At 44.2% G+C, this 141,471-nt stretch overlaps 7 protein-coding genes and 2 long non-coding RNA genes across 19 annotated transcripts in view; 3 read left to right on the top strand and 6 right to left on the bottom strand.

Moving 5' to 3' along the window:
* Positions 1-781: 781 nt before the first annotated feature.
* EIF2AK1 (eukaryotic translation initiation factor 2 alpha kinase 1) lies at positions 782-15,648 on the bottom strand. Of its 2 annotated transcripts, none has more exons than XM_065850372.2 (15): positions 15,320-15,648; positions 14,706-14,864; positions 12,805-12,941; positions 12,041-12,072; positions 11,481-11,580; positions 10,612-10,692; positions 10,119-10,219; positions 8,534-8,584; positions 7,501-7,870; positions 6,451-6,562; positions 3,705-3,811; positions 2,218-2,338; positions 2,021-2,100; positions 1,417-1,650; positions 782-970 (listed from the first exon to the last, which is right to left on the bottom strand). In XM_065850372.2, the coding sequence occupies exons 1-15, from the start codon at positions 15,414-15,416 to the stop codon at positions 848-850; spliced, it is 1,905 nt and encodes a 634-aa protein (XP_065706444.1). In that variant the 5' UTR covers positions 15,417-15,648; the 3' UTR covers positions 782-847. The 2 variants fall into 2 exon arrangements, with proteins under 2 accessions (XP_065706444.1, XP_065706443.1); XM_065850371.2 differs by having other exon boundaries at positions 8,534-8,585; positions 10,063-10,219; positions 15,320-15,647.
* A 238-nt stretch (positions 15,649-15,886) lies between these two features.
* On the top strand, positions 15,887-34,187 carry USP42 (ubiquitin specific peptidase 42). Of its 6 annotated transcripts, none has more exons than XM_065850369.2 (18): positions 15,888-16,043; positions 19,567-19,804; positions 20,568-20,768; positions 21,955-22,065; positions 22,223-22,325; positions 22,492-22,559; positions 22,723-22,793; positions 23,333-23,415; positions 24,629-24,740; positions 25,135-25,275; positions 25,464-25,564; positions 26,026-26,164; positions 26,814-27,548; positions 27,917-28,005; positions 28,645-30,117; positions 30,573-30,844; positions 31,326-31,408; positions 32,701-34,187. In XM_065850369.2, exons 2-18 carry the CDS (start codon positions 19,576-19,578, stop codon positions 32,818-32,820), a joined length of 4,131 nt encoding a protein of 1,376 aa, XP_065706441.2. In that variant the 5' UTR covers positions 15,888-16,043; positions 19,567-19,575; the 3' UTR covers positions 32,821-34,187. The 6 variants fall into 6 exon arrangements, with proteins under 6 accessions (XP_065706442.2, XP_065706441.2, XP_071671197.1 ...); XM_071815096.1 differs by lacking the exon at positions 15,888-16,043 and adding an exon at positions 16,663-16,801; XM_071815098.1 differs by lacking the exon at positions 15,888-16,043 and adding an exon at positions 16,828-16,887.
* A 2,000-nt stretch (positions 34,188-36,187) lies between these two features.
* CYTH3 (cytohesin 3) lies at positions 36,188-85,551 on the bottom strand. Its single transcript, XM_065850361.2, has 13 exons — positions 85,330-85,551; positions 61,911-61,993; positions 61,284-61,348; positions 60,790-60,856; positions 56,704-56,822; positions 52,941-53,021; positions 50,839-50,951; positions 49,403-49,551; positions 48,493-48,604; positions 40,114-40,190; positions 39,961-40,032; positions 39,679-39,833; positions 36,188-39,061 (listed from the first exon to the last, which is right to left on the bottom strand). The coding sequence occupies exons 1-13, from the start codon at positions 85,361-85,363 to the stop codon at positions 38,989-38,991; spliced, it is 1,200 nt and encodes a 399-aa protein (XP_065706433.1). The 5' UTR covers positions 85,364-85,551; the 3' UTR covers positions 36,188-38,988.
* Positions 85,552-85,588: 37 nt separating this feature from the next.
* LOC136108569 (uncharacterized) lies at positions 85,589-92,725 on the top strand. Its single transcript, XR_010652404.2, has 3 exons — positions 85,589-86,112; positions 86,358-86,455; positions 87,196-92,725. It is a non-coding gene; the product is annotated as an uncharacterized lncRNA (long non-coding RNA).
* A 25-nt stretch (positions 92,726-92,750) lies between these two features.
* LOC139829143 (uncharacterized) lies at positions 92,751-95,158 on the bottom strand. The gene is made up of 3 exons (XR_011741449.1): positions 94,987-95,158; positions 94,285-94,460; positions 92,751-93,326 (listed from the first exon to the last, which is right to left on the bottom strand). It is a non-coding gene; the product is annotated as an uncharacterized lncRNA (long non-coding RNA).
* Positions 95,159-98,227: 3,069 nt separating this feature from the next.
* Positions 98,228-103,389, bottom strand: SMIM10L3 (small integral membrane protein 10 like 3). Its single transcript, XM_065850459.2, has 2 exons — positions 103,145-103,389; positions 98,228-101,664 (listed from the first exon to the last, which is right to left on the bottom strand). The coding sequence occupies exons 1-2, from the start codon at positions 103,328-103,330 to the stop codon at positions 101,644-101,646; spliced, it is 207 nt and encodes a 68-aa protein (XP_065706531.1). The 5' UTR covers positions 103,331-103,389; the 3' UTR covers positions 98,228-101,643.
* A 6,483-nt stretch (positions 103,390-109,872) lies between these two features.
* On the top strand, positions 109,873-124,028 carry RAC1 (Rac family small GTPase 1). Of its 2 annotated transcripts, XM_065850342.2 has the most exons (7): positions 109,873-110,095; positions 116,159-116,230; positions 117,503-117,620; positions 119,742-119,798; positions 121,389-121,451; positions 122,126-122,285; positions 122,437-124,028. In XM_065850342.2, the coding sequence occupies exons 1-7, from the start codon at positions 110,061-110,063 to the stop codon at positions 122,565-122,567; spliced, it is 636 nt and encodes a 211-aa protein (XP_065706414.1). In that variant the 5' UTR covers positions 109,873-110,060; the 3' UTR covers positions 122,568-124,028. The 2 variants fall into 2 exon arrangements, with proteins under 2 accessions (XP_065706414.1, XP_065706413.1); XM_065850341.2 differs by lacking the exon at positions 119,742-119,798 and having other exon boundaries at positions 109,880-110,095.
* Positions 124,029-124,471: 443 nt separating this feature from the next.
* Positions 124,472-136,135, bottom strand: DAGLB (diacylglycerol lipase beta). 4 transcript variants are annotated; one of them, XM_065850868.2, is made up of 15 exons: positions 135,911-136,131; positions 135,160-135,311; positions 134,698-134,872; positions 133,770-134,031; positions 132,549-132,674; positions 131,463-131,590; positions 130,356-130,482; positions 129,916-129,999; positions 129,390-129,467; positions 128,903-128,983; positions 128,678-128,805; positions 128,123-128,191; positions 127,952-128,024; positions 127,180-127,433; positions 124,472-125,826 (listed from the first exon to the last, which is right to left on the bottom strand). In XM_065850868.2, the coding sequence occupies exons 1-15, from the start codon at positions 136,003-136,005 to the stop codon at positions 125,628-125,630; spliced, it is 2,031 nt and encodes a 676-aa protein (XP_065706940.1). In that variant the 5' UTR covers positions 136,006-136,131; the 3' UTR covers positions 124,472-125,627. The 4 variants fall into 4 exon arrangements, with proteins under 4 accessions (XP_065706940.1, XP_065706942.1, XP_071671212.1 ...); XM_065850870.2 differs by lacking the exon at positions 135,911-136,131 and adding an exon at positions 135,803-135,904; XM_071815111.1 differs by lacking the exon at positions 129,390-129,467 and having other exon boundaries at positions 135,911-136,135.
* Positions 136,136-137,245: 1,110 nt separating this feature from the next.
* KDELR2 (KDEL endoplasmic reticulum protein retention receptor 2) overlaps positions 137,246-141,471 on the bottom strand; it is a 12,746-nt gene continuing 8,520 nt past the window's right edge. The window contains exons 3-5 of the mRNA XM_065851119.2: positions 140,338-140,496; positions 139,259-139,511; positions 137,246-138,452 (exon numbers count right to left, since the gene is read on the bottom strand). Of these exons, the coding sequence (XP_065707191.1) occupies positions 138,418-138,452; positions 139,259-139,511; positions 140,338-140,496 (447 nt within the window). The 3' untranslated portion in view covers positions 137,246-138,417. The remainder of the gene's footprint in view (positions 138,453-139,258; positions 139,512-140,337; positions 140,497-141,471) is intronic.

The raw sequence follows: 141,471 nt of genomic DNA on the forward strand, positions 1-141,471 counted from the left end.
TTCAGTTCCTAAACCCCAGATGAAGTTTAGTGTTCAAACGATGTGCCCTATTGAAGGAGAGGGGAACATCGCTCGATTTCTGTTCTCCCTGTTTGGCCACAAGTACAGTGCGGTTACTTCCACTCTGATTGACAGCTGGGTGGATACAGCCATCTTCCAGCTGAAAGAAGGGAGCAGTAAGGAGAAAGGAGCGGTCCTGCGCTCTATGAACGCTGCCCTGGGCAAGGCGTCGTGGCTGGGGGGCAGCGAACTCACCGTCGCAGACGTCGTCGCGTGGTGCGCGCTCCAGCAGACGGGCGGTGCGGGCGCCGCCCCGGCCAACGTGCAGAAATGGATGAAGTCGTGTGAGAACCTGGCACCTTTCAGCTCTGTTATGAAGCTACTGAAGTGAGCCCCTGTGCTTCATAATGGTGTAATTTTTATCTTGTTCCAGCTCCTGCCTGCCGTAGTGATCAGAGCCCTTTCTGAGATGTATCCAAGACCAGTTCTAAAATGAATAAAAACATTGCAGCTACCTTTTGTGCGTGATCTTTTCCCTAACTGATGCACAACATGCATATTGGCTTAGTAATTCTAAGGTATCTAAGGAAGTCCTATGTAAATACAAGGTGCACTTTTAATTTTTGCTTATATTTTTCCCATACCCCAAATGCTTCTTCACGCAAGTTAAAATGTACCAAGGCTCAGTGCAACGTGAGTCCTTTCTCTTGACTGGAAGGCTTCTGAACTAAGCCAAAAAGACGAATACCTTTAGACAGGAAAATAAAAATGCATTGAAATATTGTTCTGTAAAAAAAGAAACGTTTTATATAACTTAGCATACAATAGAGGTTAGTTCTTCCGGTACTTAAACAGGAGAACCGAGTCTTGCATGTTCGTCATGTTCTTCAGAAAGCAGTCTTATTCTCTCTCTCAGTTTCTCTATTTCTTCCTCTTGTTGTCTCACCTTCTGTTGTAGGTTAGAAATAACCTGAAAATGAGAGTCAGTTTACTTCGTTTATAGCCAGGCAAGGTTAAAGCCTTACTAACCTCTGCTGAATTGTGTTTGCAATCCACTACAGCCACATTCTGCAGCAGCACAGCTCTTCTGTGTATTTCACACTGTAACTTAATCCACAAACAAAAAGGTGGGGCAAGGGAAGGAAAATGGATAAAAAGATTCTGAAGAGCTGATGGAAAGCTTCAAAAGCTTCTCTGACCTATAAAAATGCCTCAAGCTGTATGTAAATCAACTGTCCAGTCTCAAAAAAATTACCTATACTTCACGACTATTTATCTCATTTCACCAGAAACATCACTACAGTGTAATCAGAAAAAAAAGAGTGTCTCAAAAACAAAACAAAACCCCCACAACACAGGCATTTTTGTTTTGTATTTCTGGGTCTTGTAAAGGTTGAGGTTAGTGACATAACTTACGTGTTCCGTGGTATGAAACAGTTCACTTTCACGAAGCTGAGCAGCAGTTGGTCTTTCTGTAGCGCTCTGACTGGTGAGGAGTTTAACATACTTGGCTTGAACTGGCCATTTTTTGTAGAAAGTATGAGGAATTTGGCCATTCCTTAAATGTGTAAGAACTTTTGTCCTCTCCATTTCTGTTCCAAATGGTTGGAAGAGCTCTAGCAGGATAACACCCATGCTGTACATGTCTGACTAGTAATGGGACGAAGAAGAAGTTCTGAGATAACTGCTAGTTTTTATTACCTACTAGATTTCTTCTTCTCATAAAACACAACATGAAAAAGTTTCATGACAAGTTTCATAACGATATGAAAAGTATCAAGACCCTACTAAAGGAACACTAATTCAAATCTATATAGACTCCTCAGAATTGTATTAGAAACACATTTTTTGCATTAGTAGCAGATTAGAAGGCAAAACTGAAATCCATGTTTCAACAAAACTATTAAGAGTAGGAGGAATATTTTATGTATTTACCAAATATTATGTATTTACCTACTGAAAGACTTGTTTTATTCTTATTATCTATCTTTGTGTGTTAACAGAAAAAACCACTCCTTACCTTGAAATCATAGTGAGATCCCTGCAGTTGTTCTGGTGAAGCATAGAGGCAAGTCCCCACGCCTGAAGTGTGCGCCAGTCCTTCAAAGAGGCAATTTAGACTTGCTCAGTTAGTGTCACATTGCTACCATTTCACTTAACAATTAAATATTTAATGGTAGAAACATCATAGAACACCACTAAGCTTTCTTCTCTTACCATTTATTCTTTCTGTCTTAAACCACTGGTCTGCATCATCCCAAAGAAGATCTTTGCAAGCTAATCCAAAGTCTCCTATTTTCACATGATGGTCTGATCCATGTAGGAAGATATTTCTGGGCTACAAAACGAGAGTACAAAATCTGCCTATATAGCAAATTGTGACATTGCAGCTGTTTCAAAGGCTACGAATTCCAGCGTTTCGCAGCTCTAAGAATTACTGTTTAACACTTCCATTAGTGAGAGAGAAAATACAGTCATAGCTGATACCAGATTATGTGTTAGCAACACCATTTGGGCAGAAAGACCACATATGAAGGGTCTAGAAAAAAAGGAAGAAAAGCATTAACAGAAACCCCAAAGATTTAGTGGAAAGAGCACTTTTTTCAGCAGAAAATGGGAAATTTGCATAAGGGTAATGTTAACAGGAAGAGGCAAAAGCAGACAGCAAACTGGGCAGACACAATGTGAAACAAAAGGTACTCCTCTATATGACCAGCACAGCTGTAACACCCTACTTGGTATGGGGAGTTGCTATGAAAAACCCCAAAGGGATGGGAGACTTGAGACCAGTAACCGGAGAAACTGAAGTAGTTTTATCCATCTATTTTGGCTTTAGGATGACTAAGACGAGAAATGCTAGCATTATGTATCTAGAAAAGACATAGTTTCCAGATACAAGAAAACATAACATGAAATTACTGGTTTTACTGAGTCTGTATCACAAAGTTTCTTGCGCTTAGGTATGTTTGGGTGAGAAGTAAAAGCATTCTTGCTTAGTACAGTTTTTTTTCCTTACTCAACAGACATCAGCACTAGCAAGGAAAGCAAAGGCAACTTAGGCCTTTTTTTTTTGCATTCTTAAGCTTTTGGTGGTTTTATAGTACTTTTAAAATGTTGCAGTGAATGATGCAGTTACTTCAAAGCTATTCTAGAACCAGACATTCTGCAACACCTCAAAGAATGACACTGTTCAAGTGTGAGATTCCAAATACTCTATTTCTGATTATGGACTATCACTCCAAAAATTACAACTCCCTTGTCTATGAGCAACATAATCAAAGAGCCAGTCCTCCTGCCACCGTGTTGTCCCGTGGGCAGAGGAAATCAAATTAACATCATGAAGAGCTATAAGTAATAATAGAAGATGACAGTGGCCCTGCTAAAGCTTTACTGGCTGATGATCCGGTCTGTGACACAGTGAGTGCCTGGAAGGACCCGTTCACCTCACTGACCCCCACGTAACCATCTGACCAATATTATAATTTGTGATTAAAGATACCTTTAGATTAGGAAATGTTACATTTTTTTGAAAATGAACAAAAGAGGGAAAGTATCCACATACACTGGTATAGAGGAGACAACGTATTTTTCATTGTGTAAGAGCCCAGGTCATCTCAAATTTAACTATGATGTTGCTTTAATTCTCTCATAATGTAAGTTATCTTTGTTTTCTTCAACCTCCAGTAACAATTCATTGAACTTACTTTAATGTCTCGATGCATCACTCCCATGCTGTGGATATAGCACACTCCTTCCAGTAGCTCTTCAAAAATTTTCATTGTCCAGCGGGCATCCACAAGATGATATGGACCTTAAAACAATTTAAAATCTATATTATTTCAGCTAATTTTACTGAGTTTTTAAGTTTATGGTGGTATGTCTTGTTGAATTCTCTTTGTTTGTGATGTGGATGAATTTTTTAATAGAATGAGAATAGTTTAAAAATGGAACTTCTCATGCTTCTCTTCACAGAATCCCAGAACGTCAAGGATTGGAAGGGCCCTGGAAAGCTCATCCAGTGCAATCCCCCCATGGAGCAGGAACACCCAGCTGAGGTTCCACAGGAAGGGGTCCAGGCGGGTTTGAATGTCTGCACAGAAGGAGACTCCACAACCTCCCTGGGCAGCCTGGGCCAGGCTCTGACACCCTCACCGGGAAGCAGTTTCTTCTCAAATTTCAGTGGAACCTCCTGTGTTCCAGTTTGCACCCACTGCCCCTTGTCCTGTCACTGGTTGTCACCCAGAAGAGCCTGGCTCCATCCTCCTGACACTCACCCTTTATATAAACATGAATGAGTCCCCCCTCAGTCTCCTCTTCTCCAGCTCCAGAGCCCCAGCTCCCTCAGCCTTTCCTCACACGGGAGATGCTCCACTCCCTTCAGCATCTTGGTGGCTGCGCTGGACTCTCTCCAGCAGTTCCCTGTCCTTCTGGAACTGAGGGGCCACAACTGGACACAATATTCCAGGTGTGGTCTCCCCAGGGCAGAGCAGAGGGGCAGGAGAACCTCTCTGACCTACTGACCACCCCCTTCTAACCCACCCCAGGTCCCATTGGCTTCCTGGCCACAAGGGCCCAGTGCTGGCTCATGCTCACCCTGCTGTCCCCAGGACCCCCAGGTCCCTTTCCCCTACGCTGCTCTCTAACAGCTCATTCCCCAACTTACACTGGAACCTGGGGTTGTTCCTGCCCAGATTCCAGACTCTACACTTGCCCTTATTCTATTTAATTAAATTTCTCCCTGCCCAGCTCTCCAGCCTGTCCAGGTCTCTGATGGCAGCACAGCTTCCAGTGTCACCACTCCTTCCAGCTTGGTGTCATCAGCAAACTTGCTGACAGTCACTCTATTCCCTCATCCAAGTCATTGATGAATATATTGAATAATACCAGCCCCAGCACTGACCCCTGAGGCACTGCACTGGATCCAGGCCTCAACTGGACTCTGCCCCATTGACCACGACTCTCTGGTTTCTTCCCTTCAGCCAGTTCCCAGTCACCTCACTGCCCGCTCATCCAGACCGCACTCCTCAGTTCAGCTGTGAGGATGCTGTGCAGACTGTGTCCAATGCCTCACTCAAGTCAAGGGAGATCACGTCCACCGCTCTGCGATCATCCATCCATCTTGTTATGTCCTCGTAACAGTCAATGAGGTTGGTCAAACACGACTTCCCTTTAGCAAAGCCATGCTGATGGCCCCTAATGACCCTCTTATCCCTGATCTGCCTTGAGACAGCACCAAGGAGAAGTCGTTCCATCAGTTTCCCAGGATGGAGGTGAGACTGACACAGTATTTTTGAAACAGCAAAAAAAGTCACTAACCTCAACATTCCAAAAAGGAGAGGTCAGGAGGCATGAACATATGTCTGCCTGAAAACACTCCTCCAAGCCTCATCAGATAGTTATTTGATTATGAATTTAACAAATCCTTTAATTTTAATTAAGTGCTGAATTAGAATGAAAAATACAGTTCCAGATAATTTACACAATGCCAGGTTTCCTGTATTGATTTGCACCCTTCCTTTTTGGATCCTAATCCTGCTGTTGTGCTACACTCTGAAATTCCCAAATCCCCTCTGGCTGTAGCTGTCCTAAACAAACTTACGGTCTCATTGTCTTTACCATTTCCCATATTATTTGGTTAAACTACATTGTCTTCCTGCTCTAATGATGCAGACCTAACATGTCTGTTGCCACTTTAAACACTCACCATCTACTCCTACTTGGGTTTCTGCTTTTTAATACCTATCCTAGGACAGTGTTCACCCTTCCTCCCATCGCCTGGGAAAATGTGGGAAAACAGCGTTTTGCAAGGTCATTCCCTGACCAGGAACACCATCGTTTAGCTTATGAAAGCAAAACCACTACGATTACAGGAGAGATTAGTGGAAGTCAGCTGATGGTTAGCTGGTAAACCTGACTCCATGACTGAAGAGAACAACAGATTTATCTTAATAGCGATTAAAACTAAGATTAAGCATTAGTCATACAGTCTTACAATCTATTAAGCATACGCTCCTTTTATGCAGCCACCCCAGAGAAAGGAACACATCTCTCAGGCTTCAGGAGCATGAGACTTGTTCTTCCAAATGTTACCAGCTATTGAAGACGGCTTGTTATCAGAGCACGGGAACTCCTCAAGCAATGGCGGATCCTTTAGACTGACGATAAATTGGCCTGTACAGGAGTTTTGATTCTTAAGAACAAACTTACCCATGCTTCCGGCATACATTCATTCTTTTAAGAACTGTCTAAAACTCATGAACTTTTATCTCTTTTACCAACATCTATCAAAGACTCAATACTAGCTGTTATTTGATTAAGTGAATAAAGGATCCCATGAAGAGGATCCATGTTATAAGATCCTGAAGTAAAACAAAATCAGGCAATTATGAAAAAAAGAAGTATTAGCTTTATAATGAATAAGTAAATTTTTAAGATGGTGATGAATCTTACTGGAAGTTTCTTCTGTTTTCTCGTTGCATCTTTTATTACGGTCAACAATCCAATCCCACAAGGATATTTCACATAGTTGCATTTGTATATGAAGCATCAAATGATATTCCACCTAACAGAAAAATAATAGCCTATGATTTTGCCACTGTAATATGAACAGTATTTCCTTAGTTATTTTCTTAAAAGCTAATATATGTATTTTTTAAACTAAAGTTAGATATCAAAATGACATTGAATACATTTTGAACACATTGAGTATCAAGGCTACACACATTGATATTCAAATTGACTTTAAAAGCTTCTAGACTTACTGAACAGAGGTTCATTCTGGCTTAGAAAAAGTGCAAATTAATATAAAATAGCTAAAAATTCAACCTCTTGATATCAAATTTTATGATTTATTAACATGAATATGTAACCTTATACTCAGTTTCTAAAAACGTACTATTTCACTTGATAACCTCAACAACTCAAGCAAACACCTTTAAAATCCTGGATTTCTTGCAAGAGGAAACTCCAACGGATGGCAAAAGCTCGAAGCGTTCCGAACTGGCCGTGTCACACAGCACGCTTCAGCGGTGTGAGTGCCAAGGAAGTTTCACTAACAGAACCATGGGCAGATTCCCTGCCCAAATCTGCTTCTCTCTTCCTCATGTGTAATCCTACAACGTATGGGCACCATATCACATCCCTAGAGACTTCTTCAGTAATATCTGAATTCGCCATCAGTACAGAATGCTGATGATTTTCAGGTTTGATGTTTTTTTAATGCAGCAGCAGTTCTTTTTATTCATGTAGGTACTTCGAAAGGACGCAAGAAAACTAACACATAGAAGCTTTCTTGTATGCCGAGTTTTGCCAGCTCGTCTGGTCAGCGTCCTTGTAAACGTGTAACCCACTTAAGTAAAAATTGCCTGTATTTTTGGCTCTAATCACAGTCATTTCATTTTTTTAAATGTTTCATTATGAATAATTCCTCTGTCTACCAAAGACTACTTTACAAACATCATTAAATTAGACAGCAGTTAAGTATATTTAAAGAGTATTCACCTCAAACTCTCCACAGAGCGCTACACCATTCTTGGAGCATCCCTCAGTGCAGGACTTAGTTCCAGTGCTAGCAGCTTGATCCAGACTAGAATGAGGTACTTGTGCTGAATGGTTTTTCTCATCAGTTGATTGACTGCTAACACTACTTAGAAAGTCTTCTTGTAGTACTACGGATAATTCACATTTATTTGGTTTCATACACTCTTTACTATTGCTGTTGGTAAAATCATTCCTTGTATCCATATTCTGCACTAATTCACTATCCAGATTTCTAAGACTGGAACCGTCACAGGACTTCTTTTCTTTTGAACTAAGGTCAGCAAAGATAATCGAACTACTGCTTTCCACACTCTGAACGTGGCAGCGATCACTGAAAATAATAAAGGGAGAGAAATCAAAATATGTACACGGTTTTATACCATTTACTTGTCATACACCATTCTGAAAACGTTGTGTTTTTTTCTTCCCAATTGCAAATGGCATCCCAGAGCAAGAGTTCAGCCGCTTCCTGACTTAAAACTTGAGGATCAAATAACCGGCAGCGCGGGCTCCAGCCTTTGTAACCCCCGAGAGCTGACCCGGCAGCTGGCAGGGAGGCACGGCCCCGGGTCTCCACCCGCCAGCTCAGGAAATTACACCATCACTTCTCATAAGGCTCCATGTCCTTATTGAAAGGGCTAATCAACACGTCTCAGAAACAGAAGGCCCCATCACCCTAATGAGACTCCACAGTACTAATTAGTGTTGCTGATTGGCACAAAACTTTTGAAGTGAATTTGAAGCCCAGGACTACATTCAGGCACTTGGGAACGGAGAGATCCAAAGAAGGTACAACTATCTCGTAATATTCTTCAGCTTACACAACCAGAAGACAAACAACGACATGGAAAATTAAGACTTTTTTTGGTTACAATTTGGAAGCAAAATGCACTTGTGCATTGCATGCTGAATTCTGTACTCTTTAAATGTTACTTAAAAAAAAGCCCTATGTTAAAGCCAAATAAATGTTACAATGGAGATTTACAATACTTACTTGCCACTCTCTTGCTCCAAAGACAATGGCTGCAACTCCATTATTGCTTTACCTATTGGGTGAAAAGATAAATATATTTTTTTCACAAAACAAAGCATGCATATATTTACTATAAATTAACATTTAAGCTATAGCATCTTACTGAACTTCATTGCCTGGAGATACCTTTTTCTCTATTTCTGCTGCTGTTTCTTAGTCTACTAAGAAGAAACCCTAATACGTTTTTCATTTTTCTTTATTGAAAAGAAAATACATGTTGTCCAAGGTGACTGGAAGGGTTGTACTGGGCTCTCTTGCATATTTGCCTAGATTTCACATTTAAGAAGGTAGCCTGTTCAGAATTACAGCTTGTAAGGTATATGATCATACACAGTTAAAGCAGCGACTCCACAAGGCACCATCCTTTGCATCATCCTGCTGCTGTTTTGGAGACACCCAATATTTTAGAAATAATTTTCATTACAATTGTATATTTGTGTGAAAAAGCAGTTTGTTTTAGCACACAGAAGCAAATATGAAACATCAATCTTGTAAGCCAAGGAAAACCATTAAGTACCACGGCACCTACCTATAGATCTAGTTATGCACTTACATTATCACCGGTAAGTCCTTGTGAAGTACTGCTAGCACTAAAAATTTGCATCCTTCAAGAATCTCGGTATCATTGGTTAAAAAGTCTTGTCTGTTTTACTATACTATGAACATTCTATGTGTTTTCTTTGGTGCTTATAGCTGAGTGGACATCAAGTCACTGACTTGGAAAGCAATGAAATCATAAAGCGCATAAGCCAACCTCCCACTAAGAAAGGGTCAAAAGATTTGTGTTTCGGAAAAGGACAAGAAAGGGACTGACGGATTAGGGTTACAAAGGGACCAAAGGACACCGTGTGGAAAGAGTTGAGAACAGAGAAACTGAAGAGAACAAAAAAGGGGGCAAGCAAAGTCTAAAATGATACAAAAGTAGACAAATTCTCAACAGTTACAGACGATAGCCAATACCCAAAAAAACAGATTGCTCTGTCACTTCAGGACCATGAAACACAACTCATCAAATCTAATCTTGTGGAAAGCAAAACAAGAGGAATTTTTTTTTTGGCCATTGAAGTGTTTATTTCCAGGTTCTTTCAGTTTTTCTAATCTCTTTTCCACAGAAGCAACATAGTGGGAAATTCATCCTAATTTTGCTACAAACGCTGACATTGCAAAACATGGTAGCAAATTTGTGGGGTTTTCTCCTATTCATCACTTTTTCCTATTCATCTGGCTCACCCCCAGTATTCATCCTTCTCCTTGTCAATTTACTGCTTTTTATGTTTAAAGGTTTTCATTCACACAACTTCAAAATCCACAGCTCCAAATTCTTCATTAAGAAACAGATACGTTATTCAGCAAGAGACTGAAGTGCACAGAGAGACACAAAGATTGCGTGGTCACCTGTAGTTTGCTTTTTTGGGGGGAGGGGATGGGGGGGTTGTTTTAATGAGGGGAAAAAAATAGTTATTTTATCAGAGAAGTAATACTCTAAGTACCAGGACAGAGGCCACAGGCAGGATGTAAGCAAGAATGACGCAGTCTGCTGCACTCCCCTTTTGGACGCGCTGTTTGAACGTACTCCATCCAAGCAGTGTGATAGCCTACGATGTTACGATGCTGCAGCCCAGCCAGCACTTTAACTTCTCGTAGCACCTAAAAAGACAAAAAGAAACTGTATGACTGTCCTTAGTTCTGAGTGCTTAGTTAACTCAGAAGACAACAAAAAATAACAGTTTCTGAGAAAGAACAGATAAAATTATTACAGTAACAGAGGAAATTTGGAAGCTTTAAAACAAAGAATGATTTTCATAGTTGCAGAGATGATCCAATTCAAGTTAATAATATGCTGCTTTTAATGGACTTAAATACGACTCAATCTTTTTCTACTAGGTATCGATAGGCTCAAATGTTTAGAAACTCAGAATGCATTAAAAATGTTATTAATGTCTTTGCTTTGGGAAACGTTAACTGTGTTACTAAATTAAATCAGAACCAGCTACAGCAGACAGGGAGTTAAAACAGATGAAACATAGGAAAAATAATACCTTCATGCAATCTCTTCTTGTAGCTTTCTTAATGTTAATTTTTTTAATGGCATAGAACTGACCATCTAGCTTGTTTCTGACCTGAAAACAATTGCAAGAGGATAAAATCAGATGTTAGTGTGTTTAGATTAATGAATTATTAAATCCTTTAGAACCAACTATTTTCTACAAGTTATTTTCTGCACCCCATTCAGATAACCTTTCACCCGTACCAGAGGGCGAAACCAGGATCAGGCTCCAGCTGTCCAAGATCAAGATCCTCTGCCTTCTTTCAGGGCTGCAAACATCTAATCCACTCTAGCTGAAACACACAGCTTTACCTATCTATCAATTAAGAAATGCTGATAGGTCCTGAGAACTGCTTGAACAGGTTCTCAATAGATCTGAGAGATCACAACTGTCATTTACATACGCAAATACCACATGGGGAATCTTAGGCTGGCCATACGCTACAAGTATGTAATACAATTCAACATGGGGCTGGACAGGTTCCACTCCTATTAAGGCTGCTTTTTTTCAAGCAGTCACAACTGGGCTGTGCAGACTACTCGGCTCCTGTGGAAGTTTTAAGTCAATATATCACCACACCTCACACGAGAAATAAGTAGTTTTCATGCACCTTCCAAGGGTCAAAATACACAAAGTAAACCATCTGATAAATCCTGCTTCCAACAAACAAAACCCAGAACTAAGCATCTTTTGAAATGAAATGCCAGCATCCTTCACGTGTGCAGGTTTGTACCTGTTCTATGGGAAAATTAGTATTTTTATTTTTATCTTACAAAAATAAACAGTCAAAACCTCAACTCTAAATTTCAAAGGAAAAAGAGGTATGAACTGATCAGTTATAAATGGAAGGTAAAGAATACCTTGTATACTTTACCATATCCTCCTTTTCCTAGCCTTGCAATCTCATCAAATTCATTCAAGTATCGTGAAGTCTGTGCTTCAAAGAGAACTTCTTTTTCCCTAATAAAAAAAGGTTAAGCCGCATTAAATAGAACTACAACTTATAAGTAAGGTATTATATAGGCTACAGGTGTACACAATCTCAAAATACTATTTACATTATGAAAAGAAGAAAATACTTTGACATTACTATAGTGAACACTGCAAACCAGCAGACTGCAACAGCATGCATGTGTGCTACAAACCCACCCTGTGCTAGCAGAAGTATTCAGATGATTTCTTTAAGTTTATGTCTGATAAATCTTGTTTTCCTGACTGGTGCAACTGATCATGAGAGTTGTATTCAAGAGAGAATTTTCACCAGATCCATTTGAGAGTTTGGAGAAAATGTTACTTTTTTTTTTTCCTTCGATGTTTCAGAGCCAAAATATGAAGTGCAGTATTAATTAAATTTGCAGTGGAGTACAGAACTTTAGGGAGGGAGTTAAGTTTAATGTTTCTAAATGCTTTGAATACATACCCAGTTGCATGACAATCTCCATTACCAAGTTCCTATGAAACAACAAAATGCAACATAAAAAGCCATAACAGAGTAACAGGTCTATCATGACATCAGCATAAACAGTTTAATCAAAATAGAAAATACAACTATGTTCCTGGAGAAAATTAGGTTACTGATAGCCATTCACTTTCTGCAGAAAGCCTCACCAAACTAAAGTATTATTATCCCAGCAGTAATCTGCTATTGTCCCTCTGCTGGAGAGATTACTGCCCTTTTAGAGTTCTGCTGGCAAACAGGATAAAATGAGGGCTCTAAAATGTGCTTAAGACAGAATTAACTAGCTTAGTTCAAGCAGCAAGATAAGCACACTGGTCCGATTCAGCCTGAAGCACACTATGCAGTATACAAATTATGCCCTCCACTAATATAAATACAATGGTGTTAGCACAATCAACTGGAGCAGTTTAAAACTGAAAATGGAAGTCTGACCATTGTTGAAAAGATCTGTAGCAGTACTTAAAACACCTTTCCTGTGTTATAAAGATTTTTGAATTATTTAATAAGGAACAAAACATTGCTGGCTTCAAAAGCTGTGATTTGCACCCATAGAACCAGAACATGCCATCTCAAACATCTGAGGTAGCACAGGAGTACCATTTTGTACAATTATTAAAAAGATCCAATCCAATATTAAAAGAACCCCCAAACAAAAGCTTCCTTTGATACAATGATGCATTAATTCCTTACTGCAGAGGTTGCCAAAGAAATTTAACAAAGCTTACCCCATTAAGTATTTGTCGATTAGCTGCTTTCATTAGTTCAGTGATGGCTCTATTATGCTGCAGTCTTACAGTACTAAATTCATCACAGAAGGCAAAAGGGGAGAGCAACCCCGTTCTTGTGAACGCCTGACGAAGTACTGTACAAATCGACAGAGAAAGGTCACATTAAATAAAGCCTGCCACTAAGATCATGTAAATAGTTGTTGTTTTTTAAATTAGAAACTTTATTTGAAAGGTAGCACGTCTGAAAAACAGAATAGTTACTCCTATCCTAGTGCCATTTCCCACACTCTCAGCAATAAACACAACCTAAGTCAAAAGTAGAGCTGCTCTGTGGGAATGCGTTTGCATAATACAGTGATTTGCCATGTCCTTCCCATCCTACCTTATCTCAGCAGATGAATTATATCAACACCTACCCATTCACTTATTTGTTACTCTTGGACTTATTTTGATGAGAGAAAAGAGAAATTCAAAGCACGGTCATAATTACGAGGACACGTTTATAATAAAAACTGCTAAAGTCAAGATTTTCCAATTCACATACACACATTTGTGCACATTCACTGTGTAACTTCACTGTAAATGAAGTCACTCCCACCCCTATAAAACAACACATCTTTCTCAGTTGCAGTAAAACAACGCTGTGGCGCACAAAAACCTAACAAATACTGGAGATAGCGCAACTGTAAAGATGCTACAAAAACGTACTTAGAAGGTTTAGGAGTTCCGCAGTCTTAAACCAAACTTGCTTGTAAGAGCTTTTTTGATATGTACCAGTATTTCCAAAATTAGCCTATTACTTTCTCGTTTAAAGTAGATTATATGTATTGGAAGTGAACCTGTAAGAAATTAGGAATTTCGCTGCACAAGCCCTATGGACACAGTTACACACACCAGAAAAGTGGGCCAAGTGCCAACATGAATATAGTAGCCAAAGCCACAAAACAGATACAATACTGCAATACGTATTTTCTTTATTCATCAGGTTTATTCCACTTGGGAAACTGGTTTAAACTATACTGATGGAAGAACATCAAGCAGCTACATACTTTGGAAGATACCCAGGTTGGTATTTTGTTCCTCTCCCAAAAGGAGGAAATTTGGCTGGGTTTTTTCTCTGACATTTTCAGCTTCGATAGAGACAACAGTAAACCCAGGGCTACACAGCTCCATCAGACTTCAGGAATGAAAAAAATGGCAGCTGTCTGCACTCATTACTAGTTGCTATAAATGGCTTAAATTTTAAGTACAAACAATATATTAGATTTTATTTTTTACAACCACGTATAGTAAGGAGAAAAACCTTGGAGATTGTTTCTCAAATACACTAAGTATGCGTTTAAATGAACGAAATACCTAAGATAAGTCACATACCAAAAAAAGAAAGACTTCACACCTAAAAATGTGATTTCCCTGAATTATATCAAAAGACTTTAAGGGAAAATAAAGGACTTACAAAGGTATTTACTCTGGTTTTCACAGACCATAATTTTGAAAGATCTAGTGAAAACAATGGTGTAGCTATTTCTTGATGAATGTTTTTACTAAATCCCTCTTCTGTATTTGCTCTTAGATCAGATTTGACAGTCAAATTGCCCTGTTCCATTTCTCATGAAGTAACTCTCATGACTTAGCTGCAACAGAACTGGCTGATCTTTGAATTTACTGTTAAATTTGTTATTGTTTTCAAATTTGTTACTGTTTTCAAAAATAACACAGGTCCTCTTTCCCAATTAAGCTGGTTCAGGGTATTTACCCTCTTCCCAGAATTACTCTTGTCCCAATGAGATGAGACCTACAGCTTCGTATTGATATTACACTGTAATTCTGCACAGAACAATCAGGCACATATTGCAGTAAGGCAGTTTGAGAAACAAGAAAGAAACACTCTTACTAACTTCGGAACAGACACCTCGAATGAACGGGGTTGTGCGTGTACATGTGGCAGAGATGCTCCAGCAGCGACACAAGCAGCAGCTGGTTTTGGATGGTCGAAGTGAAATTCACAAACTTCTGCGACCCGTTTGCAACTCGCAGCTCCGCGGGCACATCCGATTCTGGAAAAGGACAGTCAGACAAACGAATTCACATCTCACTGTATGCCTGTTTATCAAAAGCCCAAAACAGCGAAACACACGAACCCACACAGCTTCAGCACAGCCCTGCCTCACAAAAAGCCACCACACGAGCTGCCACTGAACAAGAAACCTGAGACACTAATTAGGAACATCATTATAACTAATTTTTGTAAGCTATCCGGAGAGGACGAGGCTCTCCCCGAGGGAGGGGGAGCTCCTCCAGCGGCCGCGGGGCACGGTGCCCGCCGCCAAGGGCCTGCCCGCTCTTGCATCACCCCCGCCGCTGCCTCTTCCTCGAGGCGACGGGGAAGGGAAGGAAGGAGGAAGGCGGCGGGCCTACCCTCCTTCCCACCCCGCCAAACGGGGGGAGCCGGGCCCCGCCGCCAGTCCCCTACACCGCCCGCGGGGACAGGGCTGCCCCGGGTCCCGCTTACCGTCGAAGCGCGGCTCCGGGCTCTCCTCAGGAAACTCGATGGCGGGCGGCGGGGCGCGGGGGCCCGCGGCCCTAGGCGGGAACGCGCCCCGCCACATGCCGGGCGCTGGGGTCCCGGCCTCCGGGCCAGCGTTTGCGGCCGCTCTTTGAGCGCAGAGGAACAGAACGTTAACTGGAGGAATAAATCGGAGCGCGGTAAACACGGCCCGGCGAGCAGAGACGGGCGGGAAGGCTACGGCCGAGGCTCGTCCAGCAGCCTGGCGGCTGGGAGCGGAGGCGGCCCGTCACGCAGCGGCGCCGGCGGAGCGCCCTCCCGTCCGCGCGGGGCCGCGGCTCCTCGCATCGCCCGCCAAGCGCCCGGCCAGGCCCCCGGGCCCGCGCCGCCCCCTCAGCTCCGCGGGAGCCCGCTCGTCGCAGCCTCTTCGGCCCCTCGCCCTGACCGGGGGTCGCGGAGCCCCCTCTAGCGGCTCCCGGCAGCGGCACAGGGGCGGTGCTGGTCCCCGTGTGACCCGGAGGAGCTCGCTTCTCCCCCCCGCCGCCGCCGCCGCCTCCTTTCCTCCCCCCGCCCGCTTGCCCGGCCGGCGCCGGGCCCCGGATGCAAGAGGCCGGCGGAGGGACGTCATTGTTCCCCGACGGGCTGTAACAGTAGGCGGAGCGGGCCGGGCTGAGGCGGGGGCTGCGGCGAGGGGGACCCGGCAGCGCCGAGTCAAGCGGGGCCGAGCCAGGTAACGGGGCTGGGGGGCAGGGTCGGGCCTGGCGGCGGCCTGGCACAGCCGGCAGCGCCGCGTGCGCCTCCCTGCCTGGAAATCAATGGGCCGGGGGGAGGGGCCGGCCCGGGAAAGGGAAGGGAAGGGAAAGCGACCGGCGGGAGCAGCCGGCTCAGCCCAGCCCAGCCCTGCCCTGCCCACCCCGCCGGGGCGCCGGCCGGGCGCTCGGCCGCTGCCCTCCTGGCTGGCGGGCAGCCGGAGGGGGTGGGACCCCCGGGCGGGGCGGGGCGCCGTCCCCAGCACGCGGCGGAGGGACCCAGCCCCGCCGCCGCCACCCCCTGGGCCGGCGGGACCGGCCCCCTCCCGGCGCGGCGGGGGTGCCGGTGCCCGGTGCGATGCCACCGCTCCGCGCCTGCCGCCTCCGTTATAGGCGCCGTGTTCCCGCCGGCGCCCGCCTGCCGCTCCCTCCTCCTGCTGCCGGCGCGTTGCTTCCCCGCGTCCCGGTGCCGGCGGGAGGGCGGCCGCCTTCCCATCGCCCCGCGTCCCGCGGTGGGAGCGGCGTTGTTCCGCGCTCGGCGAGGCGGCGGCTCCTCGCGGGGCCTGCCGCCTCCCGCTCGGAGGGTCCGGGTTCGATTCGTCTCCCCTTCCCCCGCCCGCAGCGCCGAATCCCCCCCCGCCGCGTTGCCATGGGCACGGAGTCGCCGTTGGGCGCTGCCTGTCGCGGACCTGCCCCCGGACGGTCTGGAAGGCGCGGGCGCGGGCTCGGGCCCGGAAAGGTGAAGATGCGGAGGGCGGGCGCTGAGGCGGCCCGGCGCGCCGCTAGGCCTGCCCCGGCTGGGCCGGCACCCGCGGGGCTGTGTCGGTGTGTGAGTTGGCGGGAGAAGGGCGAGGCGCGAGGAAGTGGGGGCGCCCTCGGAGCCGATTCCCGACCCCCTCGCCTGCGTGTGGGAGTCGGTTTTGTTCCGTGTGTGTGTGTCTTCGGGCTCTCACCGCTCCCGAGCGCGGACATGTTGCGTGCAGGCGGACTGTGCCCGCCCGCCAAAGCCGCCGGGCGCCGCGGGCTGCCGGAGCCTCCTCGGGAGCCACAGCGCTTCAGAGAGGCAGAGCAGAGCGTGACCGAGTTGGCGCTCCCCGCTCAGCGCTGGTAATGAAAGGGCGTCGGAGGCGGCCGGTTTGATTTTAAACAGGGCTGTTAGTCGGCGCTGAAGGACGCAGGGCGCTGCGGAGCCCGGCGGAACGCGGGGCGGCCGGGGGTGAGGTGCCGGGACGCGGTGCCGGGGTGCGGTACCGGGACGCGATACCGAGGTGAGGTGCCGGGCCGGCTCCCCCCGCGGCGCCGCCGCCAGAACCGCCTGCACCGAGAAGCGGCCGCTCACCGGGGCAAGGAATATGTAAAGTTATTCTGTACTTCACGTACATAATTGGGTTCCAATTAAGGGCAAAGTGATGATTAATTTCGCGTGTCCCGGCTTGTTGTTTTTTTCAATGAAAGCAAAGCTAGTGCAGCGTGTGTGCATTTCCTTTAGTTTTGTGTTTTGGTTTGTTTTTTGTTGCGGTGTGGAAGTGTAGTTTGTAACTCAGAGATGGAAACATGCCTGGTCTTCATATCTATGCCATAGTAGTTTTTCTGTTGCTTCTTATTTCTGCGTAGGTATATTTGTGCATGTATGTTTGGGGTTTTTTTGCAGCCACTGCTGAGAATGTTTGTTTTGTAATGAGACAAATGCATAATCACTACTTCCTGGTTAAACACAGTTTTGTGAATGGGATCTCGTATGAAGTCCTTCTGAGCTGTGATTTATTGTGTGCAAAGTGGAGACCAAATATAAATATTGAGGACCGAGTCATAGCTGAAAAAATCTAAACAGCGCTGGTGCAAAGCTCCAGTGGAAGGGCAGTAGCTTCTCAGCGTCACAGTGAGAAGTCTTTTGTGACATCCTCGCCGGGACACGGCGCTCAGTACACATGGCAACGTAAAGCCACGTCCAGCAGCGGTATCGGAGCAGAATTTGTGTGTATGTTGAACGAGCGAGGAAAAAATACCAGTGTTTATATCTTTTTGTATTACTTTGTCAGAGAGATGTTATGTCCAAATATTGGCATATTTTGAAAAAGTGGCAGATGTGATTTATTCTTACTGGCAGTGATATTTGCCGTGTATGGTGCTGGAGATCTGGTACTGTATAATGCTCAAGATTTTTTGTGATAATATTCTTCTGTTTGCTGCTCACCGCAGTCTTGATTGTGGTTTTTTGCCCTGCAAACATGCTTTAAATTTCCCTTTCACTTGGGAAATGGAGATGCCACTGGTGTCTGCAATCTGGAGAGTGACTCTTACCTGAACTCAGTCGTAGTTTTCCAAAGGGACAAAGATGTCCTCATTTGTCAGTAAAATGGGGGAATTTTCCAGCTTTGTGTATTATCGTCTCAGAAATGGAAAATCAGTATAGAGTGGATTTTAAATTGAAAATTTAAAGGGAAAAAGGCTTTGCACGTAATTTGTCATTTGTGAGACTAGAAGTTCTCTAATTTACTGTGCATTGTTTAATCTACCTTAAGTTTTATCAATAGCAATCAAGTTGTGCCATAAATCTGAAACTGCTTTATGCTTTGTTCTCTCAGTTACTTCAGTATAACAAAGGTGCTTTAAATCCTCAGTTAAGTTTATGGTTTCCCTAAACTTAAAAAGGCCCTACGTGCTATGGTAACATAGTAGCAAAAATTTACATATAGAAATTGATAATTGATCATTCGGCAGCTTACTGTGCACAAACAATTACACATATTTAAAGAGGTACCATCTTGAAACCTCATCAGCATTTTAAACAGGACTTAATGTCAGTTATTGCATTTGTCCTTGAGGGCTGAGGGTTTGTTTTGCTTTCTTTTATGTTTAGCATTTCCTTTTTATAGCTTACATTCCTCTGTTGTTTTGCCAGGGAAAAGTGTACAACTTTACATAAGTAGAACTGAAAAAGATGCTTTCTGATTCAACTTTTTGGTTGATAATGAGAGCTATAAATGTGATTGGTGCAAAATACCATAAGTACTGCTGCCAAAATTGTACCCAAACAAGTATTTCTTGGAGGGGCAGAATAAACCCAGATGGAAGTAAATTTATGAATGTTTTCTTGCTCTCCCTTCCCAAGATTGCTCAGAGCTGTGTCCCATCCCCTCCTTCTGGATCCCAACAGCCGGCACCTGGATGTGCCCCTGCTCACAGCTCCTGAAACAGGCAGCAAAACAAGGTCTTTATAACTGTGGCGGTTAAAACCCTGTCAAAGTGTGAGAAATGTCGTCAGTCACCAGCTCTGCAGAAGTAAAAAGGAATATTGATAACAGTTCTGATGGAAAATTCCACTTTGTGTGTTTAGTTTCGGGTTGGTTTTGTGGATTTGTGGTTGTTTTGTTTTATCGTCATTCTTACCACTTTTTAGTTTTTCAAGTTACTTCTTTGGGCTAAGAGACAGGATCTCTCCTTTTCTTTCTGGAACGGTTCTTGACGTTCTTCTGTCAACCAGAACTTTTGCCTCTCTTGCAGATATGAACAATGACCATAGTTAACAAGCCAAAATCTTCAAAATCTAAAAAATCGTCATCGAGGCGGTCTGACAAATCTAAGAAACCCCGTACTAAGAAAATGACATCACGCACCGCAAATTTGGGCCGGGTACCACCTGCAGAAGATCCAAACAAAGTCTCTGTGGACAAAGGACCCGGAGGTGCTATTTATTGTAGATCATCTCAAAAGTCTAAGCCTTTTGCCCAAAGAGATCTAGGTAAGTGCTTCTTCTGTCCTCCCCCTTTTTCTTAAAAACGAAGCGGAACAGAAGTAGAGAATGCAGTTCTTATTCGTTGCAGTGCTATAAAATGGGACTATCACAAATGAAGATTTCAGTAGTGGACTTCGATTTTACGAATCCTCTAAGGCAACTGAAGGGACTGGTGTTGCAAACTTTAGCTTTCTCTGTTTACAGTCTATTTGTAACTTACTTTTGATCTATTTCCAATCAATTATGGGGAGCTTTTTATGATACACAGACTTATCCAGGTTTTTTCTGTTCTGCAGAGAAAAGTACATTTTACCATTGCTATTCAAGGCTTCCATAATTCACAAGTCTTTGAATGGTAACACTGCTCAGGAAGAGGTCTGATGCTGTAAGGTTACCTTCTGTGCTAGTTACTTGCTTATTTTTCTGTCTTAGTTCTTGTATTTCTTACTGTATAATTACAAGGTTAAGATTGTGGTTTAAGTTGCAATGAGGAAAAAAATTGAATTGATAATCAGCCTAAAGACTATAGATGGAAAGAAACCTGGCAAAACTTCTTCAATCAGAGTGGTAGTTTGTCTTGCGTTAGAAGCTGAATAAACTATTGTCCAAACCGGTATGTTTACCCGCAAATTGGAGTGGCAGCGTTGTGTGGTGTTGTGGCTTGGCGTATAGCTGGCTTTCTGCGTGCTCCTGCAGAATGCTACTCTTTGATTATCCTTTTTTTAAAGCAAAAACGATACATGTCTTTTAAAATGTAATGTTCTTGCAGTTGTTAATGACGGAATTGCCCCGCCACAAAGGATTCTTTTTCCACCTGAGAAAATCTGTATGGATTGGCAACAAACACAGAGTGTCGGAGTTGGGCTGCAGAATCTCGGCAACACGTGTTTCCTGAATTCCACTCTGCAGTGTTTGACCTACACGCCTCCTCTCGCCAATTACATGCTTTCCCTGGAGCACACCCAGTCCTGTGAGTGCTTCCCACCTTGCCCTGGTCTGCGGGCAGCTCTGAACGGGAAGGGACCGCCATGCTGCGAAAAAACCCTCTTGCTCGTCCTCTTTAGTCTGTAGAAGCTGGCTTTGATCATGATCTTACAGGTCTTTCCGACCTAAATGATTCTGTGATTATATTAAGAGGAGGCTCAGAATAGCATATAAAGTGCGTTTATTCATTTAATGCACCATAGTAAAACTTCAAAAAAGGGTCATTTCTTGCTTCATGTGAATAATGAAGTGCATCGTAAAGTAAGACATTTGAAGAACGTTTGGCGTTTGGGTTTCCTGCTGGTGGAAAGGCGGAAGAGTTTAGGATGTAGACGTCACAGATTCTTGGTGTTGGCAGCCCAGGTACTGCAGTGCGCGAGCACTGTGGTAAACGGTGTGTTCGCTGGTGAGCCCTTAGGAAAAAACACCCTAGAAAGCACTACGAGCTAATATTTTATAAACTCAAATAGGAATTTGTGTGCGACTTAATTAAAATTTAGGCTGATCTTATTCTAAATAGATTTTCTATCTTCTAAACCCTTAAATTTGTGTTCTTTGATTTATATTTTTATATTTGAATTTATTTAAGCCTAGGAGCTTCTTTTCAAATCCATCTATATGTATTTTTACAAAGGCACCTGTGTGCTTTCTAGTCTGGTATTTTAGTATTTATTCCTAGAAATTTAACCGTGTGTTCTTGCCATATATAAAAATTATCAGTTAAGAATCCTGTTCCAAAAAGGAGGGCAGAAATACTAATACATACGTTACTTTAATGTTTCCGTTCTCCCAGAGGATCCTTAGCTCTGTGTCGTGCAGCTCACCTAACAGCAGCGTGCTGAAAATAACACACATTTGCTCTTAGTGCTGTATCATCAATCTCGATATTGTTTCCTCATATATTCTGCAGTCTGTGGAGTTCACGTTCCTGTCAGACTGCGAAAAAAATGACATTGCAGTAGTTACTTACATTTCTCATAGGGAAATGCACTTTAATACAGAATTAATTGACACTTCTATACAGTTCTGCTTAATAAAATGTCACAGAAGCGTTGGGATACTGACACCTTAGGAGAGAGAACGTAGTGTGGAGCGGAATTGTACCTGTACCGTGGGAGTTTGTGGTGGCACTGTATGCTTACTAAACTGGGATGCTTTCTTTCGCTCCTCAGGTCACGTAGAAGGTTTTTGTATGATGTGCACTATGGAAACTCACATTAATCAGGTCCTGTGTTGCTCCAATAATGCCATCAAACCTACATCCGTTATCAATGGCCTTAAAAGTGAGTCATTTCAGATAGTTTTAATTTTTGGTATTTTTTAATTATTCAAATAATTCTTTGCATGTAAATGATTTTCATACTTGAAAGAAGAGAGAGTTTAGAAATACAAGCTTTTTTCATTTTATGAGGTAACTATAATAACTTTCTTATTTATTAGGAATAGGAAAACATTTCCATTTTGGCAGTCAAGAGGATGCACATGAATTCTTATGCTTCACTGTTGATGCTTTGCAGAAAGCCTGTTTGAATGGGAGCAACAAGTAAGCATAAACAAATTAACTTGAACATGTTCTCTAGCCCCTTTTTATTCCTTTATTTACTCTCATAAGTTAAAATTGTGTCCCTGGTTTTTATAAAAAGAAAACTGTTTGAAGAGTTAACTCTGTGCCTTCAATCTTCTGAGGTGTGACTGTAATTTATTTCCAGATTGGACAGATCTTCTCAAGCCACCACACTTATTTATCAAATATTTGGAGGATATCTAAGATCCCGAGGTACATTTTAAAAATCTTACTGTTCTTTGAAACTCGTCTATGTCTTTTTGTCTGTCTGTAGTAAAGGAGTTTGTAGTTTGACTAAAGTAATACATATTAATAATTTAAATTTGCACATTTAGTCTCCTTTGCATATTGTTAAGCATTTGTATTTTGATTCCAGTGAAGTGCTTGAACTGCAAAGCAGTTTCAGATACGTACGAGCCATTCCTCGATATTACTTTGGATATAAAGGTAAGAAAGACGTTTGTGAATGTGGGTCGAGATGTCCAGAGACTTGTAGAGCTTTCTAAAATAAGCTCATTTTGCTGGAGAGCATATACTGTTAAAACAAAGGAGGCTGGTGGTGGGTGAGAGTGGATTTCACATTGTTCTTTTGTGGAAGCCTTGTAAATGGTCTCCATGTTTGCATTGGATTTAAGCTGGAAAAATAATAATTATATCTACACAAACAACCATACTGTCATTTTTCTTGATTATTCTACTTCAATATACATCTGTTGTTAGACTGGTGGGTTTGATTGTTCTCATTACTGATGCCAAAGCATACCGCAGATGCTGTCTGTGGTATTGCAAAATTTATTAATTCGGAGTAGAATAATTTTCAAATGAGGGAAATGTTCAGTGTTTTCCGTTTCTGCCTCCTTCATAGTAATTGCTGGTTCACAGCAGGTCACGTAAGTATGAACTAGCAAGGTTTTCTCCTAAACTACTAGTAAGTGCTCAAAAGTTTGCATTTCAGTGACCTTGTGCTCTCCTTTCTCATCACGCAGGCAGTTACGTCTGTCACACGAGCGCTAGAACAGTTTGTGAAACCGGAACAATTGGATGGTGAAAATAGTTATAAGTGCAGCAAGTAAGATGATCTCTAATTCCATCTTAATACAAGATATTGTGTTGCATGGCTTAGATCATAAGTTATCTTTTGACTTTGTTTAGAAATAAGATGAGACACAAGTCTCTGTTCTTTCATTTAGTTTTGTTTATACAGCTAATACACTGAAATAATTCAAAGCTTGGGAAATAATACATTTGTTTGTGGGAGAGTAGTTTTAGTGTTTCTGTTTGAGTGTTCGGGAATGTAAGCGTTGTGGCCATTAGCTCACATTAGACTTCTGTTCCGAGTGTTGTCCACGCTGGGGCTGGTCAGCCTTCCCGAGAGCGAATCTGCGCGGGCAGCGTTCGCGTGGCCGCGGTCGGACGTGGCTGGGGGCGCGGCGAGCGCTGGACAAGGCGTTGGGGCGGGAGGCGGCGGCTTCCTGACGGGGGAACAACGCGGGGTTGGGTCTCGGCGACCGTGCACAGGCTCCGTGGTAATTAACATCAGCAGCTCCCGCTGGCTCGTCGAACAGTGCCTCGTGCAGCTCTTGAGCTGTGGAACCTGTGGGCTACAGTTGTCTGAAATGAGCCACCGTAAACCGAGCCTGTGCTTGGTGAAAGCAGATGGAGTTCAGATGTCCTGTATGCTGATCAAACATGATCAGAACACGAAGATTTACCACTGTCCAATGTCTTCCTCATGCAGAATGACTGTTGCCTTCCATTGGCATTTTTCCTTGCTATATTATCCATTTTGGAAACGATTTGCAGTTCTAGTCCTGCAGACCGGGGCTCTCTTGTCCCACATGTAACATTTGCATTTCAGCAGAAAACTGGAAGAACGTGTCCAGAACGAGTTCAAATCGCCCCTCTGGTGTACCGAGACCTGGCACCTTGCCCTGCTCTCCCCGTGTGCTCCAGAGTCCTGGTCCTGCTTGGCACCAGGTTGTCGAGCAGCCTCATCTTTTGGCGCAACAAAGATACATGTTCAGGCATTGGTTTGGCCAGCAAAAGATAACGTTCTAAACCCTTCATTCTTTGTTGTGTAGAGCTGTCCTCTTATATCCTGCTATCATCTCTCTGTTAGCAAACCTGAAATGCAGTGTATGGATTTATGAAAAGAAAAAACATATGATGCAAGTAAATATCATTCAAATAGCATAAGCACCTGTGAGAGATTAAAGTTTGTTTGACTTTTTTTGGGGGGGACAGAATCTGCTGTTAAACATTTGTCTATGCTTGTTTTTAAGGTGTAAAAAGATGGTTCCGGCGTCAAAGAGGTACACGATACATCGTTCTTCCAACGTTCTCACAATATCACTGAAAAGATTTGCAAATTTTACAGGTGGAAAGATCAACAAGGTACGTTTACAGCTGTCATGTAACATTGTCATCTCGGAATGGGAGATTTCCAAAAGATGAACACTCATTTAAAGTTGTTAATGTTTGTGGGCAGTAACTATAGACCAATAACTAGAGTTGAAGAAGAGTCAATATAGCACCTATGGCTGCTTCTTTCTTTTTTAGTAATGGTAAAGTTGCTGGGTGACCGTAAGAGTATGCCTTGCTCGTTAGGAGCTAATTCTGTAGAAAACAGTTCTCTGCGGTTTAAATTATTAAATGTCGTTTCTGAGAATAGTATTTTTAAATGAAAAAATACATATTCATATAATCCTAGTCCGTGTTTTTAGAAGTGTTTTTCTCATCCTATGAAGTATTTCAGGATAATTTTTGCATCTTCTTGGTTTCTCTTTAGGATGTAAAATATCCTGAATATTTGGATCTTCGAGCATATATGTCCCAATCAATAGGAGAACCACTCATCTATGCGTTATATGCAGTTCTTGTACACAGTGGCTTCAACTGCAATGCCGGACACTATCTGTGTTTCATAAAGGTAGATACCAGCGTGATTTCTGACGGGGAGGATCTGTGCTGACCAGGAAATTAAAATCTCACTGGTTGCTGCCGTTTTTAGGGGAAAAGCTTGCGCTGTATGATTTGTTTTGTTCTGTAGCGTTCTATGTGTGATGTCATTTGGAAAACATGCAATTCCTGTAAAGATATAATTGTCTTTATTTGCAGGCTGGTAATGGACTTTGGTACAGAATGAATGACGCAACAGTAGAACTTTCTGATATCAAAACAGTTCTCACTCAGCAAGCTTATGTACTTTTTTATATCAGGTAATAAGAAAAACTAAATGTGTTCAGAATATGTTTACTCTTCTGTTACTGATATTTGTCTCATTTTCAAGTGTTTTTCTTCCCATCCTAGGAAAAGATTGCTATTTCTATAACTCGGTTCTGTCTAACCTGAAATTCACCATGTCGTTTATTATCTTCCATTGCTGGGCCTTAAACTGCTGCACTTGTGTGAATTGCTATGTATGTGCTCTCTGTAGCTGGCTGGTTTAGAAAAGAGGAGGAGTTCAGGCCATGGATGGTGTAGGGATGAGTTGTTGCTCTGGAAAGGATAGTCACTGTAGGAAGACCATTATCTAGTTTTCAGTTTGTAGTCTTAGTTAAGTCTTCCTTATGTGCCTTCTGTGTCTTATAAACTGTTCCTATAAAATTATAGGATGAGGTTTAATCCGCGAATAGGCTGAAAGAAAAACTCCAGATTAAGGCCACTGCTCTTTTCCCAGGCGCTACGATCTGACCCTCGGAGAACGCGCGTTTTATTTACCCGCTCCGTCTTATCCCCGTCCCTTCCTTGGTCAGCGGGGGGCTAACACCAAACAGGCCGGATTTATGGGACCACGGCTTCCTCCTCATATGATTAAGGTAATTTGAGGGTGTCGGATAGTGGCGCCAAATTGATAGTGGGTTTTGGGTTTGGTGTGGGGTTTTTGTTATTTTCTAGCATCCGAGTTTTATTTTCCCTCCCACGCTGCAGCTTTTCTGCGGCCCCTGTGCGAGCCGGAGTATTCCTGCAGTGGCTAATCCTAAATTGTGCAGCCATGCTACTTCGCTTTTGTGCTTCCAGTTCAGCTTTCTGACGTACTGAGCACCACGCTTTTGAGACAATTTAAGGAGCCTACTAATGCTTAAATAATTAAAAAAAAAATCTCCCCAATCAGTGTAACTGTAGCTGAGACAGTGAAAACAAATTGTCTTGTTCCTGCACACCAGAACAATTATTCCAGTGTTTCCACGGAATGTTTAAAGGGGAAAATAAACGTGTTTGAGAATAGCTTTAGTCAATGTTAACTTGAGTGGGTTTTAAAAGTTATGCTCATCTGACACCAATATGCAGTAAAGCGAAAGCAGGAGTTAAGCACGCTTGCTGGACTCACATTTGTATTTAAAGGGCAGTGTTTTCTTAGGTGTTGTGGCAATTTGCAGAAATATTTAGTAGGAGAATTTCGTGTTTTTAAACTTCAAGTGCTGTGCGTTTGCACATATCCATCTTGAGATCTCTTTCTAAATACAGAATTCAAATCGTTTAAACGGGAACGGACCCCTGAAGGAGGATCCGAATCCCGTGGGGGTCACGCTGAAGAGGCCGTCGTCCGCTCCGCCCACGGCCTGCGCGCAGAGCTGGGCCATCACCCGGCCCTCCTTGGCCGACCCCTCAAAAAGCCAGAAGATCACGATCAGTATTCACAACAAGCTGCCCGCGCGTCAGACCGTGTCACAGCCCGCCTGTCTCAGCGGCGCCGCGGAGGACGAGGATCCCAGCAAGCCTGCTCCTTCTGCCACCATCACAAATTCCTCCGCAGCCGAGTCTACCTCAAACGCATCTACTGTGTCAGCTGCTACTAACGTTTCCAAGCCAGAAGTTCCCGATGAAATGTTTGTGGAGCCAACAGTGAACGGAAATCCCAGTCTGGGCTCGGACAACGCCGTCCTGTACAGCGCAGAACCCTCGGGAAAACCCGAGGACTCGAAGGGCTTGTTCAAAAGGAATTGCAGCCTAATATCTTCTAATGGACTTTTGATCGGAAAGGTGGTCCGTACATTGCAGAATTCCCATTCTTCCTGTCCCAACACCGAAGAAGAAAGATGCCCACAAGATCTGCCAAAAAATGATTCAGTAAATGGTGCTATTAGTTTAGATAAGGAATCTAAAGAAAATGGACTGAAACTTAATGATTCAACTTGCCAAGTCCCACCTGTTAAACCTTCGGAGATTTTTTTCTCTAAAACAAATGGACTGCTTGAAACAGTGAGTGAATTTCCCACCTATGATTTATTTGGTATTCAGGCACATTGTAATGTTCCCAGTTCATGTGAAATACCAAGAAAACGCACAGCACAAGTTTCATCGTAACACTTTGTCCTATTATCCCATTGGAATTTGCAGAGCTGAGCTGACATATGAGAACGTGCCAGCTTAAGAGAAGCTCAGCTGAGATAACACTTCACACGTTTCGTAAATGTACTTGGGCTGGGGTGAGCGGGATGCTGTGTAAAGCGGGGATAGCGCCTGTAACTCAAAGGGATCTACACCTAATGTAGGAATTTTGCAAACAGTAGTTTTGTACTAAAACTAATATTTTTTTCTGTCTGTTAACTTGTGCACTTTAATTGTAGATGCCGGTAGCTCTGTCACCAGTTCCTCAAGACATAATCTTAGAATCACTTACCTATAGCCAGCTGAACAACTTGTCAGAAGAAACAAGGTAAATGGAGTACTCTGCTTAAAACAAGATCCCATTCGAGTTTATGATCGTTTTACCTGTCTAATAATACTAGTTCAGGGAAAGATATTTAAGTCAGTCCAGAGAATTCCACACTGTACATCTAGTGTTGCAAACGTCAGCACTGAGCATATATTATCCTGATATTAAATGCAGGTGGATGCCTCCTGGAGAGCTCCTGTTTCTTTATAGAACGTTCTCTTTTTCTTCTGGTTGTCTGTAATACTTTTTCTATCCGTCTTTCCCTTTTTTTTTCCATCTTAGGATGTGTGAATATAAATTCCCACCATCTGCTTTCCCATTTTAGGGAGAGGGAAGTCTCTGTGTGCCCTTTTTTCTGGCTGGGGGAGCAGGTACAGCGGCGCTGGTATTGATGTGATTCAGAACAGCAGGTGGAGGGAGCCAGATACGTTTGTGGGGGTTTTTTAATGCAGTACTTGCAGAATCACGATCAAAAACCCCACATTCTCTAGGAGCTGAGGAAGATGTAGGGTTCTAAAGGGAGTGTCTTTCAGGGTTTTCCAATAGCCACCAATTTTTTTACGTAAGGGGATTTTACTCCTAACATTCATCTTTCAGATGGACTTTTTCAAGTGAAAAACGTGTTTTTATTTTGTGCAGTGTTCCTGGACCTCTGAAGTCTTCTGAGAATGATGCCCTTATGGAAACTGTAGTCATGGAAGCACTGTTTTCCTATGAAGAAAACAGGAAAGTTCCTTCTGCCTTTAGGCCTGAGGTTGAGAATCTTCTTACTCAACCAAACTCTGACACCACTGCTGCCAAAGAAGATGTTCCTGAAGGTATCATAGCGCGAGCTGACAGTGCGCATCCCAACGTCAACGGTCAACACAAGGTTAGAAAAAAATCCGTGGATGCAGCAGATGAATTCCTTGGTCAGTGCGAGTCTGGAGACAGTCGAGACAAAGACAAACCAAGACGATCAAAAGAACCTGAGCTCCTTTCAAAAGAAAATCCCTTGTACATCAAGGGGTCTCCTGAGAGCGAAGAGAAATTAGGGCAAACTTCCTCTATCAAGTCTGACATTGAATGTAGTTCTAAAAAACTTGCATCTCTAGATATTACAGAAAAATGCCAAGACACAAAGGACATTTCTAATAACTATGTGGAGGTACCACCTGTCAATGACTCCTCCATTACGAAGCTCGATAAAGTTTTGGAGAGTCAGTTTTCTAGAGAAAACGAGGGACTGGGTAATAAAAAATGTGAAGAAGATAAACATAGGAAGAAGTATAAGAAAAAGATATATGACTCTAAAAAAACTGACAAAGAGCACTACCGAAAGAAGAGAGAGTACTCGGACACCGAGGAGAGGGAGAAGGAGAAGCAAACCCGAGGCAAAGCAGATGACCATTCCCACAAGAGGAGGTGCTCTCGCAGCGTGGAAACAAACAGGCAAAACCGTCACAAGCAGGAGTATTGCAATGAGAGCAAGTACAGATCTTCCCATAACGAAAGAAACAGTCCAAATAATGGCAAAAGCTCAGGAAAATATTCTCGTTATAGATCCCGAAGCAGAGAAAGAACAGAACAAGAGAGGAATAGGTATTATTATTCCAAAGGAGAGAGAACTTGGAGCAGAGAGAGATACTACCAAGACCAGCCTCGGAGATGGGAAAAATGCAGATACTACAATGATTATTATTCCTCTCATGGAGCAAGAGACGGTAGAGAGAGAAAGTCCTCTTACTGCGACAAGGACTTTGAGAAGCCGGGTCAGGCGTACGGCAGCCGGCCGCACAAGGACCACCACGGCAGGGGCCGCTGGGCGCACGGCGCGCCGGCCCGAGGGGACGACGGCCCCCACGGCGGCGGCCACCGCGCCAACCCGCACCACGGCTCAGGACCCCCGCAGCCCCAGAAGCGCCCCGGTGAGAGGCGCGCGCCCACCCCCCAGGACCTCTCCCGCGAGAACGAGAAACCAAGGACCGGCAAGAGACGGTGCAGCCACGGGGAGGGCAGCGGGAGCGAACCCGAGAGGAAATGCCGCAAGGTAGATGACCAAAGAATGAAAAAATACAAGAAGGTCAAGAAGAAAAAGAAGTCCAAAGATAAACATCGAGAGAAGGATTACAAGTAAGCAAGGATCCTGGCATAACCAGCAGTTTTTTCCTAATTCTTTTCTGGGTGTTTCTCGTGCCTGCCCTGTTTCCATTGTTTCTAAGTTAATTCTGTTGCACACTGTCATTAGGTGAGTCGAGTGAAGACAGGAAAGATTGCTGAATTGTGTTAGAGCACTCGCTCTGGGGCGCGTAGTTAGAGTCACATCTGCACGCCGGCCTCACGGGGCTACAGCAACTTCTTGTAATCCCACATATTCCACAAGTAGCTCCTGTTAATAATTTGGGTACAAACCGGGCCCCGTTGTCCTTCAGTCTGAGGTCTTACATTTGCTGCAGCTGAAGTGCAGAAACCACCACAAAATAGCTGACATGCTGCAGGTCCTCACCCCTGGTAAAATAAATAACCTTTCCTATGTGCACCAAGTGCTACATCTGTTTTTCTGTTTTTAACTTGCATGTCTCCCTCAGACTCTATGATCTGGATTTCTCTGTGCTCCGCTTTGACAATGACAATCACAAACACAAGAAAAAGAAGAAAAAGAAGAAACACATCAGGAAACTGAAAGGCTACTTGGAATATTTAGATCCTCACTTCCAGAAGAAAACCCGGGAGAAGAAGGAAGACTCCTGTCCTCCGGGCGATTATTTCTGTGAGCAATACAGGACCCAGGGCAGCAAGCAGCCCTGCGCGGGGGCCGGCCCGCGCCGCAGCGCCCTCCCGGCCACCGGGGCCGGCACAGGTAAGGGGCCGCTTCCATCACATACAGTTAGGTGAAACAGCTTCACATGCTTGTGAGGCTAACGCTCTGCTTATCTCGTGGCTTCTGAACAGTCTGCATCAATAGTTCAAAAAAAGTAGCTAGGGTTTTTTTTTTCTCCATTTTTAACTCACTGCTAAGCAGGGAGTCTGAAATAGAACCGCAAAGGGGGTGAAGGGCAAGTAACTTTAATTCGATCTGGTGGTGAAGTGGCAAACAAGCGGGAGAGCTGCAGGGTGCCTGAGGGCGCTCGGTCCAGCCAGCCCGGGCAGCTGCTTCCCCAGGGAATCGGTGCGCGGGGGCTCGGCGGCCGCACGGGGGCTCGGCGGCCGCACGGGGGCTCAGCGGCCGCACGGGGCCCGAGGAGCCCGCTCGGCTAAAGCGCCGTGTGCGGCTGTTCGTGCAGAACCAGGGTCACTCAGAGGAACAGCAGCGGTGCCTGCACTGAAACACTGTTTTCCAGACGCAGCTCTGCCCTCTCCCGAGCACGCCGAACTCGCGGCCGTTGACCCTGCAGACAGCGCTTCGCAATGTAACACCTGGAGAGTACGTTAAACTCTGCTCTTTCACTTACCTGGGCTTTTGTTTTCCATTGTTGTGGTTTGTGTTGGGTTTGGTTTGGTGTTTGTTTGTCTTTCTGTTAGTGTAGGCTTAAAAATACAGATAAGCGGACTGATGAAACCATTCTTCCCCATTTTTAATATTAAAAAAGTCAGTTTATTGCCTCCTAGAAAAAAAACCTAAATACAAATTTGAGTTCCTGACTGAATTTACACTGAAATCTCTGCTGTTGCTTGTCATGGTCCGGACTTGGGCTCTTAGTAGATAATATGGTATAAATTAATTAGCTTTAGAGTTATGCAATGAAGAAGATTGCACACTGCAACAAATTCAACATCTAAAATCAAATTTGACAACGTGGGCCGCAAAAGGACTGAACTGAGGTCTTTCAGAGACTCTTTGTCTAAGAACAGACTTCTTCATGATACTGATGTCAAAACCCTTAATGCCCTGAGAGTTCCTGGTGTAACCGGCCCATCAGGAACTGGGCGGAGATGCAGCTGCTCCAGCACGGCCTGGGTTCGCCTTCTCTGGCCAGCAGGCGCCAAAGGTGGCTGTTTTGGGTCAGGAGGCCGCGGTCTTGTCCTGCACCCGCAACACAGGTCGGGCACCCGCGGCACAGGACGGGCCTCCGACCACCGGCCATTAATGCAACGCCGGCCCCCCCAGGTGTGCTGGAACGCGGCTCCTTCAGGTCTTGAGAACTTTAATATCTGGCGAGGTTCGTGGGTGTTAATGAGCTTCATCTCCTGGAAGGTCCCTCTTTTTGTAAAAAACGGTCTCGGGAAGGCTCTTCTGAAGGACGGAATCTGATCTCAAGATACCGCCCTCAAAGAGCTGGAGCCAGCTTAGTAAAACTGAGAAGGAATTGTTAGCTTGTGCTAACACCAGGGCCCGTGTTACTTTGAACAATTTAGGAAGGTTGAACACGGCTTAGTGACAGCGTGATTTCAGAAAGGGGCAGACAGGAGGGAGAGGCAGCAGCTGAGAGCAGTTGATTTCCCACCTTCCTCCACGTGCTCTCCAGCGCGTTCCTGGTGTTGTGGGTGAGGTTTGGTCAGTCTGACCGCACGACTGTGAGGAAACCGGGGATGCTGTCCAGGCCGGACCTCAGCTCGGTTTAACTTGGCGAAGGTCCGTTTGCTGTTGAAGCAGGTGGCTCTGTCCAGAACCCAGCCGGGGCCGGTTTAAAGGCGGGGTCCCGCGGAGCCCGAACCCCGGTCTGTGCTCCGTGCCGCTCGGGGGACACGAGTGACGGCGCTTGCTTTGTCTTGCAGGTGCGGAGCTCGCTGATGGAAACCTTCACTGCTCCAGCCGCACCGACCACCAAGCCCAGCAACCCTCTGCCACCGAAACCAACCGCCTTCTACCATCAAACCCAGCATTACCAATACTGACCATCAAACCTTACATCCGTTATCAAAACAGTTACCATCAAGACAAAATCCAGTCATAAGTGGTGCTTAACATTTCTGTACAGAATTTTACCATGGAAGAACTTTTTTTTAGTTTTTAACTTGAGACTTTCTTTTTTAAAATATACTTCTAATCCAAAAGGGTGGAAACTTTTTACAACTGCTGAACATTGTAAATTACCACACAAACATCTCACTGACGTGAGACAATGCCCTGGAATAGACCATCTCAAATGCTGCTTAATTACAGACTCAGGTTGACTTTATGTTATTCATGTAACGTTACTCCAAGTTAGACATCTGGTGCACGAGCGACCAGGAACTATAAAAGTTGCAACTGGCAGTCTGTATATTTAATTTAAAGACTTATTTAAAATTTCACGAGCTCTCCAATAACTAGAGTTTTGCAAGAGCTTCATCTTTTTTCTGTGATGTCTGACACTAGAAACTAATTCACTTCACATTTGAGTTATATTCAAGATCTGAAGAAAAGCGTCTGGTTTTCAACATTGTGAAACAACGAATATGCAGTTCTGAATGTATCTCTCAAGACTTTGTATACTCTTCCATATGTTTTTATTACATTTTCTTAATATACTGTCACTTGTCTGAAGTCTCGGTTGTCCGTTTCGTCTCTGAAGTGTCTAGTTACAGACGAATTCATACTGTGATTTTTATTTTTATTATTAAATGCTATCAAACTGTGATGCACTTATTATTCACTGGTCCTGCATCAGGAGATGAGTGGGGAACCTGTATTAAATACAGTTCATCTGAATAATCTGTCTGGTTTATACAAGCTGTGTTGTTCAGAGATGTCTAAAGTTTGATCTTTGTTTTTTTAAAAAAAGCACTTGCCCCACTGTAAATATATAGCATGTAAAATTTATATAGTATATAAATACAGCAAAGTTAAAATGGATTTTTTACTTGAGTTTACTTGAGTTATTTAACATGCAATATGTCATGTGCATTGACAGCTTTCAGAGTGTGTGATGCTCAGGAGCTCAGATCTTCCTTTCGGTGGTAGGTGAGAAGATGCTGTCGCTGTGACGCGAGGATCAGTAACTCGGACTCCAGCTGCCTAGACAAGAATGCAGAAGGCTTTCTCCTTTGGAGTTAAACGCTTCCAAAACCCGGCACCAGGCTGGAAGCTCAGCAGTAGCTTTTTACTGTGTGTGTGACACTAAAGAAAGAAAGGAGCAAGGTTAATGTTGTACTAAATACTTAAAGTAATATTTTGGTACATGGAGAACATCATAAAGCCAAACCATAAGTGTACCCTGCATAATGTTCCTATGGCAACGGTTATGTGAAGTTACATAAAGTAACATGACAAAGAAACCACATACCTTTCCTGTATCTGGCTTTTTTTTCCTCCTTTGTCCTCCGGCTCCAGGACTCGGTGTCTCTTGTCTTTGTCTGACCAGTAACGGCGCAAGCGTGGAAAAGGAGCTGGGGCGCGCGGCGGCCGGGGTCCCGCAGGGACGGGCCCCGCAGGGACGGGCTCAGCAGAGCGGGACCGCGGCTCCGGCAGCCGCTGCCGATTGGGGGAGGTCTGATTAACCCACCTGAGGAGCAGAGACCTGACTTCTCCCACCTCACCTTCGACTGAAACTCACGGACCTGAAAACCTCCGTGGCTGAGCGTGGCTCCCCAGGGAGCCCAGCTCCCAGGCGGTGACGCTCGGAGCGCAGCACGCGCTCCCGACACAACCTGCCCCGCAGCTGAAGGTTCTCTCTGTAACCCGACAGTTGGACGGGGTGAGAAAGAGTAATTAATTATAACACGTGCTGCAAAATGGAACCTTCATCTCAAAAACAACACACTGCCTCCCACGTGTTCTTGGTAAATGAGGAGCTACTACACAGCAGTGCCGTTTCACACTTTATTTTTGAGAAAATCTCCAGACTTAAGTAACAGGTCTTAATGATAAATGAAAACATTAATATTGCAGTGGATTTACATAGAACATCACATTTTTAACAATGATTGATACAGAGTATTTGTCATGCAAATCACTTGTGTACACCAAGTAATACTTATATCAGTACATATCTGTACAGTATTTACAGTCTGTATTTAAACTCTAGCTAGAAACATTTTCCAAGAAAATATAGAAATGAAACTGGTAAGCCACAAGTCTTAATTTGTAGCATTTGGTCTACAACAGACCGAGCTTTTCCAGCAAGCATATCTACATAGATATGTAATAAATCTTAAAAATATGCAGTTTTTATATATATGAAGCATTATAAATGCTGCTCAGTTTACAAAGGTTCAGTTTTGTACCAGTTTAAAGCCGTTCAGGATGTTTAATGAAGCAGAGCCTGTTTTGTCAGAATACTGCAAAGTTTGTCAGCCCAGCTGAGCTCCCGCGCTCCGCACGGCTCCCCCGGCTCGCGGTGGCACCGCGGCTGACGGCGGCCGAGCGGCTGCGACAGCACCGCGCACTGCGCAGAGCCGCACCGCGCAGAGCCGCCGCACCGCGCAGAGCCGCACCGCGCAGAGCCGCACCGCGCAGAGCCGCAGCACCGCACAGAGCCGCACCGCGCAGAGCCGCACCGCGCAGAGCCGCACCGCGCAGAGCCGCAGCACCGCGCAGAGCCGCACCGCACAGAGCCGCCGCACCGCGCAGAGCTGCACCGCACAGAGCCGCCGCACCGCGCAGAGCCTCACCGCGCAGAGCCGCCGCACGGCACAGAGCCGCACGGCACAGAGCCGCCGCACCGCGCAGAGCCGCACCGCGCAGAGCCGCACCGCGCAGAGCCGCCGCACGGCACAGAGCCGCCGCACGGCACAGAGCCGCCGCACGGCACAGAGCCGCCGCACCGCGCAGAGCCGCACGGCGCAGAGCCGCACGGCGCAGAGCCGCCGCACCGCATAGAGCCGCACCGCACAGAGCTGCCGCACCACACAGAGCCGCGGTGCACAGAGCCGCACCGCACGGAGCCGCCGCACCGCACGGAGCCGCGGTGCACAGAGCCGCGGTGCACAGAGCCGCAGCACCGCACGCGCCAGTGCGAGGAAGGGACGCGTCTGCTCCCGCCGGCCCCGGCACGGCCCCCGCAATGGGCTCCGCCGGTCCTGGCAGCCACCCCTGGGCTTGAAGCCCAACAGAAAAGGGAAAGGTCGAGAGATTTTTCTTCTCCCTCATGGACAGTACCTGATTTGGCCAAAATTTTCACAAGCCACTTTGTTTTACTGGCCTGATGGCCAGTGGAAATTTTGGGCCAGTTTCACTCCCTGTTAATACTGTTTACAAAGAACATTTGAAATCAAACATTATCACACACAAGAATGCTATTCCATTAGCTTTGGTAAATAGATATATTGAGCACCACAAATAGCTGTTTAAGATGTCGCATTTTAATGCTAAGAAATACTATATTTCCTGCTATAATATCCTCAGTTACATGTTACTCTAAATAATTATTTCTGCCAGATACAAGAACTTCAAACTAAATACAGCAAATGAACTCTCAAGGCGTTTCCTTCATGCGTACGGGCAGACATTCTCACCTGGGTAAATAAATAGACTTTTATGGAAGGTGATATTTCAGAAGATAAGAATTGATGCAAAAGTGCTTCATGGCTTATTAATGCTTTTGTAATGTCACCTTTCTCCAGAAATACTTCATTTGCTGGTTTTTACCTCTACACTCATTAGTACCACTGCCTCTGGCTTATCACTGTCCGCATTACAAGTCTACTTGTCCAAAGCCAGAACGGACGCACGAACTGCCTGGAAACAAACCCGCCGGCGCGGGGCAGAGGACTCAAAACAGGCGGCCTCAGCAGCTCTGCAGTCGCCCTGCTTTGCAAACACAGGACACACAACTTAACTGGTTTCCATAAAGGGTTTAAATGTGTTCCATTAGCAAAGATGTCCCCACACTGACACTTATCCAAGGATTCTACGTCCTTTGGTTGAATTTCACTCCCCCGAAAGCACTGGGATTCGGGCACTGCCCCAGCAGAGTGCAGCTCCACACGGGAAAATCCGAGCAGTAGAAAAGTCTCTCTTGTTCTTTTCATGCAATAAAGCAAAACATTCACAGGCTGACACCCCACGAAAAACAAGGCAAATAGGTAAGACAGAACAAAGAAACAGCCTCTCCCCTACAGTTAACAGGAGATGTGACCCAGATGAACTGAACAAGCCCGGTTTTGCCAGTGCAGCTCATTTCCCTGCAGTGTATCAGACGCTGCCGTGACTGCAGCCACCGGAGCCGCTCTGACCGAGCGCCGGTCCCCGCGGCACAGCCCGTGCGGCTCAGGTTCAACCGCCGGCGAAATCCGAGCACGGCAGCGTCCAAAAACATCCCCTCCTGCCCCCACTGTGGAACTGGGGCTGCCCCTTCAGAACGGTACGCGCGCTGTCAGTAGAACAGCGCAGGAGAACCCGCCGTCGCGGTCTACACGTTACTGAAAGACCACCAGCAGCACCACAGAAAGATCTTCTGCAAATTAAGTTAAAAAGACACGCTTGTGGGGGAGCTTAGCTGCACTAAGGAATCGATGTGCAAGATTTTATTTTTTAATTAAAAATACCAAGATCTATTTATTTTTTCAATTTCAACTGCTGAAGCACAGATCCAAAAACATCGCCTCCAAGAACAATAAAAATACTGAACTTTCCTGTATGTCCAAAGTTTGTCATCAAGCAAAGGAACAAAACCTGCTCGCTTAGCTACACAGGGCTGTATCTTACAAAAGATTTCACCTTCCTGGATTTTCCAGTTAAAAACTCAAAATGCATGTTAAATTGCTGGGGGGTGTTTTCACATGCAAAGCCTCAACTCGTGCGAGCCGTGCCATCTTACTCCTTTAGTAGTAACTTAGTGTTAATTGAACTACAACATATCTAAAACAACACAAGAAGGATGTTACTATACAAAAAGCAGACTAAGCCAGCCATTAAGTCTTACTGCTTATTGTGAGCGCATGAGCTGACAGGAAGGAGTTTCAGCAAACATCAAACCACGTCTGTACTTGGTGTCACGTTCACAGACTCGAACCTCTGCTGTCGGGACCTGCGCGTGTCCCGCAGCACAGCCCGCGGCACAGCCCCTCACCGGCACAGCCCGCGGCACAGCCCACGGCACAGCCCGCGGCACAGCCCACGGCACAGCCCGTTGCCCACACAGCCTGTCACCCGCACACCCCGCGGCACAGCCCGTCGCCCGCACAGCCCGCGGCACAGCCCGTCACCCGCACAGCCCCGCGGCACAGCCCGTCACCCGCACAGCCCCGCGGCACAGCCCGTCACCCGCACACCCCGCGGCACAGCCCGTCGCCCGCACAGCCCGCGGCACAGCCCGTCACCCGCACAGCCCCGCGGCACAGCCCGTCACCCGCACAGCCCCGCGGCACAGCCCGTCACCCGCACAGCCCCGCGGCACAGCCCGTCACCCGCACAGCCCCGCGGCACAGCCCGTCACCCGCACAGCCCGCGGCACAGCCCGCGGCACAGCCCGTGGCACAGCCCGTCACCCGCACAGCCCCGCGGCACAGCCCGTCACCCGCACAGCCCGCGGCACAGCCCGTCACCCGCACAGCACCGGGCTGTGTTTCCAAAGAGGAAAAGCTGCTTCCATAAAGCAAGAGAGCGAATCCCAAATGAAAGCTTCCCGCAGCTGTTCACTCGCTGTCAAACGCACGAGAACACGTTTACTGTGAAACTGATACTGAGATTGTGGGGTTTCTGCTGACAGAAAAGTGAAGTGCTGGGCCAGGTCACACAGGACTTCTGATGCATTTTAGTGAGAGATGAAATTCTTATAATCACTCCTCCTTTCACGGGCAATGTGCTCAAACAACAGGACTAGGACATTTTACTATGACCTTCGAGTTCCTTCCCTCCCAACCCAAGTAAACTGGAGGTGTAACCAACGTCAGTGAAAACAAGGCTCCCGTGTTTTCAGTTGAATTAAGTTCCAATATCATCATCCTCTGGGATTTGAAGCTTACTTCAAATTGCACATCAATAACTTTACCTTGAAAGGTCTTGTCATGGTTTTGTCTTAGTAAAGTGTATATATATAAAAATTACAGTTATCTTAATTTAGCTCGTCCAATTTTTACATTATCACTCAACTGCACGCTCATTTGTATGATGATGCAGGTGTACAAGTTGCTGATCACGTTCTATTTCTTATTTGCAATTCTTCGTTTCCTTGTTGCCAGCATATCGTAAAAGGGATCCCTGCTGATACTTGCTCTAGAAGGAAAAAAGTAATTGTCAGTTTGGTTAACAAAGAGTTCTGAAAACCAAAACTGTTCTGTCCCTTTTCCCTGAGGATGACTCCACACTCCTCTTGAGACAATGGATGGTTCACTTCTAAGCATCACAAACACTTCTTTAGAAAAAGACGTTACTCAGCTGTGATTTGTTCTGAGTTCATACCTTCACCTTGACCATTATTATTAACCATTATTAATGTGGGTCTGCTTTACAAACCCTACAAGATAAAGTCAAGCTGTGAAGGTTTAAAGCCGCACTGTGAACATGCTCGAGATACATGTCACGAAAGCTGATTATCAGGTGAAGCAAGAATCTGCTAAGATTAGGGTTAAAGATGGTTCACACAAGGCTTTACATTTGCTTTACGAACACATTTAGAATCCGCACTTTCCCCATCTGAGTTGGCAGCACTGTTGCCCTAGGACCGGACAGTAACAGGCGATCTGTCAACCCCACACCGCTTGTCGTTCATGCTGGAGGATGCTGCCCGATCAGAACTCTTCAAACAAGTTGGAACGCAAATTCTCTTCGTATCTTACTCTGAAAAGAGTTTACACTCAATTTCTGAAATACATTTACGACTTCAAACTCACTTGATAGATTTTATCCACTCTTCCTTTTCTTCCGGGGTGGGAGCAGATATCCTGTACACTACGTGGTTGCCTTCCACCACTCTTCCATCGGCTTCAGTTTTACACGCTTTGATTACTTGACCTTTATGACTGGGGTTATAGAGCTCGAAGCAGTTCTGAAGGGTAGAAATTAAGAAATACATCTTAAAAACAAAACAAAACTGACAAACATCTTAATTGAACACCACACCTAAGTTCCATATGGTTTACTTCACTTATAAAATAAATTTTAAAATATCTTACTGGTTTTCTAGGGTCTTCAACTTCTCTTATGCTCAGATTTTCTAACGGAATAATTCCTCTAGGTTCCTTGTCCTAAAAAATTAAAAAATTACCACATCATTAGCCACTGAAATATCCTGATTACAAACACGGTTCACTGTAATATGTACTCACTGTTGTGTATTCGAAGTAATACAGGCAGTTATCAGTCAGAATAAACCATCTCCGTTTCCACGTTTTCACTCTTCCCCCTACAACCAAAAGGCGAGGCTGAATTAGATGTGCGTTGCTGTCAGGGCTTCAACAATGGATAAGAAAGTAATTCCATTTTCCTCGTCTTTCAAAATATGGGTTAATTGCTTAATCGTAAATGGATCAGGCACAGGTGAGCTGAGGCTAAAGAACACGCTACCAAACTGCTGAGGCAGCAGTAACCGCGGTGCCGCGGCGCAGCCCGAGCCCCAGCCCTGCAGCCGCGCGCCTCCTCCCGGGTGACGCCACAGCCGGGCGGCCCCCCGCGCCCCGCCCGGGCCACCGCGCCGGTTTACTGATCCGAACCGGGATACGGCCCTCGGAAACGCGTCCAGCGCCGCCACAGCGCAGGGAGGCCCAGCACCAGCACCGCCTGCTCCAGCAGCAGGACCAACCCTCTCACAGCCCGTCTGCAAGGAAAGGGGCCCGGCAATACAGCTCAGGGACTTTTATCTCCTTCCTTTCGCTCCACTCATGAGCATAAGCATGGTTAAGAACCTATCTCTACTTTCAGATTTAACATCAAGTGCATAAGACGTTTATAAATATTATTAGCAGAACAAATATGATGTGTCGTCAAGCGACAGTAAATCCTATGCCAAAATGTTCTGGGTTTAGTCACTTTTCAGCACCTAGTATTCTAAAAACGTGTTCTCTTTATGGGTTAATAACATCATTGAGTACACATGACTGCTCCAAAAATGCCGAACTTTTCGTGCATTTTCAGTTTAGACAAGAGCAACCACAGAGCTCCTCTTTCTCACTCGTGCACATGTCCCACCACGGGGAACAGTTCCTGTTAGAAACACACGCTGTTGTCTCGGTCCGCTCTGCTGGTGGCTGCTTCAGAACACGTCTGGCATTCCACAATTGCGTGATTTTAAAAACTCATTTCCAGGAATGACAATTGTAGATAAAGCATTCACACATTGTTAATATAGAGGTTTGGTTCCACCATAGTTATCTGGCTTCAGGAGTATGTCACCACCTGTGCATCATCCATTCAGCAGTGATTTAATCTCATTAACCCAACATCTCAGTAGTTGATCTTGCTATTGCACACCCGTGCATGAAAGAGTACTATTGATACACATAAGACCCCCAATTTAATCCAAGTCATTATAACTAAATCCAAGGCAGAAGCATATTTTTTAAATTTTTTCATTCTACTTGAGATAGCTGGGTTTTTTGTTTAATACAGAAATCCAAATCATTAACTTAAAGAATCACTCTAGGAATATAATGATATCTCTTGCTAGTAGCCCACTGCGTGTTTGCATTGCAGACCGAGTACGTTGCACGTCGCGTCCTCCTTTGCCTGGTTCCAGGACCCCCACGGTAACCAGTGCAACACCGCAGAGCGCAACACACTCAGTAAACTTCACGTTTCCACCACACGCACAAACATCTTAAGAAAAATTCAATCTGCAAGCAGGTGCGGTGAAATAAGAGAAGGCAAAATAGTGCAAGATGCAGAAGCCGTGACAGAATGAATGGCTGAGTGGAGACAGTGAGGGAAGAACTGGTGGCATCTTAATACAATCACTGTGACAGATCCTTAAATAAAGCATTCCAGAAACAGTAAAACTGGCACGTAAGTCACTAGAAAAATTCCCATCACCTGGCCTGAGAGCTGCCTGAAGCATCAGGAAGTATTTGGGCTTGGAATGGAAAGCTGACGAGCTTTAGCTTGACTCACTTCCAGATCACTGAATACGCAGCCGCCCAGCCAAGCCAGCTGCCGGGACAGTCCCCCCATCCCCATTACATGACATGTTTTCATACACCCCCACGCTCACTGCCATGACTTCAAGTCACATTGTGCTCTCTAAAGTTAACAGGTTAACATCATTTAACATCTTCATGGCACAAAAAGGCCACCGTGTTTTTCGGGCTGCAATAACATCAGCTGGCACCACAGGTCCCGCTCACCCGGCTCCAGCAGAAACACAGCTCAGCAGGGCAGAGGGCGAACCCAACCGGCACGCGGGTTCATCAGAGGCAGCTCAAACCCAGCCAGGGCGTCTCAAACTGCGCTATCATGTCAAAGCACCATTAATAAAAAATAACCAGGTAATGACCATATATTTAAAAGAAGGCCTGCTTATAATTTAAGGTAGAAACACTAGACTTACAACACACCTCCCAGAACAATACGAAGTGCCAAGTAGCAAGTGACATTTGAGTTTGCCTGACAACAACCCCTCTCTTTGGAAAAGCCAGACTTCTCAAACCTGAAAACTTTTGTAATCAGTTTTGATGAAGCTTTTGTCATTAAACATTTCCCAGCTCCAGGACAGTACTGATGTTGAAGTCAGAAGATTAAATATCTCCAACACCCCTCCTGCTGCTCCCTTCGGCCCAAAGCCGTCACGAGCTCGCTGGGTTCCAGCGCTCACGGGAGCCATGGAAATGGACCCCAGGTCCCTGCTCCACCGAGCCAGGAGCTGCTCTCCTCTTCCAAAAACAGCAGCACAGGAGGTGGGCTGGTTTGCAGAATAAGGAACCGTTCTCACACAGAGTTCTCCGTCTTCCCGCCTCCCGTTACTTCGTTGTGGCTGTCAGCAGCACAGAAACACTATTAAAGCTTGAAAGGCAACCTAATCTGTACTCATCAAGTTTGCAGGAGTCACCATATAACAGGCATTTAATACGCCTTTACAACGGGCTAAAACCCAAGAAGCTGGCTGATAAGGCTGTGTGACCCGTACACACTGCATGCAAGATTAACGGGTAAGAACTCGTGATAACCAAACATTCTTTTCCTTGGCCGAGACTGCTGCAGGCTCACAAAACAACAAAGGGCTTTAGTACCACAGTTCGTATCTTCCTCCAGCTCCCAGCCTTTTAAAGATTAAAACTGGAAGGAACTAAGTCAGCAGAAGAGGCTCAAGAAAATCAGAGTATGAATCCATAAACGCCTACAGAAGTGGAGAGATGTCAGTGTGTGCTTCTCAAAGAACGAGCTGATCAATGTTCAAAGACATCTCAAACAACAAAATAAAGCAGCGTGATATCTTGTAGGTAGAAATCTACGGAAACCACAAGAAAAGGCCGCAACAAGGCAAAAGGTGCAGAAGGAGGAACAAACACTCTTCACCTGTGGAAGCCAACATAGGATTATTTTTTTGCAACTCTGGGCAAGGTACAAACCAGAGAACAAGGTAAAAGAAACCACCTACACCAAATGGAAAAACAACGGGCAATGACTTCACACCCACCAATTCCGGAATTGAAGGCAGAGTTAGGACTAAAGGCAGCAATGTATCTGAAGTTGAGAAATTCTATACAAATCTTCAGCACATTTCTATAAAGTTCAAGATGGGAAAGAGAGACACACACTTCAAGAACGCTTTTTGTCCTCTCAGTTAATTTAGACACCACTAGGTGGAAGGGACTCGGAAACCGTACAATTATACAGGTGATCTGGTTGAAGTCTGAGTTTTTTTCCAAACAGGAGTTTCCCGCGGGCTGGGCCCAGCAGAGCGTCGGCCACCAGGAGAGCCGCGCGGGCACAGCAAGCACCAGCTCCTTCATCAGCCACGGCTGCTCTCAGGCCCCGGAGCCGGAGCCGCGTCCTCTGGCGGGCAGGGGCGCTGCAGGAGCACCGCTGGCGCAACGGGCCGGGCACGGCGCCTCGGGACATCCCCGAGCTCCCAGTAACCGCCTGACCGGCAGAGAGCACCCACACCACCGCAGTCCAGTCCGAACCGCTGCCTCTCCACTTTGGTGGGTAATGTCACAGTTCCCCCTCTAACTAGAAGAAAATATTACGCAGACCAAGCTATTTGCCAAGAGAAGCTGTTTTAGGCAAGGAAACACCTCCCTGTGCAAAATGATTGTAACTTGGATATTAGGACAGAGAACACAGAAAATAATTTGAAAATAAAGCGGATGGCAGAAAATTTCATGGTACTAACACCACTAATAATGATGACACAGAGGAATCTAAAAGCTCACAATGTCTCAAGCTGCTCTAAGTGAGGACTCGCTAGCGCTCAGCAGCTTTCAGTTTTTCACTTGTAGCACTCATTTTCATTACACCATGCTTCGAACAATGTAGAACGGAATGATAACTGAGGTTTACCGAGATAAAAGATGTCCATATAAAGGCACCAGCTGAGTCTGGAGAGATAAAACCAGAATTGCTGTCTGGCCGCCAGGTTTGGCTCTCAGACTTGCACAAAGTCACCTCTGAGCAATTCAGAGCAGCAAACTCGCTCCGAGATTCTAAAGCCAGTGCCAGGCTGGAGAGCTGGAGCGGTCTCTAGGACAGGTGAATTTTACCATACACGGAAGTTTCACGATATCCACCTCCTGCCCAGAGGATAATCAACACCGTTAGCTGGAGTACTCAAAAGGGGGCCACAAGCAATAAACAGGAAGCGGTGACTATAAGAAAAACCAAATACAAAATACTGTCTTGATATACTCAGGGTTTGGGAGTTGTCTTTGTGTTATTTATAGTTTTATCTAAAGCCTTCTATTTCAACTTACAAGTGTTATTGCAACTAAGCACTTGAACTCTCACACAGGAATACAGTCCCCTTCACACTTCAACAATACTGAAGCTTTCAGTATCAGCATCTTCCAGACCCCCGTCCATTTCACAAGAAGTGTTTCCCAACAGAAAGGTCTGTAGAAACGCACACAACATGCCCGGGACAGCATTCTCAAACGCACGGTTAAGCCTCCAGCAAACAGGAAACCCAAAGCAAGGAAAGACAAAAGGAAATTTTTAAAAAGGTTTGCCAGGTTTGTTTCTGGTCACTGCATCTCAAGTAGCAAAATGTCTTTGTCTGCACCAGTCCGTGCCTGCTGAAGAGAAACGCGGGCCTTACGGAAGCATCTGCAGGCCGATTCTCCAGAGGCTTCCGGACACGTTTTGTTTCTTCGCTCAAACACCCCTCCCGCCGTGGGAGCGTTACGTACACCACCCCCTGTTCCACACGTGCTTATACAGCTGGGTTTTCTGCCCACCTTCTCACATCCGTGCCGTATGTAATGAGAAGCTGGTTCTACTGACGGATTGTGCAGAAGCACCTGGCAGCTCTCACCGACTCCAGTCGCCTTTTCCTTCAATTCCTTCGTTGCACCCCTCCACGCACGCTCACGCTCCTGCCTGCGCTCTCAGTCTGTGAAGCGGTACGTGAGAGCGCCCTTCGGCCGCGGGAGAAACACGGGCTTATGCTCAGCCTCTTCTCCAGAAAGCGGTTTATCCACATCCCCTTGGAAGGGTGTTCTGCTGAGACAGCTATCACCTCACGCTACGACACGGAGAAAAGCCGCAAAGTCATCTTTGAAATCGTGCCAGCTGAGCCAACGCACGCCAAATAGCAAGAGCCATGCGTTTGCACAGCTAGAAAGACAAAGAGCTCTACAGCATCTGTAGTGCAACGGTCAAAATAAGACACTGGAGAGCATGTGAATGGATTCGAAATGCTTCCTTTCCACATGTAAGTCTATCCAGCACTAGCGTGACCACGGATTTCCAGGTGCAATCAGTACAACAGGCTCAGGGCTCTAAGCAGGCTCCACTTCCACCGCACCGACCCCCGGCACACCTCCCTCTGCTCACTTCAGCCACCAACGCAAAACTCTACTTAAACACGCAGTGGCCAACAACTGGCTCTACTGGAGCACGTACTGGTGGTTTTTAGCGAAAAACAAATGTCAAAATAAAATTTCAATGTCCTTTATATAGGAAAAGCTTCTCTAAGCCCAAGTAGAAAAGTGAATCTCATCAACTTTCAGAGTCTGTAAACAAGGGCACCTTGCATTGCCAGGAGAGCACCAATTACCAGAGGTTTCTGCAAGTCTAAATTTGATGCTCATCTAAGTGCCTGTTTAGTAAGCTAAATGTATGATCTACAACGGAAAATAAGCAAAGAACAGTTTTATAAATGGATAACAATCAATCTTTCAATAATCTAATATAATTGATATACAAGTAACAAAACCACTCCGGAACTTTATTACAAGAGTAAGACATTTTCTCTCAGTAGAAATTATTCTTCCCTTGTTACGTTCTGCAATGAACAAGAAAAGAAGGTTGAATAGATGTCTATTTTTCTCCTTTATAGGTGAGCAGGTTCTTTTGCAGGAACACACTCGCACGTGAGCTAAACACTGACACACCGGTCCTCCAGAGCACCACCGGCCATCCCGTCAGTGACACTGAGCACAGACACTGACACACCGGTCCTCCAGAGCACCACCGGCCATCCTGTCAGTGACACTGAGCACAGACACTGACACACCGGTCCTCCAGAGCACCACCGGCCATCCCGTCAGTGACACTGAGCACAGACACTGACACACCGGTCCTCCAGAGCACCACCGCCCATCCTGTCAGTGACACTGAGCACAGACACTGACACACCGGTCCTCCAGAGCACCACCGCCCATCCTGTCAGTGACACTGAGCACAGACACTGACACACCGGTCCTCCAGAGCACCACCGGCCATCCCGTCAGTGACACTGAGCACAGACACTGACACACCGGTCCTCCAGAGCACCACCGCCCATCCCTTAGTGACACTGAGCACAGACACTGACACACCGGTCCTCCAGAGCACCACCAGCCATCCCTTAGTGACACTGAGCACAGACACTGACACACCGGTCCTCCAGAGCACCTCCGGCCATCCCTTAGTGACACTGAGCACAGACACTGACACACCGGTCCTCCAGAGCACCTCTGGCCATCCCTTAGTGACACTGAGCACAGACACTGACACACCGGTCCTCCAGAGCACCACCGGCCATCCCATCAGTGACACTGAGCACAGACACTGACACACCGGTCCTCCAGAGCACCACCGCCCATCCCTTAGTGACACTGAGCACAGACACTGACACACCGGTCCTCCAGAGCACCACCGCCCATCCTGTCAGTGACACTGAGCACAGACACTGACACACCGGTCCTCCAGAGCACCTCCGGCCATCCCGTCAGTGACACTGAGCACAGACACTGACACACCGGTCCTCCAGAGCACCACCGCCCATCCCTTAGTGACACTGAGCACAGACACTGACACACCGGTCCTCCAGAGCACCACCGCCCATCCTGTCAGTGACACTGAGCACAGACACTGACACACCGGTCCTCCAGAGCACCTCCGGCCATCCCGTCAGTGACACTGAGCACAGACACTGACACACCGGTCCTCCAGAGCACCACCGCCCATCCCGTCAGTGACACTGAGCACAGACACTGACACACCGGTCCTCCAGAGCACCACCGGCCATCCCATCAGTGACACTGAGCACAGACACTGACACACCGGTCCTCCAGAGCACCACCGCCCATCCCTTAGTGACACTGAGCACAGACACTGACACACCGGTCCTCCAGAGCATCTCCGGCCATCCTGTCAGTGACACTGAGCACAGACACTGACACACCGGTCCTCCAGAGCACCACCGCCCATCCTGTCAGTGACACTGAGCACAGACACTGACACACCGGTCCTCCAGAGCACCACCGCCCATCCCATCAGTGACACTGAGCACAGACACTGACACACTGGTCCTCCAGAGCACCACCACCCACCCTGTCAGTGACACTGAGCACAGACACTGACACACCGGTCCTCCAGAGCACCACCGGCCATCCCTTAGTGACACTGAGAATAAACACCACGCTACAATGCATTTGATTAAAAAACAAAAGACAAAAATACAGGAGGAAGAAAATTAAAGAATGAGCAACTGAAGCAGAGGGGACTGGAAAGCAATCGGATACGTACCTCCTAACGCAGAATAAGCAGAGACAGCCAGTCACAGAACAGAAAGGTGATAGAGGTCATAGGCCATAAGGAAAACAAGAAGGCACATTTAAACCACTCATTAAAAAAATCATAGCCAAAACCAAACCAAGAGAAAGTCACAAATAATATGGAAAAATAAAGACATACCAAAAAAATATTTGAAGATACATCCTTTTTTTGTACACAGAAAACTGAGTTGAAATATCACCCGGTTTTCTGCAATGACCTTATGGAGACTCAGTTGTTATTTCTCAGTCACAGCATGTGGCAAATACACATGGTGTTTCCTTGTCACGGAGTTTGTATTTCTCATAGATCAGAAATAAAACTCCAAAGTTTGCATACGTAAAGTAACAAGTAACAACCTTTAGATGTAAAGGAGTTACTATTTTGGTTAGTACATTTTTAAATACAAATTATAAAGTTAATCCTATTACTTTCACAAGCAAGCAGATAGACATGGAAGCAGTAAACACGCTAACAATGAACAAACATACAGCAGCAAAACTGCCCTTATAACTAACCTAATTTCAGCAGCCAACCTTCTCTATCTGGATTAAAAAATGTGTGCGTTAGATCATTTCCATCATCCTCTGGAATTTTAAACGGCTCATTCTTAATACTTTCATATAAATTCTAGAAGAATAAAAAAAGAAGACATTTATTAATGAGGTCTTTTTCCTCTAACAGAAAATGCAATCAGGACATCTTAGCGCTTCTGAGACTATTTATAAAAAAGCATAGGAGGTGCTGTCCATAAAATTCTGGACCACCCATTCTCAATCTTTGTTTACTACTTTGATTAAGTGTGATTTTAAACTACTTCATCTATAAACAAGCGTCTCTTTAACAGATTTTTGTAAGCACTGCTAGCAAAGACATTTTTTCTTTAACGTCAGCATTCAGTATTTCCAAGGTTTCGGCTTCAGGTCTCATTTAGTGCAAGGTTTGCCAAATGAATCTGGGTTTCAGAAGACGGTTCAGACCACCACACTGTCTCAGAGAAGTAAGTATTTTCATTGATATCTCAAGGGACAGGAGGAACCTCCCCAAGACACATGGAAAGCAATGAGAAGCAATAACAAAAAATGATTTTTACTATTTTTTCCATCTCTGACTTATCCAGAAATACTACTTTTTCTTTTTTTTTTTTTTTTCCATAAGAAGCCAATTGCACCAGAGTTTTGCCATCAGCAAACTCGTGAGAGATACACGGAGCGCCTCCCCTGCACTCCCGAGCCTCCAGCGCAGACGGAATACGGGGAGAACTGGCTCAGAGCGGCTGTGAGCGCAGAGAAGGCTCCTCTGGCGGCTCCAGGCTGCGCGGGCCAGAGCGCGCTCTCGCGTTCCTGGACAGACCCGAGAGCCCCGCCAAACCGCCCCCGCGCCTCCTGCTGAACACGCAGCAACGCCTCGTCCCCCGCTCTAACTCACCCGCAGCAATTCCTCTGGAAGGTCTCCACCTTCATTAATTCCACGATTCATGGAAATAAACCTCTCTACTGTTGGTTTATCTCTTACATTGTGGTTGTGCAGACTGGTATTTAACATAATGATTGCAAAGGACAGCACGTAGCACGTATCTGAAAAAAATATTTGAAAAGTTATCTTAATGTGTTGTGGCACAAACCTGTAAAATGGACCGGAGGAGTAAAACAGCCGGGCAGTCAGAAATCCTCAACACCAGGCATGAAAACAAAGTCTCAAATCTTTCTTTAAACTGTTAAGTAAGCCTAAGGAGAAAAAATACGTAACTATTCAAATTAAAAGCCAGTATGGGAAAAACAGCACAAGAGAATTCAAAAGTTGTTTTCAACTCTTTGCAATCATCGCTATCGGCCTAAGCGAACATCTGACTTGAAACACTGAGGTGTTCTTGGGCAGAACAGTCTCTGCACACAGATTCTGCCTAGATCATATCGGCAGATCCTGTAACAGACATGGGCAGACTCCTATTCCAAGTCCTTCCAAAGCTTTCTCCAAACAGAAAGAACAGCGTCTTCAAAATAATACTTGAACTGCATTTAAACAGAAGGAAAATTACATCGACTCCATTTCTCAGCACACACAAGGTGATTAGTACCACTGAACAATACCAAAGATGACAAAGGAGATCTTATGCCTCTTGACACGGTCATGATTATTCTCCCAGAATCCAAGTACAAGATCCTGAGTAAGAAAAAGCAGGACAGAAACCTCTCTGCTACATAGAGGAAAATGTGTTTGCATCTTCGGCACTTCGTTTTCCATAAGTACTTTACTCTCTAGCTGTTGCAGACCTGCTTTACATTAACCTTTGTCTGGCCTGTTTGTTCCTAAACTAAGCGATCAACAGCAAGCTGTGTATGTAACTAAAGAGAACAACAATGCCAGAACACAAGGGCATCCTGTGCAGCATCACAAAGCTCCATCACCTTTTAGGACTTGTGTAATTCTGAAGTAAGTAATTCAACAGAAAACTGAGGTGCATTTCTAACTGAGATAAGTTATCGCTGAGCAGACTGCTGAAGAGAAAGGACACAGTCCTGACAACAAAAAGGGATGACCTTCTAGAGAATATACTATAGCCACACATAGGTGGACTTGACACTGAGATAATGAGGGGTAAAGTCCTTACAACTGACAGACAAGACTACCGAACCTGTTGGCCTCTTCTGCCTTTAAGCCTCTGAGAATCTTATTTTCCAAGTGTCAGCAGAAATATTTCTGAAGTGTGTTTCACACATTAAATGGCTTAGATATATATGAATGCTGAAGTTTTATAAATGGAAATGCATTCTGACCATAAGCTTGCACGTCCTGGAACAAAGTGTAGGATTAGACAGCTGCATTTACTGAGTACTTAAGAAGTACTGTTTCCTGTGACTGACCTGTAGACTGGAAGACTCCTGGGTTACAAAGGCAATAGCGTGAAGCAAAAGCTTCCATCATACGATCAATTTTCTGAGCTTCTCCTGGGAGTCTGAAGCTCCACAGAAACTGCCTACAAAAGGGAAGAATAGTTGTTGGACTCATTCCAATGTTTATATATTACGCATATATTACTAATAATCAGAAACAAAACAAGATCAGCAATGTCTATAAAACGTCCTAGACCGATGTTCTCAGTCTTCCAACACACAAGTCAGGAGGTGCTGCAAAGCAACATGCACAGACGGCGAGCCCAGGAGCGCAGCCGGCAGCACCGCATGCGAGCAGGCAGGATGCGACAGCTCGTGTTCCCAGACTCCCCTTTTCCAAACTACCGAACAATTTTCTGTATGCATCCCATTTTTGCCATGAGAATGCTATGGGAAACAGTTAGTTCAATCCACCCTGGGTTTCCTGGCTACTACAAGCAATAAACACTCAGATTTTATGCACAATGTAAAAAGACAAATTATATAAACTATTTCTGGTAGGGGAGAGAAGCAAGGAATACAAAACCACTTAACATCTTTACTTGAACTCATCAAAAACATTTTAAAAACAGCAACAAGAAAAACACCAGTGCTGGGAGAGGTGCTGCCTGTCAGGCGTAAACCCACCCTACAAGAATGAGACCTAGATCTTAAAAAGAAAGACTCTTTCTATCATTTCAATAATTTCATAATATGTGCAGGAGATCTGTGCTCCTGTTCAGCAGCATGACCTGGAACACGGTTTTTACTTTCATAACTTGCTCCTTCTACATACAGGTACACTGGAATGCATACAGGACACACGTCTTCATAAACTCATTTTTGGCACACTATGGCACAAAAAAATCTCCAATGAATTTAACCACTTATTCTTTCTTAGCAAAAGAATTATCTAAACTATAACAGGTCTAAACCAGCAAAGTTACATGCTCTGCCATGCAAAACAGGTTCTCAATATTCCCTGGACACTGGGTGGCAATATAATAACCATTTATTCCTCTCTTCATCAGTTTTCATTTTAGAACATTATATTAAAGTGTCGCAGGCCATCTTTAGTTTGTCAGTTCTACCTACTGTCTTTTACTCACCTCGTGCAAGGTTCCAACCCAGATCACGAATTTTGTAAGCTACCAAAATACAAACATTTAATAGTAACAGCTGCTGAGGAAGAATAAAGTCAAACCTAATGTTAAATTGGGTAACAGAGAGAGGAATACGAAGCCTCCCAGACAAGCTCCAGCAGCCAGAAAAAAGGCTTCCTTAGCCAAAGCCTCAGGCAGCTCAAGTTATCACCACCACATCACTCAACCACAGCAGAGCCGCTCTGCCTCCGCATCACAAGGCGCTGCACCAGAGATCACACGGACGCCTCCGCTTATCTGGTGTCACGAGGGAGTCACTGGTGACAAAAAACTGGCACAACTATCTACATCAACTTGATTTGCTGAATCTGTCACGGATTTCCACCAAGACGAGAGGGGACTTCGCAAGGTCACTGTATGCCGGCAGCCCGGAGAAACCAAGCAAACCGTTCACTTGGCAAGGGAGAGTGTCCCAAGATAATGCGCTGTCCCACAGGACAGCTGGGAAACTCTGAGGGAAGACGGAGGAAATGTCTTGGTTCCAAGTCTACCTATTGGCAACTGAACATAATCAACTACTACGGTCAGTGGGATTCCCCCTTCCCGCCCAGAGGAACGAATTGAGGTGGAGGGAAAGGAGAAAAAACACGGCAGCAAAGAAAATGATTTATTTGTTTGGGTTAGGAGTTTCGTTTGGTTTTTACCAATCTCAGACCTTCTCATGTCCACACATGGCAGGCACACCAAAGAGTTACGGCTACATTTTAGCTGTTTGTATTCACCTGAAGTAATGAGAAGTTCCCACCTCCAAAGGCAGCACACACAAGCAACCGAAGGGTTAGAGCAGAGCTGCCGGCTGAGGCGCACAGCGACGCGCCCGGCCGCGCCGAGCTGGACGTCAGCCCAGTGGCGAACACACCGACACGGGCCCACGCGGGCGTGCGAGTCAACTCGGGAAGCTCGGGCCGAAAAAAGAAAGAACTGACTCACCTTAAGGCTTGTACGAGATTGAGATCAGCGAACTCATGGAGTTCAACAAAAGCCTGAAGAACTTTAATATTAAATTCATCTCTAGGAAAGACAAAAATGTAAACAGACAATCACAATTCTGAACTGTAAAGACTTATTATTTATCTCTATTTGCTTCCAAGAGTAAGCAAGGAAATAAACGACCATACTGATAGAATCAAGTCATCAAAATAGGTTACCCATTGATTTGAGAAGTATTTGAACGTTTCATCCTAGTACTTTGCCTGGTTTTGCTGGCACGTTAGCAGGAGCCAGCACAGCTGAGCCGCCCTTGGCCCTGCTCGCTCCAGGGACACCAAAAGGGCCCAGCCTTCTTTGTTTCACATTTGTCACTTCTGCACCCGCCCTAACACGGCACCATACCCAACAGACTGATCTGGTGAGAAGTCCTCTGCAGGAATCGCCATGAACTTTTAAAACATTGGTTAATGTAAGATTAATTTCTTTAACCACACAACATGTGAAAAACAAACTATCCCATTTTTCCTCCAAGCACAGAAAATATTTAAGCAGTATGTTAATTTATGTACAAAGATAAGGAACAGAAATTATTCAACTGATTGTACCTAAGAAAAACAGCTTTTAAAAAGAGTGACTTAGTACGTACTAAATATCATCCTCAAAAATGGTTGCAATGACAGTTTACTAAAAACCAAAACATGTTTTGAACTGGCTTCCTCTCACATGTCTTTTATACCGATACACAAATCATGAGCCAAATGATGCTTTGTTTGGTACGAAGGTGTTCAAAAGTAACATTTAAACACTAACATACTGGGTTTGCGTGGCAAGTTCTGGTAGTGGGCGGGCTATGGGGGTGAGAGCCAAGGCCAGCGGAGCCAGGCTGGACCCGCTGCTGGTCAAGCCCACCAGCAACGGCGCAAGTGTCTGTGATCACCTGTTTTAACGGGGGAAAACCTGCAGGACAACATGCAACTGGAAACAGAAGGGAGAAGATGTGAGAAACAGCTCTGCAGACAGCGAGGTCAGCGAGAAATCGGGAGTGAAGCTGAGCCTGGGAAGCAGGGAAGGGTGGGGGAAGGTGTTTTAAGATTTAGTTTATTTCTCATTATCCTACTCTGACTGGGTTGGTAATAAATCCAATTTTCCCCATGTCGGGTGAGCGGTCTCTCCCTGTCCTTCACCTTCCGTTACAGCCTGCTCTCCCCGTCCAGCTGGGGACGGGAGTGACGGAGTGGCTTGGTGGCACCTGCCGGGTCGACCCCCTGCAACCAGCGAACACAAAACTATCTGGATGCGGACAGATTCGGTCTGCACCATCACTGAGCCCATCTGCCAGAAGCATAAAGGTTTATATTAAAGCACACCCTGGGGATTATATCACCCAGACAGAATGTTGTGTATCGGCCTCCACCGAACACAGAAAGGTGTGAACCCACCAAGAAACACCTGCTGCATTACTAACGGCACAGCCAGGCTGACCTGCAAGACTCAGAGCTAACCCATAGAACAGCCTGCTCATTCATCAGGATGTCCCCATACCGTTTACAGAAAAACATCAGCTCTGTCAAGCAAAACAAAGCAATTTTCACCCAATTTAGCCATGCACAATTCAACTGCCTGACTACTTTTCAGTGCAGTGAAATCAAGTGCTGGCACAATAGTCTAATGACTTTGCTTATATGTACGTAAAGCTTCAGTAATTCAGAAAGTACATTAGCCTTCTAGTCTAATTTTTGGTTTTCTAGGTTTTAATGTAAACTCTGTTAATATTGACGCTGGGTACAGCTCCAAAGAAACCAACCAGGAAGCCATGTAAAAAATAAGTGAAGACTTACCCACATATAAAGCAATCTTAAATATTTTTAAGATGTAATTCATTCCTTATTTATTGTACATTTTAAAGTATTATCTCATTCCATTTTCCCATTCACTTTTTTCAGTTTGCTGAGTGCCGTAACACTATAAAAGTGAATAATTTAATTATACATCTCTTTATGGCAGAACGTTTTACAAATATCTCGTTCTGTTGACTCTCCCGGTCTTGTCTCCAGCTCTATTTAGCAAGAATGCAGAAGTAATTCACGACGGGCCCCTGAGAGGGAGCAGCCAAATGAAAAGGAACGTCCTCAGACTCCAAGTGCCTTGATCAAAGAGAGTACCTGACTCAACAAAACTCATCTGTTACGTGCACTGCCCTTCGCGTAGCTCGGATCACTCAACAGCCTGTTTCTGAGGTAGCCACAAAAGCAAAACTATCACCTTAAGACCATCTCAACTGGCATATCTTACTTTATCCCAGGGTATTTGTTATACTGATTTATACAAAATTTCTTGACCAAATTTGCTATTGAGTATGGCCACTGCATTCATCTATATTTAAGTCTTGAAAAATTCAGGATATAACTGAATTGCGTATGAATCTGTAGACATACTCAATATTGAGAAAGGTTCCGTGTATTTTCAGATTAGACCACAGTGCTGCCCAGCAGCATCCCTGCAGGGATGCAAAGGAAAGAGCAATAGTTGTTTAAATTTGCAATGTGAACCTATAACCAGTCACATGAGCACTACCAATGACTCCAGTGGGGCTGGGCATACGGGTAAGGCCTTCCTGCATTAACACAAGGGTCCTGGGAATACAGAGCTACAGAAACTGCAAGTATTCCAGGGGACAACGGCAAGGCAGAGGGGAGGCCTCAAAACCAAACAGGCTGCTTTATATACGCTTTGTTACAGCTTGACAACTATGGACATTAACATGCAAGTGATTTTATAATACCGATTGGCCAAATATTCAAGAGAAACAACATAATGCTGTTGTATAAAAACTGTTGAAACATCTACATATACAGAAACTTCATAGCAAAGATCTGTTTTCAAAATATATCTATTACAGTGAAAACTTTCATTAAACCTATTAAAGCCAGGAGGAAATTGTTGAGCAGAAACTAAGCTGTTGATGCTGTAAATAGATTACGGGTGCCTCCAAAGGGATCTGCCAGAACACGTCGCTACAGAAGCACATCCTACGTGAGCACATCCCGCGTGAGTCAGCTTCTCACCCTCCAGAGCCGCACGAACCACGGCGTGTGCGAGCAGGCAGGCGCACGGCTCCGAGCCGCTCCTCACTCGGCTCCTGCTGCTGCCCTTTTCCAAACCAATTCCTGGGCTGCACGGCAATGCAAGGAATTCACATTTTGATTGTGTTTCGCAACACTATGCATAAATATGCATGTCGCATGTTTATTGTACTAGGATTGATAAAGATGGTGCGGCCGCCCTCTGAGGCACCTGCTTACCAGTGGGAAGAAGACAACAGTAAACCAGCTTACAACTACTGTCCCAGGAACTACCCATTTCAATAAGTAATTTCGTAACTGTCCAGTTATTAGTGACTGTAAATCACTCCTCGTCTGGGCATAGTATCAAGAGCTACCGGAACTGTTGCAATACAACTCTCCGACATTCCACAAGCTCATGGTATCAAATTCTGCACTATAGCCGCATTTATGGATATTCTCTCAAAATAGTAAGTTATAACAAATTAAGTATCATTCCACAACGTACCCTTTTAAAAACAATAACAACCTAACATAAAAAAAACACTATCACAATACTTTTACTTTCTGCTGTAGCTTTTCTAGACCTCCGAGCAGCAGAGCAGCTCACGCGGCCTGCGAAGGAAGGAAGGAAGGTAACTACCAGAACCCCCCGTTTGCTGCGTAAGCACCAAAATAAAGTTTAAATATTTTTATTTTACCTTTCACCGAGGTAATCTCCAATTACCGTTTTATTTAATCCTTCTCCTTTATAAAGGAACTGTGCAATGTCTTCTGCAGTGTTCTGCAGGAGGTCGTTTTCTATCAGAAACTGTATTCCCTAGAAGAGCAATTCCAGAGGAAAAGGAATGTTACATTTTCTTCCACAAGCGTTTATGTAAATACCACTCATAACATTTGCTATTAATACACTGACACAGACATATACATAGTACATTAGGAATTACATTAGCCTACTGATTTTTTTTTTTTAATGAAATGGTAAACAAATGTTTTTCAGTTAGATAAGCAATATTTAGTACTGGTTTGAAGACTAAAATGAGAACATATTTTTAAGGCTAGAAGTACCAGGTGGCAGCTTGACTCCCTCAACAATGGAAATATCAAATCTTAATTGAACAACGATTCCATGTTGCTCTTTGGAGTTCACGTGTGAGCGGGCCTGTTCACAGTATTGCATAAATGTCTGCAGAGACATCATCTGTAAAAATCACATAATGAAGAGGTACGCAGAAATAACTTAATTACCATCATGACACAAAATAAAGCACCTGTTATAACCTACAAACTGCAACCCAATACATCAAGCCACTACTTGCAGTAGGAGTCGCGGCTGAAGATACTGGAACTGGTTTAAAAGAGTTTATGCTGACACTGGGATTATCGGTGGGTGACTTCTGGAGCTGAACTATCCACGAAGGACGCGAACCAGACTGTTCACAACAGAACCAGCCAAGCTCCTACCAGGAGCGGCCAGCAAAGCCAGGAGACTCTGACCCTGTCCCTCGGGGGGAACGTGACCAAGGCTCTGGACTCCTACGCCTCCAAAAATTACCGGCCCTATAGCACTCTGGGGATGCCCAGAGAAGTTCTGCAAAGTGGTAAAGAAAAGAGACGAGGAGTTCTATAGGGGTTACATAAAGGATGGAAGGGATGCTCCCCCGGCACCGCGCAGCTCTCGGGCAGCCCGCGCTCTGCTCCCCGCCGAACACCCGGGACGCGGCCGTTGCGCGGTGCCACAGAAGCGCTGGCGGCACCCGAGCGAACCATCTCACCACCTCCTGAAAGCTTCCTTCCAGTGACAGGCTGGGATTCCCACTCGGACGTTTTGTAAGTCATTTCGGAACAGGCGGGGTTTCGTTCCAAATAATCTATGCTCTACCTTGAAGCTGTAATGGCAGCTTTCCTCAAATGTTCCCTTCAAAGCTTATTTGATAACTATTCGTACAAAAAACTAATTTGACTATGAAGCAATGTTTTTCCCACACAAAGTTATTCAAAGAGCTTTCTCCGTCAACCGAGAACCTTCCTTCCAATCAACATCAGAAAGAGCAGTTGCACATTCCCTTGCTCAGCACCTGGGTCGTGTAATTCTGCTTCCTGTAAGCAGACCGAGCAGAAGAGTTTCTTTAAAAGCTGTACAAGTTACTGAAGAAGATAAGAGACACGACCGGGGTATGTAAGACAAACTCCTGGGCAGAGCAGCAGATACTTTAACATGCTACAAAGATCAATTTCAGTCTCTTTCTTCTGGATTTTTTTTAATTCTTAAGATGTTAAAGAATCAGAAGCCAAATAGACAGGAAAAGGAATTTGTCTGGAACAACAACTCCAGCGTCTGGAATAAATGGTAAAAATAGGTCAGCCAAACCCCGTCAGCTCCTACGCTATCTTGGTCCTGATGCACATTTTCTCTCTGGGGACCGACAGGAGACGGCAGACAGCTGCACTCGCCTGACATCCCCACGCCCGCCTCATGGCTACAGAAACAGCCAATATTCTCTGCAAAGACTGCACACGTTTTTGTAAGTCAGTGCAATGAAATCTGCTTCAAATTTCATAGCTTTTACAGTAACTTAATTACAAATTTTGCAGTTACGGCACAGAGAATTCCTTTTCTGGGCCCAAGGCCGGCAGCGGTGACTCCCAGCGCAGCGAGTTTCCAGCACAGCTTTATTTCCTCTGCGGGGATTCCTCAAGTGTTTCTGCAGACTCCACCGCCAGAGCCCTTCCCACAGCAACCCAGCAAACCCGAGCGGCACGGCGCGGGCGCCCACGCCTCCTGACCCCAACAGCACGGCGTGGGCGCCTGACCCGAGCAGCACGGCGCGGGCACCCGACCCCAACAGCACGGCGTGGGCGCCTGACCCGAGCAGCACGGCGCGGGAGCCCGACCCCAACAGCACAGCGCAGGCGCCCGACCCCAACAGCACGGCGCGGGCGCCCGACCCCAACAGCACGGCGCGGGCGCCCGACCCCAACAGCACGGCGTGGGCGCCTGACCCGAGCAGCACGGCGCGGGCGCCCACGCCTCCCGACCGCGTTACACACGGTTGCTTTTCGTGGGGGGGCTGGGAGAACTGCTCTACGTGCAGGTCACACACCAGAAAACGTCAAGGTTTTCCAATAGAAGTGGTAAAAGAAAATGACCTCACGGTGTTTCTGCTAATATGAAAACAGTAAAACTCTGTTATCTGGTTTTAAAGAAGAAAACTTGGGGGATTCAGCGCATGCGTTATTGCCCCAGTTCTTCCGCATTCCTGACTCCAGAGACCACCATCCCTCCACTTGCAAACAAAACCCACCCTTTTTGCAACGGCCCCAAGTCAATTCTCTGAACATCAGAAGAACGCGTGTTTGAGCTGCCTCTAATGTGAAGTAGCAGCTGCAAACACGATGCTGGAGCTTTGGAGCAGCCGGCTACTGCAGGTCACCACGGATTCATAGACATTATTAAGAAATCACCACTGGAAACCTGTTTCCCACATTTAAATTATGTTACAGTAGCAATGTGGCCACAGCATCTATTTATAGAAATAATTTCACCCAACAAGAACAGCAACAAAAAATAGTTAACATCGGAATTACAGCACCTGACACCATCCTGTGACTTTGCCACAAACTTCCAGGATGCAAAAGAGCTGGAGGACAATAGCAAACTATGGGGATATTTGGGGTATTCTGCCCTCAACAGATCTGAAGTTGGACAGTCACCAAAATGAAAGAGACAAGACATGGTCAGCAGCTTAAAAAGGGCTCTGCATCTCAAAGTTCGAGTGTGTCTGGTAAACTGGAAATAGCCTGAAGAACGGCAGCCATCACCGAACTTGGCCATCACAGAAAAACCACCAAAATACCACTGAATTCAACACAATTGGAAAGAAAACATGGCAAGAACTAACACAGAAAAACAAATGCTAAACAATTTCCAAAAAATCTTAAAAAAAGACTTCACAAATTGAAAATGGAACCTTAATTACAAACAGCAGAAGGCAGAAAAACAAAGCAAGGAAGCTGTAAAATGAAAAGCAAAGGCTAAAGGTCAAATATGTCAAAGCAGCTCTCTTAAATCTATCAGGGCAAGCCTGCAAGAGCACGTGCAGCTCACCGAACTTTCCAGAAAATTAACAAATATTGAAGAAAAGCAGCGGCGCTGCAGACGCGAACAGCTCTACCTCCGGGCGAAACGCAGGGCGGGCTTCTTGAAACCGGCAGTCGAGTTGCTGCCAACAGGCGTTCGTACAAGCCCCACAGTACGCAAACACCCATATACAAACACGCACATGTTCGCACATGCCCTTTCCACAAACAGAATTTAGATATGCAAATATAAGAGTATATTTGAAAACAAATTAAAAAACATTGGATGTATTTTGGAAGAAACAAAAATAGGAGGGCATCAAAAAAAAGTACAGCCTCACTAACAGCCAAATATCAAAATATTTTTAGAATGATATTTGAGATATCAACAAAGAGCACCTCTACCAGGTACAAATGGTGTTTCTGCAAGCCAGCTCAGTCAATACCTGGCATATTTGATTGTTGATAAATAACCTCCATTATCAAAAAAGGTTTGCTTAAGTGAAGAAAGCACACACGACTGGCAAATGACTGGATGACTGCTTCTAACTGCACCTTCTGCTCAGCATGTTACAGGAGATACAAATAACACCTGTGAACTTGTATTATCAGGAAGGTTTTCTTAAGAAAACGCGAGTGCGTTTGCCACAGATCACATTGCACGCAGGAACGCGATTCCTGAAAAGCGGAACAAAAAGATTCTCTACCTTCTTGGGGTCCATGTTGAATTTCTTCCTTCCCATGGCTATTTGCTTATTTCTTTGTGTAGTTTTGCTACACGTGGAGAAAAGAAACAACAAGCAGTTATCAGCTGCTCTTTTACGAAACAAACAACTTCTGGATAGGCTTCTTTTCATTTGTATTTTTGGCTACTTCATATTTTCTATTACAAACCAATACCTCACTTTTTATAAGCGGGGAAATTACGTTACTATTTTCAGTTCTTTCAAGCGATTGCAGCTTCAGAGAACTGTATCATTACCAACTGGAGAGTCCGAAATACCGCATTCCATCCAACAGATTCTCTATCCAAAAAAATTACCCACCAGAACAGGACAGAGTCAGCCTTCACACACTTTGTAACAGACTGACTAAAGGTGACCCAGTGTTTGTTTAGCATGATAAAGCTATTTCAATTTGCTACTCCTGGTAGGCCTGTTCCAAGGTCTTACTAAATCATGTCCATGTCAGCATTACTCACCTCTCCTCTACACTGGTCAGATTATCAATTTCTGTCATAACCTCAGCAATTTCAAATTTTAATCTCTGCCGAAAGAAGAAAGGACAATACGTTAACCTACACTGAAACACTTTTGGAAATCATCTGTCATATATCAATACAATCAATTACGTTTCATTTTCTAATATTTGCTAGTCGCCTGAAGAAAACTGATTAATCTTATGGCTTCCTTAGACACTTGGCCTACAGGTTTTACCACAACTGAACGCACGTGAAACGCGTGGGTCTGAACTCGCGTGTGCGCACGTCAGAGCGCCAGGACCGCGCTGCCACGGCCAGGGTCAGCTTTCCTGAGCGAGGTGCCGCTCTCGCTCCTGCCCTGCGCGCAGATCTGCTGTTCACCGAGCTCTTGATCACTCACAAACGTGCGCGTATGCGTATACTGCACCACGTAAATATAGAAGTCACCATTTTTAAAAGCACACAAATGATGCATCAATCCTATTCATTATTAGTAACATTTAGCTCACACCATTTATATGCTTTTAAAACCATTACCTGGAATTCATACCTAGGAATGCAGCTTACTGTAAGCCAATCTACTGAAGCAGTCTTCTAAGGTTCAGATAGATCAGATAGATCAATTACCTCAATATCATCAATCAGTTCTTTTTTCCTGCGACGAATATTTAAAAGCTCTTCTCTTTCTTCCATGGAGAGGTCATCAGGCACTGGAACAGAGCAAAGCGTGCAGTCTTTTAACATCTGTGAACATACCTCATGATAGAAAACCAAATAAACCCGATTAAGTTTAGATGAAGCAACAGGGCATTTCTTTTTAGCTGGGATCATTTTAAGGAAAAAAAAACAAACAACAAACCAAACAGTAATTATATTTTACAAAATCAGAAGTCATCAAATGAATGGCTATGGACAGAATCTCCCCTTCCAAAGAAAGCTAGACAATCAAAGGAAACTTGTTATCATACAATATGGGGCAAGATTTGGCTCTACAGCTTAATTGTCAAATTCAAGTCCAATATCATTCCCATTATTTCAGCAACGGACCAAAATTCTTCATGTAAATTAATTATGGTTCAAAGGACTTGGCTGTCTTTCAGGGAAAAAGCCAAAGAGCAGCTGAAGCTGTGTATCCCAATGCCGATTTCAGACAGCGTCCTCATCTTAGAGCAGAGACGCGGCGAAGTAGACACTACCGACATCCTTAACGTCAAACACCTTCCATCGGTAGGATATACAATCAATACCAGCCAGAATCATTTACCACACTGTATCACAAACTTGTGCTTTTGTGTAACATCGTCTAAGAGAGCTGAAGTGTTCAGGTCAATGTCAGGCCCTCCTCGGCTATGCTAACACGAACGCGTTGCCGCTCCTGAAGGTGCGAAGGCGCTTCCGGCACGAGCGGCGCGGCCACGCCGGCAGCCCCAGCCCCCCCGCCTCCGCTGGAAACCGGAACCGCACCGGGACAAAAGCTCCGCTCTTCCCGAGCCGTCAGATCTCCCTTGGACACAGACCACCGCCGCTCACTCGTACAGCACGGGACAGCAGCCACAAGCGCTCCCCTCCTTTGCAACCACCCTGTAACAGCAGTTTTAATGCCACCCACTTCCTTGGAAATAGCTCCTTAATTACAGAACAGCTTTTCCTTCCAGCTCAAAGGGAACAACAAAAATAATAATAAAGCTATTTAAATGGTTCTGTCCCAACAACAACACACAATAAATGCAGTCATCTGGGATGGCCAAAGCTGTTTCTTTATGTCACACACACGTGTAACAAATGGATCACAAGCAAAGGTTCGGCTCGACAGGAGACTGTTAAAGACACATCTGAAACAGCCCCTGTTCAAATCTTGATAATGAAATACACTGATTATTTTTGACATCCAGTGGTTAAGCTCCTTTCTTTTCATGATTCAAAACATAACAAAAATCCAAATGGTAGCAGATCTTGCTAGACATGAAATAATTATGGTAAATGATCTCATTTAACTACTCCAGATACAACCATGATTAAATTACTTCCAGTTTAGGAAATTACAGTCTTCTGTTAAACAAACACCAGACTTCAATATGTTTACCTGTTTTTTCCCTTCATCTCATCAGAAACGCACCCACTCCGTGCATGCAAACACCGGTAAGATTCTTCTCACATCAAACCTTACAAATACACGTGCCTACATCACATCTTTGTCTTTCATGCATACTAAGATCTTAAACCATCAAAATACACGAGATTTTATGACTACACGCACACTACATACATATACATACCACAAACACTCCAATTAGCTATCTGAGCACTGACAATTTCAAGAATGAGGAGTGTTACCCAGCGCTGACTACCATGGTGATCGGTGCAGTCGCTCTTGGCTGGGCAGTCTGCTCAGGCATCCCCAAGGCGTTTCTGAGGTACCAATTCGGTAGATGAAGTCAGTTAAAATCTTGTAGCACCCATGTTAGCAAGAGTTCATTTCTTTTAACATTTTGCCACAGCAGGCGTTTCCGTAACTCTCACTTTTATTGGCAACTGAAAACACTAACCAGAACCCAGCCAGCAAATGATCTTTAGTATTATAGGATTTCTCCATTATAGTCTTATATATTAAAGTATTAAATACTTAGAACTCCTAGGTGGTGCTTGGTTTTTCCTTTGAGTCACAGAATCTCTGGTTTAGCTGCTGCCACCACCTCCTTCCAGTGTCAGGGAGTCGTACTGTGGCTTCTTTTCCCTTACGTTACCATGCACTGAGAACTCCTGGGGACGGGTTTGGAGCATCTAGAACAAGTGGGATTACTACTGGGAATCCACGCGAAGCGTGACCGTTCTCTGTGCTCCCACCAAAGGGAAGACATGGAGCACCTCAGGCCCCTTCCCACAGCAGCCGAGGGCCGCCTGCGGTTTCCTCCTCCCCTCTGGTCACAGCGAGCGGAGCCGCGGCCCTCGCGGTGTCATTAGTGATGCTGTCAGACAACACAGAAATCAACTAAAAGGAATGAGGCTGCCTTTTGCATTAGGAAACAACATCAAGTATCTGTCTGCCAGCTGCAAGACAAGAGAAGGCTGCTGGAAAAGAAGATTCTGCAATTGCAGAGCACTTAGAAGACAGCACTTAGAGAAAATTGCACATTAATGCAACATCTTTAAATAATGGTACTGATATCAGAGCCAAAAGTTTCCAGTATCTTCTGCTAAGAACAAAAGAACCAAGATACAACTGAGCAGGGGGTGCAGTACTGCTCAGCTTCAGAAACTAGCGGTAAGGCCACAGTATTTTACTTCCACTGACATTCATGAAGATGTAAGAAAAAGTTCTTGAGAGAGCAGGCACCACAAAAACGAAAGTCAAGTCCAGGCTGAGAGAACTGCAGCAGCTCAGCTGGCAAGGACAGTCCCACCGGTTACTGAAAACCAGGAGCAAACCCCATAACAGGAGACACAAATCTAGTCCTTCCCAAGCCCATACCCTTGATACCACCGCCCTTTTCAGTAGCACAAATTAAATCCTTTACAGCTCTCCAATGGTATTTTATGAACCCAAACTCCTGTGTTGTTTTGGTGGTGTTTTGCTGTGGGTTTGTCTGTTTCTGGCGGGGTTGTTTGCCGTCTCTGTATTTGTTTAACCTTCGATCAGCAGTCACCAGCCAAGCGCAAACCAGTCTCGCTGTACCACTCCAACCCACCCACAGTCGGTCCCTCGAGAGGATGCAGTAAAGTGACCCACAGCCAGAAAAAAGCATCCATGTAATATCTAAGACAGAGAAAACACTAATTCTGCATGTAACCCCACTTCCGACGCAACGCAATTCCCTGACCCTCACTGCTCAACTAACTTTTTTATTTCATAAATATTCTCCTTCTTCCGTGTCAGCCCCAAATTGGTGGTCTTAAGTGCTTCCATTCCAAGTAAAAAACAATTAGGAGGAATTTAATTTTGCTGCAATTGAAACATCTTGCAAGTGTAAAGAAGTTTACACAATGCAAGGCTGAAACCTAAACAAACCCCTCCTCACCCACGCCAGAATGGGTAGACACGTTTCTTCTGGCCTTGAAAATAATACACATCCATCTCTGAGAACAAATCTGATCGTCTCCGGACATTTGCCTCAACGGATACTCTCAGGCTATTCTCTCTTCCTTTCCCCCTACACGTTCTCTGTTTCAAAACTGAATTATAGGAACATTTCCCAGCTTTCAGACGAGTGTATAAACAAAGCTGTGACCACTTGTGGTTACTAAGAATTCCACACAAGGTTTCGTAGGAGGACTCCCTCCTGAATAGATTCATTTCACAATGCAAAACTAAACTATATCTGCACAAAATTCCATCAGTAAAACTAGCTGGGTTTGGTTGCTTCCTTCCCTACCTTACTGCATTAACCTTTGCGATGTAGTCACTGCTGAACGTGCTCTAGCGTCAGAGCACTGCACTTCCATTCAGAGGGAAAACAATCCCGCACGCGATGCCCCTTCACAGACGAGGATCAGCAGCCAGGGGCATGAGGAATTCAGGACCAAGTCCATGGCTTGCCAGGTTGTTTTGAGTCTCCAGCCATGGGGACACTGTGGCCAGAAAGCGCGTTAGCAGCCAAACCCACGGGCACCTCCAACATCCGCCGTTCTCGCTGCTGGAGATGGCACGGTACAGGGTGTCCTGAAAACGGTTTTCACGCCAGGGTAAGGTGGCACTTCACTGGCAAGTCACAGTTAAGATACTGTCCTTTTGCGCTTCTGATAATGTGAGGGGAAACAAGTCTAACAATATTAATCCTATTACCGCATAAAAATGTTTTCAGGAATTGAGAGGAAACATTTTCCCTCTGACATGACCCACTAATTTGTCTTTTTTTACTTCCATGACAAGGTACGTTTAATTATCCCAGCGACTCACATTCACCTTGGTTTTTGAAAGAACAGAAACATAAGAAATTGGAAGTATGAAATATATTTTCATTCTATACAGAAAAGAAACAGAAGGGTAACTGCATGGCCAAGTGTGAAACCACTTATTTTAAAGCACAAACAGTATTTATTCTAATCCATAAGAATGACATTAAATAAGGCAAGATTACGTTTTTGCCCTGGCAAGGAATAGCCATGTATAATGTAATTAGCGTTACCATACGCAGCCAAGCAGAAAGTAGGCCACTCCAAACTGTGCAAAATCAGGGTCCAGATAACACTGATTTGGAGAGAAAAAGGAAAAATCCGATCCATGCATTTTACCGGCCTCCCAAAATCCATTTGGTGCGGGCTGCCGTGCGCAGAAGTGCCGCCTCGCCACCCTACCCGCAAACCTGCCTCTGTCTGTAAGGTGTAAACCACAGCAAACGCACTTCCTGAACGGGATGGCACAGGAGCCCGCAGCGACGACTGCAGCGTATGTGTCTGTGCAAACCGTGTGTGCAGATTACAGGAGCAACAGCAGTTGTGAAGTGGAAGAGCACAAAGGCTCCCACAGCTCTCGCACGGGCTGCCAGCCCTTGCTGCGAGCCATTCGCTGCCCCTCTTGCGGCACTGAACACGAACAGGGACCTCACCACAGCGTTCAGATCGATCGTGCTTTACAGACATGGCCACAGGAAGAATCGGAGAGACACCGACCTTGCTTATTAGTTCCTAATTATGCCACTGACACAGGTATTTGCCACCTGAAAGCAGTGTGCATCCAAGTTAATGGGTATGTCTTTTTACCATTCATGCTCTGTTATTTTTATGAACAGGCAGTACCGAAGGCCACAATTACATTAGATTTACCTCCTTTACATCTTCGATTCAATAATGTATCTTATTTCATCATTTTTATATATTTCCATTAGGAAACCAGGTGTTTTGCAAGAACAAAGTAAAAGAGCATCACTTGAGGAGAAAGAAGGAAAAACCACACGGGGACCAGGTCTGCGCAGGCGTTCGCAGGCCAGCTCCCCCGCGTTCCTGCCTCGCTCTGCCGCTCCCAGACAGACCGTCCTGCCTGGACCCCGCTTTTCTGGGTCTGTTTTTTGCCAGTTTAGCAGAGCAAACGGTTCCACTGAGGGACCACGGGGCAGGAGCAGCAGGAAGCCCGGCCGGCAGGGAGGTGAGGGACAGCAGCCCCCTCGACGTCGCCCAGCCCAAAGCAGCTCAGCCCCGCACCCCCTCACAGGCTGTGCTCTCTAAATCCTGAAAGTAGTTCAACCTGATATTAAAAATAGATGAGTGTGGATTTCCTTTTAGGAGCATTTTTCTTTTGAAGTCTCTCTGCTCTTGCTTCAAGATCAGAAGATGCTTCTAGGCCAACTTGTATTTCTAAAGTATGTAAATACAAATTACTGAATATGAAAAGAAAGCTGAGTTTAACTTAACATTCTAAGTCTCTTACCCAAATATATTAATACTTGCGTTAATAACAAAGTGTTAAAATATGTATGGCCATGCATATTTAAGAAGTGTAGAAAAAATGTATGCTGAAGTGGAAATGAGAGACAGTGGCCACACTGCAGCGGTGTGTGTTTTGGGGAGGGTGATGAACTGATTAGCACAGACACCGGAAACACTGTCCAAGATAACACAGGCCTTCATCAGCGTCGGCTGCCAATCACTGCTCAAAGAATCCGGTCAATCACCATTCTCATCACCGTACCCTGTCACTCACGCCGTCACCCCGACACTGCAGCCCTCCTCCAACAGGGAAACCAGTAACACCGAGGTAACTGGGGACAAACGTTAACACTTCGCAGGGCCAAGCACCATCAGTAAAAATGCAGAGTCTCGCATTGTCTTGCTGGTTCAGGAACAGGGGCGCATTTATATTGCCTTAAGTTTTTTTTTTACTTGGCTTTCAGCTTTCTCAGCTTTTTAATAAAATGACTGCATCTGATTTCTTTTCCCGTATTAAATAATAGGGAGGGGTGATCAGAATCAGCTTTGTGTAGTAGCACCACCAGTATAAATACAGATATTACCCTTCCAAAATATAAGAGACCTCAAGTCTTTTCTTTACACTGGATCAGATCGACAAAACACTGACAAAGAGAACCAAATTAATTCCCTCTCCCCGCCCCCCCCAGTATCTATGGTGCAAGGCAGGGTCTCACAGATAAATAATTCTAGAATAATTCAATAGTGATTTTTTCCCTACGGAGGACTCACATGTGCAAAACCGGAGAAACAAAGAGGTAGGTTCCTTAGTGCTACAGCTGAAATAAAATTTTCTCCAATGTTTGCATTTGGAAGCCTTTGCTTACAGTATATTTCATTACAGTAAACGTTAATACAAAATTTAGTCTTTACAGAATAACAGTCTGAAAATTATGAATTTCTTTTGTTCACTTTCATAGCAAGATCAAGGCCACAAGAAATTTTAGCACCCCAGAGTGAGAGAATTATCCAGCAATAACGCCAGGAGAGACCACAGGTAAGAGCTGACAGCAAAAACTGAATCCACGTGCAATGCAGAACTGCAGCCACTTTCTACGTGGGAGCCTCGGGAGGGGCACCAGGGTTCCCCTCCACATTGTCTGGGAGGTGGATGGAACAGCTCAGCATGCCAGGTATGCACAGCACAGCTACATCAACGGCCATCCGACTCGCTCTCCTCTGGTCCTGGAGGCACCTTCAGCCGGCCGGCCGAGGCTGCTGATGGAGAACAGGACAGAGCAGTGCGAGCTCACACAGGCTGGGAAGCCAGGCTGCTGGAACTGCTGCGGCCACTGAGCAGGACTTGGCTCCGTGTCCACTTCAGAGGGTTTGAGAGGATCCCCAGCAACTCCGCAGAGCATGAGGCTGAGTTTAAACAGTTTAAACAGAACAAACCTCTCCTGTCGAGTCCTCTTCCTTGTCAACCAGGACAGGACTCTCTCTCTCCAGCAGTCTCAAGCAGTAGGAGTGGATGAGAGGGTAAGCAGGAAACGCCATCTCCCGCGGCACACAGCTCCCAGGAGGCCTGGGAATGACTGGACTAACCACAGACGTCCTGCTGCCAATCCAGAGAGCTCTCAGCTCCAGATTCAAGCATCTCAGACCAAGGACAGGACAGCTCTTTCTGAAAGCAGAGACCATTTCATCATCTCTTGGGCGAGGAAGAAGCAAACAAGAACATGCTGTTCCCTTCCTCTTTTGAAATGTTATGAGAAGGAAAAAAAAATAAAATTATAGCAATGTGTTTCAGCTTTGCCCTTACAAAACGGTCGTGTTCCCACAGCACCCCCAGTTACTGGGAGGAGGAAATGGTTGGCTGGCGTGCACCTACATTTTTTCCTAGGATAGGCCCTGGAAAAAAAGACTCGAGAAGTGAACACAGCAGAGCAGCAGCAGACACTCCTGTCAGATCCATTCTGAGCAGCAGCATGGAAACCCGACAGGAATGGCACTGAGCAGCTGCGGGGTCCTGCAGCCGCCCGCCAGCAACACCCTGGGATCCTGCTCCGGATCCGGGCACAGCCCACCAGACCCACTGTGTTCCCAGCACATCGGGGCTCCGACAGCCCTTCTGTCACAAGGTTCCAGTAACATCTACTCCTGCCAACAAGGGAGCTGCTTGCTGCACTTCACTCATTAGTGGAGAGCATTAGCCAGTTACTTACGAATGCTGGCTGTTTCTAAAGCACACAAATCCAATCTTCAGAAAAAGCAAGGCAAAGTTCATCTTTCCCCTTCCCCATCTCTGCCTGACACAGCTCTGGAATTAGATTTCAGAAGCAGTATTTATTGCAGAGGCTTTCTATTTATTCATTTTCCAAGGTCAGCTGCACACCGAAGGAGGCGGTGCAACTGCTGGATTTGAAATAAATCTTCATTCCCCAAAGAATGCCCCAAGGTGCAGCCAGCGCGCACAGGACGGCTCACCCCGTCAGCAACTGCTCCAGCAGCCCTTGGCTTCCCTCAGAACACAACGCGTTCCCGATGCACGAGGCCACGCGCAACGCGATGCCCGATGCTGAGCAAGCTTTTGAAGTCCCTGCAGTCTCTGCCAAAAAAGTAACCCCAGTACCTGCTGTGGAAACCGCGGAGCTGCAGCTCCCAGAGACACTCGCTATAGGTAATACAGTATGTCGCTTCTTGGCCCTCTCAGGCTTGAATTGCTCCAGCTTGTTGCTATTACATCAAGAGGCCCATTGGCCACGTGCCCTGTAGCTGAGAGGGCAACAAGAGAGGTCACAAATTCATTCACACATTTGTTAGTGAAGTAATACTAAGGCTTAGTTTAAGACTTTAAAGTCTTTTCAGATTCCTCAGAAAACAGCATATTTAGCTTTTGTGAGTTGTTGGTTGTCATCACACCACGAAACAATCAGCTCGACAGGTCACTAATCCAGATATAAAAGAGCTTTTTATCTGCTCCACTGATAAGACGTTTGCTGGATGGACCCAGCTGCCGTGAGGTCAAACCCCTGGGCTCCCATTCTTTGCTTGGCAAAAGACCACGGGCAGCTCACAGCAGATCCGGCTCACCACGCTGCCCAAAGAGCACATTCGACATACGCTTCCATCTTTTTAAGCACAGACATAAGTTCTATGTTTAAAAAAGAAAGATCTTTCATACTCCAAGCAGATCTTCTGGCATTCTGATCAAAAACTCATTTGAATAAATACATTCTTCCTATTTAAAGTTTCCCTAACAGTTTCAGCCAGATCTGCTAAAATATTACATTGCCCTAAGCTGTTTTTTCTGCCTGTATTGGCAAAATGACTGCATTCCTTCCAGAGATCACTGAAAAATAATCTGAACACATAATCTTTTGTACTTCATTTTCAAATAATTTAATCATTTTTTTCCTCAGCTAAGTACTTAATAAGAAAAAAAAAAATCATATCCTTACAACTTCAAAGATCTAGGCAATTTAGTTTTATTACTCTCCAAGTCTCTGACTTATAGCATATAAAATTCAGCATTCTTCCTGAAAATGAATAGAGATTTTAAAACTTCAAGCAACTATCTGGCATTCAACCCTCCGCCTCTCTTCAAATCCACCAGCTCCTGCTGCTCCCACTAATAAACATTCTCAGGTTCCCACTCCATCCTGCCATGCTCAAATAGGAAACGCTTTTGTTGACTGTGAAACAACTGAGTGGGACCAAATGCTTTAGTTCTGCTACCCGCAACATGGCACCAAAGGTAACAATAAAATATGTCACTTCCTAAATGAGTAAAACGTAGTGCAGATCATTATTTTTTTACCTGCAGATACCATAGACAGCGTGGTCATATGTACCTGCTGCTAAGCACATTTCCACAGCACGAATCGGGCTCCTCGTCAGAGCAGTGCTGCACCAGGCACAAACTGTCCCTGTACACAGACAAACTGCCCTTGTACACAGGCAAACCGCAATGCTGAGAACAAACTGACTCACCTTATCACACCTGCAACCGTCCCACATCTGCCTCAGGGCAACCAGGAATGTCAAGCTGTAACTTCTGCTACGCAGTTTGAAGCAACAGTGTGGGCAACTCTGCCAACACAGTTCACACAGCAAGGAGGGAGGACACCTGTTAGTGCAGTTTAGAGATTCTTCTGTAACTCACAGACAACACAGCAGTGAGGACAGAGCACCTGGAGAACACCATTCGTTTGAAGTATCTACTGACCACTGGGAAAAGTGGTTGGTATTAGAAGTGGTGGCACTACTACGCAAAGATTGTGTCAGCAACAATCATCTAATCCTCACAGCAGACATCTAGACAGGCAGAAGCCTACAATCCACTTCAAAATCATGCAAAAACTAGTTCTAAAAGATTCTTCAATATAGCACCTGTCCTACCGTCTCGTCAACGTCACAATAAATTGCGGTCTAAAGCTGTGCTGAAGTATCCGAATCCTGAGCAGCACCCCTGAACCCCGCACCAAACTGCAGGGCAGGTGTTCAGCCAGCACCACGAGACGTCCAGAAGCTGGTTCTGAAATACTTCGTTTTGATCCTTTCAAGAAAAAAAGCCACCAAAAATCAACTGTTACACAAGTTTTTAAATCAGACTGTTGGATTCCATTAGTATTGCAAGTATTTTATCATGAAGGTTTACAACTGCTAAGACAAATGGAAGCATCTAATCTTTTCTTTTTCCTGAATTCTTCCACAGTTGTACCTTAAGAAAACAACTTACCATACACCAAAGAACCTCAAAGCATAGTTAATTACAAATTAATGGTCAATGGAAGTCTAGCTATCCTGCCTTAGCCTAGCTAAGAACTTATGAAAAGAAAGTCTTGCCATTAATTTTCCATTTTAAATGCCAGACCAGTTCCTAACAAAACCTAAAAATATTTTCCACTGATTTAATGACAATGTACATGTTTTCACTAAATACTGCACCATGCAACTTTGCATGGCACACATTATGTGCTCCTACTAAGCAGATCACATAGCTTCCATAAGAATTAGTAGCAGTGGAAAATGACAACTTCTGCAGACGCTCCGAACACAATCAGGACGTTGTTCGCAAGCGCCTGCCACCACCAGCTCCGCTCCACGAGGCTCCAGAGAAGCCAGACATAGCAGCAGAAGCTGATGAACTTCCAGCTGCAAGGGGGTGGGAAGGAAAGGAAGCAGACCGATTAGTTGAATAGATTTATTGTATGCACATATAGTATGTTATAGTAGATAGCGGTTTTAACATAGATTTTTTGAGTTGTTTGACTGTTCGCAATTCAAATACAGGAAAATGCTATCAGGCTAACATGTGTTTGTTCAGCAGGAAACTCTTTCTTCAAAATGTAAAATGAGGGAGCAAAAAGCCAAAACTTCACTAGACCTGTCATACTATTATTTCTCATATGTGAGAAGGACCTTTTGATGTTCTCCCGTTGCATTAGAAGAATCACCTCTTACGTCCACATGAGCTCCAGAGAAAAACCCAACGCAGCAGCAGTTGAAATGCAGCGTTTGCTCTCTCAAAGACGTAAGACATTATTATCATACTACTTTCTTCAATTTAGCTGGCAGGTTTTATTCTCAAGCCATATTTTCTGAATTTTCCTTATATCGTGAATGCAGCCAAAGCATCTTAAAGCAAATCTGTAAACAAAGTTTATTCTAGTTGCTGTATTTTAATGGTCTTTGACATTGGCAAAGTCTACATACGACCAATTTTGCAAAGCGCAGTGTAAATTGACCTGCACTTCAGTAACGCAACTGAGCTGAAAGAGATTCTTTTGGGCTCTTCACAACTGAAATCAAGAACATAACCCCTAAAAACTGGGGAGGAAGGACTGTGACCACCATTCTTGCAAAACAAAGCTAAAATGAAGTAGTACAGTTTATTTAATCACAGCAATGTAACAAAAAAAAGCAGAAAATTATTCGCCTTGTATTAATATATAACACTGTATAATAAAATAAAAAGACGACTACAAGAGTGTTCGGGAGAGGAAACAATCAGACCAAAGCCCAAACACAGGTACACAATATGTATCACCCAATGCAGTAATAGAGCAAAATAAGTGTCGTAATTTGCTTAACTAAACAGAAGCAGAAGAAATACATGCCAATTTAAACCAAAACGAATTTGTCCGCAGGTTTACAGAACACACTGGCAGCGCATCCATCAGCCACCATGCAGACAGCACCAAGCGGTACCTAGAGCAGCAGTCCCGCGGCCCCCGGAGCTCCCGCAGCGGCACCCGCGACCGCGTCCCACAGCTCCCGAAACCTGCACGTCTTCCACTGCTGTACGGACGTTCCAGACGCTTCTGTGTTGTAGCTGTTTTGTGTTAGCAGTGTTTGGCTTTCAAAGCGTGCTGGTTGGCGACCTCTCACTTCCACTTTGAAGTCTCAGACCAGCTCCTCCAAGCCCCGGAAGGAGCTGTTTTGTTCCAGCACTGAGGGGCACAGTGCCAGGCTGCCCAACAGCCCCCGACTGACCACAAACCCTCCTCCTTTCTCCTTCCACCCCTCCAACAGAAGAATTAATAGCAGCAACCAGTTAAGGCCCACGGAAAGGAATGCACTCATACTGTCCAGGATTAGGCTTGAGACAGTAGTTATGTTTCAAAATTCCTTTCACTGTCACTAGCAATGGACATAACTTAGAGTATTTCAAAAGCTATCTCTTCCAGCCTATCAGGGTTTATAATTTGTACACAATTGTTAATAAATTTATTAAACTACAATAATTACAAACTGATTGAGTAACAACATTCAAAATTAAAGACTCAGAGTAATAGCAAAACAATTCTGAAATTCATACAGCCATTTGATGGACCCTATCTGTAAATGAAGTCTAAAAGGCAGATTTAGAAAGGAAGGAGATACCAAAGGACAGCGCATCTCTAAACTGTCATCACTGGTCTCAAGTAATGGAGAAAAGAATGACTGGCTACAATTATAAAGAAATTGAGAAATGCAACCTTTTTAAGAAGGAAAACAAAAATTTAAACTGTTTTAAAAGAAAAAGAGATGCATTGTTTTGGCCATCAAGTAGTCTCATCATTCCACACCCGCTGCACTGCTCACTCGTTTTGTTTAATCTCAGTCCATGGCATAATCTAGAGTTGGAAGCACTCAATATACCAAAGGTAAATCAAACTCTACAGGAAAATATCAGGCTTTTCCCCTTCTTATATACTCAGGTTCTATAAAACAAAGGCTAGTGAAACACAGTATAAGTGAAATTAGTAAGATCAAAACTGTTTGATATACTCCATGTTGCAGCATTCCATACTGAACCAATACTTTGAAGAGTACAGAACTCTGTGTTAGCTAAAACCTTGTACCATGAGGGAGAAAGTGGCATCTTCCTCCACAAGTAATGTAAAAGAACAGCCACCTTCCCATTCCCATTGCCTGACTTCATTTCTGCTTAAAAAATAAAGCAAGAACTCCCAGATTACTTAAAGTCTACAGAAAAATCTGAAGGCGTTTAAGTATTTCAGGATGGGATTTGTGGCAGAGTTCTGAAATGGATACTCCTAGTTCCTGTTGCTTTTACTGGAATATTTTTATAGAGAGTCACTTTTTTCCCACCCTACCCTTTTCCTTTACTGAATTTCCACACAATAACTGAGATTCAACCATCACCGGACATCTGAACAACAATAAAAGTTACAGCTGGATCCTGTATTAGTCCCAGCTGCACAGGATCTTTGGCTGCTTCCAGAAAACAAGAATGCCAATAGCAAAACAGTAGGAGAACTTCTTTTTGCAGCTTACCTTTGAATAAATTGTTTTCCCATATGCTACTACAACAAACTATTCTACTACTCCATGCAAACTGAAGCTATTCGCCCTATTTTTCACTCCTTAAAAAAAAAAGCTTCTGCAAAAACCTTTACTACAAAATGCCAGAAGATAATCACCTCCATATGGCCGTTCAAGTCTAACATACCACAATGGATCTGTCTGCCAAGTCCACCACCCACCGGCTCCATCAACTTTAGAGTATTATTTGTATTTAATTTGGATTACCAATTTCACTTTAACCTTTCCCCTTCATAACACATGGTACTTCTTCAGGTTTACAACACAGGTAGAAGACGCTTCAGGAAAACAAGTTTTCAGCAAAATCAGAACAATAACAATACATATTCTTTTTATTTTGTGTAACAGTGAACTCACAGCTGAAAGACTTAAACTGGTCTTCTTCTTATGTTTGCCCTTACAAAATACCACCTAATCTTCTAAAACATTGATGTGATGCTATGTCATTTATTGGTACGAGACCAAGACTAAACACTGCAGCCTTCCCAGCTCACACTGCACAAAACGAGTGAACAGAGTTCCATGTATGTTTATTAAAAACCCCACACAACGCCAACACAGGGGGCAGGGAAGCTTCCTCTCAGATACTGAAAAAAAGAAAGTTGCTACATTTAATGCACAAAAATCCACTTCCTATAGCCAAAAAAACCCATCAACCCATGTGCTCTGTTGATCCGCCTCAAGCAGCACACCCGCAGCAAACTGGGGCGGCACAGGCTGCCCGGGAGGCTGGCCTCACCTCATACAGGGAACACTGGCCTAAGACCCACATCATGGGATTAATCAGAACACCTACACGAAGCACACACCAGTCACATATCCGAAACCTTTCCATCTGCCCCTCCTGCGCCTGCGATCGACACTGCGGTCCCCCCTCTCTCTCACTTTGACGCACCGCGCTACGAGTGCCAGCTTCCGCTAGAAACAGTTCCTATACGAGTCGCGACTCGGGAACAGAGCACGAATGATAAGGCATGGTAGGAAAACAAGCACAGACATTCTCCTTGTCCCCGGATGAATGTTGGATGCTGCCTAAAAATGTTGCAAGTACATGATATGATAATTTTAATAAAGGCTGGTACAGTAGGTCAAAACTGTTACTTTGAGACTATAAAAACATACTTCCATAACACGGACTACTCGTTTAGGTATTTACATGACAGATACCACATGCAAAAAGAGTTTTCCTCAATTAGTATATACTGGGGTTCCAAAACGCAAGACTAAACCAAGGATTAGTCCAGCCTGATGGAGCCTCTTGAAGGTCTGCTCCTGAAACATTCAGTGTCTTGCGAGAGTGTCAAGCAGAACACTTTCAATTAAAAGAAAAAGGAAGAGAAAATAAGACTTTAAAAATAAGAGAGAACCCCAAAACAATATACAGGCACAAATTCACCTACCCCATGCAATAAAGTCCACGGATCTGCTGTAATGGACCACGTACACAGCAGCTCCTGTGTGGGCAGCTGGGAACAGCTGAGCGCTCTCTGCGTACAACACAGGGGTCAGGTCCATGTGCCTTCCCCAGGAGGACTCGGGATGGCCCTGCGCAGGACCAAGCCCCTGCCCTGCACACGCTGGGAGTCTCACGGTCAGAAAACGCATTTAACTTGCAAGGTTCTTCCCACGACCGGAGCTGCTCCGTAACAGAGCCACCATCTCTTTCTACAGCCCCTTGGCTTAACCTCAACTTCCTCAGAAAACTTTCCTCCACATCTCCTGGCTGCCCAGTTACGAGACACTGACACAGAACCATGCAGCAGCTTCACAAACTCAAGAACTGCATTTGGAGTGGTCGAGTTGTGCTCGGACGGAGTACGCGGCCTGGTGGGAAAACTCCTCCGCGTGTTCAACCGACCAGGCAGGAAGCTCGCTCGTCCGAAGAGAGAAAGAAAGAAAGAAAAACCAACTTGTTTGGAATCCGACCACTGAATATAAGAAATACTGCTTCAAGCAACAATAATTCTTTATTTTATAATATGCAATGCAATTACAAACGTCCCTTCTGACAATTCCCCCTCTCTTAAGTATTAAGGCAACAGGATCGGATTATGTCAGAATCTGACCCTACAGTCAACACAGCTTATGAGCTAAACAAGGATCTTATTAAGGAACATGATCTCTAGAGTGCATTAGAGCAAAAATGTAACAGCAAAGACAGACCCTTGAATACTTGGAATTAAACAAGAAAACCACCTGAATGGTATTTTGCATTTGAATCAGATAGTAAAACAAACAAAGCACACATCTCCATGCTAGAAGTTACGGTCACTATTAATGAGGGGTTGTATGAAAACGTAGTGATGACTCATTAGATGATCCATCTCACAGATCCTCTCAGAAAACAGCACGAGGCAGCTCCCCTACTCGCACATCCATTTCTTCAGCCTTTTTGCATGTGTGAGAACCAGACTCAGCGCAAGAGAGACTGGGCACAGCTCTTCTCCTACCCATTAACTCTTCTCCAAAAGCAAGTTTAGCACAGCACTCAATTTCAATCTAATTTGACTGAGGAGCAAATATTCCTACAAGCTGTACGAGAACTGGCAGCTGGGTAGACAACCTACTAAAATTACTTCCCACAACTACGGTTCAGCTTCTTCCACACCCTGAGACACAGCAGACTTGCATTCCATCATTTTCACATAGTGCTTTTGTTTTGTTAAGAAACTCAAGGTATTTCATCTAAAACTCAACAACAGTCTCTCCTTTTGTGCTAAGGACCCACCTCTGCAAAGAACAGCAGCAGCTCCTGAAAATCCAGCTGAGCCGTGGACACGACAGCGACAGCCAGACCTGAATCAGATTCAGCTTTCACAAATGAACCGATCTGTGATTCTTGTGAAGGAATTTTCTGATGGAATTCAGAAAAAATATTACTTAATAGTCTTGCAGTAAAATCTATCCTTGCCGGTACAATTTCCATGGGGTTGCTAAATAACAGCATCACTTTCACAGTTTTCCCATACACCTGCATAAGGTAGCTATTTCTAAGACACAGAATATCTGAAAGTGAGGCTAATTAGCAAAACCATGCCAAGAAGCCCAACCTGCTGAGAAAAGGAGATCAAAGATCTTCAGTACTCCATACCCGAGATGGGATTCTGATTTAGATTTCACAGGCTTCCAGCATGAAACATTTCCTGTTAACTCCATGAGATGCTATGGAATTTGTCAAGTACTTTCTGCCTAGGAAACACTGGATACTGTTTGTGTTTGCCTTTCAACATCCCCACTTTCATTGGAAAACCCACCCACTTACACCTATGAATACGCAGATATCAAAACTTGAATGAAATTGTGGAAGTGGCTGTGCATGTCTTTATTTTCCTTAAATAATACCTTGTATTACCAAATAATGGGTTTAAAGAACCTCAAAAAGTAATGAAATAAATGTGACACAGATGTTCACCAAAAAAAAAGAACAAGAATGTTTTTACTTCATAGCAACCACATAGGTCAAGCCATTTCCTCCTCAGGCAAATCTCCGAGGACCACAAAACACATGGTTTTCTAGTGGATTTTGTGTGTCTATCCCACCAAGAGGAAACACTGCTGTCCAAAGAATTTGCAATACTAAGTTTTCCCATGAAATTGTTGGAGTTAAAAGAAGGAACTCATATGCAATTAAAAACAATTTGTTAGATGTTAAAGTTATACAAATGGCATAATTAAATACACTTTTGCTACCTAAGTCACATACCTCTCCTATACAACACACTGCTTTAAAAGAATGCACAGCGAAGAAGTCAGAAATGCCATTATGGATGTTCACACAATTTTTCCTTTGCTTCTGTAAATCCTACAGTAAAATACCGCGTGTTCTTCACCTCCACGGGATCCTGCCTTACAGTTCCAGAGACTGACAGGTTTTTCTAATAATCCTGCTGCTGAGTACTTATTTTTATCCTCTGTGAATGAAGCACATGGTCAACGTATCTAAACTCCTCACTAAAATCAGTGTAATCCTTCCGTACGCGCGTAAGTACTCACAAAGTACCGGGAGACAAAGTGAAGCAGACATCGTTCACTTTCACTCTACTTTAAAAGAGGAAAAGAACACTATAGATTCACTCAATCATCACGAAACACCACCCTACGCGCCAGCTCGTCCCATGCACAAGCCTACAGAAAATGTCACATGTGATCCCACAACCAGATTAAATCTGTTTGTGCATTCAAACAGGAAAATTAACACTGCAGAAGATAACATTGCAAAAGTGTTCCAATATTTTCGCATTGCCATTTTACTGCCATTTTTGCTACAACTTTCCTATAGACGACTTTTTAAGAAATAATAAATTATAGCATCGAACCATTTACTTGTCAATAACCACTTGAGATGTCAGCGTGTATCCACAGATACCAAGAAAAGGCAGAGGGTGGAAAAAACACATTAAGAGTTCTGTTTTAAACTCACTAAGACAGCAATTACGCAGTCTTAAGATGTCAAACAAGCCAACATTTTAGCTAGGACAGATGGTACTGGATCCAGAGCACACAGTACACGCTGTGAGTCATCAGTTTAAATATGATAGTTCAATTTTCATTTGCAAATTTCATTATCCAGAAACAAGACGTAGAGAGGAAAAGTGCATTAAACCAAGCACAGGGTCCTGCAAACCTTCACAGAAAGCTGGAAGCACAAAGATCATCTTCCAAATGAAAAAGCGATTAACAAGATAGGAGGGGAATGAGCAAAGAACAGTCAAAAAGGCCAAAAACCAGCAAGATTTCAAAAAGGAAAGTATAGTAAACAGTCCCAGAGGCAGCTGGCAGGACCAAGAGGAGGAAGGGAATGTACCGAGTACAAGGGGTCAGGACAAGCCCGGGAAGGACCCAGGACGGACCTGGAGGAGAAGCTTCAGACACCGACTGCAAACAGGTCACCCAGCGACTTTCAACATGAGGAGCAGTTCAAAAACTAAATGGGGCTGAAGATGGGGTGTAAAAAGGAACAGACTAAAGCATGTTTGCATTGGGAGGGAAAGGAAGCAAGCAAAAGATAGCAGCAGATAAGATGGAGCCACAGTATCTCTGAAACAGTTTAAAGCTTTTTAAACCTTTCTGTTGCACTAGGAAAGAAGAGACTTCTAGGACAAAAGATGGCAAGCAGATGAAACTGGAGGAAAGCAAACACGTATCTCGTTTTCACTTGAAAAAGTGATCAAAATCCTAGAAAGAAAGAAGGGGAGGCAATAAATACTATGAGATTAAGAAATTCAGTGTGAACTGCAGAGGATAACGGTGTGTTGCCTCAAAATCCGCAGCCCCTCAACTGGTAAAAGCTCTTAAAACCCCAGTGATGTTAAAAGAATGCAATACCCATTGAGACACAGCAGCCCACGGGACACCCCCTTCCGCAGCGCTGCACCGCGACTCCCAGGCGCCGCTCGGCCAAGCACGCCCGGTTCTGCAGGACAGCGCAGCGCGGTGCGGCAGTAACGGCGCGCACGGCCGCTCCAGGCGCCCTGCTCCACCGAACCCACGGCTGTCACAGCCCGAGCGCGAGGCACCCAAAACCGCTATACAGCCATACATCAACCTGGCAAACAACCACCTCTGGAAGTTTTCTCAGCAAAAATGTAATGTTTTCTGCCAAGTCACAGCTAAAAATATTGAACATTTGGCTAAGAAAAAACTTAAAGTGTTACTGCAGTTAACAAGCCCATTTTCTGATGCCACCAGAAATAAGTTCATAATTACAATGTAATTAGCAATATTTTACCACGGTATTTTTCATTAGAGTGATAAGATTAAATGTGTTTGAGGCTAAATATTAAGGTACTGCTGAGCTGACAGGTAATCTGTACAAATGTGAGATTAGTTTAGCATGAAGAAATATTTATTTAGTAAAAAGAGACTTAGCCAGAAGCTCTACTGGCTGATAAACGTCGTATTTACGTAACGTAGTTTTTAATGTTCTGTCTCCACATTTATTTTTCTCTCCCTAGAATCAGTCTGGGAGGTCAGTCTAACACTCAGGTGCCTCTATGTATTCTTGGCACTTCCCTAGAGTGCTATTTAAAACTACAAGCCGTCCTCTAAACAACTTTCAGGACAACTTTCTAAAACTACTGGTACAAGTTATCCACTTTAATGAGCAGGCAGTGAAACATATTCAATGTTCTTCTGTGTTAAAATACATTTATTATTTTATGAGGGTTTTTTATTTTAAACAAAACATGGAACATCAGCCTTAAATGCAGAACAAATGTCTATAACCACAACAAGGCCACACAGACTCTTCTATTGTATCTTTAACGTCTACCTTTGAAAGATAGTACAATGAGAAAAGAACAGAAAAGATCAGGCTGCTCATATAGATATACATATATTTAATCAATTTTAAAACACTTTTTCTAAAAAAAAATCTGTGGGTTCTGTTACATTTAATAGCTTTTACCTATAAAAGGATAACTGCTTTGCCCTGCAGAAGAACAGAAGTCATCTTGCTAAATCTGGTGTGGCAGCAAATCCATTCTTCTGAGTCCTCTGCGAGTCGATGTGGTCTCTCAGACGAGTTCCCTGTGCACGGCTGCCCGCATAACAGAGGCAACGTGTTACCTGGCACCGCTGCTGGCAAGCACAGCCAACAACTAACAGAGCTTGGCAACTGCATCGCTTTCTCACCCTTCAAAAACCTTCAAAATTCAGAAACAAAGCACAGAGTCTGGGGAACAGTAGGGAAACCTCGCTGATATAATTAGTGCTATAATTTTATCTATTTGGCAAGCAGAAACAGGATTTTAACTTTTTGGTATGTCTGTTTAGAGCCCTTCATAAAGGTAGCTTAGAACATACATACCAAAGTTGATAAGCACTTGATGTCCCAGTCTTTTCCAAGAGGAACGGCACGGAGCGGAACGTGGGGGACTACGAAGCTGCTGCGGGACTAGACCCAAACACAGAAAAGGCACCATTCTGCACCTCCAGCACAACGCGCCCCACCCCGGCTGTTTACATATTTTGACGTTATGCAGAGGATCACTTACTGCTTTGTGATAGGCAATCACAGCACCTGCTGCCAACGGCTCTGCTCAGCACCAGGGCCCCGTTCGCTGGTACCACCGCCCCGTGGCAGTAACCACACAAGAAAAGCCTCAGTGAAATCACAAAAGATCAGTTTTAGACCAAGTGAGGAGAGGGAGGAGGAGAAATTTCCTGGATTAAGTGAACCAGAGAGATATTTTAATCAGAACACAAAAGAAGGTTGAGACAAACACCAACTGACTCGGATCATATCACATCAATAATCCATGCACAGAGCCTCTGCTGAAATCAATGGGAGGCTTGTGCGTAAGTGGATTGTATAACAGAAACGCATGCCCCTATTTAGCGCTCCACATACAAAAGAGAAAACAGCACCAAGAACAATTCCCTTAATTAACATTTCTCTTCCATGAAGTGCTTCTAAAATAATAAATGCTAACTTTACAGAGCTCTGTTTCCATTCACAGTTTTTATTAGAGGTGGTAAAACAACTGACCCCATTTGACAAGTGAGGGAACTGAATACAGGATGCAAATTAAACCGAAGAGCAGGGCAGCAGGCAGAACCGAACTGGGAACAGCAGTTTACCTTCTGAATCACAGTTTAATGTCCTAGATATTTAGATGCTTATCTAGTTCAAGCACCTCTAATTAGAGTGATCCTGCTAGTCCTCAAACAATTTTGCATACTACTTTAAGCACATGGCTGAGCACAGGTACTTATCTCTACAAGTTCCCCACTCAATAACGTCCTTTTTCTGAGGGTTGCAAATGTCCTGTAGAGGTTCAAAACACTGGACCACCCTGGTCAGACTCCCTTGAGAGACCCCATTAATCTCACTACTCAGTGGCACTAAAGGATTTTAAAATTGGCTGTCAAATCCACACTTTCCACATGCCTGCTATTGTTTTCAAAGAAAAAAAATACTTTCAATCCAAAATACCAACTTATTAGCTGGAAATAACCTAAGCTGGTGTTCCAAATTGACAGCAGTCCATAAGAAAAAGCCAGACTGGATCTCTATTCAAGAAAAAAATTGCAATACTCACAAAAAGCCACTGTAAAATGTCAAATACACTGATCACAAAAAAATTTCCAGTCTCAGTAGCCTACAATTGTAGTCTAAAATTTACACGGAAGCCAAGGAAGAAGGAACTTAAGCTATACTGTAATTTGACCCCAAAAAGCCAACATGTTTATTAATGTGATATGAAGTTATAAATAATAGTTTCACTTGCATACTAGGTGAAAATCTGACTTCACCTACAGAACCAGCCTTCAGCTAAATACAGACCATCTTCTCCCAAGGTCCTGAGTATTTTTCCTCCCATGAAAATCCAACTTTGAAATGCTTATCACCTTACGAAAGACTGATTTAGCAATACATCTACTTTCTGGTTTACTACTTGCATATGATGAAGTACCACATTACACAGGGTTAGTGCCAATAATAAGCATGTTCAGTTCCCCTAACTACAGATGCAAGTCCATAACACTGTGAAAATAACATATTTTGAGTTGAATGAGCTTTCTGCTCTTTACAATTATAGTGTTCAACTGTTTTGAATAATAACTTCTCAGGACTGGCTTGTTTTGTCTTTTGTTTTCCTTTTTCAGAAAAAAAAAAAAAAAAGTTAAATCTATCACTGACAAAATGAGCAGGAAAAGTGCCTGCTGAGAAATGGCCGTATTCCCAGAAGACTGCTTGAAGAATTATTTTTCTGATTCATCATAGCTTTTTCCTTTCAAGTTGTCAAAACAAACACCACACCCACTTGATTTCCGAGTTCTGGGTAATTATATTTAGAATTAGCAAGCACGGTGCAACTATTAATCATACAAGGTTTAGCCCTTACTTTACCTATTTAGAAATAAGCCGATGCATTCAGACACAGTCCGTTTTGCATTTTATTTAAGAGATATCCTCATCACTTCGTTCTGCACCACCACAGACACAGAGAATCCAGGCCAGCCCATTCAGTCAATCCGCTGCCCCAAGGCAGGATCAGCTACTCCTCAGCCACCATTATCGCTGTTGATGATACACAAGAACTGGCTATTTCAGGCAGCAGCTCCGCACACGTACTCACAAAACACATCATAAATTAGAGGAGGGAAGCGTGTTGCGAGTCTGCAGTGCCTTAAACCAGGACGGTGCGCAAGCCGGCCTCCGAAAGATAAAAATTAAAAACAAAAGCTCCGCCAAGATGCGAGTCCGGATTTTCTAAAAGTAGTATCTGGCAACGTTACCGCCGCTGCCCTCAGAAACAGTTCACCTTGTTCAGACTGGATGAACCACTCCGTGATTATCACCGAGCCTCCATTAAGATGACACACACAAACAGAGCTCAATTACTCTTTTCGCTGCTCGTACACTGCAAGACACGTAGTTTTTCTTCTCTCTCCTTCCCGTCTCCCCAGCTGCGGGCAGGAGCGCGGGGTTGCGGCGGGGCTGCCACCGCGGCGGGGGGACGGGGACCCGCCGCCCCCTTCGTGCCCGAACCCGCCTCACCGCCCCCGCCTGACCCTGCCCGGCCGCGGGGCACAGAGCCCCCATTGTGGCCGCCGGCGAAAGGGTCAACCCCGCCACCGCTCTCCCCCGCTCCCGGGAGCTGCTCGGTACTCGCTGCTACAGCCGCTGCGCTCGGGCTGGACCCTCAGTGCCCGGGGGCCGCCGGGCAGGACGGGGACGCAGCAGCTCCGGGCTGAGGGGAAGGGCGAGGCGCGGAGCGGCCGCGCCGGCAGCAGATGTCACGGCCGCAAAGGCGGGCGGGCGAGCAGCGGCGCCCACGTCCCGGGAGCGGGGCGCCCCGGCCGCGAGGGCGCCCTCCTCCCGCCCGCGGAGCCAGGTGAGGGGCCGCGTCCCCCCCTCGCCACTCACCGCCGCCGCCACCTCCGCCGCCCTCTTCATCCATGTTGGGGCCGCAGGCAGGGCGCTCCGCAACGGCCGAGGGAGGCCCAGGGCTCGCTCCACTCGCTCGGCGCCTCGCGGCCGCTTACTCCTCGTCCTCCACCTCGGCCGCGCTCCGCCGCCGCGCTCCTCTGCCCCTTCCCTCTCCGCCCAGCTCCGCCTCAGCCCAGGCGGCAGCTGCCGCCTCTGCCCAGCCGCCCGCCCCTCTCATGTGACCCGCGAAGGGGCGGACGGGGAAGGCAGGCCCGGCCGGCCCTGCGTCGCCACTCCCGCCGCCACAGGGTCGCCGGCCGCCGCCGTGCTGCCTCCTCCGTTCAGGAGGCGGCAGCGCCCTGGCCGTGCCCTGGGGCGGAGTGGCCCGGGAGGAGAGAGTCCCCCTCCCCGGCAGGTTTCGCACGGCGTGGCCTGGCCGCGTTGAGGCCCTAGATCGACATCCCCGTGGGCTGCCAGGGGCCGTGAGGGCTGGCGGGGGTGGCCACGACGGGGAGGGGGCGAGGGCGACGGTCAGGGAGCGGGAGGAGCCCTGGCCTGGGAGCACCCGCGGAGAGCAGCCCGAGGGCCATGGCGGGAGAGGCTGAGGGGACCCGTCGAGTCAGTTGGGTTCCTGTCACTTGGGCTTGTCTCTCGGGGTCTGCGGTAGCCAGAGGATGTCTGCAGGGCCCCTGGTGCTTTTGAAGGAGTCTAAAAATGGGGGAAAGAGCAGGAGGTGACAGGAAGGAGAGGGCCGAGCTGCCCTGAAGCTGCATCGTGAAGGTGGGTTGAAGTCTCCAAAAAGGAGCCTGAGGTGCACGAGGTTTCTTTATGTTTTCTGCCGATTCTTGCTTGCTCCTCATTTGTGGGTCCGGTCTGGCGCTGGAGGGGTGCTGGGGGCTGCCCCTGCCGCAGGGGTCACGAGGAGCCTGTGCATAAATGGGACTGTTCCCCGTATGCGGCGCAGGGGCTTGCGTTGGTGTGTATTATCTACGTTGGTAACAGAATTTGCCTGTCTACTGCCCTAGGAGTCAAAGTGTGTGTGGGATTTCCGAAGTCCTCAGTAAAGGTCTTCGGTGAGATATCACAGGAGTCGGAATATCAGCAGCCTCCAAAGTCCGTAAAGGTAAGCAAAGTATGCTGGCACAGACCACTCTTCCTTCCTTTCTTCCTTCCTTCCTTCCTAGGCACCACCTCTCTTTATTTTTTTGAAACGTTTGGTGTCAAAGTTCTATTCAGACAGGAAGCTGTGGGAGGAAAGGGTCAGCCAACAGGAAAATACCGTGGTTTTCATGTTCCTCTTGTAGGCTGGCATGGGACAGCGCGGGCTGGGAAGCCGTGTCGGGGGCACTCACCTCTTGACACCGCTGCTGGTAGGGAGCTGTTACAGCCCATTTTGCTGGGAGCTGAGGTTTGGCTCTGACAGCTGCTCTGGTGATAAAGCATTTTACCTCATCTAGAAATCATAATCATCACGAAACTTTAAAATGCTCTTCTGTATTTCGTATTTTATATTAAACATTGTTATAAGTTTAATAGCTTAGTGTATAAAAAGGACATGATTACATAAACCAGAACCATTACCGTAGAGATTGATTTTGAAATATTTGTCTATAAAGTGCAATTACAAGGCGGTTTTAAAATAATTCTGAGTGCAGATGAACTGACAGTGAGCTTTTAATATTTTTGCACACTGAGAAAACTTATTTACACTAGAGAGGAATCTGGTTCATGAGAAAAATTATACTTTTATAATAGATCACATTGTTTTCGTTTCATCTGTGTTGTTTTACAGCTTTATATAAAATATATTCTTTTATTTTATTGGTTTTGTTTGTCGGTATCGTTTTTTCCCTTCCTTTGTAGATTTCAGTATAACTTTATATACTTTTGCTATAAGGAAAATTCCAGTGCAAAAACCAAGATAGTCCAATCACTGATTCCAGCAGCAGAGAAGAGTGAGCCGTGGAGAACAGTCCTCCTCCCATCAGTTCAGTGCAAAATGCCTGTTGACTTCATGGAAGCAATACTAGATTTTAAAATTCTCCAAATCAATAGCAAAAATAAAAATTATTTTGTGATGCAAGCAAGATATGAAAAAAAGTCTGTCCTAGTTCTAAGTGATCAGTTGGGATATTTTATATAAGCTTCACAGTGAAATCAGACAATTCTAAACTTGTGAGAAAAGTAAAAGGTTCTTTATTATAACTTCATTATTAACTTGAGCCAACAGTTAAATTTTCAGTATTTTGTATTGTTGAATATGTAGCTTACTTTGTTGTAACTTTGAAATATAAGTCATTCAATACTCTAGCAACAAAAATCTGTTCTTTCCAGTTCCATTTTTGTAGGATGACTCATTAATGATACATTTTACAAAAGATTATTGAAATTACAGTGTCTCCTTCGAGGCTGTATGTCTCTGAAATGATGGCAGATATTCCTTAAAACTCGAAATTTTCATACATATTGTGCATATATAGACTTAACTTTTGCATGGGCCTGATCCTACAAGTGTTCTTGGCATGAACTGTTAGTTCTGTGTACAAGGTGCTTACTGGACAAAGCTGCCGAATGTTCAGGTGGGGTGTGTGATTGAAACTTTGAAGATCAAAACTTTTACCTTGTTGTCTCATCTTCCTGCCTATAAAAGAGGTCTCGTGTCTGACTATCAGCCTAACGAGGTCTGGAATAGATTTTCTGAGAATGTACAAGATTAACTAAAGTATTACAGTCATAGTTCCACATTGAAGATATAGTAGTTCTACGACAGAACTACTTTATAGATTTGGTAATTCAACAGTAACAGTGCCACTGTCATTAAATACTGGGTAGTTCCTTATCAACAAAGATGCTGGGTAGACAGAGACGTTATTTTAGGATACATTCCAATAAACTGTTTTCTACTCACGTGAATAACTCTCTCGCATCTACTTTGTTTTCTGGAACTTTGATCATTCTTCTGTTTTGAAATACATGACTTTTATTTTTCTTTCTGTATTAACAGGGGTTTCAATCAACAGTTTTCTAAAGATTGCGTGATCTTTTTTCTTTTTCTTTCTTTCTTTCTTGCAATCCCTTCTGCAGTTGTAGCTCTATTTTTACCACAAGTATGCTTTGCCAGTTTTATATCCACATGTCTAACCTTCTGTGCTGGAAGAACTTCGTAGTCTGTCATTCGTGTAAATAATAGGCTGATAGCTGGTCTGTTGAAATTATTTTTAGGGGAAAATTGGGCTTTCTCCAAAAACTGCTGTTGACAGGGTTGATTCCGTAATGATAAATGTGGTTATTTGTTGAATTTTCAGGTAATACACTGTGTCTTTTTATTTTTTTTCCCCTCGTTGGATAGGTTAGTATCTGTTTTGATTCAGTTTCCACTAAGTAGTAATTTATCCTGTCATTTTTCATTTTAAGGGGTTAGAAGTGATCTGTTATGACATTTCTCCCTACACAGAGAGTCAGTGAAGGCGACTGAATCTCTTGCATCATATTTTTGTGGTTTAAAAGGCTCATTAACTATCTTGCCATTTCTGTGAATTTCAATTTGAACCAGATTCCAAGTAGTAGTGAATGAAAATGAAAATTACTCTTTATTCCTCCCCGCTCCCTTCTTTTTAATAATCAAAGAATGCAGGAGTAGGAGAGCCCTGTTGGTTATCACATCCTTTCCTCAGCAAGGGTGGATTCCCTTTTTGCTGCTCTTTATTTGTTAATGGAAATTCTGAAAAGATACCGTTCTTCTAAGAATTTTGCATGGGTTTTTCTCCAGTTGAACTTTTAAATCATGTCCTGAATTTTATTTGCAGCTTGTTTCAAATTCCAATTCTTGATATATTTGAGGTTGTGGTTTTGGTTGTTGTTTTTGTGTTGTTGTGGTTTTTTGGTTTTGATTTGGTTTCCTTTGTTTTTTTTAAGACTTCTAAATGAGCTTAATCTATTCCTAGCATCAGATATTACTGGTTTTGGAAGTCAGTGCTTGTTTCCATTGTGTGACACTGATAGGGCCAGTGGTGAGTCATTGAGTGAAGAGCTCCAGAATGTCCCGATGAAGAAAACCAAATGCATTAAAAATTTTGGAGGCCCACCAACTCTGTAATGCTCATGGTCTGAAATGCACTTTGCATTAGAACTTCTTCTACCTGTATTAGTTATGCATAGTACTAGACAGAAGCAGGATGCTTTCTAGCATGAAAGTCGTCCCTAAAATAGCAAAAAAAAAGAGGACTTGGATTCAAAGGACGTGGACTGAAACAGATTGTGAGTGGAATTTTGCATGAAGCTTGAGAGGGTTCTTCTGTCTCAGGAAAATGAAAGAGCTTGATGTAAAGTGATTCTCCGAAGGAGCATGCACTGATTTTGGCCAGTTTCCCACCCTGAGAAGCAGCTGCAGTCTGCGAATTCACCTCTGCTGGCTAACTCCGGCTGGGATGGTGGGATGTATTAGCACACACCGCTCTTCGGTCTCGCCAAGGCCTGGGAATCTGAAATTGCTGGTTGACCCTACGCTGGGAGCTGTAGCTGGCTGCAAACCGTACGTGAGTCCTGCTCTAGCTGCGTGCCTATGGTGGCAGTTGAGGGATTTATTGTAGCAGTGCTGATAACGGGAGGCCCCCGCAGTTCCTCCTCCTCCCCGTCTGGAGCAGCCTTCTTAAAGAACTCCGCAGTGTGACAGGGCTGGCGTCCCACAGTGAGTATGGCAGCCAAGTGACAAGCTGGACTGGCTCGTGACATGCAGTGTTAGAAGGGTTAGACCAGGTGCTCTTGCTGGTTGACCAGCAAGCGTCTGAAGTGCAGTTGCATGTCTCCACATGAGCTGGCTCAAATCGTGCTGCTGGCGAGTCAGCAGTGCACAGGTCTGGGTTTAATAAATATGGAGCCATAAATTTAGGCAGAAGCAGGAACTGACAGTTAATGATTCTGACTTTTAGTGCCCTCTCAGCTGTTCGTGCAACCGTTTGTGAAGCCATGCTGTAAATCAGATCACTCAATCCACATTTTAAGCATTCTATCTCAAATAATGATTTTTATCCAGAATATTCCATTGATGAAGTTCACACATTGGTCCCACAAACTGTTCCGTTGGCACAACTGCAGCATCGGTAGACTTTGACACAGATGATGTGGAAAGAAGGAAGGCAAGCTGCTGGATAGTTATTTTGTCAGTGGGGACAATATCGCTGCATCATTCAAACCTTATCTGAACCACAGACCCTCCATCAGTTTCGCTTTCTGATCTCTCATGCTCAGCCCTTCTCAAACTTCCCGTAGTCAGACTTACATAGTTGTTAATGTCTGATCTGTGCCATACTAGATCACCTAATGGTAATACATTGATAAAGATCAAACATGAGCATGTAATTGCAATCCTGCCAAGATTAGCCAGCTATGAGTTACGGTGTTGAGACCAAGCTTTATCTTGGCTTTATAACGGCAGCAGGAAGATGATACTTACTCTAAAATAAAATCATCGGGAGTAAAACCACTCTCTACTCCTTGTTTTGCGAGGGGTTTGCTTTGTAAAGTTGGGTTTTTTTAAATAACTTTGTGCTCATGGGTTGAATTTGTACAAAGAGTTTTGTGCCATGTCACCATCCAAAAACTGAATTAATTGTGTCACGAAACGGCAGTTGTATACTGGTGAGAATATGCCTTCCGCTTCTCTTGTAGGTTATTTTTTAATACATAGCTCCCGTTGACTCCACGTGCAAAGAGAAGGTGATGCTTTGTTAAAAGGCAATGTGTAATATTTAAAATTCTTACTGTCTCTAACCATGAAAGGTCCCTGTTTATTCCGGCTGCTGTAATTGGAAAAAACACATGGGGTCTGAGGCAGAAAAACATCACTTAAATCCTTTCTCTCTCATGACTATACGTACTATTTTATTCTTTTCTAATCCTCATGGATATAATTAAGAATAATCCCATGCACGTCTATACCCAAACAAAAAGGTTTTGGCATTTTCTTACCATAAGAAGTGTACTTTCAATTGAAAAAGCAGATTTTCACCTTCATTGTCTTTCTCCTACTGTATTTCTCTTTATAGTCTTAAAGAAAGATAAACTGTCTCTAAGTACAAGAAGCTGTTAAGCAAGGGAGAGTCAAAGTTAAAACTTGGCAAGCACTAAAATAAAGAATTTTTCTGAGGAAATGAAGGAGACGGATCCAATTAATTCCTTATGTAACTCCGTTTACCTCAGGGGAGTTACATGGAGGATGAATTTGGTACCTTATACCTCAGTGGTCAGAAAAGGATTTCTGTGATCTCAATCAGCAGTGTAAAATAGTCGTTCTTAAGAAAAAAATTGTAGTTTAAGTCTGATGGAACTGCCATTGATATTTTTAGTCTATTAACGTAAAAGAACAATAGGTCTACAGAACAACAACAAAAATGTCTTCATAAAAAGATTAGTACACGATGATTTGCAGCCTACATCCTTAGTAACAGTTTTTTGTGGGAAGGAGGAATTCATGGCAGACTGCTAAACTGGGCAGTGACATCAGGAACAGCTGCTCTTTCTTGTGAGTTCCAAAGGGTTTTTCCGGTTTGCTGGAATGTAACTTTGACTCTTTTCCTCCAGTCTCGTTCTTCTGCCCCGATGGCCCCTAATTCCATTCTCCTTTCCCTCAGGTTTCTGTGGGTTCCACTGTGTGTGCAGGGATCTCTGTGGCTTCTCCTAACTGCTGATTTTTCTAGATTTTTCTCTTCAGGCAGAAATATTGGACCTCTTGAGACAGATAACAGAGAGATGTTTGGTCTCCACCATAATCTATTTTTAGATTTGAAATTTCAAAATGCTTAAATATGAGATGTTCTAAAAGAACGCATTTTCACTGCGAGAACCTAGCCTCCGTGTGTCGTCCTGTGGTACTCAAATATAGCTGCACCCAGAGATTATTTCCATTTCAAAACCTTTTTATGAAAGATCAACCCTTTCCTTCCCACCCCGCTCCCATATTCAGGACATATTTTTTATATCAATAGCTTAAGATCCTTTAATAGTGTAATATAAAAGCATCTGTGTAGCATATTAGTGCAATGAAGTTGAAGTCAACAGTCTGTCCTTTTTGTCCTTACCAACTCGTAACTGTCAGTTTTAATACGGAGGAAAAGATCTGTGTATACATGCATATAAAAGATGTGAAAATACAGAGGCATTTATTGAAAACAGACAAAACCAGGAAGATGATAAAATAACAGAAGGAAGTGGCCTCAGATATAAACACTTTTGCTTTGTATAGCAGAATTTATCAGTAGAAGCTGAGGCTGGCAAATTGCCATGCTTCAGTAAAACAAGAATGTAATGTAAAAAAACACAGTGTACAAAATACAGTGGACATGTTTGAAAAACTAATGCCTTATTAAGTCATTACATTAAACGTGTTTTGTTTCTTTTTTGTTTTTAAATGTGTATCTTAAAGCTTCGCTACGTTTCCGCGTACGGAATGTCAGCCGTGCCGGGGCAGCTCTCCACGGCGACTGCGTCAGGTGGGCCATTCAGCAGGATGGAGAACATTTTCAAATACCCAAAATGAAGAAAAGGTGGTGGAGATGTATTTTTGAAAGCCTTTTGTTTGTTTGTTTTGCTTTCAAAATAGCAGAACTGATGAGAATTTCTCAAGACTGATAGTGTGCTGGCACTGGCAAGTAAGCAGTTTAGCTAAATAGAAAGAAATCAGAAGGTACAGTTTTCAACTGCAAATGAATGTTTATAAACCAGAAAGAAAATGTGAGGAAGAGCGCTGAAAATCCTGTTTGACAGTGACAACACAGAGCAGACAGCTTTTATTTTAACCAACAGATTGGTGGGAACAGATACCATAAATCAAAGTGAAGGGCTTGAAACCTGCTGTAGTCTGTACAGATGTTCTCACTCAGAAAGCAGCTAGAGGGAAGAGAAGATAAAAGAAGGCTGTCCAGCTCGGAAGAAGGTTTAAATTTCCAGTCTGTCTTGACAAGTAAATCTAGTTTTTGTAGTAGTCTCCGATTTGCAACCTGAAAATTCAACATATACAAACCTTAAATGACAGACATCCGAAGGTGTTCAAGCAAGCCCCTAGAAAGGTGCTATACAGTATCACAAAAATATTTTTGTTTTATAATCTTAAATGCTTTTATATTGAATGAGAGGAGCAGAGACCAGAAACCATAATTGTTGTAGCTATTCTAACTCCGAAGCAGGTCACCCCTGCTTGCAGTCAGTGTGCGATACTCGTAATGCAAGGCTAAGATCTGAAACGCCACTTAGGATTTTCTGCTGTGGAAAAGATGTTTTTAATTATATGAGGCAAGGTGGGATTACCCGGACTCAGAAGGGTTATTTGTGAACGACTTCCAGCTAGAGCGATTGAGGGTTTCAAGAGCATCAGGAACATCCTGCTTGTCTTTGCTGATGGCTTTTTGTTCAATGAGCAAGAGGTGAGCGTTTGCCTTCTGTGTTGGTTTTGGTCCTTTGCACTTGGGAATACTTTTAACAATGCACGATGCTTGGGAGTATTCCAAAATGTGCTGTGGTTTTGGTTGGTGGTTTTTTGGTTGTTGTTGGTTTTGGTTGGTTTTTTTTATTTTCTTTGAACTGTGAGGTTAAAGATAAATAAAGGAGTAATTTGATACGTCTAGAAAATATTTGTGATAGCAAATAGAAACAGTGCTTCCTGATGCTCAAGAGACATATAATGTGCTTTTTTACAAGCACACTGCAGTTCTATATTACAAGACCCCCATCCAATATTTTCTTCTTTAATGGAAGGTAAATTACTCCGTCCACTTTTAAAACATCATCTCTTTAAGAAATGTGAATATCTTCAGCAGAATCTTTGGTACTTGTTGTTGCTTTGTTTTAAATTTTAAGTTGCTATCATATCTGCCAGAGAAGATAGGAGCTAGGAACAGACTGAAGAGGTGAATGTTTTGATGGGTCTAAATTGCTAAAAGGTTCATCTGGCAATCTCACCTTTGCAAAGAGGAAATCTGGGCTGCTGTACAAACGAGTTCCTCCCAGAGAATTCTATAGCATGAGGCTGGATGGGGCTCTGAGCAGCCTGGTCTGGGTGAAGATGCCCCTGCTCATGGCAGGGCTGGACGGGGTGAGCTTTGAAGGTCCCTTCCAACACAGACCGTTCCATGATGCTGTGGACAGAGACACAGGCAAGCACAAAGTCTTAGGCTGCCAACCTGAATCTGACTTCAAAACACTTCAAATCCTAATAGGAAGAGATTTGGATGTGTACGTGGTAGCACATCTATTGCTGAGTTTATTTGCAAAAGTATTGCGAGTTCCTTTAAGTCCCCCCTGTACTGCAGGTATCACACCCACTTACATAAATATACTTAAAACTACCAATAAACCATCTGAACATGATGACAACATGAGTAACGAAGGCAAAGCCACATCACTGTCACAGCGGGGTGGCTGGAGCACGGGCGGCCCAGCGGGTTAGGACGGCGGGGTCTGCAGCGCAGCGCGGGGGCAGCGGCGGCGCGTTCCTGACCGCGTCTCATCCTGTGCTGCGGCTTTACGGCCCTTATTAGATTACTACATTCATTTTCTTCTCCCCCCCTTTTTTTTTATTCCTCTATTAAATGCATGTTGAAGGAAAAGATACTCTCAGCATTTACCATTAAGAAAAATATTAATTGTTAATTTTATACTTACGGTATCGGCTTTTTCTTCAGCCTTGTCAGTATAATTTCTTTTCAGAATAAACACAGCACATAACAATAACATGCTTCCTCTGAATGCATCACTCATGGCATCAAGGGACCCTGAGATCAAGCAAAAACTTTAATTATGTCTTTTGAGTCTAGAATCAAGAAGGCACCTGATAGCAACCTTCCGAAGAGATCTGAAAAGGGGTTTCTGGTTTGGTTGTTTTTTAATGTTCAGCATTAAGCAGAAGGTACGTGTTTGTTCTGCACCTTTAACGTGAATGTGTTATTCAGCAAAAACACGAGGCGTGACCTACCTGTTAACACTGAGGTGGCTTTACCTCCGCGAAGAGCGGCGCTGGGGCTGTTCCACACATGTAGCGTGGTTTGCTTCCACCTTCTGAAATTAAACTATGTTGCTATGTTAGAGCCAGTTGGTTGGGAAACACCTTGGAGCTGCATTGAACGTAACTGCTTTGTTGTGCCAGTGTAAAAAAAGTCTGTAAAGAATGCCAGTGAATGAATGTTGGTGGCTGACATGATTAGGCGAGCCTAGAGCTCAGATAACACATTGCCAAGACCAAGTATAATGCCCTTTTCTTCTCACACACATTTAATTTGTCTGGTATTCAGTAAACACACATCTCTCAAATTTTATCTCTGAAAAAGCCACTCACTGACTTCATATTGTCAGAAACATGATCTCTTTAGGTACAGCCGTAGCATTTACACAGTGAAAAACTGGAGCGAGAAGCAGCAAAACAAGGTCTTTTGTTGAGCACAGACAAAAGAATTTTTTTAAAAATATTTTTATTTCTGTTTTAAATAGCTTGGTAAGACCCATCAACTGGTATTCAGAGTTCAGTTGTAAACAATTACAGTACGTTACTGCTGTGTATGGATTTTGTACATCAACACGTTTGCAGTGACAATCTAAGACAGCCCAGGTCAGCACATTTCTGAACTACAAACCAACGCTGCCGCTGAAACCACGCCAAGCGCTGAGGTTTAACTCCCTCCTGCGGCGTGAGCGAGCAGCATCACCAGCAACACCTGGAGTTCAGATAGCACTGTGTGTTACTCAGAACTCTCTGTTCACCTCATTAGGACAGCAGGCTTCAAGTTTGCTACGGAAACTCCTCTCACAAGTCAACAAGTGTTACAATAAATTTCTAAAATACATACAAAGTTGTAAACATCATTATCTGGAACAAACAAAAATGGTTTGTGCCAGCCTTCTCCATCTCCCCCCTTGCAATAAAACAAAATGTAAAAATATTGAGGCCAAAGACCAAGGCCACAGACTAAATTGTTCTGCATGGATAACAGCACAGCTCCCAGGAAGTATTGTGAGCATCGGCAATCAAAAGTAGCGTTAGTCACCAGCAGATAGCAGAACGCGTTTTCCAGAAGGTTCACAGAACACTCATCAACTTCAACTGATGATTCAGGCACTAAGTATTGGATTTACCTACTTTTAAGAACAAACGCTTAAATTACATCTAGGTATTTTTATGTTCGATAATGGGTAAAATTGACTATGACCAGAAAATTAAAAAACACTCATACTTTTACAAGTTTGGGTTTTAACTATTTTTACTATTAGGTTTATACAGATCTTCCACAAAGAAGGAAAACAAGATATTTGCAAACCAGACTATAAATATATTGAGATTGTGGAAATAAACTGAATCTTTTCAAGGTAGATTTTCTAGCAGTCCCTCAGGCCACCACTTTCTAAAATGTTCTAGCTTTTAAATGTATTTCATCATTAACAACAAAATAACCATCTGCTTGGTCTGAGTCTTGTACCACCAATTCCAGAAAGACTAAGATAGCGGAGATTTTGGAATGCACCGCGGGGTCAGTCAAAGTGCACACCAGTAGGATTTCCTTGGTGCAGGGTGGTGAAGGACAGCATCGTTCCAGCTCTTCCATATTAGATATCAACCTACACAGATTCTGTCCATTTTTAATACAGGGGAGTGTTTCTGAAATGAAACCGAATATCAGTATATGCTTATGCTGAGAAATTTTGGGGAGGGAAGAGAAGGAAAATATACACGAGACCAGGCCATAAAACTAAAGGAACAACCTGACAATAAGATGATTCATTAGCAGAGTACGTACAGGCTTGCTTCTTCCAAAAGTTAAAAGCGGATATACCTATCAGGAGGGCTAAGGGAGGAGACAAGGAGAAAGAACCAAACTTTGGCAAAGTTTAAGAAAGTGCAGTCTTTACAGCCCTAAAAAACCCCATAAAAACAAAAACACCAAAAAACACAAAACAACAGAACCACCAAACCCCAAACAGACAAAAACCCCACAACCCAGCACTGAGGAAGCAGAAGGCTGTCTGCAGAGAAACGGCCTCGTGGCGCAGGACCATGCACACAGATCCTTGCTCACACTGCACTGATACCACACTGAGAAGCAAAACACCAACTCTACTGCATTTCGCACTGTAATGTCAGAAAGTAAATAAGCATTTGTATAAGCATTCCAACATCATACTGTGAGAAAACACTGTATCTACATGCAGAGCTCTGTGTGCACACATTTAAAAGTACATTTTCTTTTTCAAAGCAGTACACTATAGTAAATTTCCACTAGTGTACATTTATAGGAAACCACTAGGCAATTCTCTAAATATTGAGTATTTCCTTAATTTGTTTTCTAATGGCAGGAATAGATCTGTGCTGTGTAGTGCAGGAAGGATGTAGACAGTGATGAATGACATTTTAGAAAGCATGAGTTGTTTAGTAGGACATTTTGCTTAGAAACACCCTTTTCCAACACCAACAGAATAGCAAGATGAGAAAGGATCTGGAAATAAGAAGGCATCTCCAGGCTCAGTATAAAGGTCCCTTACCCCTGCTAAAAATGTTGTTCTTCTGTCCGATAATAATCATCCATCCCAGCCCTAACAGGACATTTACTCAGAAAAGCAGTTGGCACGTCTGAGCTATTGAAGCCACAAAACTCCACACAAACTGGTTCTTAGCTGAGACACCTTCCATCTTTTGAGATGAATATCAAAGCATTTGCAGGAAGACAACAGTGGCCTAAACCATATAGTGTTTGATTTCCATATAGTTTCAAAGGACTGGCATCCTTCTGGTTCACTGTTCTCCCCCAGACAGTAAAGCCAACTGAGCGTTGTCACCGCTGAACGGTTCTGAGAGTGCAAGAACAGCGCTTTCGATTTATGGCCTCCCCAAGCTTAAAGTGCAGCATATTACATGAGATTTTAACACACCAAACTATCCTTTATTTGAATTTGAGAAGGAATGTTCAAGTTAGAAAGTTACCTTTTAGGTTTTAAGCAACAAAATCCAAGGCAGAGTACATAAACTATCTTGAAATGGATTAAATCCACTCACTTAAGACTTTATATCTTATATTCAATATACATATAATACATTAAAAAAATCCATCAGTTCACTTAGCTGTATTGTATATGTATTTAAAGTGATCCTGTAGTAAGTGATTAAAGGCCACTCACTCAAAGCAAATTTTGATTAAAGCAGGACTGTACGAGCTGGGCTGTGATACCGAGCGCAATCCGGAGTTCCGAGATGCCCTCTCGCGCAGGCCTGGCAGCAGTGAACAGACAGCCCTGGGACCCCACTGCACATGCATTTAAACTCCAATTTACAGTTGTTTTTTTCTCATGTTTCATTCTCCCCTTTAAAATCACCATGCAGAATATGCGCCTTAAAAACTGGATTAATGCTTTTATGCTGTTAGCTGCTCCTCTTGCCTATTAAGCTGACACACTTTTGTTGTATGTAACTATGGTTCCATAAATATCTGGTTCCCAAATGACGTACAGCAGAGTATAAAATCTTCCAGGCCAAACTGTTCAGCTGAAGAGACGAGGTCTCAAGTAACAACTAGAGGTACAACTGTGCCACTCAGGTCTTTATCTGGGCAGTTTAAGCACTCAGTTGTGGATGCAGGATTGTGTTTATGTGCAACTTAAAAAAAACACCATACAGGAAGAGTATTTCTTTACCCATACAGCTAGTTAGAGATTAAGATGCAGTTACAAAGTTTTCTTTAGCAATTAAGCCTGTCTTAACAGGCTCCAACCCCTCCCCACCTTTATTTCTGTACCTTCAGCTCTGCCACGTGAATTTAGGGTCAAGCTGCAAGCAGCCAGCAGCTCAGCACCCTAACTCGGACAAGGCACAGGCGTCTGGAGAAGTGCCCTTCGTTCTGCATTGGGGGTTTCAGATCCACATCACTGCGGTGTCCAGAGCCACAAACACTCCTGTTAGCACCGCTGGGAGGGGATAAATTGCAGCAGTGGGGCTGGGAGTGAATGGTATGAATGGTTTAACTAAGAGGAAACTTGTCAAAATAGTTACTTACTATATGTAACTCGTTATTATTTTGAGGTTTTTGGTAATTTTGTGACAAGTAATCATATGGTCAAAAGTCTAGAGGTTAAGCAATTAATAAAACTACACACCAGGGAAAAAGTTATTTTCTAAAATAAAGTAAATGGCTTTTTATCTCTTTCAACATCCAGAAGTTGCCAACCCATGGGGATAATAAAAACGCAATAAATCATTTAACATAAAAAGTAGTATATCTTACTTTCAGCACACAAATAAGGTTAAAAAATTCCAGCATTTCTCCCCATAACACTGATAACCAGCATCTCATCCTCCGTGTCAAGGACTGCTCTACACACGTGTGGTAACTCCCAAACACCACATTAGAAACTCCTCTGGGTTTCCAGGTGAAGTCAGTTCAAACTAACTGCAACATCACTTATTTTGTTTCCAAAATGAAGTAAGCTCACTAGCAAAAGGATATTTGGTGTGTGAATCACTGGCATGACTTTACTCTGCTTTATGTCCTCGTTTTCAACTCAGAATGAAGGGTGAGCTGAAAATGCATCCTAATGACCCTACCAATCCCTCCCTCCTTAGGTAAGCCGCTGGAGCACACGAAGCCACCTATACCGACTCCCTTATTGAGAATTTGGGACACTGAGTTGACACTTTGACCTACTACACAATGCGTTTCTCCATCTAAGTGGCCATGGGAGCATATTCCTGCAAATTCTTATTCACAAGCAGCTCTGTTGATTCCAACATGCTTGCTCTGTTCTTTGCCAAACTCTGTTGTCACAAGTTTGTCCCAAAGCCAAAGTCAACAGGCCCAGAAATTATTACTATGCTTCAGCGATAACCATCACTTTTTTCAAGGAAAGAACACATTCTTCTATAAAAAAGGTTTATAGTGTCTGTTGTAGTGCAATAAAGCTCATGAGATACTGTTTAAAGTTGACCAGTACCATCCCTGAAAGGGAACACTGCTGAGAATCATGCTGGATCCAAGTGTTTTAAGGCCCGATAAATTAGTTACTGTTAGATTCCTGGCAAGAATTCAATTCTACAAGAAACAGTTTCATTGGAAATGGTTGTAAATAGTACCCAGAGCACTCAGCTAATACAAACCCTAAAGAAAACAAAGGATCTGTGCTAAACAATCAATGGACCTCTAGTCTAGTGTCAATGGCAGACCTGCAGAAGTCCCAAAGAGTTCTGAGATTACGTTCTTTCCACTCAGATGCACATTTTCCTTACCAAAAAGAAGTCCCTATTGTTCTAACAGCCAGTTTTACTAGCAATTACACAAGTTTAATTTCTACTTTAGCTGTCTACTTCTCACAAAAACCTGAACTCTAACCTTGTCTGTTACTTAGTTAAGTTTCTATTAATGTTAAAAACAGTAATTATTGAAATCTTAGTACTCTTTTACCTTCACTACTGCATACCAGAGACCTTCTAGTGCAAAAGCTAGCACAGAGATTACTAGCTGTATGATGTGAAAATTAGTAGTCGTGTATTGTGTATTTGAAAGCATTTTCTCAAATCCAAGTGTTTGCTCTGAAGATACAAGGGTTAAGTCACAAATACAACCCCACGGTTTCTGGCTGTTTAAGAGTCCCATAGAATATTCATTCAGTGAGGCAGCTGGAATATACCAGAGATCAGGAAGTCCACCGAGCTCCAACTCTTGAAGAAATGCAAGCTGCAACTCATTCTCTTTGCTGCTGCTCATTTCTAATTCCAGAAACTGCAGGTTATACCACAAGTTTCCCAGCCAGAAGTGTGCAAAACATACGAAGTTGTCTCCTGGACAGTGTGAGCTGAAGTCTCCAGCAAAACTGCAAGCTTTCTCCAGCCAGCCCATTACTGAAACGCTATTAATGCAGCGAGAAACCCTATCAAGATTGTCTTTCCCAGAAGGAAAACGCAGATGAAATGAATCCTTCCAAGAAGCAGCTGCACTGAAGTTCCCCACTGCTGATTCACTCAAACTCAGAGGCATTTCCTTGCCAACAGCAGGCAGAAGTACGGTATTAAAGAGAGAACAGTTCCTGGTGTTAAAATAAAATAATGCTTTTTGTAAACTGTTCCTATGATTTTGAGAATCGTTCAACACGGAATGTATGTGCATCAGGTGAGCTGCTGCCTTGTGATGACCTGCGCCACTGTCACATACTTGTTTCTGCTTTAAATCTTCTTTCTTCTTAGTCCTAGAGAAGACAAGCATGGCTTTGGTGTTTCACAATGGGCTGAGCTTGAAGAGGAGCGTGGTTGTAGTTGCAGCACACAGCGCAAGCAGCACACCAAGTCACATGTCAGTGGATTTCAATATGGACCTAAAGAGAAAGAACGCAGGATGTTATTACACTAATATCCCAGTTTTTTGGTGTCCTGAATATAGAAATTTTCAAAAAATCTTTAACATCAAGAAAAAGAATAACCCAGCTGCAGAAAGCAATAGTCATCCAGACAAGTCTACTGGCTGAGCACATCCAAAGGGGTGAGAAGTATACCCAAATATAAACTTTATTCTGTAGTTTCAGTTTAATCTGCTACAAACTCTCTTCTGGTAACAGGCATCAAAGTGAGCCAGCAAACACGCAGCTAGAGGTATTTGCTGCCTAACAGTCCGACTTTCCTTAACCAATAGAAATGCAGACCGTAGCTGATTAGAGGCCTAACATTAAAGGCAAATATTAAAGTAAACTTCCTGTAAACAGAAGTGCATGCTGAAATCTGGCACACAGCACTGGAAATAACCACGTACCCTGTGGAGCCTCCCAAACGGAACTGGTCACACTGGCTGCACCAGCACAGTTAGAGGGTACATAGTTATGACAAGCTGATGGTACAAGAGAACTATTATGTACCAACACAGATAACAAGCACAGACAAGGCATTTTTAGCCACCAAGGTTACTAAGCTTCATGTACAGTTCCAGGCAGCATGGCTCAATTTCAAGCTTCAGAACTTGATGAGGATGAGTCCCAAAGGTAACAATATGAGATGCCACATTTTGACCTCTTCCCATTTCAGCTTACCTGTTACAAGCCACCGACTGCAACCAGACTTGTCTTTCAGCGCTTGGCCACTGGCCAGCTGTCAAAACTTTCATTACAGCTGTGTTTACCAGGAGAAAGAAAGTGTCCAGTCTCCGCCAGAGCAGATGGTTGTTGTGACAGTCCACAGCCTGCCTCTCTTGTCAGTTAAGTTAAGAGCAAAGCTTTGATTTCATCATAAAACTAGGAAACTTCAATCCTACAAAAGAGCGAGACCTCCCAACACGCATAGGTCACAGCTGGTTTAGGGAGTTATGTCTTTGCAGAAACAAGCTCAAGAGAGGAGATGCAAACTTAATTTGAACCGTCATTTTCATACAATGACATTATTATTTAAAACCTTTTCCCTGCTACAATCGTTCTTGACTTAAAAAGAAAAAAAAAAAATGATGGAGGAAATTATTTTATTGGCTCCTTGCAGGGTGTCAGGAATGCACTATGAAAATGCGTATATTCACAATTCATCGTCTGTAAGTTAACCACGGCTTAGTAACACGAACAGACTTCAGAGGAGGCAGCGGCACGTCCACTGCTCACACCAGAGCGAGCCCTGCAGCGGGGCACCCGCAGCGAGCCCCGGCGCTGGCCGCACCGGCACGGACCAGGAGCGCAACGGCCGCCCCAGGCCGGGACCCGACCGGCGGCGCTCACCGTTAGCCAGGGGAAGCGGGAACGGCTGCGGAGCCGCCGCCTCCGGGAACGGCAGCACCGGGCAGGGAGCCGGGACGCGAGCCCGCCCCCCAGCCCCGCCGCGCACCTGCAGCCGCACGTTGAGCATCATGGAGGCGACGATGTAGAGATAGGGGAAGTTGATGCGGAGCTTCCAGGCCAGGTCGAAGAAGATGAGGAGGGTCCTGGTCAGCCCCTTGCAGAACACGCCGTAGGACCTGGCCGCGGCCGACTGGGAGAGCCTAGCAGCCAGGGCGGACAGGCCCGCCGCCATATACCCCGCCCGCGGCCCCGCCGCGCCGCCCGCGCCCGCAGCCGCCCCTCCCGCGCCCGGCGCTGGGTGTCGCCAGCGGGGCGGAGCCTCCGCCGCCGACGTGTGGGCGTGCGTGACGCTGACGCCGTGCGTTGGGGCGACTGACGCGTGAGAACGCGCCGCTCCCCGCTGCGCATGCGCACAGGGAGGGGCGGGGCAGCGGGCTTGGGGGCTCCGCCCCCCGCCGGGTGGGGTCTGCCGCTGGGGGCGTGGCCTCCGTGCTGCGGGGTCGCAGTCGGAGCGGGAGCCCCGTGGGCGCTGCGGCGGTGTCGGAAGCCCGTTCCCGGTTGAGCTGGTCCCTCTCAGCTGCGGAGGAGAAGCCTGAGGGCTTGACCCAGGAGTGTGCTCTAACACTCTCAATACAAAAGCTTATGGATGGGCCTGTAAATAGTCCCATTGAGAAACCAGGCCGCGGCTCGCGCTCTCGGGAGCGGGACAGTCACAGAACACAGGGTGTTCCAAGAGCTTGTTGATGTGAGGAGTGAGGACGTGGTACAGGACCCTCCGGCCCGGCCTGCAGCGGCCCTGAGGCCTGGCGGGGCGGAGCAAGGTTTTAAACGTCAGAACCAGCAAGTGAAGCTGTCCTTAATGCGATTCCCAACCCTCTCCAGCCTCTGAGCAGACCCGAAGGAGCACATTTGGATCTTAGGCCCCTTCTTAGTGTGAAAAGTCCTGATCTACTTCCTACAGAGCCAGTTCTCCAGTTTTGGACAGCTGCAGGTCACCGCTGTCTTCTAAGTCGATCTGACTGAATTTCAGGCTGTGGAGTTTAATGTCTCAGAGTTAAAACATCCTACTCTTACAGAGCAAAACGCCACAAATTCTGGTCAAGAAGCTCTCAGAATGTATCTTAAAACTTACCTTCTCATCTTCCACAAAGCATCCCAGCAGATTCAGAGCTCTCCAGATCCCTCTTCAGTCACAGACTTGGGTCAGTTCTTCAGTCAAAGATGCACGATCCCTCTGAGGCCAGCACTGATCGGTGCTTTCACATCTTCCACGCGCTCGGTTGTCTCGAGCGTACCTGTGCTATTCCAAAGAGGGAAAATGTCAAAGGACTTGTCGTCTGCACTGTTTTCATTCTGGAGAAATAGAAGTAATAGCCCTCACTCTCCCCATGAGTTCACTCAAAAAGTATCCTTTGGGTTATTGTTACAGCAAGTCATGCAAAAAACAAACAAGCAAAGGCAGGAGCCAGAAGTTATGTATATTATTTACAAAGTTCACGCAAAAGCTTGCAGCTCCACGGTGTCTGAACCTCTGTCACAAGTTTTCCAAAGACAGGTATTATATCATGCTTCTGCACGCAGGATGGTGATGCACACAGCGGCGTTGCTGCTGTGCCGTGTGAGCCGTCCCGTCCTCCTGCTCCGTCAGCTCAGCTCGTCTTGTTTGTGAAGAAAGTGATGTATCTTCTTTTCTCACTCATCTGAGGATTTTAATAACCCTGCCAGTGCTGGAGGCACAGTCCAAGCAAATCAGGTGGCCAGGTCAAAGCTTGTAGCCTTCGGTCTTGATTCACGTGAAAAATGGACAGTGGCAGGCAGTTCAATACTGAACTTTTACCCTTTTTCTTAATACTTGAAGGCTGATTTCTGTGAAATGCTTGATAGCAAGACAGGTAGAAGTTGAGGGGAACTTGCAGTTTACACATCTGTGTACTTCGGTAATGCCTCACCTCAGGCTTACAGTTACAAAAAGGCTTATTCCCATATTTCTGCTGAGGGAGTTACAGCGATAAAAAACTGAAGTGACACAGAGAAGTCTCAGGTCCTTGTTTATAAATATATAATGATGTCTCTATTCCAAACAGCTTACAGCCATATACAGGGATTTCTGTCTACAATCCCACTGCCTTCAACAACGGTTCTCACTGTTGTGAGCCCTGTCTGTTACCGCTTGCGAAACCTGAGGGCAGACATAAGTGAATGCAAAGCCTTATGTGGTTCTTATAACTGAAATTCTTCACAGAAGAGTTATTTATCAGAAGTTACCGAGGGCAAATACAGGACTTGTTTCTGTTGTCCACTTACACCAGCTAAATCATCTACGCTAATATCACATTAATGTGGTGCATTTATTTTACAGTGTTTCATTACTGATGTATGGATTTAGATACTAACATTTGATTTTCATGCTCCTTTAATCTGTTCTGTCTGATGCAGCAAATGCTGACATTTACAAGTCGTGGTTCCTGGTTCATGGCTGGCTCTGGTTCCCCTGGAGCAGACCAAGCGCTGTATTTGAGCAGCGTGCATATCACACGCTACTACAGGTTTTTTCAACACTCAGGAAACTAAACATGCCAAAATGTCTGCCTGAAATACCTAGAAACTTGGGACCATTACTTGCTGATTATATTAGTCTCTACCATTAATTTTATGTCATGGTATGTCCCCAGCTTTAGTGAAGATACTCTGGATTTCCTCCCCAGCAATAGTTTCACTTTTCTAATTAAAACTGTGTTCTCTGTTAGCTTGATGAAGAAAAACTTATAACTTAAGAATTCAAAGGTCATAAGCAAAAACTTCAGAATCTCAGGCAACTGGATTACATCTGCATCTTTAAGCATCAGCTGCTATCCAAACAGCCTGCGTAAGTACAACTATCCCGATGGAGAGGTGGGAAGGCAGAGGGGCTCAGTGACGGGCCACAAAGGCAGGTGATACCACAGGTGGAGCTGAAGTCCAGGGAGGAATCTGGGATGCCTAGTGCTGTGCATTAAGATTTCTTTCTAGTAGTTACTATGACTCTAATACTACATCATTAATCACCTGTCTTTTGCCACCAACTCAAGACAGGATAAAATCAAGCCTGAAGTGCAATTTTTAAAGACAGTTTTCGTAGCTATTTCAAGATGGGAAAGCATCTGGAAGCCCTGTTTTTCTTCAGGAAAAGAAATCTCTCTTCAGTTGTTTTGCGTGGGGATTTTTTGCTTCTGATTTCAATACAAGTGTCTAAAGAAAGAAAAGCACGATATGCTGAAAACCTTATTCCACCCTCTGAGACTTTGCGATACCTTTGTGTTTCACATCATTTTGCACTCGCACTTCAATCCAACCCCTGGTTTGAAGTGGCTGTGAATTACAATTAAGCATTTTGCCCCTAAAACAGTTTTTATGCTGTCAGTAAGGACAGAATTTTACTTTTGACCTAGATATGGTATCATGTTGTTTCCTGAAAACAACTGAACAGAACTGGTGTCAGCAGGAAGCGTGATCCAGGAGGAAGGGAATACACCTATGAATCACTCTGAGGTGGTGTGTTTGTTTCACTGATGTGTTTCCCTGTGTGCAATGGGTGTACTTGTACTTCTCTACTTCTCTGTGCATTTGTTTGTGGCTTTATTAATGAACTGACATGTTAAAGGAGACAGTAATACTTTGGGATGAAAGATATTACACAAGTGCAAATAATTATTGTCTCTGTAATGCTGATAGTCTGTGTCATGGTGAGTAGAACTTTCCAGTATTGCATCAGCGTGATTACCCTGCCACTCCCCATCCACAAAGGACAATAATCCTCCTTTGGTGCCAGCACATACACAACACACACAGTCAGGCAGTATCTGAAACAATGTTAAATAATGATTTCCTCTCGATGTCTAAGAAAAGATTTTCAACAATTGTAATGGATGACATAAGGTGGTAGACTGTGGAACAACATTAGGACTGATCTAAGCCTCCAATGTACAATTAATGATTGTTTCAGAATTATGGAAAGTTTTAAAATTGGTTGTTGTTACTGTCATTCATTCTTTTCTTTTTACATACTCTGTGTAGTGCATTTGGAACTATTCTATCTATAACTCAGCACTCCTGTCATATCTGTCAAACTGGTAATTTTTCTGTGGGTTATTAACTTCTCACTCCTTTGTCCTGTCTTTCATTCTGTTCTCTCTTTTGTCAAACCAGTGTTTCAATATGTTCCCTGTGTCCGTCTCTCCTCTCTTTCTCAGCGAAAGAAACATACCTGCGAATAATGTTAAGAATTTGTAGCACCATGTAAATTATTTGTTTCTCTTTAAAAACAAATACACTACGTACTAGTTAAACAAAAAAGATGCAAGAATAAAGTAAAATGTAGCTGAAATGTTTAATGACAGAATAATTACCACATCATGTATTCTAAGGACCATACACACAAGTAACAATTTGTCTTCCAGGGCAAATAAGGAAAGATACCAACTAGGATATCAAATGGAAAATGTTGAACAGTAGCAAAAGGTTCCTCTTTATCATAATTGAGAAAATACAGATTACAAACGTGGGGAAAAAAATGTATAAATCTGTTATCATCATCATCTGTCCAAACTGTAGTATTTTTGTTACTAACAGTAAATATTTATCTAGGTATTTTTCAATGTTGGCAATTACATACCAAATTGGGTATGAAATTGTTAATTTAAATCAAATTCAAAGCATATCCTGTGTTTTAAGTATTTTTGTGATAATGCAAATAATTGATCCCAAAATAACAGAATGGAGGAGCACTAAAAAGAATATACATAAAAATATATTGCTTTTCTCATGGCAGGATCATAAAAGCAATTTGTGCTAATCTAAGTATTTTCTCTATGATAACCTCAATCCTTGTATTTGTGTGCTGTTTTGTGATAATATTGTAAATTTTGTTGTACCTCTTTTGCATGTAAAAAATTCTAATTATCCCTCTGTTTCACACTGGATAAAAAAGAATCAGTGGAAGAACAGGTAGGTGGTGCAAAAATCAGCGGCAGTTTCACGTGTCACTTGAATCTTTCCATGTTCAGGGCCTCCCCAGGACCATGACATAAATTAGACCTCAAGTCTGCTCTGTTTCCGTGCAGTACCTCAAAGGCCCCAAAGCTGCTGTGGCAGCCAAGCCCAGCAGGGGCACCGCGGTTCTGCCCACGCGGCTCTTCCGCAGCTCCCGCTGCTCCTGCGGAACAGTTGCCGGGTCACCGGCAGCAGCAGAGTCTTGGCTTTAGGGATATACAGCTTACATGATCAGTCATCTCAGCTTCCATCCGTGTGAGGGAACATGGACACACAAATGTTGCAAAAATAGCCTTTCAGTTGGCAGCAATAGCGGTGATGTTTTCCTCACTGATGTGAAATACCTGAGAATTATCTTTGCTCAGTGAAAGAAAAATGGAAGGCAGTAAATATGGAAGGCAGTAAATGTCATGGAAGGCTCTGTCCGCTTGTGAGGTTGCATTGAAATAATTTAGAAATGTTCTGAAATTAATAGATCAAATTGTTAGAAACCCACCCGTGAGGGTACACGGTACTGATTTCCGTGAACTCGCCATCCCTTTGCAGAAGCAGCACGTGCATGGGCTCCTTCCCCACACCTTCTCTGAGGAGTGGTTGGCAATGGAAACAAAGGGAATAGCAGTCATGTGCATCTGTCCAACCAGAAGCTTCTCTGCCAAGTAGAATTATGGCAAGAATTAAAGAAATTAAAAGACTCCTGGGATCATTGGACCTGCTTTGCTTGACTTTTACATCAATATTTCCTGAAAATAATTGGTTTGCTTAGGGAAAAGAGAAACCCAACGCGCTGTGTATCCTGACAGCCCCTGGGCTGTCCCGTCTCAGGACGACTGACTGACTGCACTGATCTGCTCTAAGGCTTGCCAGCAGTTAAGTAATGTTATAGCGCGTCAAGGGGAGGGAGGCGGCGTGGGGATCCATCAGAAGAGGGACATAGAGGTCCTGGCTCCGCGCTGTGCTGGCGTGCTGAGCGAGGGGACCGTCCCGCGGCGGGGGCCAGCTGGGGAAACGGGTGTCACCCACAGCGGCGCCTCAGGAACGTGGCGGGTTGTCTCTGGTCACTTGAGTTACATCTGCCCAGTCCATCTGGAGGACAAACTAACTCCACATTAACATGCCTTGGGAGACCTGAAGAACCAGGTCGGTGCACGATGGGTGCTAGGATTGTGCTGGCCCGTGTTGGGAGTGAAAGGCAAGATCCAGCGTGGTGCCAGAAGACAGCTTTTTGTTTGAGGGGTGTTTGTCATGACACGACAGCACGGGTACCAGGTGGGTTTGTCACCGGTGAGGTGCTGGCCAGGACCAGCGCCGGATGGAGGCGGCAGCTGCCCCGCCACCAGACGCGCTGCTCCCCGCGGCCTGTGCGCTGCCAGCCCTGCTCGCCCACGAGCCGCTTGTTCCAGCGGGGCCGTCACACGGCAGCATGGCTCTGTCTGACTGAAGGAAAAAAGGGATCACCCTGGGGCCCCGGGTGCTGAGGCGGAGGAGCCGCGGCAGGGCCCCGTGCCCTGGCTGGCTTAGCGGCACAAGCATGGCGGCCGCTCCTCCGCGGTGAGCGGGGCCGAGCGCGCCCGAAGCCGTCCCGAAGCCGTCCCGAAGCCGTCCCGAAGCCGTCCCGAAGCCGTCCCGCCGCGACGGAGACACCCGAGCGCTGCCGAAGCGGCTGCCCGCCAGGGCGGGGTGTCGCCGAGCGGGCCCGAAGGCGGGGCCGCGGGGGCCGAGCGCAGCCCGGCCGGATGTGAGTGGAGCGGCCGCTTCCTGTTTCCCCGCAGTCCTCCCTCTCCCCGCCCTGGGTGGTGGCCGCTGCCTCGTCCCTGCTCCCAGGCACAGGGCGGAGGCGGCCGCGACCTGAGCGGAGACCGCCGCCGGCCCCCTTCTTGCGCGGCCCTCCCGCCCCGCTCAGCAGCAGGACCCGCCGCTGCGGCGCAGCCCCGATGCAGGCCATCAAGTGTGTGGTGGTGGGCGACGGGTAAGTCTGGGGGGGCGCCTCGGTCGGGCCCTCGCCCTGAGGAGCCCCGCCGGCCCTGCGGGGAGGGCTGTCCGCCTGCAGGCCGGGAGTGGCGCGGGCCGCCCGGGCCCCCGCGAATTGCGGGCGCTTCCGCCGCGGGGCCCGGGCGCGGCCCTGCCGCCTGAGGGCTGCGGGGGCTCGGCGGGAGCGGGGTGTCCGCGCCGGGGCGGGCGGGGCGGGGGTGGCGGCCGCGGCTTCCTGCTGGCGGGGGACGGGAAGGGACGCGTGTGCGGGAGCGAGCTCCGTGCAGGGGTGTGTGTGCGGGAGCGAGCTCCGTGCGGGGGTGTCTGCGGGGCCGCTGCCGCCCCGAGCGCGGGGGTGTGTGTGCGGGAGCGAGCTCCGTGGGGGGGTGTGTGTGCGGGAGCGAGCTCCGTGCGGGGGTGTCTGCGGGTCCGCTGCCGCCCCGAGCCCGGGGTTGTGTTGGGGAAGGAGCTCTGGGGTGGAGGCGGGATCGTTCCCATCCGTGCTGGCAGGAGTGGCTTTGCCTGCCGTGGTGCGGGGGGGGGTGCGGGCAGGGCCGGGCCTCCCGGCGCACCCGGCCTGCTCCTGGGTCTGGTGTTGGGTGTATCACTGGACACATCGAAGCGATCCAAGCGTATTTAAAAAAAATAAAGCTTTTAATGATGTGATAAATTTAATATTGATTTTAAATATTTTGTGAAAGTAACAAACTTATTACTGCTGATAGATTGATTTTTGACATCTGATTCGGGCAGTAAAACTAAGTGGAATGTGCTAAACTCGGAATAGATCATAAATGCTGTGAGCAGAGACTGCCTATATACATAAGGTTCCTGCCTAAAGGAGACTGATGAGGCAACTTGAAATACAAATAATTAACATTATACTTGCCTGTAAAGAACTGTTACACCTACAGCATTCTAATTTGGTGTTAGTTACAAGTGAAACAACTTGAGGGTGCTTTTTAGAATTAACTCTTAAGCTTAGCTGTTGAATTTCAATGTGAGAAATGCTGGAATTGTGGTGGGGAAAGAGTTTGTTGCATTTGCGACTCTTGAATACTCTCCATGATGCTATTCCCATCAACTCAGAGGCATTCTGTGATTCTTTCTCCTACTGAATGTCAGAGCTCAGGGGAACATCACAGGCCAGCTGGAAAACAAGACTTGTCTTATGCACTTCGAGAGTTTTTTTTTCCCCTTAGGAGAAACAAAAATCCCAGTGTAGGCTGAGCATAATTGGTATCACAGCAAACTTCTGTAGATGGCAGAGGAGTGAAGTGTAGCTAAATGCTCTTGCCACTCTCTGTAATTTCATGTGGTGGCTTAATCTTCACATTACTTGTGTGGGGTTTTTTGTTGTTTTGTTTGGTTTTATTTCTTTCAAAGATGTAGAATTCCTCGAGAGGCAGCTAGATATGGTCAAAAGATAAGCTTACTCTGTATAGCACATTTGTTTTGACTTGCTACTTAAGATGCAGTATGAACATGGAAGTGGTATCTTGAGAGTTGAAGACTTCATTCTTTGATGCTAGATAACAATGGACTGTTCTTTTTGGTTATATTCATTTTAAGAAAAAATATATTTGCTTTTATATCAGTTTTTTTTAATTCAGCTGAACTGTGTTGTCAGTGACACTGCTGTAAATAAATGTGATGCATCATGTTTGGGTGGGTGGGAAAGTTCAGTCTGCTTCGTCCACTAGATTTGAGAACTCAGCACAAACTGTTCAATGTTCATTAAACAGAACAGTTCTTTTCATCATTTGCTTTGTTTTTTTCATCATTTGTGTGTGTTGGGTTTTTTGGTTTTTTTTCCACTGTGAGGTTTGAGGAAAAAGAAATGGCAACTGTTGCTTTGGTAGAGAGGAGCAGGAATGTACGGGACAGATGAAGAGCCCTCAACTTGAGTAACTGCAGCCATTGCTGCTGATTGACACTTGAGAAAAAGCATTGGTTTGAGTTATTTTTAGCAGCTCTTGTTTTCACACTCAAAAGGCAGCTGTTAAGTGGTATGAACTCTCCAGCGATGTCGTGTCACGTTATGGGGGGTTCTGCATTTTGGAGAAATGATTACTAGATGCCACAGAAAAGGTCAAACTTCATGCTCTCTTATAGACATTTTTAAATTGTAGAAATACTGTAAAAACACGAGCATGGAATTAAGAGTCCCTGTTTGGAATTCTGCTTAATTTGAGACCCTGGCTGCTAAAGCCATGCTGTATTTGGTTTGATGGCTTGTTGAGAAAGCGGGGTGGGGTGATTGGCTTCTTATTGAGTGTAGTGTGGTGTTTGTGTAAGATGTGAACACCCCGGGTCCCTCCAGTGCACTCTGTAGAGAGTGCAGTGACTTGAAATTTAGTAACTTGCGTTACCGAACTTTTAAAGTTTAAAAAATGCAGTAGTACTGTAGATACTGAACAGCGTATTTGGGAGAGGGTGTGTTGTAGTGAGTAAAACAGCTTATCTGACTGAGCCATATGTAACTAAACCTACTATAGCAAAAATACTGATCTGAGGATGGCACTAGAGAAATCTCATCTGTTTAACGTTTGAGTGAAGACCTGGGCTGTGCATCACATCTGCTAGAGGGTAGTTAATGTGCACCGGAGAAAGAAAGAAAGAAAGAAAGGACATAATCAAAGCTTTTGAAGGCTGCCACCTGTTGGCACTTATCAGGGTTTCCAGAATTAAACCAGCAAGTACTTTGCTGGTCTCCATCGCCATGGCTGCAAATGGAAACTAAATTCTCACGATTAGGTTTTAGTTGCGGGAAAGCAGGAGATTCTCAACCATCTATGCAGCTCTGGTGCCTTTGGAGTGGAAGAAGCAGGGGCATCGTTGCTGCGTGTCACAGAACACGGCTCCGAGCAGCAAACTTCACAAAACTTATTAGTGTACATGAGGCCAGGAGAGAGATGACAGGTCCTGTTTTAAAGAATTAATACACATGTGGTTATATAAATACATTGATCCCTGGATGGTACCTGGAAGTAGTAAGGGACTCAGTGCTGTCTTTTGTGCTTCTTTCACTTATTGTTAAGTGATTAAAATGCCGGTCTTCTGTAGGCCATATTTTTAATTACAGCCAAATGCTACCAGTTTCATTTATGTAATAGTGGGTGGACGGAGCTATGATTAAGTAGTTGCTAGAAATCTTGTTATGACTAATGTTGGTTTGGTGTTATTTTGGTTTCTTAATCCCTGTACATAAAGGCTCAGACTTATACTTTGCCAAACAGTTGGAATTCTCTTTAGGGGAGCTGCTTTAATACAGAAGTTCGAAGTCTAAAAAAGTGTGGATAAAGTACTTGGAGGATGTACCTTATTTGTAAAGGTAGGCAGTAGTGTTTATTTTTAAGACTGGTGACCATAATGATCTGATTTGTAGGGCAGTGAGCCAAAAGGCAAGGGAAGCAGGAAACCTAGATGGAGCAAGTCTGAAATGGGGTTGTTGAACGTGTTTTTCCTTGTTTAAATGACTCTGGCTGGTTGGTGCTGTAGGAACACACTACAGGCACTTCTGAGCTTGGAATGAAGTCTCTCAGCACCTGCTTCCCGCGCTGTTTGATCAGCCAGAGCAGACTCACCAGTTTCAGTGCACGGTGAGCAAAGGAGCGTGTGTGCAAAGCAAAGTTCTTGATCATTGCTGAAAATGTTAAGTTCAACATGAATTTGTTAGAAGCTTAAATTACCTGTAATGAACGTACTGGAAGATGAAGTATCAGACCAAACAGGTTCTAGAAGCGTGAGAACACGTAGCCTCTGCGCCTCGAGAAGTTTCCAAAGAAGTGGGCTTTTGCCCCTTGGTATTGTGAAGATTTTCACGTTTGTCCTTTAGAAGCTGGACCAGTGCAGCCTGCTTTATGGTGTTGTGGGTGCAATTCAGAAATAGATTCCAACTGATCTGATAACTTGCTATTTTAGTTCCCTGAGTTATCTGCATGGGGCGGGCAGGACGAAGAGCTTTCCTTAGTTCCTTAGTTCCTTGTTCTGGCTCGTTGCAGTCATTGAGTGCTAGTGCCAGAGATGAGATGGGGTCTCTGAGAGCTGTTCGGTTAGCTGAGCTGCGTTGTCATATTGCTTCCAGAATTCTTTCCCACGTAAGTTTTTTAATGGTAAATCCCTCCTGCTTTTGAGCGCAAGTTTATCTCAAGCCTGTTACTGCAGGAAAATGTTCAGAGATTGTACTTTTCAAGAATATAACTAGATGTCCCCGTTGTTACAGCTTGATAAAAGAGAGTGCATGCTGGAAAGAAAAAAACCCTCAGACTATACAAGGAGCTGGCATCTTGTTTCCTTAGACGCAGGTGTGAAAAGCGGTGTGGAAAAATGCATGGTGTGATCAGAGAGAGTTGCAACAGATGGGATGTTATGCTAGGTGTCAGCTTAGAAACATAAAATTACAATTAAAGAATGGGCATGTAGGATAAAATCTTAGATAATTTTGCACAGTGAAGCAGTGCTTTCATTGCTCAGATGCTGCTATCAAATCACTCATTGGGCTAATGCAGCATGGAACAGCTTGAAGTTTAATACAGACTTGTTACAGATTGAGCTACAACATACACAGTAATTTACGGTTGTGACAGCTCAAATTTACTTAACCAGTCTCAAATTGTGAGTCACTCGATAAGGCTCATTGGTTAATGTTGATTGTTAAATCATTTAAAATAATTGTTTTGAAGACAGTCTTTGGTAAATGGACAGTCCACATCTTTCCAAACAAAGGGAAAAGTGCAGCGATTTAAGTGGAAGACACATAGTAAAATTCAGATATGAGTGCCTCAGAACGTTTGCAGCTGGAGAGCCAGGAAGCCCTTGACTAAAACTTGTTTCTGTGAGTGATTTTTTTTTTCATCTGCACAAGTTAAAGAATAATAGAATATTTTTAGCAATAGCATTTGGTTCTTGGGTCTGGTTTGTGTGTTTTGTTTTTTCTTTTTCCCCTTTTTTAATACTAACCATAGTTCTAGAATAAAACTTCAGTGAGTTCTTTCAGCTTGTGTAAGATTATTCAGGAGGCTCATTAATCAAACCTAAAGCTAATGACAAGGTTATATGTGTAAGTTTCAAAGTTACTGCTGATTTGCTTTGAAGGAGTAGTTGTAGTGATAAAGCATCTGCAAGACAATGCAGTTTTCCTTGCACAGGAGTTTGTCTGTGTGAGAAGAGTGCTGGGGAGGACTGTGAGGCCGCCTGGGTATTATCACTTTGGAGGAACTCGTTGCACACTCACCCCTGGAATCTCTCGCGCTGCCGAGGGATTATGCACGGCAAGCGAGAAGCCAGCATGGGAACCAGTCTGCAGTGTCAGAAACAGTCTGTGCAGAGTCTGCTTTAAAGAAAAAAATAAGAGTTTTCCAACCCTTAATTGAAACTGTAGCCCATATTCAATGGTGTCATTAATCTCGTGTTTGGCTCTAGATAAGCTGTGTGGAGGAGGGCAGAGGGGGAAGGAGACGCCTGCCAGGGTTTTGAAGGAGGCCTGAACAGAACCTTGTCCTGCCCTCATTTGAGGCTGTTCAGAACTAGATCTGTTGAGAAAGGTTCAGTGTTGCAAGTTCTCCAATATTGGACTGTAATTTATCTATAAATCAGTTTATTAAATGTTTGACAGTTGACAAATGCATGCAGGGAGTAATTTTGTAATAGTACTAAATATTGTGAAGAATATAATTTGTATTTTTTCCTTGAACACTCAAAAAGTGCTATCTGGAATTACTTTTCAGAGAGTTAGAATAAGACATCCTTGATGAGTATTCAGGTGACAAGTGATGGTAGTAGTCTTATTCATACTTGTGTGTTGCTTTCTTTTGTCTAAAGATTAACAAAAATTTGGTAGTTTACCACTTCACAAAATGGATGTTTTTATTAGGCATGGTTTCATTGCCAGTAAACTTGAGGCTACAGTCTATGAGCTGTTCTCCTGCCCAGCAGTGACTGCTGGTGCTCAGTTGTTCCTTAGGTGACTGGATGTTATCAGTCTTCTTCCCTAAAAGCAATATTATTTCTCATTATTCAAGATGAATGTTTTTTACATGTGAATTTTCTCTTTTTACAGTGCTGTAGGTAAAACATGCCTACTCATCAGTTACACAACCAATGCATTTCCTGGAGAATACATACCCACTGTGTAAGTACTTGTAAAATCCAAAAAACTCATTTAGATCAGCTTCTCTGCACTTACTGCCATTCCAGGTTCCCTATTTGAGTTGCTTGAACTGGCCGCAAACACCCCTCAGTTTCATCTTAGGTCTGTCTGTGAGAAGCACTTGGGGCTTTCACCACCCAGCAGTCCGACCTGTGCTTGGTCGTGCTCCAGCAGTCCTGCCTCTCGCTGCTTACTAGGCCCAGCTTATCAGGGACCAGCATTTACCAACGGTTCATCAGATCCTGTTCTCTTTTAAAATAATGTGTTATTTCTATCTTTACCATCGTTAATAATAAGCAGTCCCAAGTCTAAACAGCTTGTAAAACGTATCATAGTCAGAAATAGTTGGTTTATGTGACTAGAGATTTTTGTGTTGTTCTTTCCACTTCTTGTGCTCCTGCCAAGCCTGTGCTAATCTGGCCACAACTCCATAGCTTCTCAGGCATGATTGTAGGGCTTGATTTATTTTGGTGCTTCTCCTTTTCTTGCATGTAAGGATTTATTAGTATCAGCATTAGTGTAGTTCCCTTCCTGGGGCCTGCTGGGGGAGGTGTTTTTTTTGTGCATGTGCAGCTTCCTTGCCTTTTTCAGATGTCTCTATTTATTAGGTGATTTGGATCTGTGTAAGTATCAGTGAGTTTTTTCAGATAACAAAATACATTCTAATGTGATTTACAGATTACTTTTGTCACCCTTCCAAGGCCTCGTTGTCTCAGTTTAGCCCTAACAAATAATTAAAATCTTTGTGCCCACAGCAGTGATGAGGTAAAAATCATACCTGCACTGGCCTCTGGTTATTAACTTTGGTATTTCATTGGAGGGGTTTTTCATTAGCAGGATTAATGAATTTGGGTGTGGTTTATTTTTTTTTTTTTATTTCTTACCTCCTGTTGTCATTGCTGTTCTAAATCTTACAAAATGAAACAGTGGGACATTCATCAGCAGGTTAATCTAAGACTGGAAAACACTTGCTAAGGGCATCACCTGCTTTCCTGTACTTACTGAGGTCAACACTTCCTTCGGAAGAGCAAAGGAAAAGATGCCTGTCAGACTGGACTGGGTCTCTTGCAGATATTCTTTCCTTGCATTACCCCAGACTCATTTTTTAAAGAAAAACTTCACTCTTTCTGGGGAGCAGAAGGATGCAATAAAAATGTTTCTTTTTGTAGTGTTCCCAATTAGGACTCTAGGAAATGAAGTCCTTGGGTGCCCTGTTTTGCTGCAAGCTGACGCTGCTAACTCTTTATTTTTCAGTTTTGACAACTACTCTGCTAATGTAATGGTTGATGGAAAACCGGTCAACCTGGGTTTGTGGGACACAGCTGGTCAAGAGGATTATGACAGACTACGTCCGCTCTCCTACCCACAAACAGTAAGAACTGCGGTGTCAAACTAGAAAAATCCGTGCAGCGTACTCTAACAATGTTTTTTCTTTTTGAATGTATGGCCAATGTTGTCACATCTGGAGTTGTATTTATTAGTAACAGTGACTCGTTGCAAGCTGCCGTCCTTGGTCCCATGTGCTGGAGCTGCAGCACTGTCATCTTGGATGTGTGTACAGCTGCACAGATGGTACAGTTTGCACGCTTGTGTGCCTGCACGCACTGATACATGTCGGCTGTTTTTGTAGCTGCAGCCTCAGAATCAACTAGAGTGCTTGATTTTAAAACAAGAAAAAAACCTTAACAGACAAAAGCCTCAAAACAAAAACCCCTTTAGTGAACAGTCTCATCAGCCAGTGCATTGATTTTAAGGTTAGCCTGCCTGCCCAAAGCAGGGTTTGTTTTGGTTTTAGGCTGATGTTTGGCTGCAACCTGACACTGTCACTGCTAAGCACTTGATACTGTTCAGCCTCTGTGAAGATGTTCTAAATGTGCCAGAGGCAGCACTGAATGAAGATATTATTGGTATTGACAGAGGCTGGGTTGTCACTTCCCAATGTACGTAAGCCCCGGCTGTTTTATTGCTTACTGTAGTTTGTGCTCTAACGTCAGTACAAATGTGCTTCTGTGTCCCTGCCTGGACTGGTTAAGCCCTGTCCGTGTGCTGCGTCTTCCCCGTGGAAGGAAAGCGCTGCAGTAACCTGCTCTTTCCAGTGCACTTCAGCTGCAGTTAATCTTCGCAGAGATTTGTTTTCTAGTCTTGGAGTCTTACTTCTATCTGGTGGAGTTGTTCTTTAAAGAAAGGTGGTAACTTGCAGGTTTTTTGGTATTGATTTACTGTTAACTGTCAGTTATGTATATTCAATGCTAATAATGTAAAATGCAAATTTGTTCCAGTTATTCTACAGCATAACTGCTCTCTTTAATAATGTGAATCTTATTTAATTAACTCCGCTTTTTAAAAAATTCACCATTTTCATTAATTCAGTGCTCACTAACTCTTACAATTAGGCTTCCCCATCAGTTATGATACCCAGGATGTATATGCACTTGCCAGTGGTAGGCAACTCTGTTAGCGATGCTGGAAATATCTGGCTTTTCTAGGATGAGAAACAATGGAAAACTGTTTTTCTCTAATATGTAGATATTTATAGGATATTTAGAACTTAGGCTTTGCTTATAATCATAATAATATTTTCAAAAAAGTATCTCCGGTTAGAAAAAGCTACGTTTAAAGATTACTCAGTAGTGTGAGAAAGCAAAGTTGTAAGGGAGAATATTTGCCTCCCCTATGGCAATCTAAGCATATTTTTTTTGAAAAATCTCATCTGTACAAGCATCTATAACTGAAGTAAAGGTCTGAAGTACTTTCAGTTATTCAGATTGTTTCTTACAGCAGAAAATGAAACGGGGTGGTAAGCCTTGAACTTTGAAGTCTTTAGATTTCAGACTTGTGTGATACGTAAGATTCACTGTCACGAGGAAGAGCCCAGCGGTGCTGATGAAGCCTGGCTTTTCTTAGGATCAGCGTTCAGCCTTCCGCTTCCTTTCTGTGCTATTTAAACTCCCCCTCACAATTTCTGTGGCCCTCTGGTCCCCTGTGTGTGCACCTGAACTATGTTCTGGACAAGGTGAACGGGGATTGCCGATTCTGTGGCCAACACGTGTATCTTGATGAGCCACCCGGCAGTTCAAAGGTTCTTAACTTCACAGGAAGGAATTTGCCATAGTGGAAGCATTAATTTTATATCCTTTCCCCTTACCCATTTATTATTAATTTTTTTTCCTTAAAATACAGAATAAATATTCGGGGGAAGGACGTAGTTGGGACAGAGAGGGTGGTTAATTTTGTTTTCTCAGGAGATGAAGCCAAAAAGAGAATGAAGTTAGGAGGGTGCTTTTCAGGGGAGGTTTGCTCTTGCAGTGGTTCCGACATCTCCAGGTTTACGGGAAGTCTGGTCTGTTCTGGTCGTGGGTAGTTGGTTGTGCTGAATTACAGGGCAGCGTCTCTCTTGAGAAGAAAAGCCATGTTCTGGGTACAAATCGCTGACTGAGAGAACGTTTTTCCTTAAATCCATTCTAGGAGTAACTTTATCTCCTACTGTTATTAGGTTGGAGGAACCAATGGTAAGACTCTATCTTCCAGTCTGACAGATCAACCTATTGCCGTATGTAAAACTTTAAATAAACTTTAGTTCCAAGTTCTGTCATCTTGTCTTGCTTACGATAGTGATAAATTGGCCCCTATTTTTAAAAGAAACCCTACTTTTCTTGGAACTATCAAATTGCTAGATTTGAGAACTGTTACCAAATGTCTTTATAGTAGTTGCTAAGACTAAAGCTTTTCTTGCAAATAAATAGCTTTTCTTCCTATTTGTTAAGATTGGTAGTGTGCAAGACACCTGAAATGTTCAAATAATTTCACATGGTGGCACTGATTTAAAATCTTTGGAGCTGGTAAAGGAGAGAGTCTGCGTCGTGTGCAGAGCCTCAGCCACCGCAAACGTGCAGAATTGGAAACCAGAAGTAGTGGCCATAGTATCACAGTATTTGATGTTGTTTCTTTCTTCTGGGACGCTGCTGTGGAAACTTGTTGAGGTGATGCATGAACAACGGGGTTGCAAGTGCTTGGCAGTGCAGATTCCAGGTGCTGACCTAACAAAATGCCTTGAAATGCAGCACAATCAACTAACACTCTGAAACGCCTGATCTGTAGCACATGCGATAGCAGAACAAGTACGGATGCAGAGGTAGGTTGGGGAGAGCTGGGCTTGTTTGTGAGATCCTTGAGTTCTGGGTCATACGACAAGATTACAATCTTCATCGGCTTCCACAGAGAAAATGATACTGTGGTTATTCCCAATGCTTGTAGGCTCCAGGATGTTGTGTACAAAGCTCGTTGTGTTTTGCAGTGTATGCTGTACAGCGGGCGGTGTAAGCATTTGCTCCAAGATGGTTTTACCTGCTCCTATTTATCATCTTTCTTTTGCTTCCAATTGACAAGTGGGATGTGGAAGATCCCTAAAAACACCTGCTCTTCTCTCTGTTTTCACATAATTTGAGAGGGAAGGAGGGAGCTATTGTCCTACTTCAAGGTTTTTAATACATTTCTCCATCCTAATTTGGTTATAGAGAAATTCTGAATGTCCGTATTTCAGAAGTGACAGTTCAAGATTCTACAAGTACTAACTGTGGAAATCTGGTGTTCTGTGATTTTTGTCATGCTGTGTCCTTTACAATTTAAAACTATAACACTTAGAGTAGTATATTAATAGTATGTTCATATTTAAAAGATCAGTGCCAACAGTGACGCTTTGCAGTGCGCTGTGCGGATGAGTTACAGGGCTTTTGAGGCTCAGACCCCTGCGAGGTGTGCAGGGAGCAGCCAGCCCCAGTTCGGACGCCGGTGCCCTGTTTTGTTTGTCAAGGATCCGAAGCGGGTTTTCCTCAGTGTCACTGAGGGCAGTGACATGGCATTTAGGGACAAAAGCTTGCAGCACAATGGTATCAGTCTTAGTTGCTGGCTGCTGCGACAGCTGATGAGAAACTTGATGAGAACATGTTTGTTGGTTCCCCCTTGTGTCTGCTTGTAGCTGCCTGGGAATGAATTTCCCGCTGGGAAGCTCACTGGCACAACCCTGCCTGTTGCGGGTGTGACGTAGGTCACTGCGGTACAGGTGCTGGTGCTGTTGTGTTCAGGGAGGTGAGATTTTCTAACGTTGCTCTGCTGGGCTAACTTCTCTCAACTTGTTTTGTAGGATGTCTTCTTAATCTGCTTCTCCCTTGTGAGCCCTGCTTCCTTTGAAAACGTCCGTGCCAAGGTCAGTACAAGCTGGGATCACGTAGTTTCTGAGGGTTCTGCGTAGGGGTCACTTCACAGCAGAGTCTGGAAAATATTTGCTGATTGATTTTTTTTGGCAGGCAGTGTGAAATAGTTTGAAAAGGCAGAAATCCCTTTGCCAAACTCGCATGTCAGGAAGCTCAGGGCAAGTGAAACACTAAGTGTGACTCATTGCTTGATGCAGTGATAACAGCAGTTATCAGCCAACAAGGTGCTAAATCGTGAATGAGTACTTTTAATGCAATTTAAAGAAAAGTACTGGAAACCAAATGCATGCAAAAATTAGGTTGGTAATTATTCTTTGCACAGCTGGCATTCTAGCACATTCTGCTACTGTTGCAGTCGCTCATGTCCTTGGCCAGCTGAGCTGTACAGCGTTGAGGAAGCTTCACAAATGAGAGGTGATTTTTCTGGTGTCTGGAGAAAATACAAATAGGGTAAATGTTTAAATTATATGGAAATACCTGTTGGCTTCCTTAAAAAATGCTTTGCAATTGAATGCTCATTTTTAATGCTGCCTTAATGTGGTCTTACGTTCTCCCCTTACTCTTTGGCTCTTGAAAATGCCGTGAGGAGCTGTGAGCGGTGCCGTCGTAGCGCTGGAGCGCGCTTGCGGAGCCGTCCCCGCACACAGCCCGCGCCGTTGTTTTGCAGTGGTATCCTGAGGTGCGGCACCATTGCCCCAACACGCCCATCATTTTAGTGGGTACCAAACTCGACCTCCGGGATGACAAGGACACTATTGAAAAGCTGAAGGAGAAGAAGCTGACGCCCATCACCTACCCACAGGGCCTCGCCATGGCGAAAGAGATCGGTATGACAGCAACGGGGTTCTTGTTGACTTCATCTGAATTTTGTGTTGTGCTGTGATTGAAGTCACTGCCTGGCTTTTGTTGGGTTTGCCAGAAGCAGCCCCGCTGTAAGTGCGGAGAACTGCTTTGCAATTGCCTCTGTGCTTCCCGCAGGTGCAGTGAAATACCTCGAGTGCTCAGCGCTGACGCAGCGAGGCCTCAAGACGGTGTTTGACGAAGCCATCCGCGCGGTGCTGTGCCCCCCTCCTGTGAAGAAGAGGAAGAGAAAATGTCTGCTGCTGTGAATGTCACCCTCCCCCCCACTCCACGCCCTGTGCTTTGCTCGAACAATGGAGCATTCACACTCAATGCCAAGTTTCTCTGTTATAAATTAGTTGTTTTCCATAAATTCTTGAACCAATCAACAATTTTGCAGTTTCATTTGTTTAAAGTATGAAAGTTACCTTGCATTCTTCTAAAAGCAAACTCCTGAAAAGACAAACCTATGTAAAGCCTTATTTTTAAAATCCTATTCTTGCTCAACTAAGTGTTGCCAAACTATCTGCTGAACTAAGTTGCATTGTTGTGCTACGAACACTAAGCACTAAACTGTTTTTTAAAGATTCGTCTTGAAGATGACTCTGATTTCTCTTTGAAAATACAAAAACACTTTCTGGTTTTCACAGTAAGTAACAGTACTGTGCGATTGGCGAAACACCGCATCCCATGCGTGTTGCTGTTACGTGTTTTCTCAGCCCCCAGTCATTGCACAGCCTCGTACATCGAACCTGAATATTTGCCAATGACTGACGCCCTCGAGTCACAGTGTAAACGCTCTGTCATCGGTAAGGCTTGGTTGCAATCTAGTTCTTGCTGCTGTGATTAGAAAATAAATAACTGTTCTTACTGAAGTGTATCTGGTCCTTTTGCCAGCATTGTCTTGTGATGGGTAAATGAAATACTGGGTTGGATCAAACGATGGTGCCAGACAGTATTTTGACACCGCACAGACTGACACGGCACTGCCAGGGAGTTGAAACTGAGTTGACGTTCAGCGCAGGTTGAACTTGGCCACCCCTTCCCAGCAGTGCCGTGTGGGAAGAGGTTGGTGTGCGCAGGTAAATCCCCTGGAATTCCAGCAGGGCATTCATTTAGGTACCGTTCTGAACCTGCCATTTCCACAACTGTTTGGTAGTAGATGCTTTCTTGTAGAACCTCTTTCTTAGCAATATAACTTGTATTTTAAACCCTTCCTGATGATAGAAAGTTCTTTTTTTTTTTTGGGTAGAGTAGGCTGTTCAAGCATATCCTGATTTTCCTTAGTTCTGACCCAGTAAGTTATATGCTTTCTGAGCTTTTAGTCTATTAACTAGGTGTAAAAATCATGTGAAGCAGCTTTACCATTTTAGCAATTTTTATCTTTTAAAGCTCTCTGAACTATGAACCTTCTCAACCGTGACCATTTCCCAGATCTCCCCACCAGTGTAACATCACTAATGCAGACAAATGTTCTTTATGTCACTACATGTACATGTGCAGCATAGATTGAGTAATGGTAACTTGGGTCTGTGAGGTTCTGTCAATTAGTGCTAATGTTCTGTACATCCTAAACGGGCAGGAATACAATGTTGAACGATACCCTTTCAACCACTAAAGCAAAATTTAAAAATAAAAGTTGCAAATTTGTGAAGTTTTTACATTGATCTTTTGCTAATGCAATTAGCAGTATGTTTTGCATGTATGACTTAATAAATCCTTGAATCACACATGTGGTAATGTTTGAGTTTCTGAGCAAGTGTTCTGGAGTACTTGGCTCCTCTAGGGTGTGCAAACCACAGGCTCTTTCCATGATGACCTGATGGTAAGAGTTAGGATTACAACAGGACTTGGCAACATTTCTTCAGAGGCCTGGTATCATCCCTGGAGTTGCTACAGGCTCCCGCTGCTGCGGACAGTAGTGCTTTATCACTCCATGGTATGCAAATAAAAGCTTACGTACTTGCCTCTAAAAACGTTGCTTACTTTATCAGTTTGTAAAATGATGGTGCAGGCACAGTGCAGTTTGGTGCTTAAATGACTCAGATTTTAGCCCTGCAAGGTGAGGGGGTGCTCTGTGCCCTCCCTCTGTCCCAGCTGAGCGTCAGCTCTTCCAGCACTGCAGCCTGGAGACTCATCTCACGTCTCACCCAGGTACCTGAACACAGCCAGACAGGTTTTTACAGTGCGTTTTATTTTGTCTCCATATCACAGGAAGAACATCCACACAGTTACTTTCAACCACATCATATTACTTATTTCCATTTTTTTATAAGAAATGCTGCTGAGCCTTAAAGAAAAAAAAAAGTTAAAATGCACACTAGAAACAAAGGAATCCACTTTTTTTAAAAATCAGTACAACTGATAAATTTTTGGCAGAGTTAGATTGGTGCTCCTGGTAGCCAGAGCTGGACATGAGGATGATGCCAGAGCACAAACTTTTTTTTTTTTTCTTCCTCATTAAGTAGTTAATACTATTAGTTTAGTTTCAAATCAATAAAAGTAGTCATGTTGATCAACAACATAAAAAAATACAGGTAGATTAAAGAATATTGCACATGTGTATCCAAGCAGCATTTAACCACAACTCTCCCTGCCCCAGGATACTACCACAGTCTGTAAAAAAAATAGTGCAACCGCTGAGAACTGCCTCATCCAACGCTGCCATGGGTGGGCAGCCTGCCCGCGCTCTCCTGCCCGCGCGCTCCTGCCCCCGCTCTCCTCCTGCCGCAGCGCCACTCGCCCGCCACTGAGCTGCAGCCGCCTCTCGCGCAGTGCAGCGCTGCACTCCTGGCACCTTTCCTGTCACCTCCTGGCTTTGCAAGGATTGGTCACAGCGCTGAGACGCTGAAGTGACTTTGAAGCAGACCATTTTTTTTTTTTTTTAATCTTTCTTTCAAGGTCTGACTGGGCTCTGCTCTGGTTTGTAGGCCAAGCTGTCCTCGTGCACTCACTGTGTCAGGTATTCAGCTGAAGCCGTGCCTCTCACGTGATGGCGTACACAGGCATGGGTGGACCTTGTGCTGTTTCATTCTGTAAAATCTCAATGCAGAATCTCTGCTTTAACCCAAAAAATGTTACTCAAGGTTGCTGCAGAGGCAAGGGCACAAGTACCCTTGTTTCTTTTATACATATGAGAAAAGTATTGAAATCCACTTCAGTATGAAAGCAGAATGAGTCCTGAATACTTGAAACCTGCAATTAAAAAAAGAAAAAACACAAAAACAAAACCAAACCAAAACAAACAAACAAAAAAACCCCAAAAAAGGCCAAAAATCCAACAAAACAAACAAAACAAAAAACCAACCCACTCACAACTCCTCTTGGAGTTACGGTTGTACCAAATTGGTGTTACATTCTCGTGTTTGACAAGAAATACAAGATCCAGGTTCCTGAGACAAACTGTTGAGAGCTTTGAGCACAACATCTGGCATGTGGTCTGTTACCATTTTGGGACTTATTAAAATGCTGCTGAAGACTCTCTCGTTTGACCATCTTGCCGTGTATTTAATATCTGAAGAGCACAACCTAAAAAAACAAACAGAACACACCACACGTACAACTGCTCAGACTGTCAGAACTGGTGCTCAGTGCCGCGCCTGGAACAGACAACCTGGAGATGTGTGCCCTCCCTCGGGAACAGCTGCCAGGGCTGCAGCGCCGGGCCCAGCGCCACTGCGGGAGGCAGAACCAGGGCAGACACGACTGCGCCTTCACCGCGAGAGCAGCAACCGACTCGTCCTACTCACAAAACACGGCGTGCAGCCCGAGCAAAGGGGAGTGGGGGGTAAGTGCTGCGTATTCACGTGGTTAGTGACAAATTCAGGGAATAAGTCACAGTAGGAGACTAGACACTAGATTTAATGCCGCACATACGATGTATTTTGGATTCTATTTTATAGAAGGTACATGGTGGGGGGTTTGTGTGTGCTAGTCCAGTTAAGAGAAAAACATGATTAACTAGTGCTGTGCTGTGGAGTAAATGAAGGAAAAGAAATGGACTCAGTAAAGTAGAAGAGCAGCCATCAAGAAAACCTGCCCGCTCACAGGTGCTATCTAACTTGTAAAACCAGTATTAAAAAAAGTTAAACAGTAAAGATGTGAAGCTTAAATAAAATACTAATCTACTGAAAAGCCAGGGGAAAAGTGTTTCTTCTCGAGCCCTTTTCTTCGCTCTTCTATATGGTACATTTTTTTCTTCTGCAAGATGGTCTTGCGCAAATTACAGATGCTTATTTCAGTTTCAGAATGAAATGAGGCTATCAAGTATTGTCTAGCCTGTGAGCTGTTTTGTCTAAAAAACCCAACATCAACAAAAAACAAACAAACAAAAAACCCTAAACACAACAATGCCCCCAAAGCCCCCAATCCTCACCCTTCCAGCAGTTTCAGTTTTTCTGCTGTCTTTGTCTCACCTTCCTGCATCCACAAGAAAGCAGCACAGGACAGGAAGGCACAGGCTGCGTGGCCACACGGGCAATATTTTGCCCCTTTCTCATCCTCGATATCCATGTGACTACTCAGTAACTGGTTGATTTGTTATCACTTCACCACTGCCAGGACATGAGGCTGCAAGATCTGCAGTCTTGGGCAGGAGCTGCCACATGCCAAAGCTGAACTTAACAGTCTTACTGTTTAAACTCATCGGTTGAGCACGTGCTACGTATGGGCAGAATAAGGCACAGAGGCACAGAGAGAAACAGTTCCCAGGGCTGCAAGTGAAACAGAAGGAGCAGGGAGGCACACAATAACAACTGAAAAGCTGGCTAATGCCTAAAAACCAAAGACGGGTGTTGGAGATGTGGAGCTGGAAATGCGGACTTTGAAAGTGAGAAGCAGCTTTAAGTAGATTTTAGGAAAACAGGACATTTTTCTACTTACCTCTTGGAGCTGGATTCTTCTACAATATGGATAATCTTCCCAGGAAGATACAAATGAGGATACTGAGGCGGTGAATTTAAATGTGATTCATCCTCAAGGGCGCTGTATGAAGGTGACCGACGAACCATTAAACTCTCCTCCGCTAGAAGTGGCTGCGTGAGGGCATCTTGGTTTCTACCATCCAGCTCAGTGGGGAAGTCATCTGGATCCCCTCCAAATACTTCATACCAACACCCACGCAGCAAAATCTGGTACTAAATTCAGAAAAACAGTCAAATTGAGGTTTGGAATCTCTTCAGGTAACTTATTTTAGTTGCGTGGTTGCATGTACATCATCTGACACTACAATTAAAAGATTAAAAATTACTCTATGCACGTGATCCCAAAACTTTTTGTTTGATAAAATCTTGCTGAATTTTCCCCACAGCAATATCTATTTCACTGCTATCTAACACAAGCTACTAGTAGCACTACGGAAAACTCCCATCTTTACCAGATTCTCCTTTATCGGCAAAACTAGCAAACAGATAATTTCAGGTCTTGGATGTTGTGCACAGATATCGTCCAGGTCTTGACGAATCTTAATTTCCAACAAGAAAGAGACTAACACAAATACTGCTGGATTAAAACCAAACACTTTTGCTCCAAAACACAACTGTAACTCTCAACATCAAAATCAAAAATCCACACACCAATTGTCACTTCATGAAAGCTGAGGCTTAACGCAGCTAACGATTCCACTGACTTTTAACCAGGAACTGCGCTTGGTTACCTTGGGTCTGTTGCAGTTTGCCACAATTCTCACTATTCTCCTCTTTAAATCCTCCATGTTGGGCATGCTTAACCTGTTTAAACACACAGAGAACAAAGTAAAGCAAAGCCTCCTATCCTCTGCAACCTAATGCATTCCTGAAAGAACACCTTAAAAATATGTCCATCTCACCTTGCAACAAGGTCCTTCCCAACAATGACTGAAACAATGAAGTGCTTAGTGTAATCCGCCAGAGATTTGCTTTAAAAAGAAATGATACCCTTTAGATACACTAAAGAGATATGGACATTTCAGTTTTATGATGATTGTTATCATTCAATAAAAACACAAATCTGTGGCAGCAGCAGCAGCATTTGCAATCAGTTCTTCAGTGGGCTTTCAGACCTGCTTGCTACAGGTCGCAGGGTCACTTCAATGCTGATTGTAACAGTACATGTAGACGTCAAACAGGCCAAGCCAGACTAGGCAGGTGAACATTTTATTTCCAAAACATTTATTTTAAACTCTAATTATACTACCTGACAGAATTCACTGGATATATTTCATTCTGTAATATTTCCCCAAGAACTCAACTGTAACTAAGATGGAGCAAATCTAATTCTAGTAGAGAATGTATAAACAAACTCTTAACACAGTCAAGCTCAGAGTTATCATCTAACATTTTTGTCCACTACCTTGAAGACTTCCACACCTTAGACACAGAACCAAATAACACAAGTTTCTTACCTTAGAAGCCCTCCTGGAGGAGAAAAAGCATAACATCTTAATGTTGGGAAAGAGTTCCTGAGCATGACTGCCAAGATAGAAGCTGTTCCACCACCCAAACTGTGACCAACTATCACAAGTCTATATTCCTGTAGACAGAAAGAGAAGCTTGAAATGCAGACGGACACAGAAAAAAAGCTTTGTGTAATTCTGTTGGCAAACAAAATTATTTGGAAGGCAACTTACTGGAGCAGTTGTGAAAGCCTGGTTTAAAATTCCATCATTGATTAGCTTTCTATAGATGTAATTTGCAGCTTGAGTTATTCCCTACAAGACAGCATTGAAAGTTAGAAGAGAAGGATGTTACCTAATGTGAAGTGTGATACATATATACTTTTAATACAACACCATCACAGAATGACCCTCATTTTGCAAAGCTGGTCTTCTCTTTTAACATGCTCCTGACAGAAGTCTAGTTATAAACAAGTAATCTTGTACATAAAGGTTAAAACGTATTTGGAATTTTTAAGAAGGATATAAAGTCTGACAAGAGGATTACAAATTCTGCCTTGCAGTTCCAGAAGGCAATATTTGATGTGACAACCAAGTCACTGAAATAACTTATGCAATCCAGCTCACAAGGAGAATACTGTTCCTGTTTAACTAAAGGCTGCAAGGTGCTTATCGTTTTCTTACTGCTGAGGATTTATGAACAGCTACAGACCACACACACCTTATGCACAAAGCCATTCTCTAAAACATCCTCGAGTGTCAAGTCTTCACAGTCTGCTGACAGATCAGTGAGGATGTCCTGTGGACAAGACAGCTTCTGTCAGACCTCTCTGCAGGGCTTCAGGGCTCATGCTCTGTGCTCAACATTGTCACAGGGACATCATCAAGCTGACTTGCAAGTTTGTCAGCAACAAAACACAACCCACCATAAACCACTACCCCAGCAAATATACACAGTGGTCACAATTCTGATTTTAGCAACTCTTTTCAAGTTGCAAATACAGACATTAGGAATGCACCTCTACTCAGAGCAAATAGGAATTACTGCTGCCCATCCTCCACACTCTCTTGCACTGGCACAGGGAGCATTAAACATCCAGGCACTGGAGGATTTACAGCTCAAGCCTGGCAGACTCAGACCTGTGAGTTGTTTCCACATGTGCTGACACACTGTGTAACACAATCACCTCTAGAAACTAGTTCACTCATTTCTATAAAGCTAATTAGATATATCAGCTGGAGGATACCTCAAAAGACAAAGTTCCTCTCACTGCAACCACAATAGCTTCTTTTCTGTGATCCAAAGCAACAAAAAATGGAATCTCATAGATCTGGAGGGGAGAAATGTAATCAGTAAAGACACCAACTTCTTCTAAGAGTAAGCATATGTTCTCACCTTCCAAAAGCTCTCTTATTGAACTCTATTGCGTTATGGAAAGGAACTGAATTATTTTCTTATCAAGTTACTCTAAGTGCCTTTATTGCAATACTGAGACAGATTTATGACAATGGTTTTGTGGCTGTTCCTTTAGATTAGAAAACAAATCAGAACTGAATGTTTCAGGGCCTGATTTAACTTTGCATTTTGCATGTTACAAATGCTGAAGGCAAAGTAGAAACTTCACCCCTCACTTTCACTGAATTAATCACTAAGTTTTTTTGCTGAATGCCTGTCCAGATTGTTTACCTTGTTATGAAAACTGATATGAATGAAGTCTCTGTACTGCAGTCCTGTTATTTTTAGGATGGATCCAAAGTGAAAGTTATGACGATCACTGCCAGTTATATCAGAATCTGTTGGTCTATTTCCGCAACTAACAAACACAGAAGAGAAAAACTTTCATGTTCAAATTTTTGTTTCCTTTCAAGGAATCAAACTCAGTTACATTTGCAGAAGATTTCTGCCAGGAATCAAATGCTCTTTGTTTTTTTTTTAATAACTTGTTTTCAATAATACCAGCAGTCTGGTACAAGGTGTTCCCTCTGCCCACAAACCTGGTTTTGCTTGAGCAGCATGCCGTACATTTTCAGGCCAAGGACTGGCAAATACACGGTTGCTACAGGACTATCAGCAGAGCAAACAATGCAATAAGAAAAGAATTCTTCAGACTACAGGCCATCGACAGAAAATACAAACAAGCAAAAAGGAAAATCAAAACAAATTCTGTACAGCAGGCTTATCTCATGTTTTCTCCATTGTCTTAAGTGATATTTTCCCCTGCCAAAGTCACTTCTATTTCAGTATGTTAAAGAATTTCATGTTACTAATTAAGAAAATCATGGTTACAGTCACAAATGTCAGTGGTCACTTCAGTATCCAGGTAACCCTACACAGCATTATGCATACTTCAATACTGACTGTAAACCTTTTTTTTTTGAGTAAAGGGAATAAAATGGAGGATGCAGGGACAGGTAACTTTAAGACAGGGAAAACTGCTGATACACTTTTATTTCTATATATACATATATGCCCAAAAGGCAGCTCTAAAAAGCCTCATTTTAAAACACATTAATTCCTATTCTTCCTTTGTCATTTTGTTAAACTTTTTTTTTTAGCTCAACCAGAAACTTTTCTTAAACAAAAGCTAATTTGTTTCCGAGTGTGGAAAGATGTTAGAATTTTGTTTCTACTTTGATGTTTGAAATTGTGAAAGATAACTCTACCAGTCAAGCTTATGTACACCCAAGAGTGATTTAATTTAATGCAACAAAAACAGTGCTATTGAGTTATTTTATTTCTGGTAATGCTAGTTAAAAGAAAGTGATGTTCTTTTAAGTTCTTGATTGAACCTACCAGTCACCACTGAGCTTACAGAGTGCAGTAAAGGGGCTGGTGTATATGTAGTAGGGCCAGCCATAAGCAGCTGCAGCAAACAGCATATAGTGAGCAGCATTCTCCAGCTCAACATCCAAATCATCTGTCTGAAAGGACACATGGAAAGAAAACAAAGGAGAGAGAGAAAGAAAGGTGTGTTAGGCAGCCCCAGAATAAAACCTGAGCACAGACTAGTGAAAATCAAGGTATGATTAAATATGCACTATCCAAAAGGGAAACCTCAAGGTCTAAGAGGAACTAAAACTAGTTGCTCATACCCCAGGAAAAAGACTGTTTATTTACATAGCTACACAGCTCAAGAATCTTGAAAAGCTCTCATTAAATGAGTTTATTTCAATACTTACACACTGAGAAGCTCAATACTGAAAACAACATTCACTCTGGATATGTTACTTAAGGTTATGTCAAAGGAATGGCTAAAAAGTCTGCAGCAGATCTCTCTGGCAAGGACTTTTAGGGCATGACGCCATCATATTGGCTTGATTCAAAAGGAATTTGATAGAAATTGCTTGACGTAGAATTATATACTTCCATGAAATAGAGAACAAAAGAATTTACAAAGGCATTTTACCACAGAAGACTAGCAAATATCAATTAGCAAACTGTAACCTGGTTTTGCTTCTTATCTTGTCTGGATATTTGCAGTAGACATAATTTAAACAGACCACAATACTAGAAGACTAGCATTTCAGCTCTATGCAAATAGTACTAAATATTAATTTTCTCTCTGTTCCCTTTCTATCCCAGCTCTTCAACAATGATCAAATGTCCTAAATGGTTCCTTTTTGCACTTAATACCCCGTTCTTATATGTCCTACTTGCAAAAGCAGAGAAATGTCTTGACTGCAAACTCATCAAAATATTTCCACTGCATGTATTAATAATTTAAATGGTTATAGTAGTGTTTAGTTCTTGTTAAAAAAACAAACAAACAAACCAACCAACCAAAACTAAAATGCCATTGCATGAAGAACAGCATTTCAATTTGATCTGGCACCCTCTCCTAAAGTAACTGCACCAGCGACTGCAACAACACCATCTTACCACAAGAGATGATGGAGAATGACACAGGACTTCTTCAGGCTCTTTTGGACAATTTTCCATTTTATCTTGCTCTTGATGGAGCAGAATCAAACCAGCTGCTATGTCACTTGGCACCAGATCAGTGTCCTATACAAAGAAATGAAAGAGTGCTTAAAACCATGCTGCATCTCAGCATAGTAAGACTATCTTGCTAGGAAATGCACAAGAAATTCTATTTTTCAGTCCTAAAAATACATTTCACTCAGAGACAATGCACATTGGAAACACAGATCACAACAGCATCGAACCTCCCACCCCCCTGCACATATTGAATGTTTTCTTCCATAAGACCAATGGCAATTCTACAAATGAACTTCGTAACTTAACAGAATACCTGATGGAAGACTAGCTCGACCATATAGTGAACAATGGTCCAGACGCTACTGATCACTGTTTGACACCACCATGTGATAAGCTCTATGTGCAAAGTCCTCTATACTGAGAGCAACTCAAAAGGACTTTACATAGGAGAAGGCTGAAGGGTTTTTATTCAACTACCTGGGGCAGCCATCCCTCCATCCTTCACCCTATAAACCACTGAGGAGGCTGTAGCTACACATCAGCATGCCCACGTGCCACTTGATAAACAAGAACTACTCATCTTGAAATCATGGGCAGATTTCAAAGTCATCATGGAACTCCAACTGCCCGAGCAGTAGGTGACATGAATTTGAGCTCAATCAACAGTATGCAGACTCCTTTCCAAAAATCAACCCCCTGCATGTGCACACTAGTCTGGTACGTGCTCCAAAGTGGCTCAGAATGAGAGAGTTGCCTTAACATACTGTGCGTCTCATTATTTTAACAGCCAGAGAGTTGTCTGATTCCTTGCTGTGGTATGGCTCCTTACTCATCGTGAGCAGAAAAACACCCTGGATCTTCGCATATTGAGGAAAAAAACCTCACCCTTGTTCTCCTGACCACTCGCCTATGGAGAATACTGTTTTCTCACAGCCCTCCATGCTTGTGAAAGGAGAGAAACCTTTGTTAAAAGGAGGAGAAAAATCAGTGTTGTGTACTTTATATGAGAATCGCTCTTAAGCTTGAAACTGGTATATTCAAAACCTGACTTCAAGGCATAGGGTAGCAGGAACCTCTGGCTGAACAAAGGTACATGTGTGTTGCAATGTCTGCAAATTCAGAGTTAGTCAGAACAGAACAAAGAAAAGCTTTCCATCTTACTGAAAAGTAGGTGCGGAAAAGCTCTGCGATACTTGTAAAAGCCACTCGATGGTCATCGTCTTGCACAATACAACAACACAGTAACCTGATTCTTTTTTCCCAGACTCTGGTGGCGGTGTTCTTCACGTTATACAGCAATTGCCCTGACTGACTGCTTTCCAGGTTCCGATTTAGGCTATCGGTGAGGTAAAACGTCTTCTTCCCCCCAAGCGGATCAAAGACGATTACAACTCCAATGACGGTAAAGATGATGATAACCCAGCTGCAAAACAGAAGCAAGTGGGACTAAAAAAAAAAAAGAAGGTGAAACCAGATACTTGTGACAAGTATGCAAGAAAATACAACTATAGATCTTGACAGACAGAAAACAAAGTCAGTTATGAAATGCTGTATGAACACCATCTGTTATCGCCTTAAGGGTGCATGTTTTGCTATCGGGTTTTCAATCCACTAGGCACGAGAACAAGGCTGTCAGTTCATTTCACACAGGGCACCAAACTAAAAATCACAGCCCTGTGCTTTGCAAACAGCAACCCAGATGTGTGAAGGCTTCATTTTTCACTGCCAGTTAAGTGACTGAGTTACTACCTTCTTCACACTTATCCATTTTTCTACATTCCCATCTATCCCTCTTACCCTTTCTGATCTTCACCTCCTGTCTTTCACTCTAGCACGTGTGCTCTCTCAAGACAAGTTACTCAGGCTTATTTCGGAAAGGATACCAACTCATTCTAGCTGTCTAGATTCAAAAATTCTCTTCCTTTCAAAATGAAAGCACTTGACAGAGAAACCACAATAATTTATAAGGAATATCAAAGTCTCCAACCGTTGGAAAAGCCTTCAATAAACACATCCAACAAACATGTAAGTGGTATTTTTCCATTTCATGTACACTATCAAGCTTAGATTTGGGGGGAAGCACCTTTACCTTGCAATAACTGTCCCAATTATAACATTTATCACAGTCTTCTCACAGTGCACACTGCTGTCTGACACCCATACAGCTCCTAGAACAGCCCAGAAGAATTCAGGTAAACAGAGAACTAGGCGAATGTAAAGTAGCTTGGGAAGTGATTTTCTTGGGCCTGGATTAGAAATTGTTCCTGAAATTACAGAGAGAATTTAATACAATAATTGTTCATTAATGCATCTTAAGTACATAAAATGCTACCCGGATATGTGAACTCTCTGAGCTTTACAGAAAGTAAGAAACTTAATTGAACTTATAAATTATTTTCATACTAATGGAAAGCTATCACTGAAGCTGAGAAAAGAAAAACTACAATGAGTTCATAGTCATGATTCTTAGAATCTATTCTACTAATGCTAACTCCAGCTTAAAATATATATTACAATTCTACCAGATAAATATAAATATAATATTATTTACCTTGCATACTGATGTATACAACAGCAGATAACACACATATTATAGAAGCCAGGAGAATGAGGAGGACGAGCAAGTAGCTGTGCAGTAATCCTCCCCCAGGACAGCTAAACTGCCCCTTATGAACGGCATAAACAGCAAGAATGCCAACCCACCTACGGGAAAGTATGGTAACAAAAGTTATAGCTGGAAGGGAAAGGTGCATCCTGCAAAGTGATCAACTGATAAATAACTTCCATCTTAAAGCATTGCACAAAGATTAATAGAAGGAGAGTTGTTATATAAGGCATTTGTCAGAATGAAATGACTACAGGGGTACTGGGCAGTAACTACAACAAAGCCATTGGCAGACGGAGCAACAGACTCTCCTCTTTACGGTGCTACTCATCTCCACAGACCCCGAAGAATCTGCGCTGATCTAAAACAAGAATCACCATAACAACTCTTGAATAACGAAACCACGTTAGTTAGCACCAGGCGGCGATTAAACACACGGAAGCGATGGCGGCTCCGTCCCGCGCGCACACAACACCGCAGAGATGCTGCTGCGGATGCCATTACATAAGGGGCTGTCACCAACCCGGCCGGGACAGCCCGGCACGCCGCGGATCCCGCCCGGCACCCCGCGGATCCCTGCCCGGCTCACCGCGGATCCCGCCCGGCACCCCGCGGATGTCCCTCTCAGGCGCGGCGCCGAGCGCCGCCCCGTGCCGTCCCGTCCGCGCACGGTTAACGGCCGCGCGCGCCGCCTCACCACACGAGCCTGACGAAGAGCTCAAAGGCCCCCGGGAGGACGAAGTCGTCGCTGCCGATAGCCCAGCGCCTGCCGAACGCCACCAGCCCCGGCATCCTGCGGGCCGCGCCGCCGTCCCGTCACGGGCGCCCGAGCACCTGCGCCGGCCCCGCCCTCACGGGCCGCCCCCGTCCCGCGGCCCCCGTGCCCGCCCGCTCCCGCCGGCCACGCCGCCCAGCGGGGGCAGGCGGTACGTCACGGCGAAGCGACGTCATGACGCACTACGCGGCGCCCCAACCTGCCCTGCGGTCGTACGCCCCGCCCCTCGGATCGCGCTAAACCGCGCACGCGCGGTGGCAGTTCCCGCCGCTCCGCGCGCCGGCGGGGCAAGGCGCGGCTTCTCACCCGGGCGCGTGCGCAGAGCCCGGGAGGGGCGGGGCCACCGGGGGGCGGGCGGGGCAGCCACACAGCCCGGGAAAGGCGGCATAAGGGCAGCGATTGAGCACGGGATGGGGCAGGGGACACGGAACGAACCCTGCGCCCAGGACCTGCACATCGCAGCACCCACGGGGTGGCGCTTCCAGCGCCACGGGGCACGGGCGGCACCAGAAAACCGGAGAAAACGCTCAGCAGCTGCAGCAAATGCAGTCAGAACATGGACAACGTGTCCACGGGCTGAGAGGTGTCACAGCTGTTGGCACTTGTTCCAGGGGCCCCGCAGCCTTCTCCGGCAGGGCTCTGCTCCTTCTGCCCAGGGACAGCACAGCCCAGAGGGACACTTGGCAATTGAACTAAAGCACAACACTAACAGCAGGGAAGCAAATAACCTACCCCGTCCTGAGGAGCTCACTCTCACGCTAACCAGCACAGATTTCATGTAGCCCTGTGGCTACAACGAGAGTCACTCTCTTGTATTTCATGACACAGACAGACCTTGGTTTCAAGCAACTGTGTAAAGCAATGGAATGCTCAGTGTAATAATATCCAAGGTATCAGAGACTGCAGCATCCTGGCATACACATTCTGCAAATAAAAAAACTATTCACATTTAGGGTTTGGAATTATAACCATCACTACCAAGAAGGATAATGATGCTAAACTAAGAGAAAATAAACAATTTTTTGAAGTAAAACCACATACAAGCACAAAAACCTCATTTGCACCAGGCTGAGATTGTGCTCTGGCAAAACAAGAAGTCACTGTTGCTTCATTCAATGGTAATGCCCATCAGAGCCTTAAAAGTTCGTATTTCAACTGAGCAAACAATGACATGCAGCAACTCATCCTTACTACAACTTTCATCCAGTCTCAGGCTAACAGAAAACTTGAGTTCAGGAATAAATAAATAAAAACCCATTTTCACCATTTCATAAAGTGTTTATTAAGGATGGTAACACAGGATAAATCATGCAACAGCTCAGTAAAAAAAGGGAATCATTTAAAGGATAAAGAATGCTAACTGGTGCTGCTGATTTTGAAAAATTTATAAAAAAAATACTAATTGTCCAAAAGTGACATCAAAAACCACTTGAAGCTGAACATGGAAGTTGCTTATAAAGCATTCATTAAAACAAAAATGTAGATACTTTAAAATGATCACCCACAGATTACTGTAATCAACTTACGTGTCTCCCATTTCTGCAGCCACAATGGTGCAACAGGGTTGTACTCCCAAGATATTGAACCTTCTTTTCCTGAACAACCAAACCTGAACTTACAAACGTTTGTCACTAAGCAACACACCTGCATCTCTTACCCTTCACAACCTGTGCTGCCAAGTGCTTTCATCACTGGGATCGCCTTCCCAAACATCATGGCAAAGCAGGAGAGGGCCCCTCCTCATGGCCTCGAGAGATTTCCTGCTGTCTTCTTGCCATCAGCCTGTTCTAGAAAGGGAACAACTACAAAATGTGACTGTTCCCCTTCTGGAACCAATGTATGTTTTAAATAAGGAACTCCACGTCAGCAGATGGCACACAGACTGGGCATCAGCACATCACATCAAACAGCGGTGGTTTCAGATTTAGAGTTGACATATATTCACCTTTTGGAAAAAAATAAATATAGTGGAATGAAAATTGAATCAAAGGGAAAGAACAGATGACTACCATCCATCAAGGATGCACATATCTGTGCACTGAAAAAAAAATAAATCAGTCATTTCAATGAAATTCTTGAAAATTAAAAAAAAAAAAGTTTGCACTTGTTCCTCATAACAATCTCACAAAAATCTCACTTTTGGAACTATCCCAATTGAAACCATACACTGAATTTTTTAATACAGTATAAGTTTCTTTATGTAAAAAATCTTTATACATAGTAATAAAAAAGATAAAGGCAAGATGCATCAAACAGAAATCTGCTGGTTGTTTTTCCTCCGTTCTTACAGAGCCGCTGATGACTACCTGCACTATAAAGAGCTGTGTTTCTGACTTTCTGTCTCAAGCATCTTCACCTTTGCTTGTGATAAGGATTGTTCTGTCCAAGCATCCAAAAGGACAGATGCTGGTGACGTTTTTTTTTGGCACTTACGCTGGCAAACTGAGCTTCTTTCCCTTGAGTACTGTAAGGAAAAGTAGGAAAGAAAATGGTGAGCAAAACAAAGATGTGATCTCGGAGCAGCACATACTGTCAAAGCTTCAAAGGGACTAAAACCTGTCACAAAGAGTCACTTTGTTACAAAATGGGTGACCTGCAGTCAGTCTTCACAAGCCTACCTCTCTCTCTTCAATACATACTGGTAAAATGATGATAAATTAACAACTATTCTAACCCTGCCCTCTTGTAGCACTTTGAAATTCTAACTTTTCATCCCCAGGGCACACCAGCCTGTGACTGTGCTTTCTTACAGAGTTATGAATAAGATAACATAGCCCCATACAGCTTCCTAGTTACATGATGGAAGCTGCAATGTGTCTAAAGGCAGAATTACTAATGCACCCAGCAGAAATGACTACTTCTGCACTTAGCATAAACATCCAAAATCCTTTGGACCTTTAAGGTGTTTGAAACACCAAGGAAGGTGTCTGTAAACGCATGGAATCCGCACAAAGCAGCGCCATGTTGTCAGGAGAAGCATGAGGCTCAGGCTTATTGATGGAAGACAATAGCAGCATGTATGTAGCCATACTAATTTTAAATTCGTCAAGTCATCTGACCATTTATGTATTCATATTCTACCCACACCCAAAGCAATCCTCAGAAATGCCCCACACTAGCAAAAGTGTACTTAATAAATCTATCAAGGAGATTTCAGCGATAATTTGCACATTGAATTAACAAGCTAATAGTGTTGAGATAGCAGATCCCTATGAACATGCTAATTGCTACATTCCACAAACTGAAGCTGGAAGTTAATGCACCACTTACCTTTTGTAACATACAAATAGAAGAAGTCACAGTAAAGAACAGTCTGGACCACACCAGCAACAACAGCTATGAGGTCAAAAAATCCCTCAAAATAGTAGCGCCAAATCCAGTTGACTAAGTACAAGGCACGGTACAGACCCAAGAAGAAAAGGTAGTGAGTAGTGATGGTCTCTGCTTCCCCAGTTTTGCTGATCATAAAAAGCTGAGGGAGAATAGCAACTGATTCGAGATAGATGGAGAAGGTCCACAGTATCTGAAAGGAAAAAAAAACACCACACAGGTATATTCAACTGTCTTACTGATAACAAAAACACAGAATATATTTGACTTGGCTTGACTTATCACTCTCTAACAATGTTATGAATAAGTACAGTATTTTGGCAAACCATCCTTGGTACAGGAAAAACTACGTGAAACCTTCATAATCAACCACGAAATGACACAAGGTAACAACTCTTTTGACAAACAACAGACCCTCCAAACCAGCTGCCTAGTGAGCTGGCAGGTACAGGTTTACTCCTGAGGAAACTCATGCGCATGCATCAGTTCAGCATTCACAGTACCATGAAACACAGGTTACAGAGCTGGTGCTGTTTGAACTCTCTATAATTACATTTTAAATGCAATTTTTCTGATAGGAAACACATAGTTGTATTTAAAATACAATGTAATTAATCCTAATACTCTAGACCATTTGTGATTCTAGAAAATTTGAGAAGTATTGTAATTCCTCACCAGGTGGCACCAACTATTCACAAACAGCATTCTGGACATTTCTTTAATAAACATAACAAAAGGAAGGACAATTCTGAATTAATATAACCATCAGAGTGTACTGCGAAGGGACAGTCTTTTGCTTAATAAAATAATCAATATTGACAATAATGCCAGTTTCCTGAAGCGCCTTAAATTTTCAACAAAGTCTACACCATAAAGACGCATTAATGAAACAGGATTAGGCTGAACCTGCCAAACACAGGCACCTTCCCAACATTCCTCAGGCAGCCTAAAAGCACTCATCTTCATGTTCTAAATGTTCTAGAGAAAAAAGCATAACCTCCTGCCCACAATGAACTCACCTCCAGAGGAGAGAAGTCATGATTGACAAGAAACGAGAGTCCGCCAACAGGAACTATCAGAAACTCCACTCTGAACGTATCATGGTTTCCATCATAGGTAGCCTTAAATTTCATGTAGATCAGATACACAGTTGCATACGAGCAAGCAATGTAGATGAGCTAAAGAGCAAGAAAAGAAAAAGAAAACAACAAACCACAACCCAAAGAGGTTGTAAGATTAGATCAAACACAACAAAGATAACTCAGGGCACTAAGAGAAATAAGTGCTGTCTTTTTTGGTTGTTTGTATTATTTGTTTATGTGCTTTTGCAGTTCCAGGCTATGTGGTAGTATTCAACTTTTCTCAGCAGAGTAATAATTCAAAACTCTGGGCTCCAGGCCCTACTGGTTTTGTTGCTTTGAAAGCGGTACCTTGCCTCCGGTTGAAGGGACTGCCCAAAATGTCTTTAAAGACACTTTCCTGAGCAGGCAGAACTAAGGAACTGACTGGAGCAGCAGCAGCCCTTCTGCTACTGCAGGGGAAGCACCGGCCCCAAACATTTAAGTTAAAAATGCACACTGCATACATGCAATCATCATGGAAGGGGTCTTTTTACACTCAAAAAGCCTGCAAGTTGTGTGGCTCACGTGCAATTAAAAACCTGTTCAATAAGCCCCATACAGACTCAGCCACTTAACATATCACAAATTAGCGGATTTATTTAGAACTTTAAACATCTCTAAAAGCTGAAGAGTGGCACGTGGGCATTGTTCTCCACCAACCAACAGGTCATAAAACCTGCAAAACTAACCGGCTGCTAGAAGCACTGAACCAGAATTCAGTTTCTATTTCAGCTGACATCTAATGTTACCATTTTTAGTTGTTACGGTACAGCAGACTTCATAGCTATTTCCCGTGGAATAGGCAAATAGCCTTATTTTACAGATGAGAAAACAAAATCAGAGAGAATACAACTTTCTAAAGGTCGATCTGCCACCGTCAGGACAGAGTGAAGTCGACTAGACAAGCAGTTCAGCTTCTGCCTCAGTTTCATCACAAAGATGAAATATTCCAAACCATTTATCGCATTAAATACAGGTTCTTTACAACTGAAAAGTAACAGACTTTAAAACCCACTGTTTGCAGACGCTACT

The sequence above is a fragment of the Patagioenas fasciata genome, chromosome 15, assembly GCF_037038585.1.
Source record: "Patagioenas fasciata isolate bPatFas1 chromosome 15, bPatFas1.hap1, whole genome shotgun sequence".
Lineage (NCBI taxonomy): Eukaryota > Metazoa > Chordata > Aves > Columbiformes > Columbidae > Patagioenas > Patagioenas fasciata.

Coding starts and splice junctions, on each gene's coding strand:
- EIF2AK1 (XM_065850371.2), bottom strand. CDS start 15,416: ATGTGGCGGGGCGCGTTCCCGCCTAGGGCCGCGGGCCCCCGCGCCCCG. Junction 11,581..12,040: donor GGAGATTGTCATGCAACTGG/GTATGTATTCAA, acceptor TTTTTTTATTAG/GGAAAAAGAAGTTCTCTTTG. Junction 8,586..10,062: donor TGCCTGTGGCCTCTGTCCTG/GTACTTAGAGTA, acceptor TTCACCCAATAG/GTAAAGCAATAATGGAGTTG.
- USP42 (XM_065850369.2), top strand. CDS start 19,576: ATGACCATAGTTAACAAGCCAAAATCTTCAAAATCTAAAAAATCGTCA. Junction 20,769..21,954: donor CCTGGAGCACACCCAGTCCT/GTGAGTGCTTCC, acceptor TTCGCTCCTCAG/GTCACGTAGAAGGTTTTTGT. Junction 23,416..24,628: donor AATAGTTATAAGTGCAGCAA/GTAAGATGATCT, acceptor CTTGTTTTTAAG/GTGTAAAAAGATGGTTCCGG.
- CYTH3 (XM_065850361.2), bottom strand. CDS start 85,363: ATGGATGAAGAGGGCGGCGGAGGTGGCGGCGGCG. Junction 50,952..52,940: donor AATCTCGTACAAGCCTTAAG/GTGAGTCAGTTC, acceptor TCCCTTTTGTAG/GCAGTTTCTGTGGAGCTTCA. Junction 40,033..40,113: donor ATTACTTCGAATACACAACA/GTGAGTACATAT, acceptor TTAATTTTTTAG/GACAAGGAACCTAGAGGAAT.
- SMIM10L3 (XM_065850459.2), bottom strand. CDS start 103,330: ATGGCGGCGGGCCTGTCCGCCCTGGCTGCTAGGCTCTCCCAGTCGGCC. Junction 101,665..103,144: donor TGCTCAACGTGCGGCTGCAG/GTGCGCGGCGGG, acceptor CTTTCTCTTTAG/GTCCATATTGAAATCCACTG.
- RAC1 (XM_065850342.2), top strand. CDS start 110,061: ATGCAGGCCATCAAGTGTGTGGTGGTGGGCGACGG. Junction 121,452..122,125: donor TTGAAAACGTCCGTGCCAAG/GTCAGTACAAGC, acceptor GTTGTTTTGCAG/TGGTATCCTGAGGTGCGGCA. Junction 122,286..122,436: donor CGCCATGGCGAAAGAGATCG/GTATGACAGCAA, acceptor TGCTTCCCGCAG/GTGCAGTGAAATACCTCGAG.
- DAGLB (XM_065850868.2), bottom strand. CDS start 136,005: ATGCCGGGGCTGGTGGCGTTCGGCAGGCGCTGGGCTATCGGCAGCGAC. Junction 132,675..133,769: donor TTTTCCGCACCTACTTTTCA/GTAAGATGGAAA, acceptor TTCTTTGTATAG/GACACTGATCTGGTGCCAAG. Junction 128,984..129,389: donor AGAATGGCTTTGTGCATAAG/GTGTGTGTGGTC, acceptor GCTGTCTTGTAG/GGAATAACTCAAGCTGCAAA.